Source organism: Haliotis cracherodii, unplaced genomic scaffold, assembly GCF_022045235.1.
Source record: "Haliotis cracherodii isolate W230 unplaced genomic scaffold, xgHalCrac1.p SCAF_5, whole genome shotgun sequence".
Lineage (NCBI taxonomy): Eukaryota > Metazoa > Mollusca > Gastropoda > Lepetellida > Haliotidae > Haliotis > Haliotis cracherodii.
Genome location: NW_027266308.1, coordinates 4772829 through 4917007, shown reverse-complemented (window position 1 = coordinate 4917007; position 144179 = coordinate 4772829). Strand labels below are relative to the sequence as shown.

At 40.5% G+C, this 144179-nt stretch overlaps 6 protein-coding genes and 2 pseudogenes across 6 annotated transcripts; 4 read left to right on the top strand and 4 right to left on the bottom strand.

The window, feature by feature from the left end:
* The first annotated feature begins 32214 nt into the window (after window positions 1–32214).
* On the top strand, window positions 32215–35534 carry LOC139442798 (BPTI/Kunitz domain-containing protein-like). Its single transcript, XM_071223690.1, has 2 exons — window positions 32215–32524; window positions 35365–35534. The coding sequence occupies exons 1-2, from the start codon at window positions 32215–32217 to the stop codon at window positions 35532–35534; spliced, it is 480 nt and encodes a 159-aa protein (XP_071079791.1).
* A 6364-nt stretch (window positions 35535–41898) lies between these two features.
* Window positions 41899–50085, top strand: LOC139442799 (BPTI/Kunitz domain-containing protein-like; annotated as a pseudogene).
* Window positions 50086–57292: 7207 nt separating this feature from the next.
* LOC139442311 (BPTI/Kunitz domain-containing protein-like) lies at window positions 57293–60103 on the top strand. Its single transcript, XM_071223101.1, has 2 exons — window positions 57293–57464; window positions 59919–60103. Exons 1-2 carry the CDS (start codon window positions 57293–57295, stop codon window positions 60101–60103), a joined length of 357 nt encoding a protein of 118 aa, XP_071079202.1.
* A 13000-nt stretch (window positions 60104–73103) lies between these two features.
* Window positions 73104–74912, bottom strand: LOC139443871 (aldo-keto reductase family 1 member B1 pseudogene; annotated as a pseudogene).
* Window positions 74913–82464: 7552 nt separating this feature from the next.
* LOC139444319 (uncharacterized) lies at window positions 82465–86653 on the bottom strand. Its single transcript, XM_071225257.1, has 4 exons — window positions 86587–86653; window positions 85288–85430; window positions 84325–84451; window positions 82465–82649 (listed from the first exon to the last, which is right to left on the bottom strand). Exons 1-4 carry the CDS (start codon window positions 86651–86653, stop codon window positions 82465–82467), a joined length of 522 nt encoding a protein of 173 aa, XP_071081358.1.
* A 25634-nt stretch (window positions 86654–112287) lies between these two features.
* LOC139442428 (obscurin-like) lies at window positions 112288–121087 on the top strand. Its single transcript, XM_071223241.1, has 3 exons — window positions 112288–112411; window positions 119024–119365; window positions 119657–121087. The coding sequence occupies exons 1-3, from the start codon at window positions 112366–112368 to the stop codon at window positions 120052–120054; spliced, it is 786 nt and encodes a 261-aa protein (XP_071079342.1). The 5' UTR covers window positions 112288–112365; the 3' UTR covers window positions 120055–121087.
* A 4629-nt stretch (window positions 121088–125716) lies between these two features.
* On the bottom strand, window positions 125717–127819 carry LOC139444083 (glutamate receptor ionotropic, kainate 5-like). The gene is made up of 3 exons (XM_071224992.1): window positions 127580–127819; window positions 127127–127392; window positions 125717–126147 (listed from the first exon to the last, which is right to left on the bottom strand). The coding sequence occupies exons 1-3, from the start codon at window positions 127817–127819 to the stop codon at window positions 125934–125936; spliced, it is 720 nt and encodes a 239-aa protein (XP_071081093.1). The 3' UTR covers window positions 125717–125933.
* A 1288-nt stretch (window positions 127820–129107) lies between these two features.
* LOC139442307 (uncharacterized) lies at window positions 129108–138712 on the bottom strand. Its single transcript, XM_071223098.1, has 8 exons — window positions 138610–138712; window positions 136972–137126; window positions 134643–134789; window positions 134005–134181; window positions 133592–133692; window positions 132637–132724; window positions 129750–130080; window positions 129108–129127 (listed from the first exon to the last, which is right to left on the bottom strand). The coding sequence occupies exons 2-8, from the start codon at window positions 137116–137118 to the stop codon at window positions 129108–129110; spliced, it is 1011 nt and encodes a 336-aa protein (XP_071079199.1). The 5' UTR covers window positions 137119–137126; window positions 138610–138712.
* Window positions 138713–144179: the final 5467 nt, after the last annotated feature.

The following is a 144179-nucleotide window of genomic DNA, read 5'->3' as shown; positions in this document are numbered from 1 at the left end:
ACACACACACACACACACACACACACACACACACACACACACACACACACACACACACACACACACAAACACACACACACACACACACACCTCACTTGAAACACGACATCAATAGCACATTGATTCCTTGTGAAAAGAAGTCCGTGGAAGCCCATTTCTGGTGTCCCCCACCGTGAGATTGCTAGAATATTGCAAAAGGCGGCGTAAAACCTCACTCACTCACTAGTACAAACAGACACACACACACACACACACACACACACACACACACACACACACACACACACACACACACACACACACACACACACACAAACACACACACACACACACACCTCACTTGAAACACGACATCAATAGCACATTGATTCCTTGTGAAAAGAAGTCCGTGGACATTGTGACTGATAATGGGTTTGTTGACATTTTTCTGTTTTTTTATTGAAGTATCAAGTGAATGATTATGGCATAAGGTCAACCCATTTGAAATCGTAAGTTGAATGTCAGCATTAACACAACATTTGAAGCAACCGCTGAGGACTCCGTGAATTGGCTTCGCTGAACGTGTGACGTATAAAGCAAACTAACTACTCACTTCAAGAGCAAAACACGAAATATTGGTTTGAATAAACAAAGTACCGAGACAGTGATGCAACATCTAACAAAGTCTTACTCGCGCAGGGTCACAAGCCTGCTACGCAAAGACATCTAATAACTCCCGTCTGTCAACATCTGCTCTTTTAACAGTGACTCATTTACATCACCAGGCTCAAGGCCACGCCGTCTATCGGCAAGGAATCGCCGGATTTCTTCAGCAGCATACAAACACAACAACTGTTCATCATTAACAGCATGATTGGCATCATAGAAACAGCGGCAAACGTCACATATGTTTAAGAGGCTGAAACCCATCTCTGCCCACGAGTATATTCAAAGTCTTCGGTATTGTCGTGTATGCTTGCATATGCCTATCTTAACGATAACTGTCAGAAATAGGTTCACTTCAGCGGTGTATTACAGGCCAAACAATAGCTTTCTTGTCAGCCTTAATAAGGTTTAGACGATGTAGAGAGCATAATGCGTTTGTGCATGAGGGCTGCGACATCAATATTAACATCCATGAACTGATATTTGCCCGCACACATGAGTCTGTGTGCCTTTGTTCTTCGGTTCCTGATTACACTCAGCGGGAGATATGGTAATTTACCTTTTTTCTTGCGGAGACAAAGCGGGAGTCTGCTAAATTACGCACCATTCTGTATCGCAGTGTTTTCCCAGGAACATAGGAACCTATTGCTCGTAAAATTTGAAAAATGGTAGTTTGTACTCTATTTGAATTGATTTTTTTCAGATAGAAGAAATACTTCTTATATAGCAGTGGTTACATCTTGATGAATTAATAGCATCACGAACCACATCATTAGCATACTACTGGAGACGAAATAACAATGTAGCGGTTGCAGAGGTGAGTGAGTATGGTTTTACCATTGTTTTTTCCAGCGGCATTACAACGGGGACACCAAGAATGCACTTGACACATGTGCCCACGTAAGGAATCCAAGCCAGGTTTACCATGTGGCTTTAAACAGAAGGCTGCCAAACCTTCATCTATATCAGAAGCTTCTTGACTGGTTGCAACAAAAGGAAAGTAACGCATCAGTGAGTGAGTGTGAGTGAGTTGGGTTTAACGCCGCTTTTAACAGTATTCCAGTTATATCACGGCGTGTCAGCTTAATGTGGGAGGAAAGCCCGAAGTGATGCAGGTATTAGACGTTTACCACTTCGGTGAAACCCACGAGCACGGGTATGGGGCTGACAAACCTAGAAACATAATCGGGGCGAACCGGGATTCGAACCCACAATCATAGGTTTCTGGCGTGCCCAAAGGGACGCAACTCTGCAAAGCGAATCTCGGCGCCTTAGACGACTGGGCCACCCGTGCCCCCAGTAAAGCATTAGTGGCAGATGAAGAAAATGTAGTAGTAGTAGTAGTAGTAGTAGTAGTAGTAGTAGTAGTAGTAGTAGTAGTAGTAGTTGATATAGACTAACATCTAGTCTCTTAAATGAACATATCGTACAGAAAAAACTGTTGCTCACTTATCTTCATAAAAATATATAATAAAAGGGAGCCCAGTGACTCTCTTCATTTACTGCAGTAATCTAGACTTGCATGGGCTGTATTTTATATATATTTGTATCAGGGTCTGTAAGATAGACAATAGTTGATACTAAAGAAGGATTTGTGCTGAACTTTTTTTCCAGATGTATAGTATAGGGCACAACACCCAACGGAAACGTCCGAAGACAACAAGCCCCCCAAGCCGAGGGAAAAAGCAGTGAAAACCACGCGGAAAGATCACCAGAAAACCAGCGAAAACACCAGGCGTATGCCCTACCCTAAGGGCAGAACCCGCCACCCATTCCGACGAATGGGGTCATTCAGAGAGGACATAAAAACAGCCTCCTAAGCCGCTGTCTTTGGTGGCATTTTCGAGATAATTCCATAAGAATCTCTCGTAAAAAGTCAAAGAAGCTGATCATACGTAAACCATTTATACAGAACTCGTCAGTGTAACGAAAATACATACTGCACCACGGGTCAGTAATAAGTTTAGCATTCCCCGCCACCGCTGAGGCTTACGCCGAAGCTGGCTGCAACCATGACACAACATCAAGCCGTAAAGCTCCAATTCTCTCATAGAGGAGACGTGTTGCTATAAGATCTGTACTCAACATTTCCTTGATCTTGTAAATTAGATTACTGTCGTAAGGACTGAAGTTCTTTAGAAGCATGAATCAGAGAAATTTAGCCGTTATACCTAGACAACCGAAGAGCAACATTCTGCCAAGTCTGGTCCTAAACATTCTGATATCATCAGCAGAAGGTCGGGCATTGTGTTATTATCATTGTTATCCCACATATGTGTCTGTCCATGCGAAGATGGGCAGTGTTGATGGGCAAAATTGCTCTTAGCTGAATGGAACCAGCATATAATTAAGTAAAATGGATTCTTTCGAGTATTGTAGGTTAACGAGAGGTTCAGTGTTGAACGCTACTCAGTGCAATCCTTTTTATTTGTTCAGTACCGATACAGTGAATGGGGAAGCCTTGTTGCAATAACAGTAAATCCTACTTGATGAAGTAAGGATTTGGAGTTGTTGATATCATATTGAAGCAGAGAGAGTGCTAAGACTACAATGGCAGTCTGCAGATGTTGAGGTGAGATGAGGTGAAATAGGGTTGAACGTCGCGTCCAAGATTATGCACTTATATAGCGACGTGCATGTGCGTGTGTGTGTTTGTGTGGCTGCTTGTACTAGTCCGGGCTGGTGCCGATTTATAGTGCTAGCTCACTGAGATACCATGCCACAGTTGAACATGAATACCCCACTCAGACACAGTATACTGACTCCGAGCCGACCTTAATGCCGAGCGCCAGACAGGATAACAACAAGTACCATCTTTTAACGTCTTTTGGTATGACGCGGTCGGGGATCGAACCCCGGACCTTCCGCTCTCCGGGCGGACGCTCTACCACTAGACCACGGAGGCGGTCTGCAGATGTTGAAGCCCAAATTGATGCGAACAAGTAATATAAACAGATGCTTTCTATATATATGAAACTTTACATATATTTGCCGAAAGAAGTGGGGTAGATTTGTGGTTATATCATTACACCAAAAGCCCGGGTTCGATTCCCCACACAGGTATACAGTATGTGAAGCCAGTGTTTGTTATGGCTGGAATAAGGGGCGGTCGGGTAGCCTAGTGGTTAAAGCGTTCGCTCCTCACGACGAAGACCCGGGTTCGATTCCCCACATGGGTACAAGGTGTGAAGCCCATTTCTGGTGTCCCCCGCCGTGATATTGCTGGAATATTGCTAAAAGCGGCGTAAAACCATACTCACTCACTCACTATGGCTGAAATATTGTTACATGCGGTGTTTAACGTTTCTTAAGCGTTCACTTTTCGCAAGAAATAAGCAAATCTCAGCGCCAGAGACCTTATTATGTGCTGGAACACCCGCAAATGTCACTTCAGATGAGAACTGGGCTCTGGCAATATAGTAGGTCTAGCAGGTTAGACTCAAGTTATCCGAAGTCAGCTTTTATTTCCAATTACACCCAGCCAATGTCTCAGTTCACGCATGCCTCTGATACAACATCTAGACCTCTAAATGAGAGCCAGACTTCGCGATATCGGACCTTGGACCACCTTCGATTTTCACACATATCAGGTGGAAGAATACTGTTCTCGTTTATTCCTTGTTTGAGAGAAAATGTGATGTTGTGGCTTTGAGAATGAAACGGGAACATTCCTTGTTCTGGTATTAACAGATTAGACTTTTTATGGTCGTGAGGTGGCCGTGTTGAGATGACAAAGTTTGAGACACTGGGTTCCAACAATGACTTACCGGTTGGGCAGGGCATGCTTTTCCTTTTCGCGAACACATGGTGTCATCGCTGATTTTCGGAGATTCTTTCATGTAATTAGGGGAGGACATGCTTACCCTTTTGGCGAACACCTGGTGTCATCACTGATTATCAGTGATTCATTCATATAATTTCCATACTATTTATCCTTCTACGTCCAATTTATTCTGTTTTGGCGTATAATCGACTGGGTTTTTTTTCTTATGCGTTGACGTTTTATAAAAGTGAGTGAGTGAGTGTGTTGGGTTTAACGCCGCTTTTAACATTATTCCAGTTATATAACGGCGTGTCAACTTAATGTGGGAGGAAAGCCCGAAGTAATGCAGGTCTCAGACGTTTACCACTTCGGTGAAACCCACGAGCACGGGTATGGTGCTGACACACCTAGAAACATAATCGTGGTGAATCGGGATTTGAACCCACAATCATAGGTTTCTGGCGTGTCCAGGGGACGCAACTCTGCACAGTGAATCGCGGCGCCTTAGACGACTGGGCCACCCGTCCCCCCGTTTTATATTAAATCTTACAACAGACAATGATACAAGTATAGTTGTCATGTTGTTACGTTTCGAGAAAACAGCGTCTCAGTGATGGTTTTCATCTACACCTCAGTCAATGTCAATCAGATCTATGTCAGTCACTGTGGCCTGTAATTAATCAAATCTGGGAAACCAGTGTTTAATTGGGTGAGCAACGATAGTCAAAGCCAGTGTAAGGGGATATACAAATTGCCAATATCACTCAGTGTAACCGCCCATTCATAGTATATCGGCTCTTACCATAAGCAGGTGGCATGGCATAGAACTACTTCAAGATATGAGACGATCTCCAACGATATTCCGAGGGCACGAGTGGCCCAGTTGTTTTGTTTGTGTGTTTGTTGTTTAACGCCGCACTCAGCAATATTCCAGCTATATGACGGCGGTCTGTAAATAATCGAGTCAGACCAGACAACCCAGTGATTGACATCATGAGCATAGATCCACGCAATTGGGATCGATGACATGTTTCAACCAAGTCAGCGAGCCTGACCACCCGATCCTGTTAGTCGCCTCTTACGACAAGCATAGTCGCCTTTTACGGCAAGCATGGGTTGCTGAAGACCTATTCTAAACCGGATCTTCACAGGTGGCCCAGCTGTGTAAGTCCTAAGTGGGAACATCTGCGTCACTTTGGCTTTGCCCCCCACATCAAGCTGATGTCCTGCTTAAAACGGAGTTAAACCCAACTCACTCATTCACTCACTAACCGTAGGCATCATCAAGGTTTTCTTAGTGTTTTCCACAGAACGTAAGATGGAATATATCGGCAAGTAGAAAGCGCACAAACTCTCAGATCAACTTTGAAACGGGACAGAAAGCAATACGTTATCTGAGTTTCTGTCGGAGCTTCAAAGGAGGAAAATAGCTTGCATTTTGATGACGTACTTGTACGAAATTATTAAAGATGGATTATCGAGATTAATAAAGGTTTTTGATATCGAGTTCTTAACACAGAAGATGCAATACAAATTAATATAACGTCATATTCATTTTCAACATAAGTATATAAAATTTGGTTGCAGCAGGACAAGAATGGTTGTTCTTCGTCTTCATTTTCACGTCTTCCCATTTCAGTCATTAACTGACGGCAGCTAAAGCAGAATCCGATGAATGCATTACGATCTATATCGGGTGTGTTTACAATGTTCAAATGTGTTCAGTATGTGCAAACGTGAACCAACACATCCCTGACTTCCAACGGGCGAATGAATTGGTCACAACATTGTCTCTCAAATGAATATTTGCTATCATAATGATGTTAAAACATCAACTCAATACATAAGTCTTTCAGATACATTTCAAAAAATACATATTCATATGTATACATATGTGCTTGATAAGATTCATTATAGGATTAAAATTGAGTAACAGTGTTCGACTGTAATGCTAGCTCCAACATCCCAACCACCGCTCACTACATGTAGAGGGGGAGCAACAATATGGACAAGACTGATTGAACTGCATCCCCGAGAAAAGGCCTGGCCTCGAAGGGTGCCACCATCGCCGTGACGTTATAATGGTGTTATCTCCCTGGCTCTATGATTTGGTGCTTCCTTTGCCGGGGTTTATCAAATATATGCTTGATTTGGTTAAAGCGCTACCATTTGAAGTCCTAACATGTGTGCGAAAGCGCCATTTGTTTGTCGTGGTGCCAACGGCAGCTTTTAAACACAAGTCGCCACTCTTGTCAACCTGTTAGCAGATTTCGATTGACCTTATACGGCAATAAAGCTGTAATCGACATTTGACTCAAGTTTCGTTTTCGCGGCTCCAATGCAGCATTTCGCTTCGCCGAGCTTGCGTGATGCTTGGTTTATAAACGCGGACGTGGCGACAGGATATTGTGCACTACAAATAGATCGAATTATCGATCAAGAAGAACTATGACTATGTTTAATTTTCCAAAATCTACTCTCGCATTTCCGAAATCCACCTCAAATTATTAGGAACACTTCCTATGAAGAAATGATTACAGGTGAAACCTAATGAAGACTGTATGTTTACCCGATAGGAGTTGACATACACGGTCGTTATGCAAGCAAATTGAGGAACCGTTTATTGAGCGCTGCACACAACGAGTTAATGGCGTGACAGATTTGTAAGTTTACTATTAATTACTTGAGGGTCTTGAATGATTCTGTTTAACTGTCTGTTACACATGGGTTGGCGACAGGAGCTAGAAATAACTACTGGTTGATAATCATCTGGCATGAAATCAATTAACATCTTGTTTTATAAAAAAAGAACAAGTGATTATTATCGCAGCTAATTGTTATTTCGGCGTATCGTTTAAGTACGTGTTTAATAGGGTTGATAGATATCAGTTGGGGTATTATGAAGCTAAACATTGCGTTGGCGTGTTTTGATTATTATCAATTACCTAAGACTGGTGTGGTGTTTTGTTATCTTGTCTTTGGTATTGCATACGTCGATGTCGGATTGAATAAATTGGATATAACGATGAGGATGAAAAAATCAGATATAAAGAAGTCGAATTTGGATACAACGGTAACGGATGCTAAAATATCAGATACAATGATTATATATAAAATAAATCGGATATACCGATGTCGGATACAACAATGTCGGATGTAAGCAATGTTGGAAGCTACAACGTTGGATATAACGTTGCTGGATACAACGCAGTCTCGGCCATATATATGTTGGATAGATCAAACGATGTCGAGTTCAGCGGAGTCGAATACAACAATATCGAATACAATAATACAACGTCGAATGTAAACAATGTGAATGCAGCAAAGTCTGATATAACTATCGGATATATGTAGGGTGCAGTCACTCAATAACGGTGTTGGTACACCACTGTCTGATATCACGATGTCAGATACAACAAACAAGATGCTGGATACAAAGGATTCTCACATGAGTGTCTTTTGATATGAAATATATCACCAAACGTTAAAACACCGAGGCCGAAACTGAAAAGGTTTTGAGAATGATTTCGGATGAGACGCTTGAGTGAGATTCTATTTACGTGCATCATCCAAAATCATTCTTCCGACGTTTTCAGGTTTTTTTTACAGTTATAACCAGTGTCTAAGTGTTAACGGTTCAGCAAGACAGCTTCAGTGGCAGATCAGGGATCAATGATGTCATTTTATTGTGACGTCACAGAAACTGATGACGTTACAATGTTCTGAAAAACATTGTGATGCAATTTCACTGAAGCTATACCTCCGAGGAAATATCGCTTGAGCTCAGTTAAGTGACATCGACTTCGGAAGCATGTGAGTGAGTGAGTTGGGTTTAACACCGCTTTTAACAGTATTCCAGTTATAACACGGCGTGGTAGCTTAATGTGGGAGGAAAGCCCGAAGTGATGCAGGTATTAGACGTTTACCACTTCGGTGAAACACACGAGCACGGGTATAGTGCTACAAACCTAGAAACATAATCGGGGCGAACCGGGATTCGAACCCACAAGCATAGGTTTCTGGCGTGCCCAAGGGACGCAACTCTGCACAGTGAATCTCGGCGCCTCAGACGACTGGGCCACCCGTGCCCCCTGTTAGGTTTGGATGATTAAATGATATGGAGTAAGACAAAGTCGGTCATAAAGAAGTTGACTGTGAAGCTATCAGGTACAACAAGGTCGAATGTTGCAATATCGGATAAAATAAAATAGCGTATAACTATATTGGATATAACAGTTTTTCAATTGGCGAAAAAGATTGTTCCCGTTAATTCATTTTGAAGGGTAATCATTTGTCATAAAAAACCATGTGGCAGTTTAACGGCCTTGTCGCCTCAAATTGAATGGGCGAAACCTTATCCGTCACAAAATAAATGTCCTTTGATACAAGCATTACAGAGAAAATGTTTCTCATTACTTTTCTCATTACAGTAACGAGATAGAAACATAGTCACGTGATGTTAATTTCGAATCTAACAAAGTATTATAGAGCTGATGAACTCCCAGCTACAAAAAAAACTTTGTTCATCTTAACATGCGCGATTACCGCATTTGTGCAAATGATTAATAAATTTAATGAAGAAAAATATATATTAACGCTTTTGCTTACAGAATATTTGAAATTACTGTTTAAGGAAAAGTCGAAATTTGTGAATTCAATTCATTATGAATATTAATCCGATATGCAATTTTCATGTTAATCCTTGTTTGTAAAATAAGGTCTATTTATTAAAATGGTCAAATTAAATGGTTTTTTTTTATTAAGTCGATCTCATCGTCCTTTTTTACACTTGTTTTACTTTTTACTTTGAAACGTTCAGGTACGCATTTCAAACCGAAATAATGTCTCGCATGTGTAAATATTCAAGTAAGTTTAAGTTTTTTTGTGTGTTTGTTGTTTGACTGCATTCAACTATATTCTCAATATACTCAGCCTGTAAATAACAAATCTTGGACCAGACAATCCAGTGATTTATAGTATTACAACAGTCCGCGCCATTGGGGCACTATGGCACGCTATAACGAGTGAGTGAGTGAGTATGGTTTTACGCCGCTTTTTGCAACATTCCAGCAATATCATGGCGGGGGACACCAGAAATGTGCGTCACACATTGTACCCATGTCGCGATTCGAACCCGGGTCTTCGGCGTGACGAGCGAACGCTTTAACCACTAGGCTACCCGACCGCCCCGCGCTATAACGAGCTTAACCTACCGAACCATTTAGTAGCCTCAAACATTGTAGGTGGCTGGGAATGATTCTAACCCGGAATTCCACAAAGTCGAAGTATTTAAACGACAAAGGGAGGAATACGTTTACACACCCACGAACAGTGCTGGGTGCCGACAGCCCAAGGAAGATAATCGCGGCACGACTAGCTAACCCTTCCAATTAAGGAAAGTGACTCTGTACACTGAAATGCGAAGCCATACATAACTGCCCCAGTTCACAGAGAAACAATTACAATACCTCATCAGGAATTATAGTCTTTATGGCAAGTGTCCTTCGACTACAAGTTCGGATTTCACGTTATGATTGACAAAGCCTGTTAACCGCTCGTTTTGTTTTTTATAATAATGTAATTAAGTATATTACAACAACAAACATAGCTTACAGACATTTTTAAATGGTATACCATCAGTTAATATTTTACGATCCCTCATACTGTATTTTAAAACTACTAAGGTTACCTTAAAAAACGAATACTGTCTTCACAAACACAAAATCATTAAGTTTATTAAAAAATATTACGAAACAACTGAAATCAGGTAAGCTGGTCCCACTGTTTGTACGCATAGCAAGCTTAGCGATTAATTTTTTGTAAAGTGAGGGGGTTGGGTTTAACGCCGCTTTGAACAGTATTCAAGTCATATCACGGCATGTCAGCTTAATGTGGGAGGAAAGCCCGGAGTGATGCAGGTCTCAGACGTTTACCACTTCGGTGAAACCCACGAGCACGGTATGGTGCTGACAAACCTAGAAACATAATCGGGGCGAACCGGGATTCGAACCCACAATCATAGGTTTCTGGCGTGCCCAAGGGACGCAACTCTGCACAGCGAATCGCGGCGCCTTAGATGACTGGGCCACCCGTGCCCCCCTTTTTTAGCGCTTAAAACGCTCGTCCTGGTAGACATTTGTGACGTCTTAGTTTAGCAACACTACAACGTCACATAACGTCAAAAGGACGTCTCCTCTCCCATACATTAGTGGCATTTATCGACAAGACACAATATTGACCAAGTTGGAAATAAGATATTTCGTCTGACTTAGGTTATCCAAGTAATGACTACGGGTAAAGTCAATATTATATTTGTTTGTTTGCCTGTTGTTTTGCGCCGCACTCAGCTATATGACGTCGGTCTGTAAAATAATCGAGACTTGACCAGACAATCCCGTGATTGATATCATGAGCATCGATCCGTGTAATTGGGATACGATGGCATGCATCGACCAAGTCACCGAGCCTGACCAACCGATCCTGTTAGTCGCCTCTAACGGCAAGCATGGGTTGCTGAAGACCTATTTTGTGTAGGATCTTCACGGGTAAATTCAATATATAGTTTGTGATTTTCAAAAAAAAATCGTACATGTAAATAGAATGACGAGAGTGCAAAATTTTCAATATTGTCTTGCGCCCTGCTGAACATATGGTTTTTTATTAAATTCTCTTCGTCATTTATACTTTAGACAGATATCAGATTATAAACATGAATACATAAAACGTCAGCGCCAGGGATTACGCCGAAACATATTTCATTGGCACAAGACCCGTGAAGATTCTGGGGTAGAATAGGTCTTCAGCAACCCATGCTTGCCGTAAAAGGTGACTATGTTTGTCGTAAAAGGCGACTAACGCGACCGGGTGGTCAGGCTCGCTGACTTGGTTGATGCATGTCATCGATCCCAAATGCGTGGATTGATGCTCATGATATCAACCACTCGATTGTCTGGTCAGGAACAATCTTTGCGAGGCTGGAATCCGACCCAGAAGACCAGTTATCGTCCCTGTTATGCAACATACGCTTGCGTTAATGCCACACCTTACAGCCTTGGAATTTGAGAAACTGGAGGCGTGTCACGGTAGACTACCCTCATAATGCCAACATCAACGCTTTGCCCTGGCGGTCGAGATCTCCAGATCTCAACCCAATCGAACACCTCTGGGAAGAACTCAATCGACGTTTACGCCAACGTCAGAACACGCCGCAGACACTTCCACAAGTGGCCAACGCGTTACAAGCAGAATGGCGCATAATTCCGCAGAACAGAATTCGTACACTTATCCAGTTCAGCGGAACCTTGTGGCCTTATGTGACATGAGTATGCATAGTTTTCAATGCCTTTGTACAACGACAACATGTGACTATCGAGCTCCAAAGTTTCATATTTGTATCTATGATATTAAAATAAATATATCGACTTTATTGAGTACAATAAGTAAACTAAAAATCTACCTGTGCGTTAATTTTTGGAAGAGTGTAGTTACATTATCAATGCAATCCTATCCAATTTCACCATTCTTACACAATATGTAGGTGAAACAAAGTAACGAACACAGGGTCAATTTCGATGCTGTTAAAAGTACACTGATGTCTTACCCGATATATCAATCTATCAAACATCGTGGAATATTCTATAGGAGTGACAGTTCCAGCCGCGAGCGCCTATTAGTCGGACATAACTCATGGAATATGCCCTCGTTGGCCACAAAAACGTATTTCGGAGTTTTGCTTTTTCGGCTCTTGACAGACAACCAAACATAGAGTGGTTTGTTACTCTGTCCTCTTCTTCTTCGTGGGCTAAGAAAAGTTTTGTGTAACTGATGGACAATACTATATTGAGGTCTCGTGCGTTTCTGTACCTCATAACTATACCTCCCGAACAGGAACAAAACTAAGATATTACTGCGGCGAAACATTCGTGGCAATGACATTAACTCATTGCTGCACACGAGGCCAACCCAATGTGTCAAAACAGGTCCCAACGTGTGCCAGCAAAATGGATCTGCTTTCTGTACCAGTGTTGCATTTATTGTACCATGTGTTGTATCATGTATTGTACCATGAGTTGTATCATTTATTGTATCATGTGTTCTAGCATGTACTGTAGCACGTGTTCTATCATGTGTTGTGTTATGTGATGTATCGTGTCTTGTACAGTGTGTTTTATCACGTGTTGCACCATGTCTTGTTGTAGCACGTGTTGTGTCAAGTGTTTGTAGCACGTGTTGCAACATGTGTTGTATCATGTGTTGTATCATGTGTTGCATCATGTGTTGTACCATGTATTGTACCATGTGTTGTAGCATGTACTGTAGCACGTGTTGTGTCATGTGTTGTATCATGTATTGTATCACGTATTGCACCATGTGTTGTATCATCTGTTGCACCATGTGTTGTCATGTGCTGTAGCACGTGTTGTGTCATGTGTTGTATCATGTATTTCACCATGTGTTGTATCATCTGTTGTACCACGTGTTGTCATGTGCTGTAGCACGTGTTGTGTCATGTGTTGCATCATGTATTTCACCATGTGTTGTATCATCTGTTGTACCACGTGTTGTCATGTGCTGTAGCACGTGTTGTGTCATGTGTTGTATCATGTATTTCACCATGTGTTGTATCATCTGTTGTACCATATGTTGTCATGTGCTGTAGCACGTGTTGTTTCATGTGTTGTATCATGTGTTGCACCATGTCTCGTCATGCGTTGTACAGTGTGCTGTATCATGTGTTGTATCACGTGTTGTATCACGTGTTGTTTCATGTGTTGTATCATGTATTGTATCATGTATTGTATCATCTATTGTACCATGTGTTGTATCATCGACCGCTTCATGTGTTGTACTGTGTGTCAAATGTGTTCTATTGTATGCTGCCCCGTGTGTTTTACCAAAGTGTGCATCATGTCTTGTATGAGATGTGGTAGCATATAGCGTATCATGTCCTGTTTCGTGTGGTTACCATTTGTTGTATCATGTGCTGTATCAATGCTGTGTGTTATATGTTGTATCATATGTTGAACCATGTCACATATGTTCCAACATCATTGGTCTCGTTTGTATAAAGTAACACTTTTATGATTACAATAACAACGACATACTTTCCAAGTAGCATAACAAATCTCAGTTAAAGCCACGTACTGCCGTCATACAGCTGGAATATTGCCAAGTGCGGCGTTAGACAACACACAGACAAATAAAAGCCATGTTATGTCATACGATTGCAAGCGTTTCGAAACATAACGACAAATACATTTACTGTTTGTAATAATTGTTTTAAGCGTGCGTAAAATGTCCAACTACGTCGGAAAAACAATCTTGTTCGTCGTTGATAGGTTGGTTTGGGGGATAAATATATTTAATCCAACAATCCCATCGGAGTCAGTATGTCACAAACAGAAGACAATAACAGCATATGTGATAGTAATACTCGCTCTTCAACAGATATATAAATGTCAGAATAGTGGTAGCTTCATCTTCAATGAGTAATCGGTACATGTGTTACAAGCATCCATGAAAAGTATATACGGCTTCAGTGTGGATTGCCAGGAGTATGTTGAATACCTAGCGCTGTGACTTTCTATAAACTACTGATAATACGGAAGCCAAAGTGTGTGCGCCCATAGGGGAGACTCAAAAACACTAGAGCAATTGAATCAAGGTTTTGCCTCCGAATCACAGATGACAGAAAACGTTGTTGGCGACGTAGCGGCTTAGCGCTATGTCAGGGCAAAACAATTCGTCACCATGATCGGTAGTGTCATGGTTTCTCGCGGTGTCACACATAACAGGTGGACTAATTTGGTTTCACTGGCTCGCGTTATGTTGACGTACTTTTCGTCCTATCGTTGTTCCATTCGGTAGAACTATTGGCAGACATTTACAACTGTAAGATGACAATGCCAGACCACATCGTTCACAGGTCGTCACCAACCAATTATCTCCAACGAGAAAGCATACGGACGTTGGACTGGCCCGCTAAGTTGCGTGGCATGTCTTCAGGAAGAAGAATCCACGTCAGAGCAGAGACCCAGCACCCGCCAACGAGGGGTAGCTCTTCAGATGGAATGGCAGGAAATACGAAGGGCAACCATAAGCAAGTTAATCAGCAGTGTACCATCATGCATTCAACACACCCGAAATTAATTTTTCAGATTTAATCGTCAATACACCTTCACTATCATTTCATCAGTTCCCTTGCTTTCTACGGTAGTATATATGGGAAAATATGCTTCATTTTAACGGGTTCTTTTCAATACCGCGTCACTGTAGCAAGGATTACTCAGTTAAAGCCCTTGCCTCAGGAAGATGGATACAGTGGGGACTAAACTGTATGATCCCGATCCACAGGACACCGTCCAGACAACACGGGAAATTGTTACGATTTTGATCAGACACATCAGAATCTGTCACGACATAGTCACGCTTGTAATCCGACCAGACAAAATCGGCTGAGTTTCCCGAATGTTACGGGACGCACCATATCCGACCTTCCCGATCCGTAGGACTCTGTTACGAACTTATACGACTGCATTCAGACAATGATAGGACATTCTAGATCATTGAGGATAGTAATCCGACTTTTTCACTTTTCGTGTCGTAGCGCTGTCTGATCTTAAACGGGAGTCATGATCGGCACTGTGTGAATCTGGCCTAACCCGGAATCTTCACGTGATCACTATTTCAGCAGTTACACGTGACTTTAACGCCTATTTTCGCCAACAAAGGATTCGCATATGATCATATCAGAATACCATTCAATGAGGTTGTGAAGTTAGGTATGGATCGTAACTTATTCCAGGCAAGTATTAAAAATGAGGTTTGGAATTTTGTTATTTTTACAACGTCAGACTGTCATTGTTCCTCAAGGTTATGTAAAAAATAACGTTTTTCATAAACTATCTAAGATCTTTAAAACAGTCGTTTATTTAAGGAAAATGTCAATTGCCTCGTGACTGTCATATCGGAGTGATTCGAAGTTTCTATTAAAGAAAGGTCAATTGTCCATTAAATTCATATTACTGTCATCTAAACGCCCGTCAGTTAAACGGATTTAAAAAGACTTGAACAGAAAATTCCAGCTGATGATCCAGGCTCGAGATAAAAAGTATTTTTATAGAAATTCCATAAACGTCAACAACCAATCCTTATGGGATACTGTCAAGGACATGTTTATGAGTGAATGTGACACATGCACCAGACATCTGCCAAAGTTCTACTTGTTTTCTTGCGTGTTTACGACCATTCGGCATAAAACACAACAAATGCTTACCTGTTGACACAGACATTTGAAAATATATCGCATTTGATAAATAAAGTTGACAGGAAAGACACGTATCACCTTCTTATAACTCCTTATATATGTAATGTCATGCAATCATATATTGTACCCGAACTCTTGGTGTACCGCATCCGTGGTCTAATGGTAAAGCGTCCGCCCGGAGAGCGGCAGGTCCGGGGTTCGATCCCCAGACGCGTAATGCCAAAAGATGTTAAAAGATGGTACTTGTTGTTATCCTGTCTGGCGCTCGGTATTAAGGGGCTAAAACAAGGACTGGTCGGCTCGGAGTCTGTATACTGTATCTGAGTGGGGTATTCATGCGGCATGGTATCTCAGTGACCTAGCACTATAAATCGGCATCAGTCCGGACTCGTACAAGCACCCACACACACGCATGCACGTAGCTATATAAGTGCAATAATCTTGGACGCGACGTTTAACCCCATTTCACCTCACCTCACCACCTTAACATGATGCATCCATCGGAACTGGATTCTTGTTGAGTTGGGAACCCGTTAGCGCGGACCTTGGGTAACCCGGACACCGTTCTTACCGGGCAGGGCCGCTACTGGTTAAAGCGTTCGCTCGTCACGCCGAAGACCCGGGTTAGATTCCTCACATGGGTAAAATGTGTGAAGCCCATTTCTGGTGCCCCCGCCGTGATACTGCTGGAATATTGCTAAAAGCGACGTAAAACCATACTCACTCACTCTTACCAGGGATAACTGCTTTTAGGAAGGGCGATGGGAACAAAGGGACATTACTCCGCACCAAAGATTCATTAACTGTGCAATATCAATGGAAGGGTTAACCGGGCTTCGCTGTATATTGGTTTTAAAATGTTTTGACATCGTGTACATGTATACCTTGGTGGGCAGGGTGATCGTAGGTGCCTCAATTCCATGTGAAGAGTTGCGTCCCTTGGTTGTGCCAGGATCAGATGCTGATGCGAGCGAACACCCAATCCACTAATTATGATGTGTCTTTTGTCATCACCTTGATATGATAAACCTACGTCTTTATGGAATTTTCCTCTCGTTAAGCGGACATGGGGTGGTATAACTGAAATAATGTTACAAGGCGGTAACCCCAATCAAACACAGTGGGTTCATGGTTTTCAGTACTGAATTATATCTGTGCAATGTACAAGCCAGCACAGGGTACGACCTAACCAAGTGACTACCTTGTTTTGTCGACCGCCACGTGGTATAATGGAAGAGGTTCCGCCCGGAGAGCGGAAGGTCCGGAGTTCTATCCCCCGCCGCGTCATACCAAAAGACATTAAAATATGGTACTTGTTGTTACCCTGTCTGACGCTGGGCATTAAGGGGCTAAAACAAGGACTGGTCGGCTCGGAGTCAGTATACTGTATCTGAGTGGGGTATTCATGTTAAACTGCGGCATGGTATCTCAGTGTGCTAGCACTATAAATCGGCATCAGTCCGGAGTAGTACAAGCAGCCACACACACATGCACGTCGCTATATAAGTACAATAATCTTGGACGCGACGTTAAACCCAATTTCACCTCACCTTGTTGCCTAATTAATATTCCTGCCAAACATGGCGGTCTGTAAACAAACGAATCTTGACCAGACCATCCAATGACACGGCTGGACGTTTATTGATTTTTCGAAAGATATGTCAACTTTAACTTAGCAGATTCTGCTGCTTAGAAGTAAATAAAACAACATTTGAATAAAAAGGAAAAAAACACATTTCCATAAACATAAGAAATATCTACTAAAGGCAGTGTCTATTGTATGATTCCGACCTAATTATAAGCATGACATTGTGTTTATTAGGAAATATGTTTTTTTACAACACAGAGGTCGGGACGGGGTGTCGGGCTAGGCAATATGTTTTTTTTTACTTCATTAGGCAGAATTGATAAACAAACACAACAAACAATACCACTTCAACACAACAAACACCGCTTCAATACAACAGAAAACACGAGTTCTACACAACAAACAACACCGCATCGACACAGCATACAACACCGCATCGACACAGCAAAAAACGCCATTTCTTCACAACAAACAACACTGCTTCACCACAACAAGCAACACCGCTTCAACACAACAAACAACGCTCATCAGAAATCCATATACACTGGTTCTTAAGGAACGGTACATACTTGAAACGTTCAGCGATTGTCTTTTTTATACTGTGAAGCTACGAATATAACTATCTAGTTTAAAAACAAGTGGGAGACTAAAAAACTTTCTCGAGAACAGAAAGAAGGTAAAATGGCTGGTCCCTAAACCAATGGAAGCTGAAGTATACATGCTGAGCTAATGGTTTTAATGTCTGAAGAACGCTCAAGTTTTAGAGTCAAAATAAAAACTTAACGTTTTGCAGATCGATATGCGACCAAGTCAGTTGTATAATTACCTAACGAAGACATTCAAAGGTCACGAGAGACATTGATGCGGATGATCATGTTGTTCTTAAAGACAGTCATCGAGTCATACCAAACGAATGTAAGACCTCTCATAACACGTGGTCAAAATGGAATTATTTATGTTGATTGAACGCATCTCGCAAAACATACACAATAAAAGCGACAAAACCCCTTTTATATTCATAAAATCGCCATTGCTCGAATCCGACTGTAAGTATGTGTTTATGAATCACTGTCAAAAATTGATGGCATCACGTGCTTCCGAAAAGGAGCACTCGATGACTACATGAATACATGACTAGTCCTAATGATGCTGCTGTGTACACAACTAGATACATGCTGTGTATCCTCAACTGTAAACACTCTATATCAACAGTACTAGAGCAGTTGAATACTGTTTCGGTACTAAACATATACCGTATTCGTCGTATTATGGGTCCTATTCCACTAAGTGATATATATTTATTCTCGAATGTCCATGGTTTACCTCATCTGAATATATAGAGGATATTTAATGTGTTTTCTCTAATACCACTTTTATCTCATCGAGTGAAGTGGGGAGAGTCTAATATTAGACTCTCCCCACTTCACGAGATGAGATAAAAGTGGTATTTGAGAAAACACATTGAATTTTCCATTTTCTTATATACATGTTTTATTTTTATTAATTGCAATTTATATACTAGTATTTTTTCGAAAACAGTGTCTGATAAATTACTAAGTTATCCCTGTCACCCCTTTACCACCGCCGTATAAAGGGGATTTGCGAAAAGAATATAGTTCGTGATTAAAACTAGCCCTGTTAATATATGCTGTGCGAAATATATTATTTCATTTTGAGTATTAAGTTCCGTGGACAATTTTGTTTGTCATAATTAAATATTCCTGTTTAAAATGAAAACAGAAATCATTTTCAAACAGCGATTATTTTATTGGCGTAGGAATACATAAACAGTTAGTACTGTGACCATGTCGAACGATCAGCTGAGCGCTCTCCAAGGTTACCAAATCCGCCAAATTTGATCAAATTTTCTCACAGATAAGTATGAAAGTTGACATAAACAAATTTATAGAACCCCGAACATTGTAACTGAACATTGTTGCTTGCTGTCATGAATTAAATTAGGAAAGTTCAATTCCCGGAAAATTCAAGCGGGCTCTTCTCGCCTCGGCGGTACGTCTCGCTGTCGCCAGTTGTGCCTAATGTCTGGCGAAGCATGTCCGGCGCAAGAGTGATATTAACATTGCCATAGATGTTATTTCCAGACATCAGACTCGTCAAAAAGTTCCTGTTGTCAGTTGAAGAGAAGTTATGCACCTGCGGTTGAGACAGTCGACATCTGACGTCAACGTAATGTTTTGATTTAGGAGAAAGTAGTTCCGGCACCTTGTTTATATCAGTCACTAGTGACTGATATAACTTTTTTTTATATCAGTCACTAGAGACTGATAACTTGATCTCTCGTCACTGATAAATTCCAGTATATCATTCATATGTATATAATAAATATACATATGCCTTATTTTCATCTGTTCACGTTAAAGGGCAACTTATACATATATCTCAGGTTCTAACAGGCTAACTTTTCTCATCACATATTCTATCATTCCAACGTATATTAAAAACATAGATACTAAAACACCAACGTATATTAATACGTATATATTAATGTATCACCATTGTAACAGACCAACCCACATTGATTACACAGACTCTAACAGACCAACGTATGATAATTGATCCTAAGAGGCCAACATATATTGATAAGAGGTTCTGACAAGCCGATTCATATTAATATCACAGATTCTAGCAGACAAACTTATATTGATAAGAGGTTCTGAGGGGCAAACATATTCATATCACAGATTCTAACAGGACATAATTTTCATACCACAGATTCTGACAGGCCAGTTTGTATTGACATGGTATAACAGGCCAACTTATAATCATATCATAGATAATCATTGTAACGGGCTAACATATATTGACAACAGGTTCTAACAGGACATAATTTTCATATCATAGATTCTAACAGGCCATCATATTCATATTACAGATTCTAACAGGCCATCATATTCATAACAAAGATTCTAACAGGACATCATATTCATATCAAACTTTCTAACAGGACATCAAATTCATATCACAGATTCTAAATGGTCAGTTTGTATTGTCATGTTATTACAGGCCAGCTTATATTCATATCACAGATTCTAACAGGACATAAAATTCATATCACAGATTCTAACAGGCCAGTTTGTATTGACATGGTATAACAGGCCAACTCATATTCACATCACAGATTATAACAGGCCAACTTATATTCATATCACAGATAATCATTGTGACGGGCTAACACATATTGACAACCGGTTCTAACAGGCACACGTATATTTGTAACATGGTAACAGGCCAACTGATGTCGATATTACAGATTTTAACAGGGTAACATATATATACTAATTTCCAAAAGAAACGCATATCTCATGCTGCAACTTCCGATTTCAATAATATCCAATAACAGTTATTTTTTGTACAACAAAAGATACACATTGACTGAATAATATGTCTGGAAACATTCCACTTATCGTTTTTAATTTAACCACTGAACATATAGAATCTCCATATCCCTGAGTCAGACAGGTGATAACGTGTCATTCTGAGCACGTGCTGAGAACAACATGCACGATTTTAATGTGGAACATGGAATTTCGAAGGTACCGATAATAGCAAAACGTGGCAGCAACTGTCCGTAGGTTCTTTGATTGACACGGAGTGCACTGTCATAGCGACTGATTTACGACATCCAGCTAGGGTTAGGCTGGGTGCTCCGGGGCACCTAGACAACAACCACTACCACTATGCGCTGACCAGGCACATAGTGTCTTTTGTATGTATATATCAACATGTATAAAGTAGAACTGTATATACTGCAAGCCATCGTCTCCAAGTTGTCACTTCCTACGGGAACCATACGTCAGCCCCTTGCATATACGAGTATGCAAATTATTCATTAATCAACGCCGGACCCACACGCGTTGATAGCACCATGCCCGGATTAGACATAAACGCTCGTCGTCGAGTATTAGGCGTGATTGAAGCTGGTATGGCGGCAACACGAGTAGCGAGAGATCTACACGTTCATCCTACTAAGATCTACCGTTCTACTCACAGACAGTGAGCAGGATTGCCCAAGGACGTGTAACGTCGTTACGTCAAGATAGGGTTATCGCCCGTTATCACTTGTGTCAACGCCACCTACTACCGTTAACTACAGACAGGTGGAACCCACAAGACCTGTGACAGCAGCACACACGATGCATCATCAGCACCGGTACCAACCACCATACTTTCAGTGCACGTTTTTTTTTATTCAGTGTATAATATGGACAGGGTAAAGAAAGGTACTAAAATATCAGTAATGAATTCTACCAATTAAATTACCAATTCTATCAGTGAAATTTTGTTTCCATTAAGACTTTGACACGTGATTCGTAAACACATGCTTATGATCTCGATATAGTCGGAATTGTACAATCCCTTTCGGCGGGGAGTTGTTATGAATATGAAAAGGGTTTTCTTGCTTTTATTTACTTTGTTTCTACTTCTGTGAAACGATACATTCTGACTATTATTAACTCCGATCCAATGTATATGGAATACTGAATGGGTCACCTTCGCGATCTCGAATTCTCGCGACCTCCACCGATCAAACGAGCTAAATATGCCAAAAGTTCGTTTATGCGAGATCTCGCATTCACGCGAGCATAGCACCTTTTGTCAAAGGTTAACACAAGAATGGGACATTATGACATGTAAAATTTCGCAATCTCGACCTCTCCAATCAGGCCACAAAAACACGAAATCGCGAGAACGCGAGAATGCGACATTTCATAAGGTCAAGGCGCGCGTTCACGTTATTAGTCTTGTAGACGATCATGCTCTACATTTTCTATGTAATTTACTCCCCAAAACTCTTATGTATACGTAGTCTTCTCCCGTTGTTACAGTATTGCCGATATTCACGCTGCACCGTCAGTTATAGAAATCATCACAGGCCAGTGAGCTTCACAAGAGGTAATATAATTCACTGCTAGATATTCATTAAAACAAAATTCAAACTGACTTACCTGTAGTTTTCGGCTAAAATGAGCTTGTTGGATGTTTTACACGATACCATATTCGCTTCTTTAGGCCCCCAAAAATATACTTAATAGATTTTCATCGGGAATCTGTCCACAAAACATCCCGCCCCACATTATTCTATTTCTCCAAGTTCCTAGAGACAAGAAATATCGTCAATATCTGTGTTGCTATTTTCTGTGCTTGATGAAATACATCCCATCCGTAACCCCACTGAACACGCATGATGCAGTTATTGTACGCAGATGCTTTAAATAGTTCGATTAGAAAAAAATTAAAATTAAAATTAAATGCCTCCCGGCTCCCATATATTTAAAAAACCAATCAAAGTCAGTTATTTCAGTTTTATCAAGGCTTGTCAGTTTGATATGAGGTGAATCCCACCATCAAAGGTTTCTAGAGCGCCTCTGGGACGCAACTTTACAAAGCGAATTGCGACGTGCTCCCGGCTCCAGAGTGATTGAGTGAGTGAGTTGTGTTTAACACCGCTTTTAACAGTATTCCAGTTATATCACGGCGTGTTAGCTTAATGTGGGAGGAAAGCCCGAAGTGATGCAGGTCTCAGACGTTTACCACTTCGGTGAAACCCACGAGCACGGGTATGGTGCTACAAACCTAGAAACATGATTGGGGCGAACCGGGATTCGAACCAACAATCATAGGTTTCTGGCATGCACAAAGGGACGCAACTCTGCACAGCGAATCGCAGCGCCTTAGACGAGTGGGCCACCCGTGCCCCCGAAGGCTATCTGAACGACCACTGCATCGAGTGTATGTGCAGTGTGTTGAGAAGAACCGTCAATGTGTGATTTTGCATCAAAATGGAAATAAATATAGTATGATAGGCAATGAAGTTAATTAGACTGTCCAACACATTGTCACGGGATTCCCAGCTTTGACACAAACACTGTATCCTGAGCGACACGATGGAATGTCTCGATCATTTTATTTCCGTCTTTGCCATGCTGTGGTTTTGACACAGAGGTCTATCCATCGTACGACCCAGATATGTAGTAGGCGTCATGGAAAATGATGAATACAAAATTCTTTGAGGCCCGTACACAGCCTTAGACCTATCCAGGCCAACAAACCTGATTTGGTCCATTTTGATAAATCCAATGATATTATTTATATGATTAAATATTCTGTCCCTTTTGACACTCATGTGTTTGACAAGATTGGCAATGCGGACCTCGATTTCGAAATGTCACGCTTGCATCGTAAGAACCAATTTTTTCTCGGTGCCTTAGATTTGGTCCCTCCAAATCTGTTGACAATCTGGGTAATGCAGAAGGCTGCAGTGTTGGGGAGTCTTCACATTCTCCGAAAGGTTCAGGGTGGGTTTGACTTCCTTGGAGAAGTCCCATCCGCTGTCTGGGCTGCGTGTAGAGAGCTGCTGATGAGTCTAACCAGCCTGACTGTGCCAGAATCACCAAAACCCTCTTTGCTGCATTATTTATTTTAATCTGTAAATAATAATGATAACAGTTTTCTTAAACGAGCCAAGGATGTGGGGCATAATCGCAATGCCAATGTTAAGTTTGCTATGGCTCTATACAGCTGGAGGTACAGAAATGAGTGTTAACCAAGCGAAGTGTCATATGAAATCGGCCCACAGTGTTGAGAGGTACAGCAACCCTGCAGATTGCGAATATAGTGTCGTTTGAGACATAAGAACAGCTCGTTTTAGCTGAACGATCACAATTGGTTTGTGGTTTTAATGAATATCTTTACCGTGTATACTATTACCTCATGAAAAAAGTCACTGGCCTGTGAATGTTTCTATAATTGACGGTGATATTGTTATTCCAGCTCTCGGACACTTCATTATTTCACTTTTGTTATAGTGCAAACCATTTCAATACTTTTATTTAAAATAGTGCAAACCATTCCAATACTTTTATTTTACATTTCATTTATCTAAATACCTAACTGGTTCAATATGTTCCCAAGTGCCCCGATATTCTATTGCCCTTTGTCTGTTTAATATATTCAGCAAACATTCGGCGTAGCCCCTCTTATCATAAGCCCCTCCGGGCAGGACCCTTAATCTCCAGCGCTATCTATAAATTTCAATTAACACCTCCTAACGTCGCCGGATCTTACGTATATTAATACACGTGGGACAATGACCTTGCCACACGTTACGTAATACCTCGCTCTACAAAACCCGACTGACATGGTCAGTCAGGGAGACAGCCGGGAGACAGCCTGGAGACAGCCAGAAGATCGACTCGTGTAAGTGACAGAACGGTTCTCCCACCCGGGAAGATTGGCCACTTGATCCCGGTGTGCGTTCTGTCACGTTATTATCAACATGTACCTTTTCGATTTATTCCAAACCGTCAACAATAAACATGGCTGCTGTCGTCTAAACTTCACCCCTAAGTTTTGTCTTCCGTCATCACCCTGAGCTACCATCCGAGGGCCGAAACAAACGCCCTTGGACACTATCAAAAGACATCCATGTACCCAATGCTTTTTGTAAAATTATTTTGAGCATGATGATGGTTTTGATTTGAAGTTCATACGAAACTGTAACAACGGGAGATGTTTAAACTACGTAGCATTTTCAAGTTAAGTCGTAATATTGCTAAATGCTTTTTGGGAAATGAAGAGGTGAAATAAGCATTACCACAGGACTAATGAAGTGCGCATGCTCCTTGACCTTATGATATTACGCATGTGCACAGACAGCGTCAAAAACGCGAGAACGTGAGAACGCAAGAAGATGAAATGTCGCCAATGTTTTCGTGGCTTGATTTGACAAGTCGAGATTGCGAGATTTTTTATCATGTCCAAATGTTGCATTTTCGCGTTGTCGACTTTTGACAAGAATTCATATGTACAAAAAAACACGAGAATGCGAGATTTTTGCCAAATCTCGCTTTCTCACATTCTCGCACTTTTGGCACATTTAGTTCGTTTACAAATTCGACATCGCGAAAATGCGAGATCGCGGGAATGTCCCATACAGTTGTCCATAAATATATGAACTATTATAAAAACCATTAGTTATAATATGAATTTTGAAATGTCAACTGATTTCAGTAATTGGCAGGGAAAATGAGGTGTATAGCCCCAAGGTGTTTACAACGACATGACATCTGAGCCTTCGATGATTTGTCGCGATCCACTGTCCTTCAAGAATAAGTGGACGTTATCGCATTTAACGAATATTACTTTTGCCAACAATTCCACAAAGTTAGGATTAGGGGTGTTTGGTGGAGCGGAATCACTGACAAATGAAAATGTGGTTTTGAAGTTTAAACAGAAACGTGTATGGTATACACACAGGTGAGCACGCACATACATATTCTGGGAATGGTAAGTACAGCCACAAAAAGAGAGAATTTTTAAAAAATCGGGAGGTGAGGTTTAGTTAAATCATTGTTGTGCCTTTTTCTAATGGCCATCACAAAGAAATGGAACAGTCCAAAATACTGCTTCCCGGATCGTGGGGTCAACATCCAGTTCTACCTACATGTACATCCATATCTACGAACATCCAGTTCTACCTACATCCAAATCTGCGAACATCCAATTCTACCTACATCCAAATCTGCGAACATCCAATTCTACATACATCCAAATCTGCGAACATCCAATTCTACATACATCTAAATCTGCGAACATCCAATTCTACATACATCTAAATCTGCGAACATCCAATTCTACATACATCTAAATCTGCGAACATCCAATTCTACCTACATCCAAATCTGCGAACATCCAATTCTACATACATCCAATTCTGCGAACATCCAATTCTACGAACATCCAATTCTACCTACATCTAAATCTGCGAACATCCAATTCTACCTACATCCAATTCTGCGAACATCCAATTCTACCTACATCCAAATCTGCGAACATCCAATTCTACATACATCCAATTCTGCGAACATCCAATTCTACGAACATCCAATTCTACCTACATCTAAATCTGCGAACATCCAATTCTATATACATCCGAATCTGCGAACATCCAATTCTACGAACATCCATTTCTACCTACATCTAAATCTGCGAACATCCAATTCTATATACATCTAAATCTGCGAACATCCAATTCTACGAACATCCAATTCTACCTACATCTAAATCTGCGAACATCCAATTCTATATACATCCGAATCTGCGAACATCCAATTCTACGAACATCCATTTCTACCTACATCTAAATCTGCGAACATCCAATTCTATATACATCCGAATCTGCGAACATCCAATTCTACGAACATCCATTTCTACCTACATCTAAATCTGCGAACATCCAATTCGACCTACATCTAAATCTGCGAACATCCAATTCTACGAACATCCAATTCTACGCACTATATCTCTCGTCTAAACACACGTGCATGCACATCGCTACAATTGCGCAATTTTAAATGCGACGTTAAACTTCATTTCGCTTCACCAAAAGAATGATCGACATGAACCTAAGTCTTTGAATGGCATTTAGGAAGGATACACATAAGGAAGAGAGTTATGGATGTCAACCTCCTTATAATGAGGAAGACAACGTTTCGGAGTATATGCCTATTCCTTCATCAGCCGAATAATCCGGAGTAAGCGTAAACGCGAGAAACGTTGTGTTCCTTATAATATAGAAGCTGACATCCATAAACTCACTTCCTTATAAAACCCTAAGGTTGCACGTTTCTGTTGTTAAGAGTATTAGTAACATAAGACTTAATATAACTTAATCATTTTAAAATCATAATGTCTACGGTGTTTGTGGTTTACAGCCGTACTCAGCAATATTCCAGTTATATGACAGCGGTCTGTAAATAATCGAGTCTGGACCAGACAATCCAGTGATTAATATCATGAGCATCGATCCACACAATTGGGATACGATGACATGCATCAACCAAGTCAGCGAGCCTGACCACCCTCTTACGACAAACATAGTCGCCTTTTACGGCAAGAATGGGTTGCTGAAGACCTACTCTACTGAATCTTCACGGGTCCAATGTCTAAGTAGTCAGAGTCAAATGCGCTGGACACCACATTTTACCATTGGTTGAAAAACTCAAGTACATCTAGTATGCACAGCTTCACACATAGTAAGACACCTGCTTGCAATCATATAACTCGAATTAATTCAATTTTTATATCTTAACCACCCCCGGGAAAGCCCGATTGATTAATATTTCCATTTTATACTGTCCTGCTGCTGTCTTCTGAGTCACTTGGAGTACTACACGCCCCCGTGGGCTTCTGTGTGTTACAAACTGTCATCTGATCGCGGCCTTTGGTGGTATTAGTGGCGAGTATAGTTGGGGTTAATATCGTTGCGAATTATGTTCAATAAAGGGAGACTCAAAGAGATTAGGAGATTAAGTCGCCCACATACCCATGGGGCGCACCATGCATATTCAAATATCAGTGATTATGATTGAATTACTAACATGCAAATTCAAAATGGACCTTAAGCCTTGTCTTTCATTCGCTCCTAACAAATTGTGAGTCGTTTGTCCCTGCATTATTGATGTTGTATCAAGGAAGCCTATTGGCTTTTTTCTCGCCCATGGGAGAAATATTTCAATATCGCTATAAAATCGTTAAACTTGGTTAAAATGAGTTAAATTTTGTCATAATACTTGAAAGAAATACATTTATGTATTTGCGAAACAAAAACAAGCATATACAGACACTGTCTTCCGTTTCGCGTGAACTGCCACCCTACTTCCCCACCCTGTCAGTAAAGTAAAGTTATCGGCACACAAATAACTTTGATAGGTATCAGTGTGGAAGGAGTTTGAATTACGTCCGTCACTGGTCGCAGAAATCCTCGAAGTAAACTAACATTCTACAAGGCCACTGCCGTTCAAATAACCACTCCTCGACAACGGCGGTTGATCTATCTGCTACAGCTACAATACAATCCTCTCTGTCACAAATGTCGTTTAACTGTCTTTTTTCAAATATTAATTGTAAAAACTTCTTTTTTTAAAAAAATACGACGAATGTCGTATGCAGTCCCCTTATTTGAGTAAGAGTAAGTAAGATAACTGGAAGATCAACTGGATGCTACATTCCTTATATCTGCCAGCGGTACTGTTTGTGAAAATAGGCACAGGCCACAGACAATAAAACCATATAAAATATGTCTTGACATCATCTTTTACGTATTGGATGATGTTTATGATCTGAAATGTCATAACGTTAGATTCGGAAGGAGAAACACTAAAGTGTTTTATGATACAGGAGATTTTGGAACGCCCAAACATGTTGAAATCAGTCACTGACATACGATTAAGCAACATACACATGCATAAAAGCGTCTAGAAAAAATGGTGGAAACAAATGAAAATTGATTTTGATTAAAAAAATTACTTATAGTATGGAAGTATTGTAGTAACCTCAATACTTCATTATGGAATATTTGTATACCAAATATTGGCTGTTTCAGTCACAGGTGATTAATTAGGTGATTTGAAACCCGACCAAGCAGAATCTAGTATGGTTGAATTGTGTTTGGTTCCTTTAATGTTTGAAAATTGAGGGGCGGTCGGGTAGCCTAGTGGTTAAAGCATTCGCTCGTCACACCGAAGACCCGGGTTTGATTACCGACATGGGTGCAATGCGTGAAGACCATTTCTGGTGTCCCCCGCCGTGATATTGCTGGAATATTGCAAAAAGCGGCGTAAAACCATACTCCCTCACTCACTCGAAAGTTGATGACGTGTTGGATTGAGCGTATTGTATTATTCAGTTGCCTTCTTCCAGGCTATGACCTCTGTAGACAACCATCAGATTCAGGACATTGCTATGCCAACTTTCCCCGTTGGTTCTATGACCAGTTCTCTGGGACGTGCAGACGTTTCACCTACGGAGGTTGTGCAGGCAACTGTAATAACTTCCTCACCAGACAGGAGTGTCAGTTCCAGTGCTGCTAGTGCTGTTAGTGCTGCTAGTGCTGCTAGTGCACCTACTGAACACGCGCGTTTCACCATCCAAATTCAGTGGAAATATTATACTCAATGATCGGCAGTAAATTAAAAAATATCAATAACGTCATCTTTTGTGATAAGCAGTTATGACCTTGATGCTGTTATGTTTAATGAAAAGACCTCATATAAAGCGAAAACTGATTTTAACATTTCACGTCAGTTGTGTATGAGTTGATATTTGATAATGATTCATAAACACATGGAATATGGAAAGGGCTTTGTTGCTTTTATTAACAAATACTTGTTCATATTTATTTGGAACCTATGATTGTGGGTTCGAATCCCGGTTCACCCCAATTTTGTTTCTAGGTTTGTCAGCACCATACCCGTGCTCGTGGGTTTCACCGAAGTGGTTAACGTCTAAGACCTGCATCACTTCGGGCTTTCCTCCCACATTAAGCTGACACGCCGCGATATAACTGGAATACTTTTAAAAGTGGCGTTAAACCCAACTCACTCACTCACTCATATTTATTTGGAGAAACTTGCCTCTGATAGTCACACATTGATTGATGTGTCCGCTCACAGATGTACCTGAAACAGACATAAAATATTCACAAACTCTTTCCTTTAAAATAATAATTATACTGTTCAAATATATTTAGGGGTATTGAAAACTATATACGATTTGCTTTAGAAACAATGGACGTTCAAATCTAGAAAAAAATGACACTGCGTTGTCACTTGGTGATGAATTCAGTTTGGCACGTTTTGTGAAACTGAATAATTCAGTTGGTCGTGAAGAACACTGTCGACCTCAGTGAATCACATAAATGTTTAAAACACACACTGTAAATCTTATCATGTGTTGATGTCCAGGTAACAATGGACGGACGTAACATGACGCAAACTGTCCAGACTGGTACAAGTCAGCGTATCGCAGCCGGGACAAACCGCAAATAAATCAGACATTCACCAACAGAGGTATACAGTTACTACCTGTCAGACCATTAGAATTCGCTCCAAGCAATCCATGTGCGTGCTCCATAATATCCGACGTTTGACTGATCGCCACATTGCATCACAACCAACTGTATAGCCTAGGTAGCACTGGGGGAACAGGCGATGGTCACATTCTATACCCATTCGTCACCACTCGGCCCTTTCCGTAACCTGCAGGAAGACTCGTCCCCCATTCGTCACCACTCGGCCCTTTCCGTAACCTGCAGGAAGACTCGTCCCCCATTCGTCACCACTCGCCCCTTTCCGTAACCTGCAGGAAGACTCGTCCCCCTATCGATGAATGTTATGTGCGAAAATACCAAACCAAACCAATCAGAATGCGCGTATGATTTCAAGTTCTTCGTCAAAGAATCCCTCAGAAATAACTTTTGATTTGACATGTGTCTTGCATCTAAAAATATACCCAAGACACAGTTAAATGTGTTCAATCATATTGTATAATTCAGCATGTCCCGATGTGCTTTAAATTGCATCTGAAATATATATAATATATGGGGAGATATATGTGAACCTTTACACAACGAGTTGCCAATTGTTTTAGGTATGCCCGTTTGCGCTAAGACGGAACCCGGTGGCAGAAATGGTACCCTTTGCACGCAACGCTAGTGGATAGTTTTCACATTGTCTCGAATTGGTTCAAACAGTATGACAACATAAATAATTGCTGGGGTATTATTGAGACGCCAACATTTTTTTCGAGAAAACGACTGGTGCATGGGTCCATATACTTACGATCTAAACACAACAAACCATGGCAACGAGGCCAAAAGTAAACAGTTTTAGTTTTTAACCAGTTTGCAACATGTTGTTCTATCCCTCATAATTGAAAGTTGCAACAACCGAAAATGGTCTACACATCGATCGCTGTGTCGAAACATTCGCAACTGGATATACCTGCTCAAAACTTTATTTATTTTTACTTACTTTTTTTTAACTTATATAATGTTCATGTACCCTTCAAACATTAGGGAGCAACCGTTTGATCTTCGGTAGGGCTGCATCATCATCATCATCATCATCATCAGTATTATTATCATTATTATTATCATTATTGAAATGTTTTTTTCTCGCTATTCTTAAACATATATATTGCTGGGTCCGCCAAATCCCTGTCTCGATTAACCACAGTCCTTAATAGAATCAAAGAAGAACTTTCTTTATATTCACAGAAAGTATTTGAGACAAATTAAATTAATACCATGTAAAATAAAAATCAAAAATCAAAGGATTTGCTTGACTGTTTACACTCTCAGAAAAGAACCAGTTTCGAATTCTGTCAAAACTTCAGCCTTGTAAACTACTCTCTCACATGACAAACAAGTGCAAAAACGTTGACCCTATTAATTACATGGCAGACAATACCTGTTCGAGATATGCTAAATAATTCTTCCTCTGACAGGAGAAACCTTCGCGGCTTCTTTCATCCCTATCCATCATCAGGTGGGGTTGTTCCCGCAGCAGACAGAAGAAGATTAATGGAGGATCTGTGCTCTACGTAACCATCCAATCATGCGTTGTCCGTCCAAGGTCGCCTATATATGTTCCCTACATAAAGAACAGTTTCACATTACACCTGAGAGAAACACCGGTAAGTAGTTTTCTGTATAATATTACTTCATTATTTTTTCATTAACGCCATGTAAATTATCCCTTCAGGTTGTTGTTAATGTAAAGTCATTATCCATCCGGACGTCAGCTTATAATGTCAATTTTATGTCATTTCTTTCGCAGCAATCAAACTGCTGTGTCAATGCCTTGGTTAAATGAAAAACATTGTATTAAACAGTTTGGTTTTTAAAAAAAAATTTTTTATTGTTCCCAGAGTTGGAGATTAATACAGTATTCCGACAAAAAGATGTTTCGGATAGCATAGAATGGCACAATGAAAAGTTAATACATTACTCATAACAGATGATAAATTGTTGATTATTATATCTCAGATATTCAGAGACTGTATTACACTGTCATGCTTAAATATTGTGTACTCAGTTAAGATGACTATACACTACTGATATGTCATCTGAATCTTTCTCTCCTCAGCATCATGCCAATCTACAGTACAAGTCTGGTGTCTGTCTTTGCTGGGCTTGTTATCCTTGCCTCTGCCCAGTTTCCCGGTGATCACTACCCCGGTGGTCACTACCCCGGTGGTCACTACCCCGGGGGCCTGTACCCCGCTGGTCGGAACCCGTACCGCTGTCAGGCTCCTAAAGTCACGGGCCATTGTTTAACCTCTCATCCGCGGTACTACTTCAACTATCAACTTGGCATCTGCGAGAAGTTCATCTATAGTGGCTGCGGTGGAAACTCAAACAACTTCCACACCCTGACTGAATGTCGCGCCGTCTGTGGAGGTAGGCGAAATTCAACGTGTTTCTCTATAGTTCCTATAATAATTTATAAGGCAAAATAATATGTGATGATGTCATGTTATAGCATCTTTCTTATTGAACGGTTGTACGGGTTTTTACATAGGCTCGAGATGCACCCCATAGGTTTTCTGAGGGGTGGTCGGGTAGCCTAGTGGTAAAAGCGTTCGCTCGTCACGCCGTAGACCCGGGTTTGATTCCCGACATGGGTACAATTTGTGATGCCCATTTCTGGTGTCCCCCGCCATGATATTGCTGAAATATTGCTAAAAGCGGCGTAAAACAATACTCACTCACTCATAGGTTTTCTGAAATAGTTTTAGGCAACTGAAGTTCAAGATATCTTCAATATGGCGACACAAACTGGTTTGTTTGTTATTTCTGCGTGTGTCCTTATGAATCCTGACAAGGATTTTAGGTAGATAATCTAACAAGCAAATTACAGATAAGTAAACAAATTGCTGGAATTTTTGTCACTGCTTCAGAATCTCTGCACAACAAACGTAATTCCATGCTAACATTCTAGTTTAGTTTAGTTAAGTTTCAACAAAATCAATAAACGCGCTATCATGTAACTGGATTGTCTGGTCAAGGTTTATGCAAATTGTGAGTGGCGGGTGCTGACGGTAGAGCAGGACATGCTTACCCTTGTCTCCAATCCTGGTGTCATCAGTGATTTTCAGTGATCCATTGATATATCTATTACCACTTGTTTCCCCCTTGCGCCCAGTGGAATCTGTGACGGCGGATAATCGAGACTGGTTATTCGCTGTCGTGAAAGTTTAAAACACAGATGGTTACATCATTACGAAATAAGTGTCAAGATTTTCAAAATATTGGTTGCAAAATATTTGCGAGATGTGTTTATGATTTGAAGATGACCTCAAAAGTCGAAAATTCATTAAATTAATCCATTGTTTTAATTTAACATGACTGATTTAAAAAAGTCATTTACGTGTTTAATAACACTTATCGTGCATTCTGGCTTGAGTTTTCTTAAATTTGTACGATAGACCGTGTATTGGTCTATAAATGAAGCTGCGTCTTTTAAAGTAAGAAAACTGTCGGAATGTCAAAATATTGATCATGACGTCATCATATACTGTGACGCAAACAATGATGGCTTCATACATTGTGCCCATTCAGAGAATCGACCCCGGCATTTCGGCGTGGCGGGCAAGCGTTTTATAGGCCACCCGTCCGCCATCAGTGTCGGGGATACATCATCTTCCTGGGGCAAGGGAGTTAACTGATTATAAAAGTCCAGTTTCCACCCTTGCCGAACTAGGCTGGTATTATGGAGTTACATTTTGGCTGGACTAACAAGTCTATGAATAGTCCAATCAAAATTGCGCACCGAAATCGAAATCCGGTTCGTAAAGTGTCATGCAGATTTCGGTCGACTGCCGAATTTACAAAGCATGTGCACCGCTAACTCGTTGTCAACACATATTTTCTATATCTTTTCATGTTTTTAATCAAGGTGCTCACGTGATTTGATGCACTTCGCGATGTAAGACTCGTTTGATCACAATATAGATATTGATTATAGATCAGATCGTCTTGACTGGGCGCCACCGTTTTGTTTGAAGCAAATGCAAGTGATACGAGAGGTTGAATCTGATTGGTCAATAGGAGAGGCATAGAAAGGACATTACTCGTAATAGCCACTGGTGGCGCTACGATCGAGCCCAGGAATTCCAGCCTAGTTCGGCAAGGGTGGAAACTGGACTTTTAAAGTCAGTTAACTCCCTTGCCTCAGGAAGATTGGGATACATAGACTATAGTTGGTATATGAACGGTGGGGTAACCATGTGGTGAAAGCGTTCGTTAGTCACACTGTAGGCGCTGGTTCGAATCCCCATATCTGATGTCGTCTAATTGCTGTATTATTACTTCAAATATTTAAAAGCGACGTAAACTATATTCACTCACTCATGAACATGTGTTCGACTAATTTTACAAAGGATAAAAATATCCCAAAGTAGTCGCGATCGTCATCGTGAAAATCACACATCAACCTACATAAAGGTTAACTACACAATAAATCCATTTTGTCATGGCTCTTTCCAGAATTCCCTGCTATTCCCTATTCTGACTTGTACCATACGTGGTTTTCATTTTTCAGTTGAACAATTGACTTGCCTTTGCATGTGTTTGTAACGGGTGCCACCAGTGGGACAGGATACGCTCAAAGTTTGGCGAACACCTCGTACCATCACTTTTTTAAATGTTTGAAAGAGTTGTGTTGCTTTTATTCACATTTGGGTCACAAATCATATTTTATATGCAATCTCATTCCAATCAGACCTCAGTTCTCACTACCGCCAAACAAAGATCTGAGGACATCCCATTACGGGTCACGTCAGGACGACCTTTCATCCGACCAATCAGAGCATCGCTTACCAGATTATGAAAGTGACAGTAGGAATATTATTTCTGATCATGCAACCTCGAAAACTTTAACTCCGAACGATAATTACAGGTTTAACAACTGTATCCATACAATCTAGACCATCTATTAGCCATTCCAGAATGTTCTTTTGTTCAGGTTTCAAATTTGTAATCGAGAATTTGTCAAAATACGTTTCGAAGCGTAGTTGCCAATTTGAAATTAGTGCCGTAAAGCACGAGAAAGCTGCCTTCTGATTGGTCATTCCATTGGTCGGTCAAAGTTCGCGCAAGGTCGGTCTGACGTGACCCGTAATGGGATGTCCTCAGGTCTTTGTTTGGCGGTAGCGAGAACTAAGAACTGATTTTAATGAGATTGATTTTATATGTTGCTGTATTCAGTTTATTGCATTACTCTGCCTGTTTTCTTCCAGGCGAGGATCTTTGTTTGCAACCCGTTCTCCAGGGCCAGTGCCAAGGCTTCTACAATCGGTACTTCTATGACCATTATTCTGGCACCTGCAGACGTTTTGTCTACGGAGGTTGCGGGGGCAACTGCAACAACTTCCACACTCTGCAAGACTGTCAGTTCCAGTGCTGCTAATCTCGGGGTAGCACTATCAGACATCGTTTCAGAAGTTTCAGGTGCTTCCGGCGAGCCTATTCTGACCTGGAGATGTTTTAATAAAGCCTTCTTCTACAAGGCACTCGTAACACTTATCGTCAATAATAAATATTATTAGTAATATCCGCACTTGTCATCTATATGGGACCGCCTCCTTGGTCTAGTGGATAGTGTCATGGTTGGTGGTTCGATCCTTTGGCCGCATCATAACAAAATAGGTCAAAATGTTGTTATCCTGCCTGGTGCTCGGCATTAAGGGGATAAAACAATAATGGTCGGCTCGGTGTTAGTATACTGTGTCTTAATAGGGTATTCATGTTAAACTGGTATCTCAGCGGGTTAGTACTATAAAACCGACAGTATTCCGGATTAGTACATGCACGCACGCAAGCACGCACGCACACACACACACACACACACACACACACACACGTGCATGCACGTCGCTCTTGAACGCGATATTTAACCCTGTTCCACCACACTTCATATATAGAGAGAGAATATCACCGGGTGTCTTTTGATATCAAATATATCAACATTAGTGTGTGAGTGAGTATGGTTTTACGCCGCTTTTAGCAATATTCCAGCAATGGCGGGGGACACCAGAAATGGGCTTCACACATTGTACCCATGTCGGGAATCGAACCCGGGTCTTCGGCATGACGAGCGAACGCTTTAACCACTAGGCTACCTGCCAGCCCCTCAACATTAGTGGATTAAAGTGGCAAAAACGAGACTTGCCCAGAAGGTTTTCTACTTTAGTCGACAAGTGTTGATACATTCTTAGTCATTGAGAACAAAAAATGCATAACTTAAATCACCATTTTGACATTACATCACCTGGCACAAGTCATCAACCTTTTTATGTGACGTTGCGATGCGTACGCGAAATCACCCCTTAACTAATGTAGTTACGTGTGTTCATCAACACAAAAAGCAAATTTACACAAAAATGTCTTTCTTTTGTGCGAAATGGCAAATCGGTCAACATGTTGAGAAATAGAGACAGTCGGTTGACGTTGCGGCGTCCTTTATGACGTCATAGTCGCAACGTGAGGTTACATTTCCATGTTTTAGGGTTACAACAGTCCAAAGACGACTCTCATTCTAACCTACATGAAAAACCCAATATAGAGCAAGCAATACACACATTCGAAGAGGTATAAATGTGGGGTCAGTCTGCGGCAAGACATTACATTTTAGACAGACGTCTTGTGGTCCGCTTGTCGGATACACACCAGGTCGAGGCTAATAATGGTGATTGATGGTTATTCCATTGTTTTTCCCTTCCTCTAAGAAAACGTGTCTTTTATCATTCTTGATACTCTGTTTGACATCTGATGACGTCTATTGTACGCTTAAGGCTGTACACGGGCGCAACAAGTTGCTAATCTGACACTCAGTTGTAATAAAGGGTTCCCTATGTCAGTTGAGTGAGTGAGTGGGTGTGGTTTGATCCGCTAAACAGTGTGTCAGTTATATCACGGCATGTCAGTCTCGTGAAAGTCAGTCAGCTTGACAAAGGTAACCGTCTTCGACCACTTTGGTAAAACTGTGGTGTGGACTGACCGAGGTTCATAATCAGTACAATTGAGATTCGTGTAAGGGACGTAACTCTGCATGATGAGTCGCAGTGGCTAAGAACACTGCTCAAACCTCGTCACCTTTATATATTGAAACGTGGAGTGACTGAGTAAGTTTGGTTTAACGCTGTGTATTATTCAGATGTATCACGGAGTTTAAGCCTTGCGTGGGGGAAATTCCGAAGTGATGCAGATCATAGACGTTTACCACTTTGGTGAAACCCACGGATTTGATGTTGAAAAAGCTAGAACATAATCATTGTTAATCTTCGATTCGAACCCGTCATCAGCACAAAGAAACGCTGCATATAAATTGGAAACTTATACAGTTTTTAAGGTGTTTCTCATGACCTACACAATCAATCTTTGTTTCGCTTGATGTCTTGACAGTCACTCAGAAAACGAAAAGAGCCTCTCACACTTCAGGATACTCGTAGCTCGTAGATATTTAAACGTTGAGTGAGCGTGTCATTACGTTTATGCTTGAGGCAAAGGGCGCACTATTACAGTTGCATATTCAGAGTTTTTTTCACTCAGCGCCAAGAGAAACGCGAATACCATACATGGTAGGTAAGGTATGAAGAATTACTCATTTTCAAGAGATATTAGATTGTCCGATGCACAGACGAACATACTGGTATGTTGGATGAACCGACGCTCATAAACGCATCAGATTGTGACGTCAAAGATCCACGACTCAAGATGCACCATTTGTTTTGTGCAGGATTAGCATGTAAAGTTTGGAAACCACGCGTATCATATCGTGATAAGAATAAAGAAACTCTGTGGTAACACTTGACTGATTGTTAGTTTTGTCATTAATTTGTACACATTTGAAACATTTCTTTTGTCGGTGAGTATATATAGATAAAGGGCACTCTATACGCATTTATTCATTAATACGACAATTGGTTAATCAAAACAATTTCCCGGATAACGGTTCTGTCTGGGGCTGGTTGTAGTGGGTGAGTTGGGTTTAGCGCCGCTTTTAACAGTATTCCTGTTATATCATGTCAGCTTAGTGTGGGAGGAAAGCCCGAAGTGATGCAGGTCTTAGACGTTTACCACTTCGGTGAAACGCACGAGCACGGGTATGGTGCTGACAAACCCCAGAAACATAATCGGGGCGAACCGGGATTCGAACCCACAATCATAGGTTACTGGCGTGCACAAGGGACGCAACTCTGCATAGCGAATCGCGGCGCCTTAGACAACTAGGCCACCCATGCCCCCTGGGGTTGTAAATGCTGGAGACAAGAGCAACTGTTAAAAAGGGTGCGCCACAAAATCTGTCCAGATCAACTTAGTGGTTAAAGCGTTCGCTCGTCACGCCAAAGACCCGGGTTCGAATCCCGACATTGGTACAATGTGTGAAGCCCATTTCTGGTGTCCCCCGCCGTGATATTGCTGGAATATTTCTAACAGCGGCGTAAATGCATACTCACTCACTCACTCACTCAAAATACAAAGCGGACGATAAAAAAGATGAATTTTTCACTCTTTTACAAGAAATGTTAAGTCTCGTTTGTTTATTTGTTTGTTTGACTGTTTATTTGTTTGTTTGTTTGAGTTGAGTTTCTCCCTTGATTGATAACTGGGATCTGCTACAATATCGGCTAGAATTGGTCCCTAGGACTTGTCTTTAGAGGTGATGTGGTCAGGCTTGGAGACTTGGATCTTTCCCCGAAGGGACCCTGAAGATCCGGATAAGGATAGGTCTTCAGCAACTCATGTTTGCCGTTACTAACGGGATTGGGTGGTCAGGCTCCCTGACTTGGTTGATGAATGTTACCGCATCGCAATTGCATGGAACGATGCTCGTGATGTCAACCACTGGATTGTCTAGTCCGAACTCGACTATTTACAGAACGCCGTCATGTAGCTGGAATATTGCTGAGTACGGCGTTAATCAACAAACAAACAAACAAACAAACAGACATATCAACACACTCAGACGGCGTGGGGCGTTGCTCACAAAATCAACCACAGGATTGCTTGGTCCAGGCTCTCCAGGGTGAGACCATATGTAGCTGAAATATAGTACGGCGGGAAACAGCAATGGAAATATTTCAGATGGTCAAATGTTTTAGTAACAACACTGGCTGATTTTGCCGTTTGCGCCCATTTCAAGAAAAAAATATTTAAAAATGACCCTAAAAGTTTTACGCAGATAATAGCGACTGGTTATTTTCAGGCGTTGAAATGAACATATCGTACAGAAAAAACAGTTGTTCGGTTATCTTAATAAAAATATAATAAATGGGAGCCCAGTGATTCTCTACATTTTCCTGATACTGCAGTAATCTAGACTTGCCAAACATTATAGACTTGCAAGGGCTGTATATGATATATATTTGTATCAGGGTCTGTAAAACAGACTAGGCCTCGTCATGCTGGCAGTGTTATGAGGCAGGAAGACGAACAGGAAGCTTCTGGGACCAGTGACGTACGTGCGATGGGCGTGCCAATTTTCAGTGACTGCTTGAGACAACATTTTTCACTGAGACCTTTACGACACACTTTTATGTCTATTGTTTATGTATAATATTTATATCACAGTGTGAGAGAAAGTGTATGATGTATGATGTGAGAGAAAACCAAGTGTAGACGACCGATTCTTTGTCAGTGAGCGTTATCTACACATGTCCGTTAATAAATTACCAGAATTAGAATAGAATAGGTCTTCAGCAACCCATGTTTGTCGTAAGAGGCGACTAACGGGATCGGGTGGTCAGGCTCGCTGACTTGGTTGATGCATATCAACCGGTATCTAAAGGACGCATCTGTGCAAAGTTGCCTCAGAATAATCGCCAACTCGCGCCTTCGCCAATTACAGGATGCCATTTCTTGCGCTGCCTAAAGTCTGGATGACCACGTGACCTAAATACGTCGCAATGAAATTCCCTTTCTGCACACGACACGCCAGAAACCAATTATTGTGGGTTCGAATCCCGGTTCGCCCCGATTATGTTTCTAGGTTTGTCAGCACCATACCCGTACTTGTGGGTTTCACCGAAGTGGTAAACGTCTGAGACCTGCATCACTTCAAGCTTTCCTCCCACATTAAGCTGACACGCCGCGATATGACTGGACTACTGTTAAAAGCGGCGTTAAACCCAACTCACTCACTCACTCATAGGCCATGGGAAATGTGTGTCAGTATCGCAGTGAAAGCAGGTAGCAGGGGACTGTATCGATTGGATCGAAATCATACGAATCAGGTTGACAATTTATTGTATTCACATCATCCACAATAAATTATAGATATACACGAAATTGTGACTATCCACATGGAATATTGTTGCTTCTAATGAACCACAGTTTTACACATTCGTTAGGATAACCTTAAAGGCCATTTAAAGCATATGCACACAAGCTATACACGAAATGGTGACTAACCACATCCAATTTGTGGATTCTAACGGAATACAGTTGTACAGATTCTTAAGTATATTACACTCATGTAGCATTTTATCACCCCCTGCGAATGAACTGTTCATCATATAACTTGGTTTCTAAAGAGACATTATCAAAATTATGCTTTTAAGAGATACCTTCGTTCCTCCCAGCGAGTCTGGTAACATAAGGGAAGGGAGGTAACTCAGTGACTGCGAAGAAACACTGTCTTATAAATCGACCACACACAACTTAAGATTTTGCGATGTATTTATTTTATTTAGACCATTTTTTAGAAATTATAACTCCTGAAAATAGGTATAAGTGAGTGGGTCGTGTTTAACGCCGCTTTTAACAGTATTCCAGCTATTTCACGGCGTGTCAGTTTAATTTTTGGGAGGAAATTTAAAGCCCGAAGTGATGCAAGTCTCTGACGTTTACCACTTGGGTAGGTGCTGACAAACCTAGAAACATAATCGGGGCGACCCGGGATTCCAACCTACAATCATAGGTTTCTGGCGTGCCCAAGGGCCGCAACTCTGCACAGCGAATTGCGGCGCCTTAGACGATTGGGCCACCCGTTAATAGGGTAATCAGTATTCAAGATAACAAACACTAGTGATATAAACATGTCATTGCAGATTACTCTTTAATATTTAACGACCATTTGCATCTTATTGTGCTCGCTTTGCACTTTTGACGATAATGTTGTCATCTTAAAATCTTATGCCTCACAACACGGTGTGTGGGTGGGTACCAGTTCTGATGAGATTATATCTCTTCAACACATTCAAGGCAGATTTAATTGTATACTCCCCAGGGAGTTAAGAATTTCAGTGCACACTGATCCATAAACCGGGGAAATTGCGCCATGAGTTAGTGAGTTGGATTTTACACTGCTTTTTGGGGAATCGAATCTGGTCGGTCGTCGGGGCGAGCAAACGTTTTACCTAGGCTACGCCCGCCGTGGCTGTTGTGCTATGGGCACCCGTTAGTGCATGGGTACTCCGCAATATAAATATGCATTTATTAGAAGAATTTTTTATCCCCGTTCAACACAGTGAGTGAGTATGGTTTTACGCCACTTTTAGCAATATTCCAGCAATATCACGGCGTACACCAGAAATAGGCTGAGTATCCTTTCTCGAGATAAACATTTAGTTACGCATAACGTGTAATTCGTATTTTGGTGTTACAGCCTCAAAACTATTTGTGAGATTATTAATTTTTATAAAGTACACTCATATCTTCGACGCTTCCTGTGCGCTGACATATCACGAAGTAGCAGAGAGAGGCTCTCACTGTCACAATCAAAACTAAAATAATAGCTATATTTTATATATGGCATGTGACATGCAATAAAATTGCTGGCTATGTAAATCTCCTCAACATTGAAACGTGCATCCTGCTCGACGTTTGCCGGTAGGTTTGGTTATTTTATTTCAATTTCTGTTATCAAAATATATCATACGACTCGCGATGAATTCAATTCTGTATCGTTTACATTAGGTGAGGTGAAGTGAAATAGGGGCCTGATGTAGCAGCGGGTTCGTTATTCGTTATTCGTTTTTCCAAAAACGAAAAACCAGCCAGCACCGGGTTCGTTATTCCAAAGCTATATATTAAACAACTACAGTAACGTGGTCAAATACACTGAAACTCATTTAATATATGACAGCAGGTTCGTCTTACATCATCATCCAAAAGCTGTTCAGTTAATCATTACTTTTGAATAACGAAAAACAAAGAAGAACCGGGCTCGTTATTCAGACTTGGTATAACAAATATAAGATACCGTATTTCCAGTGGGTTCGTTATTCGTTATTCGTTTTTCGAATAACGAAAAACCAGCCAGCCCCGGGTTCGTTATTCAAAGGCTGTATATTAAACAACTACAGTAACGTGGTCAAATACTCTGAAACTCATTTAATATATGACAGCAGGTTCGTCTTACATCATCATCCAAAAGCTGTTTAGTTTTTCAGTACTTTTGAATAACGAAAAACTAAACTGCAGCATTTTAGTTTTCAGTTCATGTCCAACAAATTGACAAATGTGAGGTAGTCTAATCTATGTTCAAGCAGTTTTTAGTTACTAAGTGCTGTACAGCAATTGTAATCTAAACAGCACCATTCATCTTTTATCATTAACACTATTCAGTCGGATTCTTTCCGGCAGTTTATGGATGAATAATAACGAACTAAAAGGGGATAGATCAAACTGTATTCAATTTATTTGTAGGAAAGGTTTACAATAGTACTTACACTCTTGTATGATAATTTTTATTACTGTTAAATGTAGTGAGTTACCCAGACAGTATTTTCTATAAAAAGTCTTTCGCCAGATAGCAGTACCGTATTCCCGTGTGTGTTCGAATAAAGACGTAACTCACCTTCTGTTTGGGTAGATCACACTCACCTGTTCGCGAACACCTCAGTCTTTGATGGTGGCTCATAAACACGGGCTTGTAATACAGTCGGAGAAGTGGTGGACTTTATTTTGAACATGGAAAGGGTTTTGTCGCTTCTCACTGAATGTGTTGCCATCGTCTGGGATGGATACGTGCACCACTTCATCATTATCATCACTATTTGATTCATAAACACATGATAAACATGTAGTGGGACTCGTTCAATGGAATTCAGCAGATGTTTCTTGTGATTATGGTAAGTGTTGTGTTCCTCAGAAATCAGAGATCGTTGTTTCAAATCCCTGATTATGTTTCTTCATATGTCACCAACCTGCCCGTGATTTGTCACTATCCTATCCGTGATTTGTCACCACCCTACCCATGATTTGTCACCACCCTATCCGTGATTTGACACCACCCTACCGTGATTTGTCACTACCCTGTCTGTGATTTGTCACTACCCTACCGTGATTTAACACCACCCTGCCCGTAATTTGTCACCACCCTATCCGTGATTTGTTACCATCCTTTCCGTGATTTGTCACAACCCTATCCATGATTTGTCACCACCCTACCCGTGATTTGTCACCACCCTAACCGTGAGTTGTCACTACCATGCCCGTGATTTGTCCCTACCCTCTCCGTGATTTGTCACCCCCCTACCGTGATTTGTCACTACCCTATCAGTGATTTGTCGCCATCCTACCAGGATTTGTCACCACCCTACCCATGATTTGTCACCACCCTATCCGTGATTTGACACCACCCTACCGTGATTTGTCACTACTCTGTCTGTGATTTGTCACTACCCTACCGTGATTTAACACCACCCTGCCCGTAATTTGTCACCACCCTATCCGTGACTTGTTACCATCTTTTCCGTGATTTGTCACCACCCTATCCATGATTTGTCACCACCCTACCCGTGATTTGTCACCAACCTAACCGTGAGTTGTCACTACCATGCCCGTGATTTGTCCCAACCCTATCCGTGATTTGTCACCACCCTAACCGTGAGTTGTCACTACCATGCCCGTGATTTGTCCCTACCCTATCCGAGATTTGTCACCACCCTCCAGTGATTTGTCACCACCCTATCCGTGATTTGTCACCACCCTACCAGTGATTTGTCACTACCCTGTCTTTGATTTGTCACTACCCTACCGTGATTTAACACCACCCTGCCCGTAATTTGTCACCACCCTATCCGTGATTTGTTACCATCCTTTCCGTGATTTGTCACCACCCTATCCATGATTTGTCACCACCCTACCCGTGATTTGTCCCCACCCTAACCGTGAGTTGTCACTACCATGCCCGTGATTTGTCCCTACCCTCTCCGTGATTTGTCACCACCCTACCGTGATTTGTCACTACCCTATCAGTGATTTGTCATCACCCTATCCGTGATTTGTCGCCACCCTACCCGTGATTTGTCACCACCCTACCGGGATTTGTCACCACCCTACCATGATTTGTCACCACCCTACCCGTAATTTGTCACCACCCTGCCCGTGATTTATCACCACCACACCAAACTGACAAGCCACGATATAACTGAAATACTGTTCCAGCCGGCGTTGACCCTAACTCACTCACTCACTCAGTGATGTGTCTGTTTAGATCACGACAGAATCATGGCGTTGTTCCTTTGCCAGCTGTGCTTGGTGCTAATACTTGTGGCTCTGACCTCAGCCTGGAAACCATCCTGTAAGTATTCCACTCCTACGTAACCAAGATTCTTTTAACACGCATTTAGGACAACTGAACCACCCCCTATAGATAGTGATAGCTAGCAACACTGACCACGACGTTTAAGCAGAGCTATATTCGAGAAATGTTGATCGCTGCTATTTTAAATGACTTGAAAAAACGAAAGAAACAAAAAGTAGCAACGTGTTATGCTGTAAACGTATTTTACAAGTCCGTATTGTCAACTAAGATAACAACTAGAATCACAAAATGGCTGCCTCAAAATAATATCCATCTATCATTTTATTCAATCAAAAAGCCTTAGTCCCACGTACATACAATGTCCATTTTCAAAATACAAAACACAAGAGTTGCAGCAAAATAACAATGTTTCTATAGGAAGGAACTGCGTAAAATTAAAGTACCCCTACTGTAATCTGAGTAAGATAATAAAGGAGACAGATTGCTGCATTGTTATTAAAACACATCTGTGACGTCATTCTATTGTTTGAACGCTCCATTATTTTTCAGGGATGGAGAGTTGCTTGTCAACTGTACATTAACTTGAAGCAGCATTTGCATTTTTAAATATTTTCAACTACAGAATATTTTGTCAAAGTGTAAAAGTAGGGATGAGTTTTAAGTTAGGGAATATCCTCGTAACTCTCCATTCCTTAAAAATAATGGGCCTCGGCCCCTGCGGGGCCTCTGCTCGATTATTTTTAAGGAATGGAGAGTTACTCGGACATTCCCCTCTACGAAATGAATATGGAAGGTATTGTTGATGTGTGAGGGTAGATTTCTTGAATATTTTTTACGAAGATCATAATATACTGGACATAAGTAGAGTAAGTAAAATTCACACACATAACAAAACATGTATCAAAAGTAACTGTGAATGTCACGTGATTGTTGTGATGACATGGACTAAACTGCTCAGCAGATGTATTCCTCGTCAAGACGATTTTTTGTGATTTTAAAAAATATTTTAGTCAAAGGTAAGTCGCATGTTCTTCACTTCCCTACTATACATGACCAATGAAGAATGAACATACCCACCCATGTTTTCATTATTGTGAGTGTAAATTTCACTATTATAAGTGTAAATTTCATTATTATGAGTGTAAATTTCATTATTTTGAGTGTACATTTCATTATTATGAGTGTAAATTTCATTATTATGAGTGTAAAGAGCACACATGTTTCTTGGCAGAATAAGAATTTGAAACATTGAATTTGGTAGAAATATGAAATACTTAGAAGGCATATATGGGCTACCATCAAACTAATGGAACATCGGTACACTCTAATTAAGTCAAGAAAAGAGGTGCGTTTTACTTGTAAACATCACATAAATAAGAACACAACCATACCCGCGTTCGAGTATGCTCCGAGGGCCAAACTCCGAAGGATGACTAATATAACTGGTGCAGCAGGATCAGTTATACGAATTAAATGTAAACTGTTGTGTACTCATAGAATATAGCAGGTGCGATAAGATCACCTGTGTTACTCAGACATCACCTATAGTGTATTCAACCAATATACGATCACTTATACGATTTAGAGTTCAACATAGATTAAGCTTGATAATCATCCAAGCAAAATCATATGAATCATGTCAGAGGCCATTCTCATAATTCGACTCACCAAGTGGCCGGATCATGTATCGTACTGGACAAGTCAGGTGTTAACGGAATCAAGGTCACAAATTAGTTCCCTTTTTTGACTCAATCTCATTAAATCAGATCTTAGTTTTCGCTACCGCTAAACAAAGATCTGAGGACATCCCATTGCGGGTCACGTCAGAACGACCTTTCGCGAATTTTGACCGACCAATGAAATGACTTACAAGAAATCGACATTAGCCAATCAGAATGCAGCTTTCTCGAGCTTTACCACACTAGTTTCAAACTGGCGACTACGCTTCAAAACATATTTTGACGTATTCTCGATAAGAAGAACATTCTGAAATGGCTTATAGATGGCCTAGATTGTATGGATATAATCACAAAACCCGTAACTGTCGTTCGGAATACCCCGTGATAAATATTTCGTGGTTGCATGATTAGAAAACACATTCCGACTGTCACTTTCATGATCTGGTAAGCAACGCTCTCGTTTGGTTGGATGAAAGGTCGTTCTGACGTGACCCTTAATGGTATATCCTCAGATCTTTGTTTAGCGATAGGGAGAACTAAGATCAGATTTTAATGAGATTGATTTTGTCTTGGACCATAATAATGCTGAACACTTGACTTTCATTTCCACGTGTTTGTGGTTAGTGCCATTACCTGGAATCATCACCATTTGATAAAGACTTCCTTATGATATGGTCTGAATCGTACACTGGTTCTAGCAGAGATGTCTTTTGTTTTTGGAGATGATTTTGCCGATTTCGTTTATAATTACAGAACTGTTTGAAATTATAGAAACTGATACTGAGAAACGCTTAAAGTTTGTGTATTGCCTCAGTTTGCGACCACAGCAGGAGAATGATCTGAATACTCCAAATGTACTGGAAGTCATATGAAACTTGGCAAAACTAATGGCGATGCTCCTGAAGTGATAGCATGAAAGCATACTAATCACAACGTATGAAACTTTCAGTGTGTCAGCTCCCCAAGGAAACTGGCCCCTGCAGGGCGTACAGCCCCCAGTACTACTACAACAGTCAGACGTGTCTGTGTGAGAAGTTCGTTTATGGAGGATGTCTGGGAAATGCAAACAGATTCGACACTCTGGATGACTGCCGGCACAGATGTGGAGGTATACCAATGTTTAGTGCTTCTTTGTATTAATAATGGTAGATTGTTTTATGTTAATTTCGTCAAGATTTGCATACTGAACAACAAAAGTTCCTGTGACATTGAGTGAGTGAGTGAGTGAGTATGGTTTTACGCCGCTTTTAGCAATATTCCAGCAATATCACGGCGGGGGACATCGGAAATGGGCTTCACACATCGTACCCATGTCGGGAATCGAACCAGGGTCTTCGGCGTGACGAGCGAACGCTTTAACCACTAGGCTACCCGACCGCCCTCCTGTGACATTGAATAAGATTGAATGCAAAGTTATATTTTTAACAAATCTGAAACAATTTCGGTTTGCAACAGATAAAAGACTCCTGTAAGTGTTCAAAAGGTTTAATTTGCCATACTGTCTTCAAAAAAAGCGTGATTTCATATTTTAAAAAAATGAACATGCCAAAATGTCAATTTACAAATCAATATCCTGTGGGATATCTGTCAATATCTGCTGGAGCATGTTTCGAAGTTCTTGGAGTGTCTGTGGAACACGTGGTTGACGTCGAAGGCGCCGATCCATCTCATCCCACATGTGCTCGATTGGTGAGAGATCAGAGGAGCGAGCCGGCCAGGGGATGACATTCACGTTGTTTTGTTGAAGAGAATCCTGAACAAATCGAGCAATATGAGGCCGGGCGTTGTCATTTTGAAAGATAATGTCTGGGCCATGACGACGCAAAAACGGTAGAACAACAGGGCCGATGATCTCGTCGTGGTAGCGCAGTCCATTGATATTTCCCTCTACCACTATCAAACGGGTCCTCTGTCTTGCTGTAATCCCACCCCATACCATAACGCTGCCGCCCCCGAACCGATCTTCTTCCATGACACAATGATTGACGTAACGTTCACCTCGACGTCGGTACACTCGAATCAGTCCATCGCTGTGGCTGAGGTGAAAACGAGACTCGTCAGTGAATAGAACATGTCCCCACTGCATGGCCGTCCAGCGTAGACGTTGTCCGCAACACTGTAGACCACTGCTTGTCGGTGGTTTCCTGTCAAAATGGGACGTCTGGCGGGTCTCCTAGTGACAATCCCTGCACATCTGAGGCGACGACGTACGGTTTGTGAAGATATTCGTCGAAGGCAAGGGATGCTTCTTGCAGTCACTGTTGCTGGCTGGAATCGATTTCGTAAGTGTGTTGTTCGAATCCAGTTGTCTTGTCGATTATTGGTTACGCGTTGCTTGCCACTCCGAGGATGGTCTCTGACTGCATTCGTCTGTTGACAACGTTGCCATAAACACCAAATGGTGTTTCTGTGGACGTTAAATTGTCTTGCAACATCATGTTGACTCGATCCTGCTTCAAGCATGCCACACAAAAAATGGCTCGCAGACGCTCATTTTCGGACAGGCGTGGCATTTCGTAATGTTGAATAATTGGGTAATTTTGTTGTTTTCCTGAGTGGTTGTTGTCAGCACTATGCTAAACAATGCATATGGAATCCCGTTAACGCACATGTTTTTATACCCATTCTTTGGTAGTGAAATGCATGCTTTTCTGTAGCAGTTGTGTTCCATACATGAACTACAATAGTGAAAACCAAACTTAACTTGTTTGACAAATACACTTAAATATTGGTGTCACAGGAACTTTTGTTGTTGAGTATACTTCAATAATGATAAATTTTAAATTGTATCATATTGAGATATTTCATTATTTTTTTACTTATATTCAAATACATGGATAATGATTTATTGAGAGGGTGTAAGACAGTGTTACTTCTTTCAAACACTGAATCTCCAACTCTATTTATCAAAATTCATAAAATGGTTGTACCATCATTATACTCATCGAAATAATAGGATTATCAAATGTCTAAAATAATTATTCAAGCATTGCAATAACAGTCGAGCCTCGTTGTGTCTGGTGGTGGTGGTAGTTATGATGGTTATGAATAATCCATGTAAAAATGCATCTTCACGAGGCAAGGGAGTTAATTGACTACCGAAGTCCAGTTTCCACACTTGCCGAACTAAGCTGGAATTTCGTGGCTTGATCGAAGCTCCGCCAGTGGCTATTATGAGTTACGTCCCTTCTATGTCCCTCAAACTGACCAATCAGATTCCACCTCTCATTTCACTTGCATTTGCTTCAAACAAAAAGGCTGCGCCCAGTCAAGATATATGATTGATAATCAAGATCTATGTTGTAATAAAACGGGTCTTACCTCGCGAAGTGCTTCAAATAATATGGGCACCTTATGAAGAAAAGTTCGTCAAGGGTGGAAACTGGACTAACAGTCAGTTAACTCCTTTGTCTCAGGAAGATGGTCAAAGTGATATAGGAACCTGATTGCGATGTGACCACTTGCGGTCCTGGTGCTCTCGACAGTTGATATAAAGAAAACGCTATACATGATGTAGACGTTAGTATTGCCAATGAAGTGCATTAAGATGTTTTTTGACTCCAACAAGTTTCACACAACCCATTTCTCCCCCTCTGTGTTCAGGTGGTGACCTCTGCAGCCTCCCTAGAGATTCGGGGCCTTGTGACGACGATGTTCCCAGGTGGTGGTACAACAAACGTACAAACAGATGCCAGTTATTCCGCTATGGAGGCTGTGAGGGGAACGCCAACAACTTTAAGACACTGGATGAGTGTCGCTTCCAGTGTCGGAGAGGAAGGCCGTGGTGAAACCTACATGACACACACAACCTACAATAAAACAGGATTAATGTAATTCAGGATGTGTGTTTTGTGAAATATTGAGTACCAAAACCATAAGTGATTCATAAATAAAAGCGACAAACACGATTTCCATAAAGTCTTTGAAAGGCATTTAGAAGTGATGCACATAAGGAAGAGAATTTATGGATGTCAACTTCTTTATTATGAGGAACACAGCGTTTTAGAGTATATGATTACTCCTTCATCATGTGAATGTCACCTGATGAAGGAGTAAGCATATAATTGGAAACGCTGTGTTCCTCATAATAAAGAAGTTGACATCCATAAATTCTCTTCCTTACGATTTCCATAATTATACGAAAAGATATGGGGAATTGCATCGGACATCCTTTTTGTCACTGCGTCAAACATGGAAATGTCATCCACGTGTCTACCATCAAACATTTTGAAAGCTTTGCTAAGGCTTTGATTGTTGTAACCATGATCAACTTTTGATTAAGCGCCATTTATCGCGCTCTTTGAAATCTTCGTAGAAAGAGCATGCTCGATTGCACCTCAAATGTTGTGTGACTGCCTCCGTGGTCTAATGGTAGAGCGTCCACCCGGAGAGCGGAAGGTCCGGGGTTCGATCCCCGGCCGCGTCATACCAAAAGACGTTAAACGATGGTACTTGTTGTTACCCTGTCTGGCGCTCGGCATTAAGGGGCCAAAACAAGGACTGGTCGGCTCGGGGTCAGTATACTGTGTCTGGGTGGGGTATTTTTATGTTAAACTGCGGCATGGTATCTCAGTGTGATAGCACAATAAATCGGCATCAGTCCAGACTAGTACAAGCAGCCATACACGTGCATGCACGTCGCTATATAAGTGCAATAATCTTGGACGCGACGTTAAACCCCATTTCACCTCACCTCAAATGTTGTGGCGCCAAAGGCAGAGGCTGCTAGACTATTGCTCGACATAAAGCGAAAGTTGACTATTGGTATCGTGCAGTGGACACTACTAAAGTCTTATAGTAGATAATTCTGATGATTATGGATGTTGTTTTTGTTGCTTTTTATTTATGTGACCCTTCAGCAGCTAGGCGTATATACTGTTGTTACTCAGGGCGGTATCGTTTCCGGTTCAATCGTCAGTGACAACCTTCGGATTACTGAATCATTGGTACAAAGAAATATCCCCGTGATTATATCCAGACATTCTCAACAATATTCATAATCTGGGGTTCCACACTGACAGGAACAGGGCTCGGGTGTAATGATTGATCGAACTATAGATTGTCCATGGTCCAGTGGCATTTGATCGCCATAGTTTACATATATTCACAGACAAAAAAAAACACGCGAATACCATACATGTTGCTTAATATATGAAGAATTACTCATATTCAAGATATATTAGATTGGTTCGATGCACACGCGAACATACTGGTATGTTGTGTGAACCGACGCATGAACGCATCACATGTGACGCGTCATTGAGCCATGGCTCATGTCATGAACGTATCATTCGTTTCTGTCAAAAATACAACGTGAAATGTTCGAGAGAATGAACCAGTTGTATATCTTACCGTGAGGTGAGTGAGTGAGTTGGGTTTAGCGCCGCTTTTAACAGGATTCTAGTTATATCAGGGCGTGTCAGCTTAATGCGAGAGGAAAGCCCGCAGAAATGTAGGTCTCCACTAGGTTTACCACTTCGGTGAAACCCACGAGCACGGGTATGGTGCTGACAAACCTAGAAACATAATCAGGGCGAACCGGGATTCGAACCCACAATCATAGGTTTCTGACGTGCCCACGTAACGCAACTCTGCACAGCGAATCGCGGCGCCTTAGACGACTGGGCCACCCGTGTCCCCTTTACCAAGAGGATGGAATCCATTGGCAACATAGTTATTAGAAAAATTCACAAACTCCATCCAAACAAAAAGGTTCTTCCTGAATAAGTCAGTGTACCAACTGTCCAAGAGCATCGGTTTTGTCTTCGGATGATAGTTCAGCGGAACGGTGGAAGACAAACCTTATGAGGTGAAGCTTAAGAAGAGCAGACATGTCTATTGTTGCATATTGAAATACGTCGAAAGTGATCATGTGACAGAACGCACGTCGGGACCGACTGACCAACGTTTCCGGGTGCGGAGATTCGCTCTGTCACTCGTGAAAAGGTCAAAGGATACTCATGTTGTTATACAATTTCGACCAGAATCAAATCATCTTTCATTTTGATATCCCCGGTCTGTACACAACTACTCCCCATGATAAATTGAAAGAAGAATCACATTACATTAACCTCACTCACTCACTGTCAAGAAAGGGGTTCGGAATATTATATTATTTCAATCTTGTATGGATGTGATCAATTTAAGAATAAAAGTAACTCTACTCAGAAATATTCGGATACTCGAATACAAGTACATTGTTTAAAACCAAACTCATTCACTAATATATGAGTTACTGGACTTCCCGATTGACATATCATTTTCAAATTACTTGATAGAACATTTAGACAAGTGCTAGTATCCCATAGGCACTAACTGTGCCCCTCCACTCGCTGTTATGTTTCTCTTTGCATCTTTACTGCTTTAGTTCAAATTAAGGACATGTTGCGAAGAAGTTCACCTCATCTATCCATCAGAGTTGAAAATCAAAGAAACAACTGAGGAACTGAGTGTCCTGTCTGGAACCGTGTATAGAAATTTAAATTTTCCAATCGTGAATTCCCCCCCCCCCCTCGTGTCTTCCACTACACTATCAGCTCCACCCTATGGCGTCTACACTTTTCAGTTGCTTCATGCATCTTGTTCACATTTCCACATTTACATCTCGTTCATATTTCACGGAGAGACGCACTTTGCTTACAACTAAGCTTTTCAATCGTGGTTACTCCAACAAAGGCCAGGTTAAGTCATTCAAGAAAGGGGGCACGGGTGGCCCAGTCGTCTAAGGCGCCGCGATTCGCTGTGCAGAGTTGCGTCCCTTGGGCACGCCAGAAACCTATGATTGTGGGTTCGAATCCCGGTTCGCTCCGATTATGTTTCTAGGTTTGTCAACACCATACCCGTGCTCGTGGGTTTCACCGAAGTGGTAAACGTCTGAGACCTGCATCACTTCGGGCTTTTCTCCCATATTAAGCTGACACGCCGTGATATAACTGGAATACTGTTAAAAGCGGCGTTAAACCCAACTCACTCACTCACTCATTCAAGAAATCTGAATTTCCGGTGTACCATATGTTTCCGTGCTTTTTAGTGAATACTTGACTTGCCTTTACATTTGTTTGTGACGGGTGCCACCGATGGAGAAGGATTGGCTCATCTTTTCGCGAATATATCATGTTTGATGGTGATAAACACATGCTTATGATATAGTCGTAATCGTACAAGTGACTCTTCTTTTAGACGATGTATCATCTGCATATTGATTTATTTAGTATTGCACGTTACCGATAGTTATGCCGTTCATGTCTTTATTCCCTTGAACCATAATCGCTGAGATTTCTGCCCATATAATAAACAAATATTGGGAAAGGGGGTCGCCTTGTCTACACTTTCTCTTTAGATAATATTAAGAAATATCCGTATTGTAAAACTGTGGATCTAATAGTTTCATTGAATATTTTTATCCAATGACAAATGTCAATGTCCAAAATAAAATACATGTAGACCATTTTCAAGGAATGTGCATGAAATAGTATCAGGGCCTTCTCGAAATCAATTAGAAAAAGACACCCTGGTATATTTTCGTTCTCTGTAGTATTCATTATATCATAAATCAGTCTTATATTTTCATTTATATTCCATCCTCATGTAAAACCTTCTTTATCCTCATTTATCATTGTACTCAAAATATTTTGAATACGATGTGCAATTGTTGCTCCAGTTAAGTTGTAGATAACATTGAGTAATGTTTTAGGCCTCCAATTCTTTAGATATCCAGGGCGGTGGGGTATCCTAGTGGTTGAAGCATTCGCTCGTCACGACGAAGACACGCAGTGATATTGCTGGAATATTGCTAAAAGTGGCGTAAAACCATACTTACTCACTTTAGACATCCCCAAAAATGATTTCCCTTTGGCACACATGATTTGATTTGAAAATGATTTACTTCCTTCAAAATACTATCCTGATCTGTATTTTCTCTGTAGTAATGATCTTAATCATTGTTTTGTCTACGTTATTTCTCTTTTCCAAACTACAAAAGTATTTTGATGGTTTCTCTCCCTCAAGTGAATTTGTAGCTCGTGACCAAATAAAAAATCCATGCATTTCTACTTTCTCATTTCTTCACGTTTAGCTTTTGCCTCCACTAAGTTGTCTAAAATTTTCCAAATGGCTTACTATATTATGTTCAAGATCTTTTTCTTCTTTTTCTCTTCTCTGTTTTTTCTCTATTTTAAGTTGTTACAGGGATATATGAGACCTATTCGTGCTAAAATAAATATTCATAAAGTGAAGGGCGAGCTGTATCCGCCGACGGCTGTGTGTTGAAATGTCAAGAAGAAAACAAGGGAACACTGCAAATGCCATGATGGATAATTATTCACTAATAAAGTTCTTTTAGATATGTGGCATGTGACATGCAATTAAATAACTATATTATATGCTATATAAATGTTCTGAAAATCTTTCTCTAATGCAAATGACATAATGTTATTTTTTAGAAACATGGACACATTGTAATACTTTCTTGATCTTTATACACGTTGCTTTTTCATGATAACATAATTCTTTAATCGTTGGATGAGACAAAAAGTATCTTTGAAATTTTGTCTCAGCCAATTTCCTAATGCCTATAACAAACCCATAATAACAATGTGTTCATATTTAAAAAAATAGTCATTATATGTTAGATCAATGATTGCGAATGTCAGCATTTTAATATGAATAGGGGAAGCTTCTCTTAGAATGATCTTAATGACTACCGGAGATCTTCCTGATATGACACATGTGGGTAGTCTACCTGAGATGCTTGTGCTTGTTGTAAGCGCCGACTGGTTATGGTGATAACATAGACAGACAGCTATTCATGATATCAACCATTGTTTTGCATGTTGTATGTCATCCTGCTCCGACCGCCTGGGTCATTGCTCGTGTTGTGAACCACTGGATGGGTGACCAAGACCAGACGTGATTAAGATGAAAAATTGCTGACAAGCGTGAAATATCATTTACTCTGACAACCTACACATACCTTACGTGTACTATCTCAATAGTTGAGCAGTTTCATCTGAGCTTCATGTTCTCTGAAATGTCTTTTTAGATCACGACAGAATCATGGCGTTGTCCTTTTGCCAGCTGTGTTTGGTGGTAATACTGGTTGGTCTGACCTCAGCCTGGAAACCAAACCGTAAGTACACCTCTCCTATTTAACCATACGTAAACGCCAGAGAATAATTAAATATGGTTTCATTAGGCGTAAAAGTTAGTGATGAGTGAGTGAGTTGGGTTTAACACCGCTTTTAACATTATTCCAGTTATATCGCGGTGTGTCAGCTTAATGTGGGAGGAACGCCCGAAGTGATGCAGGTCTCAGACGTTTACCACTTCGGTGAAACCCACGAGCACGGGTATGGTGCTGACAAACCTAGAAACATAATTGGGGCGAACCGGGATTCGAACCCACAATCATAGGTTTCTGTCCCCTACTTAGTGATGACAGAGATGATAGTGGGGCAGTGAATGGATCACTGAAAATCAGTGATGACACCAGGTGTTCGGGAAACCAACTGAACCAATGTACTGAATACCCAGGGATAGACATGGATACATACAATGTCGTAACAATGGCCATGACTTCCATATCGAACTATGTTTGAGACTTGCCGGGTGTTTATACTTGACATGGATTCAAGATAATGAATCAATGCAACGTGATATGTTCTCAAATGTTTATTTCCAATGTACCACACCTTGCAGTCAACTGATGCTACAAATAATGCGTGTCCACTATTCATATGGGATCATTTGTGCAAATATGTATTACGTAGCAACGAAATGTAATCAAAGGCCAAAGTAACTGGGAATTCTTCTTGTTATAAATTACTATAAATTACATATCAACGGAATCAAAGGATCAAATCAAGACACATATTCCAGTGGAGTACAAATACATAAAGCCAAAACATTTTGGGTAATTGAAATGTTCGGGATTTGTCACATGTTTCAGACCATATAGCTTATCCTTTTCGCGAACACCTGGCGTCATCACTGATTTCCAGTGATCCATTCATATATTGTCCACCCTATTTTCCCTTTACGTCCAATGGAATCTGCTTCGGCGGAAAGTCGCATTTTCTGGTGTTGACGTTTTATGTTTATAGAGATTGAATATAACCTACAGCACTATTAGAAATGAAAAAAATACCCTTAGTGTCCTGAGAAAGGTTGTCACTGTTCGACCATTGAAGAATTGTATGAAGCTACATCTGAGGTCTGTGCAAATACATGAATGCATTACAAAACAAATAATTAGATTTTAACATATTTTATTCTCATCAAAAGGATTGGACACAAGTTATCACAACTTAGAACGCCCTCTCCCATAGATTTATATGTATGCTTATTTACAGTTAATAAATCAAATGACAGAAAGGAAAGAAAAGAGATAGAGAAACGTATATACCTTCACATTGTTCACTCAAACTTTTTTGTTTTCTTTATATATGTATGTACATTCCTAAAAATGTTTTCGTTCACATGATTAGGTAAAACTGCATTTCCAACTAGCATCAGGTCAATATTTACATCACAAGTGTCTTTCACAATTAACAATAGTGAGTGCATCAATTTGTTTCTAGCTGATTTGAATAAAGGACATACAATGAAAAAGGATATGCATTTTCACATGGGCTGCCACATCGGCATTTTTGGATCCTCGTTTAAACCTTTAATAAATAAGTCATTTTAATTCACTGTTATCATATCTTAATTTTGTATGTATTATGTTAATTTTAATTTTAATTTTAAACCATATGAGAAATATGATGGAACTGTAGATCTCTCTGTTCTTAGACTGGATTTAAATCGAGGGAATTCTTCAACATTCCTTGGCTGGGTAGGTAATGTATTCCACAATTTGATAGCGGATGGTATAAACGAGGATTGAGATAACTTAGTTCGTAAAAGAGGCATAGTTAAATTGTGAGCGGTTCTAAGGTTGTATGTTACGTTTGTCCCGACAGAGTGAGGTACTAGATCTTTAAGGCATTACAACACATGGACCTTTCAGTGTGCCAGCTACCCAAAGACCCTAGCCTATGCTACGCCTACATCCCCCAGTACTACTACAACAGTCAGACGTGTCTGTGTGAGAAGTTCGTGTATGGAGGATGTGTGGGAAATGCAAACAGATTCGAGACTCTGGAGGACTGCCGGCACAGATGTGGAGGTATACCTATGTTTAGTGCTTCTTTGTATTAATAATGATACATTTTTTTATGTTAATTTCGTCAAGATTTGTACTTCAATATGTTGATAATGATAAATTGTATTTTATTGAGGTATTTCATTATTATTTACTTATATTCAAATATATGAATAATAATACCATAAACTACGGTTATAACGAACTCAAAGGGACCACTTATTTTAGTTCGTTATAACCGTAGTTCGTTATGGACATATATACAGCAAATGGACGGGATCAAAGCACATTTCGTTATATCCGCCAGTTCGTTTTAAGCGTGTTCGTTATAAACGCAGTTTACTGTAGATTTATTGTGAGGGTGTAAGTCAGTGTTGATTACTTCAATATATTGATTATTAAGGCTTGTATTATGTGGCGATATATCAAGTTTGATTACTACAGCTTGCCAAAAATGATAGATTGATTTATGTGGAGGTATAGGCACATCGATGTTGATTGAATGAGTGTAATAATAATTATAATTACAGTGTACATTACTTCTGCATATTAATAAGGATATCCCACCAAGACAAAACATAATAGATTGTATTATGTTAATTTCGTCAAGATTTGTACTCAATATTGTATTATATGGAGTAATTTCATTATTTTCTACTCATATAAATACACATTAATAATGATAGATTTTTTTAGCTGGGTGAAGTCAATGTTAATTACTTCAGTATAGAGGGGTTTTTTTAATTTCTATTTACACCATCACTGTTTTAGCCAGGTTTTGGTTAGACGTGAGGCACAGCAAAAAAAAGTGTAGGTTTCCGTCTTCCGGAAACCTTCTGGAAACCTTCCGGATACCTTCCCATTTTGGATCCGGCCCGGAAACCTTCCAGATGACTTCAGCAACCTTCAAATTTCTTGGTATTTTCAAGATAAGGTATCCGGACCGGATCCAAAATGGGAATGTATCCGGAAGGTTTCCGGAAGACGGAAACCTACACTTTTTTTGCTGTGAGGGGAGTAAGCCTTGGTTCAGGGTCCTGCATTATTGTGTAAAGTACATCGTGTTGGTAGCCCACCACCCACCCACCTCTGTGGCTGATATTAATTCATGGGTCTCGGCTCAGGCCATGAGAGATGAAACCCAAATCACCCTTGGGGAGGGTGCTGACGTATACACCTTGATAATGATAAATTGTATTATATGGACGTATTTCGATGTTAGTTACGCCAGTACTTTAATCATGCTAGATTGTCTTATGCGTAGGTAAATCTATTTTGAATACTTAAATTTATTAGTAATTATACTGTACTGTAAGGGGGTACGTCAATGTTAATTACGTCAGCATAGTGATAATATAGCCCTGATTAAGTGAATGAACGTCTATGTTGATTACCTCAAAAATAAAACATTAAAGATTGAAGTGGAAGTGTTACTTTTAGGGGTGGTGTAGGGAATGAAATAATCCATGTTCATGGTAATATTTAAACAAAAGGTAAATAGCATATGCTATGTTAATAAACGTGTGTCTCTGTGTGTGTGGGGGGGGGGGGGGGGTGGGGGGTGGGGGTGGGGGGGGGTGGGGGGGGGGTGTGGGGGCAGGTGATGGTGGTACTCTCGACAACTGACAATCTAAATGTTGTTTATATTGCCAATGAAGTGCATGATGTAGACGTTAATTATTGCCAATCAATGGGCATGAACTAGACGTTGAATAATGTCAATGAAGTGTATGATCAAGACGTATATTACTGTCAGTGAAGTACATGATGTAGACGTCTATTAATGGCAATGAAGTGCATGATCTAGACGTCTATTAATGGCAATGAAGTGAATGAACTAGACGTTTATTAATATCAATGAAGCGCATGATCTAGACGTCTATTAATGTAAATTTAGTGCATGATCTAGACGTTGAATAATGACAATGAAGTGCATGATCTAGGCGTCTATTAATGGCAATGAAGTACATGATGTAGACGTCTATCAATGGCAATGAAGTACATGATGTAGACGTCTATCAATGACAATGAAGTACATGATGTAGACGTCTATTAATGTCAATGAAGTACATGATGTAGACGTCTATTAATGTCAATGAAGTACATGATGTAGACGTCTATTAATGTCAATGAAGTACATGATGTAGACGTCTATCAATGGCAATGAAGTACATGATGTAGACGTCTATTAATGTCAATGAAGTACATGATGTAGACGTCTATCAGTGACAATGAAGTGCATGATCTAGACGTTGCATAATGACTCCCTTGCCTCGGTAAGATGGTCAAAGTGATATAGGTACCCGATTGCGATGTACCCGATTGCGATGTGACCACTTGCGGCCCTGGTGCTCTCGACAGTTGATATAATGAAAACGCTAAACATGATGTAGACGTTATTATTGCCATGAAGTGCATAAAGATCTTTTTTTACTCCAGCAAGTTTCACACAACCCATTTCTCCCCCTCTGTATTCAGGTGGTGACCTCTGCAGCCTCCCTAGAGATTCGGGGCCTTGTGACGCCGATGTTCCCAGGTGGTGGTACAACAAACGTACAAACAGATGCCAGTTATTCCGCTATGGAGGCTGTGAGGGGAACGCCAACAACTTTAAGACACTGGATGAGTGTCGCTTCCAGTGTCGGAGAGGAAGGCCTTGGTGAAACCTACATGACACGCACAACCTACAATAAAACATGATTAATATAATTCAGGATGTGTGTTATGTGAAATATTGAGTACCAAAACCATAAGTGATTCATAAATAAAAGAAACAAACACGATTTCCATAAAGTCTTTGAAAGGCATTTAGAAGTGATGCACATAAGGAAGAGAATTTATGGATGTCAACTTCTTTATTATGAGGAACACAGCGTTTTAGAGTATATGAATGAGTGTCGCTTCCAGTGTCGGAGGGGAAGGCCGTGGGGAAGACTGCAGAACGTACACGACCTACAATAAAACATGATTAATGTAATTCATCATGTGTGTTTTGTGAAATGTTGAGTACCCAAGGTCAACTGAATTCTGAACGTTTCAATTGTGTTCGTGCTCAACGTTGGACTACTGCGACTAATACACTGATGCAAATGCGCATCAATCTTCTCGAGATGAAACAGTCGTCGACACAGACACAGAAAATAATCACGCTCCATGCCCTATATAACACTTACAAGGAAACTCCGTTAATTAACACCGTTTGTAGTCCAATCCTCAGTATTAACCTTGTTTTCGACTAGGTCCAATCCATTGTGTTTGAGCAGACATGCAACTATCACTTCTGGTCAGAGAATGTTCCTACATGTTCACACAATAATCAGAGGTACCTCTCCTCATTATGGGAAAGAATGGGTACTTGTCATGAAATCACAATAATTACTGTAAAGTTTATCGAAATAGTGTTTCAATTATTGTTAAGCAATGCTCAAAACAGATCATTTCAATAGTTATCAAGAAGGGGTATTAATACAAAAAAGTTTGAATGTCAGCACTTCTTTATTCCTGACAGGGGGGCACGGGTGGCCCAGTCGTCTAAGGCGCCGCGATTCGCTGTGCAGAGTTGCGTCCCTTGGGCACGCCAGAAACCTACGATTGTGGGTTCGAATCCTGGTTCGCCCCAATTATGTTTCTAGGTTTGTCAGCACCGTACCGGTGCTCGTGGGTTTCACCGCAGTGGTACACGTCTGAGACCTCCATCACTTCGGGCTTTCCTCCCACATTAAGCTGACACGCCGTGATATAACTGTATTAATGTTAAAAGCGGCGTTAAACCCAACTCACTCACTCATTATTCCTGAAAAGTGAATAGCTCAAATTCCATGATAACATCTCCAGAGAGTAGTGTTCGAACAACGAGTTCGCAATTGAATATGTGTATTCCATGGCAAAAATCTCCAAGTTTCTGAATCTTACTCCCTTGAATTAGAGTACTCTCTTTACCCGAAAAAGTTATGAAGACAATCCAAGGTAATACGTTAATACTAAAACGGTTGGTTTAATAGGGTTGAATACTAGTATATACTTGGTCGCTGTTGAGGAAATGTGGTTTTCCATTACCCCCAGGGCCTGCTTGCACAAAACGATCTTCGTGATAAGATGATCTTAACTCCCATACTTTAACATAGGCTTACAATAGTCTTAGCACTAAGATCGTTTTAGTGCTAAGACTATTGTAGGCCTATGTTAAGGTATGGGAGTTAAGATCATCTTAGCACGAAGATCGTTTTGTGAAAGTGGGCCCAGGACTTGAACACGTCACTGAAAGATCACGTCTTGCCATCATGGAATAGTACTCTACTGTCAATCTTTAAGGGTAACGAGTATTCTTCCTTTAAAAATTTGCCTTCTTTCGATTAACTACTCCCAAAATTTAATGCATATCCCCTACTTAAAATGAGAACCTCAAATCCAAATCTACCTGTAGAATCTAGCAGATGGCACGGTATATCCCGGAAGGACAGATCGTGCCATCTCTGCATTTCCCCAGCCATTGGAGGAGTGAGTTCATATGGTGTTACGCTGCTTTTAGCAATATTCCAGCAATATCACGGCGGGGGACACCAGAAATGGGCTTCACACATTGTACCCATGTCGGGAATCGAACCCGGGTCTTCGGCGTGACGAGCGAATGCTTTAACCACTAGGCTACCCGACCGCCCGCCATTGGAGGAGAAAGATTAATATATTAAGATAGATAATATTATTAATCTTGTCTTGTGTTTTATGTAATACATCAATAATATATAATTATGTAAAATATGTTCTTGAACCACCAGGGGTGGTTTTTATGAGAATGAAGTTTGATTAATTGACAACCAAAGGAAACTGATTCTCAAACTAAATGAACACAATGATCGGCTTATACTCCTTTAAAAACGTACTTAAACTATAGCTCATATGATAAGACTGAGGCAAAGTCGCCAACCACAACCCATTCGTATTTCATTTATTTAATGGGTACAATGTGTGAAGCCCATTTCTGGTGTTCCCCGCCGTGATATTGCTGGAATATTGCTAAAAGGGGCGTAAAACCATACTCACTCACTCATTCATTCATTTAAAGTCGGGTGCACAACTGAGGTATTTATGGACTAGTCCATTGCCACAACAGGTAAATCTCAAATGTTTTGACAAGAAAACTCTGCACCACTGTCTAACAACTGGGAGTATCTGACAAATGAGATATGACCTCCGCGCACCTAAGAGTGAGTGAGTGAGTGAGTGAGTGAGTGAGTGAGTGAGTGAGTGAGTGAGCTTTCAACAGTATTTCAGTTATATCAAGGCGGGTCAGCATCGTATGTTAGGTGAGTTGAGGTGTTTAACGTCGCGTCCAAGATTATTGCACTTATTTAGCGATGTGCATTCAGGCGTGTGTGTGGCTGCTTGTAGTTGTCAAACTAATGCCGACTGTATTGTGCTAGCCCACTGAGATACCATGCCGCTGTTTAACATGAATACCCCACTCAGACACAGTATACTGACTCCGAGCCGACCAGTCCTTGTTTTAGCCCCTTAATGCCGAGCGCCAGACAGGGTAACAACAAGTACCGTCGTTTAACGTCTTTAGGTATGATGCGGCCGGGGATCAAATCCTACCAGACCCCGGAGGCGGTTTGATGTGTGATTTGGTTTTGGTTTGGTTTGTTGTTTTACGCCGCACTAAGCAATATTCCAGCTATATGACGGCGGTCTGTAAATAATCGAGTCTGGAACAGACAATCCAGTGATTGATATCATGAGCATCGATCTACGCACTTGGGATCGATGACATGCTTCAACCAAGTCAGCCAGCCTGACCACCCGATCCCGTAAGTCGCCTTTAACGACAAGCATAGTCGCATTTTACGGCAAGAATGGGTTGCTGAAGACCTATTCTACCCCGGGATCTTCACGGGTTTTTTTTTTAGGCAATTCTGACATGATGCAGGTATTACCACTTTATCATTAAGGAGTCACTCCACTGGTGAGGAGCGTATTTCTCCAGCAACTTGTAAATATATGTGGGGAATATAAGCCCTGAAAAAGATACCAGCGATTCCAATGAACAAATTAATCTGATATGACCTTACCGTGAAATAAACAAGACTTAACGTCACTTGACGCCGCGTTGGTTTATTATCTGAGGAAAAATCCGCTTTCGTTTCAATGTTGAAGCGAGTTATATGTTGTTTCATGCCACAGTTAGCAGCGTTGCAGGTACGTCACAACATCATGTAGATAACTGATTACCGGCAATAGACTACAAGTTATACCGGTGGTTGATGTCATGAATAAGTTGGGGTACGAGCACACACAAGCAAACACATATAACCACACGATCCCCATTTTAGCCGCCTCTAAGATAAAGATTAGGCAGGGGGTGCCAAGTATGCTATGAAATTCAAAAGAGTTTTGACAACTGGGACCATATTGTAAACTTTGACATACTTCTACTGCAGCATGTTGAAAATTTGGACGAGTTCGAGTCAGAACGTTTTTAATGTTTTGTTATTATTTTACTCTTTTTTTAATAATTATTATTCAATAAGTACCAGAACAATTTAGTTTGGTTTTTCACATGCCATGTTAAAACAGGGCGGATTCGTTTATCCATAGGAAACCCTAGATTAATATACATAACACACGTAAAGTTTAGTGTTTAAGTAAAAAACGTAATCCAATTAAGATCTCGGGTGAGATTCTCTAGATATTTCCATATATACTATATCGTCACAGTCCGGTTGTGGAACATTCCCTCTAATCTTAATACACTATGGGCGGTCGCGTAGCCTAGTGGTTAAAGCGTTTGTTCGTCACACGGGTTCGATTCCCGATATGGGTACACTATGTGAAGTCCATTTCTGGTGTTCCCGCCGTGATATTGCTGGAATATTGCTAAATGTGGCGTAAAATCATACTCACTCACTCACTCATTGAATAAACTATTTGTAAACCAGCGGGGACTCTGGGTAAGGATGTAGGTCACCAGCAACCTGTGCTTGTCGTAAGATTTATTTGTTTGTTTGTTTGTTTGTTTGTTTGTTTGTTTGTTGTTTAACGCCGCACTCAGCAATATTCCAGCTATATGAGGGCGGTCTGTAAGTAATCGAGTCTGGACCAGACAATCAAGTGATTGACAATATGCACATCGATCCACGCAATTGGGACCGATGACATGCATCAACCAAGTCAGACAGCTTGACCACTCGATCCCGTTAATCGCCTCTTACGACAAGCATAGTCGCCATGTACGGCAAGCATGGGTTGCTGAAGACCTGTTCTACCCCGGGGTTTGTATGAAGCGGTGGCCAAGCTAAGTGTCATCTCATCCCAATTACGTGGATTGATGTTCATAACGTCAATCACTGTAATGTCTGATCTAGACTTGATCACTATAGACCGCTGGCGTTTTAATTAAATGTAATATATGTATTAAAATGTACATGTATGTCAACAGAATGAAAGGCCATTCGTTTTTTAAAGAAACATTTCCTTGTACGATAAGAAGCGACATATGTGCAGCATCTTGAATAGCTGCAATTGCAATTGGCTGTCAGAGCAATTCATTTTATTTCATTCCAAATCTTTTTATTGCAGCTATCCCAAATAGTAATATTAGAAAATTATATCAATAGAAAAGCTGGATCCTGGCTCTAAATAAATTTGTTTTATTTCATTTAGAGTCTAAAACAAATGCAAGCGTAAAACTATTGTTGTGTCTTTTGCAGCCTATGCTTGCCGAAAGAGGCGACTATGCTTGCCGTAAGAGGCGACTAACGGGATCGGGTGGTCAGGCCCGCTGACTTGGTTGATGTATGTCATCGTATCCCAACTGTGTAGATCAATGCTCATGATGTCAGTCACTAGATTGTCTGGTCCGTTCTCGATTATTTACAGACTACCATCATATAGCTGAGCGTGGCGTTAAACAACGAACAAACTAACAGAAATAGCGTTAAACCAAACTCACTCACTCTAAACCGGTTTGCGCTGTTACAACCCATAATGTAAAAAATACTCTTAATGTAAAAAAAATTTACATTAAGGGTTACGTGTTAACTCTTATTGTAAAGAAATTACATTAAGAGTAACAACCTGCAACCCTTAATGTAAAAAAGTTATCGTTTTTACATTAAGGGTTAATATCGTACATATAGCCCCTTAATGTAAAATGTTCTTTCTATTCACAACCCATGTCCTACTACAGGATATGCTAAACTGCTTTAGGAAAGGTATAGCCTTCATGTCAGAAAAATATAAACTTTAAGTGGCTATATTTGACTCGGCGCGGTACTGCGTGGTTTTTTTAACCAAACATCATTGCATTGGATTTCCTGTAATGATTCTGGTGTATGCTTAACTGTTATATCCGTAATACTGCAACAAAATGTCCATTGTTTTATGCCTACTTTGTCAGTGTCCCCCTTTCCGTCGTTACAGGGGGGCACGGGTGGCCCAGTCGTCTAAGGCGCCGCGCATTCTGATTGGTTTGTCGTATTTTCGCACATAACATTCATCGATAGGGGGACGAGTCTTCTTGCAGGTTACGGAAAGGGGCGAGTGGTGACGAATGGTCCCCCTATCGATGAATGTTATGTGCGAAAATACGACAAACCAATCAGAATGCGCGCATGATTTCAAGTTCTTCGTCAAAGAATCCCTCAGAAATAATTTTTGATTTTACATATGTCTTGCATCTAAAAATATACCAAAGACACAGTTAAATGTGTTAAATCATACTGTTTAATTTCGCACGTTCCGATGTGCTTTAGATTGCATTTGAAATATATATAATACATGGGGAAATGTGTGTGAACCATTACGCAACGAGTTGAAAATTGTTTTAGGTGTGCCCGTTTGCGCTAAGACGGAACTCGGTCGCAAAAATGGCCATGAGCGGGGCACGAGTCGCTATTCCGCTTGTCCCGGAATAACACGAGTTGGTAACGAATGGGGCACGAGTCGCTATTCGGCTTGTCCCGGAATAACACGAGTTGGTCACGAATGCCCGTAACCAGTGTCTTGGACGTTTGATTTTACATCTGTTACATCAGCTCTGTCAGAAAGTGAAACCTGTCTGACTGTTGAGAGATACACTATATATGATACTGGATACATGTGGATGTCACAAATGTTTTGAAATGATCTGTTATTGAATTTAAACAGAGATTACTAGATGTAGCCTACATAGCCAAATGTGGCAGAATCATAATTATATACCCATGCGTGTTTTTAAGAATCATACTCAGTCAATGTTTGTATGTTAATTAAGCCTTAAGGGACCCATAAAGATATGGGGTAGAATAGGTCATCAGCAATCCATGTTTGCCGTAAAAGGCGACTATGCTTGTGGTAAAAGGCGACTATGCTTGTGGTAAAAGGCGACTAACGGGATCGGATGGTCAGGCTCGCTGATCCCAATTGCGTGGATCGATGGTCATGATGTCGATCACTGGATTGTCTGGTCCAGATTCGATAATTTTCAGACCGCCGTCATATATCTGGAATATTGCTGATTGCGGCGTTAAACAACAAACAAACAAAAAATATTTATTAAGGGACTGACCCTGTGATATTCTAGGGGAGGGGTGTCTGGGACTTTGTCTGGAGATTAGATATTTGTTTTCGGCTACAGCTTCAAAACCAGATATTTGTTTTAATTAAAACCATGAGCCCGAATATTGTTTTAAGGAAAAACACCTTGCAACATTTTAATTATTGTAGCAAACAATTTCTTTCTTTTCAACATTCTGAAGCAAGTCTTTGAAAGGTATTAGAAGTGACACACGTACTTTCAAGATTTTTTTGTTGTTTTATAAAATAGTGTAACAAATGGAAGTGAGAAATTCCAAATGTGTATTTTATGTCATGAAGGTGCGAAAGCGAACTGACTTCGACATTTAGATAACTCTTGGGCATCTTAGACTGAAAACATTTTGTGTGATGCCCAATCTCATAAAAATCGAATCTCGTAACCGCAAAGATCTGAGGACATCCCATATGGGGTCACGCCAGAACGACCTTTCATCCGACCAATCAGATCATGAAAGTGACAGTCGGAATGTGACATGCAACCTCGAAAACTTTAACACAGGGTATTCCGAACGATAGTTACGGGCTCAACGACTGAATCCATACAACCTAGACCATCTATTAGCAATTCCAGAATGTTCTTTTGTTCAGGATTCATTTTTTTTTATCGAGAATTTGTCAAAATATATTTTGAAGCGTAGTCGCCAATTTGAAATTAGTGCCGTAAAGTACGAGAAAGCTGCAATCTGATTGGCTGATGTCGACTTCTTGTCAGTCATTCCATTGGTCGGTCAAAGTTCGCGCATGGTCGGTTTGACGTGACCCGTATTGGGGTGTCCTCAGATCTTTGTTTGGCAGAAGCGATAACAAACATCTGATTTTAATGAGATCGTGTGATGCCAAAACCCCCGCTGAATCTGGTTATCTCCCTTAGACCAGGCGGCAGAGGCAGCGGTTGGTGACTTTACGTCCGCTTCATTTACTAAAGTTTTGGCAATGTTTTGGTTTGGTTTGGTTTGTTGTTTAACGCCGCACCCAGCAATATTCCAGCTATATGACAAGGTCTGTAAATAATCGAGTCTGGACCAGACAATCCAGTGATTAATGTCATGAGCATCAATCCACGCAATTGGGATCAATAACATGCATCAACCAAGTCAAGCGAGCCTGACCACCCGATCCCGTTAGTCGCCTTTTACGACAAGCATAGTCACCTTTTACGGCAAGCATGGGTTGCTGAAGACCTATTCTACCCCGGAATCTTCACGGATCTTTAGGCAATGTGTACAAATCTGATGGCTTGTGTGAAGTTGGTGTTTGATTCAGATATCATCTTTTATAGAATTTATAAAACAACTTCAGATTTATATACCTACACGTAACAGAGGCGGATGCAGGGTTTGTTAAAGAAATGTGTACACATTCCGACTTTTCACCATCATTGGTGTGTATGTGTTTTCACTTGACAATACACATGAGAATTTCAATGTTTGTGTTGTCAATGTGGTCCAAAATCAAAATGGGTAGGTCAGGGGGTTGGGCTTTGACAACCTCTATCACATCCCAGTCCCAAATACGTCAGTGGGTCAAGTGACCTATTACTTGTGAGACCCGTGACGTTCCGGGGTAGAATAGGTCTTCAGTAACCCATGCTTGCAGTAAAAGGTGACTATGCTTGTCGTAGCTGACTTGGTTGATGCATGTCATCGTATCCCAATATTATGTGGATCGATGGTCATGATGTCAATCACTGGACTGTCTGGTCCAGATTCGATTCTTTATAGACCTCCATCATATGGCTGGAATATTGCTGAGTGATGCGTTAATCTGGTCCGGATTCGATAATTTTCAGATTTCTGTCATATAGCTGGAATATTGCTGCGTGTGGCGTTAAACAACAAACAAATAATACTTGTGAAAAAGATAATGGGCAGGATCCAAATTGCTTAGAAATGGATGGAGGTCATTTGACTCATTCAGGGAATACTGACCTGAGAGCTGACTAAAATAAGGATATTAAGATTGTCACAATGTTGGTAACATAGTTGATCGTAACCCAATCATAATAATTGCTCTTGATATCATCCACTGGCGGGCAAAAGTGTGATTTGGCTGATTATGTGTCATAGAGTAGTCATCATGCTATCAGCCATTGGTTTGCTTGTTCCAGATTCGGTTATTTTCCTGGCTGCCATGATATACGAGAAGTATGGCCCAAATGAAATGGAAAATTGCGTGTGCTATCAACCACTGTTTTGAAGCGCCCGCTTGGTCTAAAATCATATCTGGAGTAGTACTGACTGTGACATAAAACAACATTCACTCACAGACTCATTGTTTCCATGGTAGTTTAGCCTTGATATGTTCTCATCCCTGCCAAATTCCCAGGTTTAATTCCCATATAGGTAGAGCCTGTGACGAAGCCTTCATCTGTGTTCCCAGACATATGACTGAAAAATTTCAACAGCAGAATAACCATGATAACACGCATTAGGCGACATTTTTTTTATTTGTTGGTTTATGGATGCGCCGCTCTTTCAAAGTCCAAATGTTAAAAAAAAATAAAAATGAAAATTACCCTTTTTTTTATTACCGCCGATCTTTTCGACAAAAAGTTCAAACAAAAAAGATTTCTTTTCCTCGTCGAGCTTAAAGCAAAGGGAAGTCACTCTGATATTTCTTGCTGGGATCCTTCTTTATACCATCAAAGCTTGTCAACGCAAAGCGCAGTGGTGACCAGTTTAACTATTTCAACACTGTTGGCCGTTCAAAGCCACAAGTCACACCGCACGGTAAACCGTCCAAGCCACGTCAAAATAGTTTATAATTATATTAACCTACTTGTCATATCATTCATTTATTAAATCTATCACATTTCACAATGTCTGAAATACCTATTCCATTTGATTTTATCATTTTTTATCTATAGATTAAAAATATATTCACTTGACACTATTTCCCGCAATGTTATATTGAAAATAAAAAAATAAAATAAAAAAATCTCGGACACACCTCGACAACGGGTTCTCACGGGCTGAAACGTCTTTATTTACAAAGTAATAAAATCATCAAAAATGTATCTATAAAAGTTGCCAAACTGACATCTTAGTTATTATTTCCAACTTTTCGTGCGATCGCATATCGTAAGTCAAATGACATCTCGGCTTTCGTCGCCTGGATTTCTCGGCTCGGACACGATGTCTTAATGCCAAAATATATGCATTAGAAATCTTTGTCACAGCTCGTAACCTAGCTCTATGCTTCCATAAAGTTCCATATTTTTAATATAGATCGCGATTTCATGCTAAAACGTTCAGAATAACATGATTTAACACAAACCTTTCGCCAAAGTCTGAAAATTATCTTTGCTGTAATTTGATTAGCTGCCTTAGGTCACGTGCTTAAATTTGACTAATCACGAACCTTGTAGCAGATTTTTTCGGTGAAACAATATAAGTTTTTTTAATGTATACTGACATGGCAGGACGTATGTGTTATTCATACGAAGCTTTGAAAACCCGAGGTATTTCCTCATGTTAGTGAGCGGACAGCCACTATCATCGGGAAATGGGGGATGACAGATATTATTTGTAATTCTTTTTAAAATAATGTTCAACGTAAACAAATGAAAATTAAAAAGAAATAGGTAAGTGGATTTTATGAATTCTTATATTTGCCGAAAAAATCGTTAGATTTGCGCTAAATTTGGACGTTATGAATGTTTTAGCTTACATTATTATTTATCTAAAACGAACTTTATTTAGTTGTTCATGAATTATTTAAATAATGAAATACACATAACTTTCATATTTATAAACAATAGGATTAATTAGACCTTTCAAATAGTGTATGGCCAAACATGCAGTAGCAAAGATGTTAATTTCAGCAGATAATTCACTGATAAATGTTGGTTTCATTTATCACACAACAGTCTCTGGGAACTTGGTGTCACGGCAGTAATCTTCTGGTTGGCTGGTGTTGAAAGAGTTAAACGTTGCCCATGCATTTGCAGCCAAAATAGCAGCGTTTTTCATGCATTTCCACTCATGACATGAATATTGTTATGTTGTCATCCCTGCACAAGCTGAGTGAAAGGGATATAATAAAATGTTCTTGAAAAATTGAGTTATTTTACTTTTATTACGACAGGATATTTTTTTCATACCTACCTAACTTTTTAGGACATAATTCAGGTAAAAAAAATGTGAGAGGCTTTTTTTTCTTTTTTCTTTTTAATTGGCCTGCCTCACTTTTGAAATGAGTTTGAAATCCGTAAACCAAGAAATAAAAAAAGTGTCGCCTTAAGTGAGTGAGCATGTTTTTACGCCTCTTTTAGCAATATTCCAGCAATATCAAGGCGGGGGACACCAGAAATGGGCTTCACACATTGTACCCATGAATGGGAATCGAACCAGGGTCTTTGGCGTGACGAGCGAACGCTTTAACCACTAGGCTACCCAACCGCCCCCATGCATTTAGCAACACTCACTCACTCACTCTCTCTTTAAGCTCATGACCTTCATCACGTAGACACATGCAGCGTTAATGACTTTCAATTAGAATAAAAAAACAAGTATATCTTTTTAATGATAAATCGATTATTTTAGTGTTTCGACAAAAATATGACCAGTTATCACAATTTTCACAGCATTTATGATCAGAATCATAGCATTAGAAAATTGTACCGAAACACAAGCAAAATACTGTTTTCTTATCATGCTTATGACATTCACACTCACAAATATATACAATAAATATAACTACCTATATATAAATTGTCATATGAAATGTCACTCTGAAGCAGAGCAAAATAAATCATAATTCATTCATCATGTTCATTTAATATCCTCTGTATACAATAGTACACGTCTCATATATTTTCGTCACAAACATTTTACAATCATGTTAACAGTTTTAACAACAAAATGATAGTTATCACAATTTTCACTGCATTTAACACATAATGTTCAGAATCACAGCATTAAAATAAATTAACAGACATGACATTCACACTCACAAATATATACAATAAATATTACTACCTAAATACATAAAATGTCACTCTATAACAGAGCAAAATAAATCACAAGAAATGACAATATTCTTCATGTTTTAATATCCTCTGTATACAATAGTAGGCTTTTCATATACTTTCATCACAAAGGACCCGTGAAGATTCCAGGGTAGAATAGATCTTCAGCAAACCCTTCTTGACGTAAAAGGCCACTATGCTTGTCGTACAAGGCGACTAAAAGAATCGGGAGGTCAGGCTCGCTGACTTAGTTGATGCATGACATCGATCCCAATTACGTGGATCGATGCTCATGATGTCAATCACCGGATTGTCTGGTCCAGACTCCATTATTTACAGACTGCCATTATATAGCTGGAATATTGCTGACTGCAGCGTTAAACAACAAACAAACTAACATCACAAAAAGTTTTCAATCATGTAAACATGTCGACTAATTTAAAGACCAATCACTTTACTTGATTCATGCATGTCATTGCATCATTTGAAATATTTTAATGATCTGCAATAAACAAGTGTACATAGTGTAAGCATACATACCCAAAGTATTGTGATTTGCAAAAACATGAACAATATTAAAACTGCAAGCACTCAGTATGTGTATGAAGAGTCATTATCATTACTTGTTAAAGAATCTACCTATAGTAGCCAGTTGCATACAAGTCTGTTAGCAGGCCAATATGGTTGCCATGATTGATGTGATATCACTTGCTTGTCACCTAACAGCTGACCCTGTTTGAATTGACACGATAAATTTCCAGATGCAATTATCCTAACATGCTTAATTCACATATCGATACAAAGCATGATACTCGAGCCCTGATACAATACATATCACAAGACCTACTGTATTCAACATAATAAGCGCCCCGTCCTAATAAGTGCCAGGGCGATATTTGCGAATATATTGCCTAGCCATTAGCACCCCTTCCAATTGATCAATGTACACAATGCGCACTCGTGTGTTATATGCACCCTTAATTATGGGCAATTAAATTCTGCAAAATACATCTGTTGTGTATAATACGACTTTTCTTCTGTATCATTTCAGGCTGTCAGCATAAACCACGAAATTAACGATCTTTCAACTCTTTTTTTTCTCACCAAAATTATATTCTAATAAGAGCCCCCTATTTCTAATTTTGAGAGCGCCCTGGGCGCTTATTACGTTGAATATGGTAATTCATGTAATTTGCACTGCAAAGACTTCCACAAAGTTCCATGCAGCACAGAGATTTTTGCCAACCCAGGTAATGTATAAATCAAACCATGGGTTTAATTGTATTGTTCGAACCATGCTAATACTATTTACCAATAAATAGTATTAATGATATTGTGAATTATCTCCCTTAAACCAGGCGGCAGAGGTAGCTTGATAATGTCCTGTTCTAACCATGCCTATACTATTTACCAATAAATAGTATTCATTATCAGCATGATTATGAATCAGACTTACTATTCAACATGATCAAGCTGGGTTATTGTGAAGGTAAATAACCAAGGTAACTATAAATCGTTGACACACTGTACCATGCACATGATGCACATTATACAAAATTAACCTGATTAAGACATGAATCAAAACATGGAATTGTGTATCGCATCAGCATGTTTAACATGTTTAAATTCATATGATACATCAACAGATAGTGACACCCTCAAAGCCCAATCAACAAGATCAAACATTATGTGAATTAACTTTCCAAATAATAAAATCCAGAATAACAAATAATAATTACTATTAACCGCATAACACAATTTACTATTATTACGAGCATTCACTAGTCACACCAGTACTACAAATCTAGTAAGGATGTAATTGCCATCTTGTCAGAAAGGTTCACTTTTGTCAAATTCAGGATGCTCGTGAGCCCATTCATTCGTAAAATATTTGACGGTGTTGTCCAGCATCAGCAGTTTCTCAAAATCACTTGATGAAAGCTTCCAGTCCAGAACGTCAAAGTTTTCTTTAATTCTCTCAAAACTTTGACTTTTAGGCAAAACACCCATCCCCTTAAGCAACAGGAAGTTTAACAGTATCTGCCCTGGGGTCTTCTTGTACTCCACTGATAATTGTTTTACTTGTGGATCTTCCAACAGCACCAAATCATCAGTCTTTTTATCTGGCTTAGATGGTGCCCCGAGAGGTGAATATGCAGTAAGTACGATGTTCTTCTTTCTACAAAACTCAACGAGCTTGTTCTGCTGCCAGTACGCATGCGCCTCAAGTTGAAGGTTTGCAGGCTTGATTTTAGCTTTGTCCCATATTTTCTGAATTTGTTTTGGGTTGAAATTAGATATTCCAAGGCTTTCGGCCCAGTTCTGACCATGCATTTCTTCAAATGCAGCCCATGTTTCTAGAAGATCATGATGTTGAAGTTCGCGTTCCCCTTTGTGATTAAGAGGTTTGAGTGTTCCATCCCTTCTGTTAATATTACCCCAAGGCTGGTGGATAAGCAGCAAGTCGACATGTCTCAGTTTGAGACTTTCAAGCGACATTTCGCAACTTCTGATTGCTGCGTCTTTTTCCAAATAAGCACAGGGTACCTTTGTTGTGATAAACAAATCTTTTCTTTTATTTTTCCCTGATCTTATCCTGTCATTGACGACCTCGCCTACTTCAACCTCGTTACCATAGCTGAGCGCGGTGTCGATGTGTCTGTAGCCAAGGAATAGCGCGTAGTCGACGGCTTGTTTCAAAATATCCCCTTTCATGAGATAGGTCCCAAGCCCGACAGTCGGCATTCGTTGGCCATTATTCATCGTCAAATAACGCATTATGGATGCCATGGTATTTCCTTATCAGTTTCACTGCGAGTGTATCAGATAATCTGCGGATAGAGGAACACATAGTGTCGAGAACTCTGAGACTTTGCCGTCCAGTCAAGCAAAGACGTACATATACGTCCGTGAGTCATTTGTTTACAAACATGCACACGTGAAAACAAACCGGAAGTAGCAACTCGAAATACGGTTGTCGTACACGAGTTAGGGAAGAATCCTGCTACTTACCACAGACGAGTTTCCATGACTGTTGTGCCTATATTGTGTTAATCAATGCCTGGCAACAATGCAGTTTACCATCCGCTCAATTACCGCGCTATATAGTGCCACCGCTGTCTCGTTTTACCGTTACCGTGCCTCACTTCACGATCCAACACCCGTTTTCGGTCTTAGGGAAACTTAAAGGGGCACTGATCTAACGCAATTCCCCGGGACTGGTTGTTGCCTTTGTTATTGTTTTTTCCCAGTGAGTACCCGGATGTAGAGCAGAAATCTAGACTAGCTCGCGACCTCTGTTGCGCCATTCGTAAGCGCATTAGTCACTTTTATGGATACCGGTAGTAATAAGAGCGTATGGTCACATTGATCAACAAAATGAAATACAGTTTTCGAGATAATAAGGAAATGTAGGCATCTTTGTGGGTAGCATCGGTAATGGTGACGAAGTTTTGATAAGTCACTTGCTTGGTAATTTTGCGATTTTCGTTTACACTATCTTGACTTGCAACACAAAGTAAATATTTCACCTGAGCATTGCTTTTTTATAGTGTGTATATTTTTTTACTGTCAAAATGTGTAACATATTTATTAAACGTCTAAATATTCAGTTATTTTACAAAGTGACTGAAAAACATTTCCATCTGTATTATTATAATAACAAATTCCAAACATTTTGATGTTTAATGTCATCACCAAGAGACTGAAAATGTTACGTTGAAAAGTACATTTCTATGTTGTTTGGCTTCTAATCCTACATAATAATCTGTTGTGATGTTTGTAGGCCCTTTTGATCGTCTTAATCAATCTGGACAGATTTTTTAGTCAAAATGACTGAAATATTTACACATTTTAAAAATTGCCTGAGAGAATCACATTTTACAAATTGACGGTAATCTATACATGCTTACAAAGGATTGAAGAATTTCCCAACCAATAACTTATTCGATGTCACGTGTCTCTGTAACTATCAAATATTCTAAAAGATATATATCGTTTCGGGTGTCAAGTCTCAAGGGTCGGCTGAGAAAGGCCACGTGACAACTATTTTCATTACGTCGACGGTTCCTAAAAAATCCATTGAGTTTGATAACAATGAGCAACAAATCAACGTATTATCAGTTAACCCTTTGAACAAATTGTGTGTTGTTTTTACATCGGCACTTCACGCCATGATATGAGTGTATTCCCTTTGTTTTAGTAAACCTAGACATGTAAACACTCACTTTTGACATATCCACTGTGCAAGATTACAGTGATTAATCAATCAACGTATTTTCTGTTAATCCTTTGATGACTAGGAACGATCCGTTGATTTACAAAAAAAAGTAAATCAACTGATCATTCATCTCTTGCTGGGCTGCCACGTGCATATTACATAACCTCACTTCAAACCTGGATTTAGATTGAATAATTACCCCAGACACAATAAATGCCAAATGGGAACCTTTGTCAGGTAATCTAAGTGGTGCTACCACTAATTGTACCTGTAATAAATTCATTAACTGAGCATCAAGTGAATGACGACAAATACACAAGTGTAGGGTTATACGAGAAAACGTGTATGACAACAAGGGAGTAGTAATCGTATTACACAATCCGAAATCCGAAAATGCTTTCACTGCATGGATACTTTTTTTAGTATTAAACTATAACCATCTGGGGTATTTCCAAATGACGACTTCCGATGAGCTCCGCCGTTCTTTTTGTCTGTTTGTTTAGGCTGAAGAAATTATTTAACATGCGCCCTTTGTCGAATCTTTATAGATCACAGTTAACCAATCAGTGTTTATGCAAAAATGCGTAAAACAAATATTGCCTCCAGCCTCCAAGTTTATTTAGCTGTCCTTGCAGACGGTAGCCCAGTCTCTGGTCACGCTCAGTTGCGTTGCGTATCATCCGGGTACTCACGGGGGAAAAAACAATAACAAAGGCAACAACCAGTCCGGAGAATGGCGTTAGATCAGTGCCCCTTTAATTACACGTCTTTACGATCCAACACCCGTTTTTCGGTCTTAGGGAAACTTACACGTGTTTACGATTCAAAACCCCTTTGGGCAAGGGTTAGCTATAAATTCTTACCTTTTCAAGCGTTAATCCAGTTAATCCCATTGGTCGGTCACGTTGACATAAACAATTGCGGGTGTGGTTTCAAGAAAAGATGAATGGGAGTGCGGACCGTGACGTCACACGCATGCGCAATTCATTATTTACTGAATTACGCATGCATGTCAATGAAGATTCTAATGACCTGTTAAACGAGCACATATTTAATGTGTTGGCGCCTGTGGTCCAGTGGTAGAGCGTCGACTACTTCACGTTTTGATAGCAGAGCCGGCGAAGCGCGTTCGAGCCCCCACAGCGATAATTAATGCTAAAGAAACTATAATTAACCGAAATACAAATGATTTCTTATGATTGTATTTTTATTGTGTTTGCGACAAACATTCAAGAATAGCACTCAACCCACAAAGTGACTGCGAGCGGCTATCTTTCGGCCGATGCAGACATGCAGATGTTTTCGTTCATTTGTCCTCGCTTAATTTTGTGACTCTATTTCAAGTGGCGAGGATTATTATGCTTGTAAGAGAGATCTAACAGTGTTTGAGAATATTTACTTATAGGTTATTTACAACGAATTTGTCGTGGCCATAGCAATCACTTAATGACTAAACATATTTACGTCAACAACCTGAATGGGTTCTTTCTTTCTATAGTTAACCCGGTCAGTACAGTCAATAGTTAACCCGGTCAGTACAGTCTATAGTTAACCCGGTCGGTACAGTCTGTAGTTAACCTGGTCAGTACAGCCTATATTTACCCCGGTCAGTACAGTCTATAGTTAACCCGGTCAGTATAGTCTACAGTTAACCCAGTCAGTACTTTCTATAGTTAACCCGGTCAGTACAGTCTATAGTTAATCCGGTCGGTACAATCTGTAGTTAATCCGGTCAGTACAATCTATAGTTTACCCCGGTCAGTGCAGTCTATAGTTAATCCGGTCAGTACAGTCTATAGCTAACCCGTAAAGTACAGTCTACAGTTAACCCGGTCAGTACTGTCTATAGTTAATCCGGTTGGTACAGTCTATATTTAACCCCGCCGGTATACGGTCTATAGTTAACCAGGTCGGAACAGTCTGTAGTTAACCCCGTCGGTACAATCTATAGTTAACCCGGTCAGTACAGTCTACAGTTAATCCGGTCGGTACAATCTGTAGTTAATCCGGTCAGTACAGTCCGTAGTTTACCCCGGTCAGTGCAGTCTATAGTTAATCCGGTCAGTACAGTCTATAGTTAACCCGGAAAGTACAGTCTACAGTTAACCCAGTCAGTATAGTCTATAGTTAATCCAGTTGGTACAGTCTATAGTTAACCCGGAAAGTACAGTCTACAGTTAACCCAGTCAGTGCAGTCTTTAGTTAACCCGGAGAGTAAGTCTATAGTTAATCCTATCGGGACAGTCTACAGTTAATCCGGTCAGTGCATTCAACAGTTAACCAAGTCAGTACTTTCTATAGTTAACCCGGTCAGTACATTCTAGAGTTAACCCAGTCAGTACTTCCTATAGTTAACCCGGTCAGTACAGTCTATAGTTAATCCGGTCGGTACAGTCTATAGTTACCCCGGTCTGTAGTTAACCCAGGGGTATACGGTCTATAGTTAACCCGGTCGGTACAGACTGTAGTTAACCCGGTTGGTACAGTCTATAGTTAATCCGGTCGGTACAGTCTATAGTTAATCCGGTCGGTACAGTCTATAGCTAACCTGGTCGGTACAGTCTATAGTTTACCCGGTCGGTACAATCTATAAATAACCCGGTCGGTACAGTCTACAGTTAATACGGTCGGTACAGTCTATAAATAACCCGGTCGGTACAGTCTACAGTTAATACGGGCGGTACAGTCTATAGTTAACCCGGTCCCTTCACCCTACAGTTAATACGGGCGGTACAGTCTAAAGTTAACCCGGTCCGTCCACCCTACAGTTAATACGGGCGGTACAGTCTATAGTTAACCCGGTCCGTTCACCCTACAGTTAATACCGGCAGTACAGTCTATAGTTAACCCGGTCCGCCCACCCTACAGTTAATACGGGCAGTACCGTCTATAGTTAACCCGGTCGGTACAGTCTATAGTTAACCTGGTCGGTACAGTCTATAGTTAACCCGGTAGGTACAGTCTATATTTAGCATGGTCGGTACAGTCTGTAGTTGATCCGGTCAGTACAGCCTATATATAGTTAACCCGGTCAGTACAGTCTGTAGTTAATCCGGTCAGTACAGCATATAGTTATCCTGGTCTGTAGTTAACCCGGTTGGTATACGGTCTATAGTTAACCCGGTCAGTACAGTCTATAGTTAACCCGGTCGGTACAGACTGTAGTTAACCCGGTCGGTACAGTCTATAGTTAACCAGGTCAGTACAGTCTATAGTTAATCTGGTCGGTACAGTCTATAGTTAACCCAGTCGGTACAGTCTATATTTACCATGGTCGGTACAGTGTGTAGTTGACACGGTCAGTACAGCCTATATATAGTTAACCCGGTCAGTACAGTCTGTAGTTTATCCGGTCAGTACAGCATATAGTTATCCTGGTCTGTAGTTAACCCGGTCGGTATACGGTCTATAGTTAACCCGGTCAGTACAGTCTATAGTTAACCTGGTCGGTACAGACTGTAGTTAACCCGATCGGTACAGTCTATAGTTAACTCGGTCGGTACAGTCTATAGTTAACCTGGTCGGTTCAGTCTATAGTTAACCCGGTCGGTACAGTCTATAGTTAAGCTGGTCGGTACAGTCTATAGTTAACCCGGTCGGTACAGTCTATAGTTAACCCGGTCGGTACAGTCTATAGTTAACCCGGTCCGTCAACCCTACAGTTAAGCCGGACGGTACAGTCTATAGTTAACCCGGTCCGTTCACCCTACAGTTAATACGGACGGTACAGTCTATAGTTAACCCGGTCCGTTCACCCTACAGTTAATACGGACGGTACAGTCTATAGTTAACCCAGTCCGTCCACCCTACAGTTAATACGGACGGTACAGTCTATAGTTAACCCGGTCCGTTCACCCTACAGTTAATACGGACGGCACAGTCTATAGTTAACCCGGTCCGTCAACCCTACAGTTAATACGGACGGTACAGTCTATAGTTAACCCGGTGCGTCCACCCTACAGTTAAGCCGCACGGTACAGTCTATAGTTAACCCGGTCCGTCCACCCTACAGTTAAGCCGGACGGTACTGTCCACATTTGTTGATAAAGGACAATGCCATTTTTCTCCCAGAGGATTTTGAATAATTGAAGAAATTTGGGAAACTCTTAGAAATCTTTGTAAAAACAATTCAGGATGATAAATAGATGAAAATAGATTTTATCATTTCAACACTTTCACGTTTTGGACACTATCTCAATGGCTGACGTATCAAGAAGACTGATTGTAGCGGATTTTCAAATATTTTAACAAGAAGAAGTCTTTGACCCAAGCTTTTCTTGAACCAAGACCCTTCTCGGCATTTTTCACTCACATTAGCTCTACTAATGTATTTGGCCATGCCAGAAGTCCAGAAATGTCACACAAGAACAACACTTGCTACAATATAAAATCATTTATTACAGATTTTGTAAATGGTTAAAAAAGCAACACTATGTCCATATCTTCCAAAAATATACACATTCATACGTATCACAAAATACACATACCGTATTTCCTCAATTAAAAGCCCGGCACATATTAGAAGCCTGTTTTCCTTTCCTTTTTGAAAAATGTTTATATTGAATTTGGTTGGTTGGTTGGTTTGTTGTTTAACGCCGCATTCAGCAATATTCCAGCTATATGACGGCGGTCTGTAAGTAATCGAGTCTGGACAAGACAGTCCAGTGATTAATATCATGAGCATCGATCCACGAAATTGGGACCGTGACATGTATAAACCAAGTCAGCGAGCATGACCACCCGATCCCGTTAGTCGCCTTTTACGTGTTTGTATTGAAATGTCGCAGAGAGAGGTAATAACAGAGGAAAAAGGCATGGCAGTAAATGACAGGATTGGATTTCTCACATGGGCATTTGGAAATGTCCAATATGTCTACAGTTTGCTCATCATCGCAATGAAACAATCTTAGTTTAACACTCATTGCTAGTTGGAAGACAAGCTTCGGACTCCTTATGTTGCTCTAATTAACTTAATTACATCTAGGCCTAACATCAATATGTTCTTCACTGTGACCATTATATAACTTAAAATGGTGTTTTATTTCACGAGAACCAAATAAATGTATATTAAGGATACCCATCGAGTCATACTAAACGAGTGGAAGACTTAAGGTAACGCGTGGCCTAAAATATGACAATAATGGAATCAATCCCCTTAATGCACACGTCAGAGGTACGTCTTAATTAAATGTATCTCTGGAAATATACAATGAATTGAATGAACAATTGTTACGCAACACTACCCCTAAGATGGCATCTTCCCGAGGCAAGAGAGTTAACTGACTATAAAGTCCAGTTTCCACCCTTGCCGAAATTGGCTTGGATTATGGAGTTACGTTTTGGCTGGACTAACGAGTCTATGCATAGTCCAATCAAAATGGCGCACCGAAATCGAAATCCGGTTCGTAAACTGTCATGCAGAGTTCGGTCGATTGCAGGATTTGCAAAGCATGTGCATCGCCAACTCGTTGTCAACAGATATTTTCCAAATCTTTTAATGTTTTTATTCTAGGTGCTCACGTGATTTGATGTACTTCGCGAAGTAAGAACCGTTTTATCACAAAATAGATCTTGATGGTTGATCAGATCGTCTTGACTGGGTGCCACCATTTTGTTTGAAACAAATGCATGTGATACGAGAGGTGAAATCTGATTGGTACATATAGGAGAACCATAGAATGGACATAACTTGTAATAGCCACTGGTGGCGCTACGATCGAGCCCAGGAATTCCAGACTAGTTCGGCAAGGGTGGAAACTGGACTTGTAAATTCAGTTAACGCTCTTGCCTCGGAAAGAGGCTAAGATGGCTAGCTACCTGAAAGGGTTTTTTATATTCTTCTAGCCTGAAATATTGAATTTTTGTGACTACGAACATTGTTACTGTCTGAAGCAATTGGAATCAGGTGCAGAGCTACAGATAAGCAGCGTATTTGCGTAAAATAACCCAAAAAATATTCAAAACCCAATTACTTTCAATTAACTTGCGTCCAGAAACGCATGCATAAAATGAAAAACTCAAATGTATAAAAAAACAGTACGCGCAAATACCCAATGAAGCTTTATGAGCATGCGTACAAAGGAGCTAATTTCCGAAACACAATTACGAGCTAATGTACTTTCCGAGTCAAGCCTATATATTTTGAACAGTTAGGTTACCCAAAGAAAAATGTAATAACCCAGTTAAAATAGAAACCCTAGAGTAAAAACTCAATTGCTCAAAAGGTTATCTGGAGCTCTGCAGGTGACAACGAGGTATTGGTCTTAATATATGGGTTGTTGACTGCGCTGACAGACGCGGCGACACTCTCCCAGAGTTTTGAAGTTGTTCGCGTTGCCCCCACACCCGCCGTACAGAAACTGCTCACACTGTCCGCTCGCCGGGTTGTGAAAGTAGCGACGGAAGGCAGCACGGCAACGTCCAATAACCATCGGAAGACTGCAGGTGTCTGGAATGAAAAGGTATCAAAGATATCATTTAAGAAGCTCTACAATTTGGCGATTCAGTTTCGTCAAGCTCCTCACAGCGATAGTACGTTCCCGGAGCTCTCTATACTATCGCTGCCACCAGTCAAAACTCCCCACTGTGAATAGGTGGCCACAACCATGCTTGGAGTTGAACTCGCAACCGAATGACCGTTATGTTTACAAACAAGTGACAACTGTCGTGACGCCGAATACACTTATCGCTGCTAAATTACTTTCTTCGTTTGTCAATTTGAATTTCTGTTTCATTAAAACTATCGTGTTATTGATATAGAAAGAATATAAGGGAGAAGTTGGTTGATTTTCCGTTAGTCTGCAATCTCGAACCAATCTGATTATCAAAACAACAAAGTAAATTCATCTGGAAAACATGGTCAGTCGTAAACCTTTTCAAATTGAAATATGATGGCATTCCCAAAGACATAAACAAAAGTATAAACGTTACTACATATGGGGTTGGGGGGCAAATTTCAAGATTCTTGAAATGGCCGCGCCCACACTGGTGGCAGCGATGTTACCGAGAGTGTAACGAAGGTGTCACGCGCTGGGAAGGAGCTTGCAGTTTCGTATGAAAAGGGCGATAACTCTCTTTTGTCTACGTACGGTTTCTGTTTGACTCAAAGGGCGATAACTCACACGTTGCTGTTTCAATGTGCTCAGCTGTGTAAATATTGGTTGGTTGGTTTGTTGTTTAACGCCGCACTCAGCAATATTCCAGCTATATGACAAGGTCTGTAAATAATCGAGTCTGGACCAGACAATCCAGTGATTAATATCATGAGCATCGGTCCACCCAATTGGGATACAATGACATGCATCAACCAAGTCAGGGAGCCTGACCACCCGATCCCGTTAGTCGCTTTTTACGACAAGCATAGTGACCTTTTACGGCAAGCATGGGTTGCTGAAGACCTATTCTATCCCGGAATCTTCACGGGTCGTGTAAATATTGACACTTCCTGGTTACCGACGAATAATCCACAAACGAGGCTATTATTATGAAGCTATTTAGAATATAATCAGTCCTAATTTGTAGTTATAACATTGTCGTCCTGTGAAGGAAATGAATTTCAATTTCACATATTTTGGTCACGTTTTATTTTAGGTCTTCCAACCTTTGGGTATCACTCGATGACTATCTTTAAAGGCATATTATTGTATGAAGCCCTATTGAACCTCTATCCCTCATAAATAGATATTATCGCTTCATTCATACATCACCACACAGTTGTAGCGTTGATATTGCGCTGTAAAACGAGGGGGCACGGGTGGCCCAGTCGTCTAAAGCGCCGCAATTCGCTATGCAGAGTTGCGTCCCTTGGGCACACCAGAAACCTATGATTGTCGGTTCGAATCCCGGTTCGCCCCGATTATGTTTCTAGGTTTGTCAGCACCATACCCGTGCTCGTTGGTTTCACCGAAGTGGTAAACGTCTGAGACCTGCATCACTTGGGGCTTTCCACCCACATTAAGCTGACACGCCGCGATATAACTGGAATACTGTTAATAGCGGCGTTAAACCCAACTCACCCACTCACTGTAAAACGAGGTCCTTAATGCTTAATTGCATTTACAGTAACATCACTGCTGATTTCGCACACGTGAGACACAAGGCTGTAAATGGCGTTCAGTACTTACCATCAACAAGGACGGGTCTACGTGTAGGTCGGGTGAGTCCATATGTAGGGAAGGTAGGGTAGGCAGGAACACACACGGTTCTACCATAGCGCTCCACGCACCTGGAATTCGCTCCACAACGTGTGAACTACAATGTATAATGTTAAAATTGATGCATATATTATAATTATGAATTAGCATACCACGAAAGACACACTCACATGCTCATATTGTTTTGAGTGAGTGAGTGAGTTGGGTTTAACGCCGCTTTTAACAGTATTCCAGTTATATCGCGGCGTGTCAGCTTAACGTGGGAGGAAAGCCCGAGGTGATGCAGGTCTCAGACGTTTACCACTTCGGTGAAACCCACGAGCACGGGTATGGTGCTGACAAACCTAAAAACATAATCGGGGCGAACCGGGATTCGAATCCACAATCATAGGTTTCTGGCGTGTCCAAGGAACGCAACTCTGCACAGGGAATCGCGGCGTCTTATACGATTGGGCCACCCGTGCCCCCTCATATTGTTTTTAGAGTTTCCAGCGCTGTACTCAAGCAAGTATTACTCGTTCCATTTGGATGTAGAACTATACATTATGTTTCAATATGTTGTCGATGTCACCTTATTTTTGCATAGTATGATACAAACATATTTGAGGATAATAGTGAGTGAGTTTGGTTTTTAATGCCAATTTGAACTGCATAAAAGTTTTATTACAACTAATCAGCAAAGGTTTTGTAGAGAAGTCCGCAGACGTTTAATGCTTTTTTTTTAAATAAAAAAAACAATTAAAACGGGAATAGTGCTTACAAACCAAGAATCTTATCAGGGCGAACCTGGGATTCGAACCCACGACTATAATAAACCGGGTATGGCAAAGGGAATTGCGGCACCTAAGAGAACTTCACCGCCCGTGAATAATCATACATAGGCATTTGCAGATATGAAATGTGATATTGACTGATCATTTGCCAATTCCTCACCGAGCAGCGCGAGGAGACTTTCGGGAGTGTCCTGTCCCCGGGGGTGCCCGGCAGGTCGCCATTGATGCTGGGCCACCGGTTGCACCTGCATTCCCCGGGGATCATGCCATTGATGCAGAATAACAAGCACCTTGGAACCGGTTCTGGAAAACAAGTGATTTCTGTTAAGTTACAGCTGATAGCAACTAACAGCAATATGTCATTTTAAACAATTATTAAACAGTGAACTACGTTTATAACGAACTTCCGGATATAACGATGTGTTTCTTGGTTCCGTACATTTTGTGTATATATATTATACATATGCTAATAACGAGTGAGTGAGTTAGTATGGTTTTACGCCGCTTTAGCAATATTCCAGCAATATCACGGCGGGGGACACCAGAAATGGGTTTCACACATTGTACCCATGTCGGGAATCGAACCCGGGTCTTCGGCGTGACGAGCGAACGCTTTAACCAGAAGGCTACCCGACCGCCCCTGCTTATAACGAACTACGGTTATAACGAATTAGAATTAGTGGTCCCTTTGAGTTCGTTATAACCGTATTTGACTGTACTTAATACCCCCACGCATAATCATTATCGGCTCTGGGATTATTTTCGTCACTCCGCTTGTCTCGATCTTCGGATAAATCGAAACACTGATGTCTTTGCCACTGAGTTGGACATGTTCACAGATTTAAACCATATGTACATGAATCCGTGAAGATCCGGGTTAGAATAGATCTTCAGCAACCCATTCTTGCCGTAAAAGGCGACTATGCTTGTCGTATGAGGCGACTAACAGGATCGGGTACATAGTTAGGCTCGCTGACTTGGTTGATGCATGTAATCATATCCCAATTGTGCGAATCGAAGCGCATGATATCAATCACTGGAATATCTCGATTATGTACAGACCGCCGTCATATAGCTTGATTTTTGCTGAGTGTGGCGTTAAACAATCAAATATATATACATGAGCCATAATTGCACCATGAAAAAAATATATCCCATACATTCAACCAAAGGGTTTGCAATAGTTAGGCTAATTCAGTCTCTTATATATTACTACTTTATCAATAGTTTTTTCCCCGTCTCATTACACCTGTATTAAATCGGGGCCATCTGGGTTTTTTATCTTAGATATACTCTTTTACTCGGCATCTTAACATCCATCTGGCATTAGCGCTAGATTGTGACTCTTATTTAAGCCAAAGATTTCATTTTAAACTCAGTTTAAAACCTCTTTAGGTCCACCGAAATGTTACCGCTTTGAAATTCAAATAAAGGTAATTAAGATAATCAATGTACGCACCTATAAAGGAACTAGCTTCAACTGCGGCGATGACAGCGATGGCACACAGAAGAATGTTAATGTCCATGTTGTTTTCTGCAACAAAAAAATACTGGGATAGTTCATGACCTGGCCTGTTTTTATATATGACAGAACGCCTCAGACGATGTGTCACATGTCAATCATAACGGTAAACGTGTCTCAGGCAGAGTGGCAATTGTGGCTTAGCGTGTTAGAGAAACACTTGTCAACAAAGCTTACACCCTCGGGTCAAAAAGGTATTTGCACTCACTTTTGCACCCTTAGAAGCTAAAATGTTCTCTCGTATGAAAATCGGTCAAATATATTTATTTTTAAAAATATCGATTAGATCGAATAATTTTCCATTCTATTGATTTTGACGTCAGAAAAAACATTGCGAGAGTTGACGTATTTCCTAAAATATTGTTCATGGGCTTGTGTAGCAAACGAAACTAAAATAAGATTTATCATTACGTACAAAACATAATTCATAATGAATGTATACTAATATTAGTGAAAAATATTTTGTAAAAAATCATACCTGGTTGTAGTGATGTCGATATTGTCCTTGAATCAGCAGATGGGAGTTGGTATGAGAAACAAGTCGCTATACAGCTTCTATATATACACCAGCAAGCTGTAAACTTGGGGAACTGATGCGAGTGTCAAGCCCCAGTAAACACGTTCATTTCCTGATTTCTGATTGGTTGAAGAGGAATGACGTTAGCCATCCATGTCTGACATGTCAATTCTTCAAATGAGTTGTCTCCTTGTATGCGTCAGTTACTCGACGTAAACACCATACGGTCCCACTGTTGTTATTCACTGGAATTAAACTGGACATCAATCATTTTTACCTTCATCAGTACACCTTGACACTGACACTCTTCCGCCTCCATTGTCGCATGTTTCCCTCAAATTCCGTCAGCATTGTTACCGCTGTAGGTGTAGTCGTAGGTAATAAAATTCCTACATGAAAGACTACATATGACGATATCAATCTGTTAGTCTTAGATAATAAATTACTGTATCTCTCCGTGAAGATCATGGGTAGTATAGGTCTTCAGCAACCCATGCTTGCCGTAAAAGGCGACTATGCTTGTCGTAAGAGGGTGGTCAGGCTCGCTGACTTGGTTGATGCATTTCGTCGTATCCCAATTGGGTGGATCGATGCTCATGATGTCAATTACTGGATTGTCTGGACCAGACTCCATTATTCACAGAGCTGGTATATTGCTGAGTGTGGCGTTAAATGACAACGAAATAAACAAACATGATTAAATGGGTTTAACGCCGCTTCAAACCGTAGTCGGTTATATGGAGAGATCTCACCTGGGTGCCATTTGATAGAGTTGATAAGAGTTAAAATAGCTTTAATAGCACTATACTAACATCCTGAATCATTTCTAACTGTTTCAGTATCTAAACAATAATAACTGGTGTCTTAAAGTGTAGGGGCCCGTTTCACAAAGCAATATTAGCGCAACGACTATCGTAAACCTATGATCGTCTATGGGCTAAGCTCGCTTTGAGGAACGGGCCCAGCTATTTAAAACTTTAAAGCCAGAGATAAGAGATATCATTTAATCCTGTCCTCATAGTGACGTCACAGTGGTCTGCAAAGCATTGTTATGCATATTGTTGTAGCGATATCTCCCGTTAACAGTTATGGGTGATGTAACGGTGTTTTTTGCACGTGCTTTATTTTTTCAGCCTGAAAAAGTTACACGGGGATGAGTAATAGTTAAAGTGAGTGAGTGAGTTAAATATTTCATCGTATCAACAATATGTCATCCATATAACGATGGAAAACAAGGTAGTAGGTTTCAAATATCTGTCGACAAAGGTCTTAAAACAATAAGGTATATTACAGTTTTTTAATAAAACAATCCAGGTCAAAATTTTAAAATCATACAGTTATACATAGATTAAGTAATACTTAAAGGAAACTCTATTTTTGTCTCGCACATGTATAAGTATATGTGTACATACGAAATACATAAATAATTATGAAAATATTTTTTAGAATATTCTTAACTGTAAAATATTACTCTTAAGACGTTTTTGTTCGTTGGGCTTAATGGTGAAAGGGAGGCAAGTGATGTCACGGGGACCGTCGAGAAACGACGACCCGGTGTAGCGAATATGAGCACTTGTTTACAGCGTGAATAATTGACGTGTCAGGCTACAGGAGTAAACATACTGTACGCAAAGCATAAGGGAGGTAACTCTCATAGAGAAGTATGGTTTATGAGTGACTGAGTGAGTGAGTTGGGTTTAACGCCGCTTTGAACAGTATTCAAGTCATATCACGGCATGTCAGTTTAATGTGGGAGGAAAGCCCGAAGTAATGCAGGTCTCAGACGTTTACCACTTCGGTGAAACCCACGAGCACTTGTATGGTGCTGACAAGACTAGAAACATAATCGGGGTGAACCGGGATTCGAACCCACAATCATAGGTTTCTGGCGTGTCCAAGGAACGCAACTCTGCACAGCGAATCGCGGCGCCTTAGACGACTGGGCCACCCGTGCCCCCTCAAGGAACAATCTATCTCTAGCTTTCGGGCTTTGATCCCACATTCAGCTGACACGCCGTGATTTAACAGGAATACTGTTAAAATCGGCGTTAAACCCAACACACTCACTCACTCTTGTTCCTTGAAAACAATGGGAAGGCATTGTTGTGAAAACATATATTATTAATCAGTTTTGTTTTCATGACATTTTTGTTTTCTATTTTTATATTACCTAAATATTTCAACTCAGATATGTCATGTTCTCAATCCTGATTGTGAGGGTACCCCTAGTCCCGCACCATGACCGTGGAATATATTTATTTTATTTTAAAAAATAATCTAGAAATGCATACAAAAGCAAGTCTAGCCAGCTCAAGCTAGCTCTATTCCACTCTGAAATCAGCAAAGGGAATTATTTTATGTTTTTAGAGTCAAGAAGATATTGTGTAATATAAGATTTCAGAGACTAAATGTTAGTCTAGGATACCCCATGCGAACTACAATTTGTTTGGGGTTAGATATTTGCGCTCTATGACAGTACATGTTCTTGCATCAATAGGTAGGTATGCAACAAAACGTCTTCGCGTCGTGACGATCCTCTGGATCAAAGTTATCTTGTTACCCATAGGTTCAGAAATAACCGAGTTCATAAAAGGCGTATGTGCACTTGTGCAAATATCACTTCACACACACCAGCGTTTTCTTTTTTTCTTGCCCGTGAAGATACCACCCGTTTAATAAACACACAGCTGTATTACACATTGTGTAATACCAAAACGCGTGCTTATGTACTCTCGGAACAAGTTTCACGAACAAATATTGAAAGCTCTTAACATCCCTTGACTTATTCAACAACATTGCGTAGGGAGATGATAGATCACTGAGAGGAGCTCATGCACACTCCGTGACCCCAGAAACCTTGTTACTAGACTGACGTCACATGGCATTGTTTCGCCGAAGGATCTTGCAACAAAATTCGACAAATTACGTCATCAGGTATTGTGACATGATTGTAAACTTTGAGGTGCAAGGCCCCGTTCCACAAGGCGATCGTACCGTAGAGCAACGACAGTCGTTAGTCTATGTTAAAGTATGTGAACTGCGATAAGCTTAGCGCTACGAGAATTTTGTGGAAAGAACGCCTGAATCACCGTTGTATGGTATTAGATTCATACGTTTCAACTTTTGGCGTGTTTGAAGTATTATTCTGTTAAACTCAATTGGATTATGCCGTTGACCGTGTAGGTGTCAGCCTATTCACACTCAACAGTATAATTCTAAAATCGTTATAAATGGCAAGTAATAAATAAAATACTAAACTCGCTCCCGTGTAAACCAATTTTATGAAACTCGTTTAATAAAATTGGTATTACACGGGAGCTCGTTATTCTATATTTATTACTTGCCCGTGAAGAGATCACCCGTTTAATAAACATACAGCTTTATTGCACATTGTGTAATACCAAAACGCGTGTTTATGTACCCTCGGAACACGTTTCACGAACAAATATTGAAAGCTCTCAACACCCCTTGGCTTATTCAACGACATTGTGTGTGGAGATGATAGATCACTGGGAGGAGCTTATGCACACTCGATGACCCAAGCAACCTTGTTGCTAGGCAGGCGTCACATGGCATTGTTTCGCCGATGGATCTTGCAACGAAATTCAACAAATTACATCATCGGGTATTGTGACGTGATTGTAAACTTTGAGGTGCAAGGCCCCGTTCCACAAGGCGATCGTGCTGTAGCGCAACGACAGTCGTTAGTCTAAGTTAAATTATGTGAGTTGTGATAGCCTTAGCACTACGATAATTTTGTGGGACGAACGCCCGAATTCTAAAGGTGGACCATTGTATGATATTAAAATTCATACGTTTCAACTTTTGACGTGTTTGAAGTATTATTCTGTTAAACTCAATTGGATTATGCCGTGGATCGTGTAGGTGTCAGCCTATTTACACTCAACAGTATAATTCTAAAAACATTATAAATGACAAGTAATAAATAAAATACTAAACTCGCTCTCGTGTAAAACCAATTTTATGAAACTCGTGAATAGTTGTGGTATCTGACCCGCTTTCGCTCGTCAGATAACAGAACTATTCACTCGTTTCATAAAATTGGTATTACACGGGAGCTCGTTTAGTATTCTATATTTACGGCATCCGGACGCCATTGTTGAGATCATTCGAATCTTATTATGACGTAAGTTCGGTATGACGTCAGACTAGAAACGACGTCATATCTGAAGATTTGTCAGTCGACAATTGTGGTTTTCTTTTTTCATTTGTTTGCTTGTTTGTTTGTTTGTTTGTTGTTAACGCCACACTCAGCAATATTCCAAAGGTCTGCAAATAATCGCTCCAAGGTCAGACAATACAGTGATTGACATCATGAGCATCGATCCACACAATTGCGATACCATGACATGCATCAACCAAGTCAGTGAGCCTGACCACCCGATCCCGTTATTCGCATTGAATATTATTGAATACCACAAAACACACGGCGTACAGATCGGACACTTTGTCTCTGTCTGAATTCGCAATTTCATATCCTGAGAAAAACAAGATAATATATTTGTCTTTAAAAGTTTTGTCACATTTTTAACACTCAATAATAATATCGTTGGAACTAGCAGATTGGTTTAACTGTCACGGTGTTTAATTGCGAGAACATATCTATCTGTCTTAATCTAATTTGGACTCCTGAAACAGCGACGTTCGTTGAGATTGAATGTTCCCTCTTTATTCAGGAATTGCTGGCTAGTTACAGTGCTGGAACTGTTTGTAACTGTAACCGTTATAGCAGAAGTCGAATCTTGTCACATGTTTTCCATGCATGTACATTTTCGTTTCATAAAAAAACACACAATTTAAAAACAATCTATCATCCAATTGATCAATGAGGACGATTGAAAATTATGTTTAACAGCACGTAAAATGTGATATTTTCGGATATTTCTCGACAACCGTTTTGTTTTTGTTGCGTTTAAGTATGTCTTTTATTATCATATACAAGTCATATCATGTCAGGCGAACAAAGTCGTCGGTTCGTTCGACAATTACTTTTACCTAACATCAAAGAACTTTACAAAGTAGTTATTCATAAAAGTTCGTCATCTACTACAGTGAAATTTCATCCGGAGACGCAATTGATGACGAAGCCGGCGCTTGTCCATGTAGAAGATGAAACTATACAAGATGTTGACTGTCTGGAATTAAAGAAAAACAGAAGACGCAACACCAACGAAGCCTTGGGCCAGATGTCTCCACAACAGTTAACGTGTTCGGTGAAAAAGAACCCAAATACTGAGTTAAACTGAATCGCCCGTGCACAAACCAACGTGAACTGAGGACCTCGCGTTTCAATGCAAGGAGTGAAACATAGATACTCTACAAGCGATGTATATAACGTGTTATACCTTGGCTCTTCTTCTGACACCAGTGTGCATGATACACACCGACAATTACCGAGTTCTGTCCTCATGTCCTTGACAGATCATGAAGAGCGTGGATATATCCTTGATAATTCGTGATGTGACGAAGCTGGACTGCGGACGAAAATGTTCTGAGAGTGATTCCTGCAAGTCCTTTCATTACGGCTCCCTCTCAAGGAGGTGCCATCTCAACACGGACTTTGATCAAGGGGATTGCTCGAAGATGGAGATTTATCCTGACATGATTTACTACGTAAAGATATGAATGTAATTTTGACTTAGCCCTTTGCATGTACATATTTACGCGCAATGCCAATTTATACGTTGTTTTTCATGGTTGTTATCGGAAATGAAATCTTCAAGGACTTTTCCTTTAGTATTAAGGGGCGGTCGGGAAGCCTGGTGGTTAAAGCGTTCGCTCGTCACGCCGAACACCCGGGTTCAATTCCCGACATGGGTGCGATGTGTGAAGCCCATTTCTGGTGTCCCCCGCCGTGATATTGATGGAATATTACTAAAACAATACTCACTCACTTTAGTATTAACATCAACACTTCCCCATACGGCCGTTCAAATCGCCCATTATCATGCAGGGCTCAGGAAGCTGATCATAGAGAGATTGAAGATCTGATCGCTGAAGCACAGAAGAAGGAGAAAGATACAGAGAACACAGAGTAAATGTTACGTGCAAAGTCAGTCGTACTGCGACAGCTTGAAGATTGGTATGAAGTGAAACAGGGCTGTGGATCACTCCCTGTTTCACCAAAACAGAAGATCCTCCAGTAGCTTTAACACCTGGAGGAGAAAATGAATGATAGGAACTATACCGACGCAAATCGAAGTTATCAATCTCTGTGAGATGTCTCATGGAGACAGATTGCTGACGGCGTAAAATCTTGGAGACCTCCTCAATTCCACTGAATCAGTGGATTCATAATATTTAAGTTCCTGGTGGATGTACAGGAGATCTACGTCTCCCATTTCGCGGCGACTTATGTCTGTTGCGCCCGGGATGGTGAGGAGAGACACCCATGTCCTCCAAGGTTTCAAAACGATTATAAATCTGTATGGGAACGCCGTGACCCTTTGGCACACGATCTGAATTTTTTTAGTCATCAATTTTTTTGCTGGCATTTTTGACAATAGGGGAAGGTGTTGGGGTTGTTGCAGTTGCCATTGATGGTGTTGACACAGGCGCTGATTGTGGTACATCATTTGTTTGGGAAGAAGTAATTGACCGTAATAGGGAATACTTTTCCGTTGAAATCAAAGTAATATCTGTCTGGCAATGGACAGACGTGACAGATCTAGAAGGTGTGCGAGTCACAGCTGCCGAGGGGCGGTCGGGTAGCCTAGTGGTTAAAGCGTTCGCTCGTCAGACCGAAGACCCGGGTTCGAATCCCGACATGGGTACAATGTGTGAAGCCCATTTCTGGTGTCCCCCGCCGTGATATTGCTGGAATATTGCTAAAAGCGGCGTAAAACCTCACTCACTCACTCACTCACAGCTGCCGAGAAGGACACAGCTGTGGTCGCCGAGACAGATTGCAGAACCAAACGTTTTGCTTCAGGGAAGATAATGTTTCTCTCATGTTTCAGCTTAACGATCTGAAGCTGAAGTTGGAACTTGGGACATGACTTTGAAGAGGCTACATGATCGCCAGAACAATTTGCACAGTGAGGGGTTTTCGTACATTTATCATCTGTGTCGTGGTCATTTTCTCCACATTGATGGCATAATTTGGGATTCTTGCATGATTGTGCACCATGAGCAAACTGCTGACATTTGTAACACCGAAGTGGGTTGGGAATGTATTGATCCAATTCAATGTTAAAATATCCTGCTTTGATATTTTTAGGAGGAGCTGGTTTTGCAAACGTCATGAGATAGGTGTTTGATTTGAAGATCTGATTATCTCTTTTGTACGTGAAACGTTTGACGTTTGTAACTCACCGATCATGCAACTAATCTGCAATTTCAGTCTCTGTCATATCACAGAGACAACGTTCCTGTCTCTGACAATGCCTTTACCGTTATTGAGAGTCTTGTGTGGGGAAATTACCACAGGAACAGAAACCAAATGCTTGACAGCTTACAATAAAGTAGATTGTTTTGCACTTTTGCAGTCAATCAGTAGAAATCCTGAACCAATTATTTTCACATCCTGAACATCGCCTGCAATGCCATAAATCGCCTTAGAAATGGCATTTGGGTTAAGCTTCAATGGCGTACCATCAGCAGCAGTAACCACTAAAAATCAAGACCAGCTGTTCGAAGAATTCTTCGAAAAAGCATTTTCCTCATCTGAGGAATCATCTAGTGCACGTTTTTTTTTTTTGTTTTTTGTGTGTGCCATGTTGATTGTTTATATGGTTCGCCACCCCAGCTCCCCACCCACCACGGGGTGCCATAAAGACAATGCTTAACACCAGTGTATCATCCAACTGGCAGCATCACGGATGCTGAGGTGGTATATTCAAGCAGAAGAATTAATTGAAAATTAATTAATTCACCCGATTGGCCTATGAGCCACCTCTTCTGGGCATATGACTCTAGGCAATGAATTTTAACCATTTTATTTCAACAGGTATTTTAATTCAGTGAACTGATTGACCAAGACCCAAAAATATACAATTGAATATGACATCTTAGTGCAAAACAAATAGTCTTTACATTGTAAATGAAACATTTCAAATTCAATGAATTGGTCAAAGATAAAAACAGATTCATAGCAAAAGTTTACATATTTTAAACGTTTTTCCAAATTTGTGCAATACAATGTTAATGCACAGGGCTTGGCGTGACCAGCCGATTGATAGAACCGGGCCCATTCTACCAACCGTCTAGGTGAAGTTAGGGTCGAAGTGGTGTATTGGGCAAAGGAACGCTATTCCTGGAACCAGTGCCCTCAACCACCAGACTACCTTCCTCCAATTTTGTCGCCTCTTTGGACAAGCAAAGGTGTGCTGCCCTGGGTCCACACAGGGGAAGAGCTATTAGCGTTACCCAGCACTCGCCACGGGGAGGTTACTCTTCACGGGTGCCTTTCATGGTCAGAATAGGACACTATAATATATTAAAGGTCCACTCTACTGGGGTTTCAGGTAGTCAGACTCTGGGACTTGGCTGATGGCGTACCATGACGTCGTTGTTTATGCATTAAAACATTTCGCGTTTAAAGATGGTATTTGTTGTTACTCTGGCTGGCGCTAAACATTAAGGGGTTAAAACAAGAGCTGGTCGGCTCGGAGTCGGTATATTGTGTCTGTGTGTCATGGTAAACTGCGGCATGGTATCTCAGTGAGCATCAGTCCGGATTAGTACACACACACACACACACACACACACACACACACACACACACACACACACACACACACGTCGTTAGTGCAATAATCTCTGACGCGACGTTAAACCCCATTTCACCTCACCTCACCTCACCTCACCTCACCTCACCTCACCTCACCTCACCTCACCTCACCTCACCTCAAACATTGCGAAGTTTACTGAGAAAACAGTATGAAAAATGCTGGACTTTGTCATAGATAACATCTATGTGAAATTTGGGGGTAAGACAATTAGGCAAGCAGTAGGCACCCCATGGGCACCAATTGTGCCCACCTCCATGCTGATCTGTCTCTTTATCCATACGAGTCTGGATGTCCTTTCGGATTGGTAAGTTTCAACAATATGTCCAAAATGTTTAACTTCAGGTATGTCGATCTGATATCGTTCAATAATGGTCAAACAGCCAACTCCCTTCCACTGAATTACTCACCTGAGCTAAATGAAAGAAACCAGTGAAACCGCCTCATCAGAAAGATTCAGAATGACAAAAAATTATCAACAAGACTGTATAAGAGAAATCATGACTTTTCAATAGTCAACTTTTCCCATTTATTATTTACGTGGAGCAGTATTCCCGCAGCTCCAGGCTCTGGTGTCTACACTTCACAACTTAAAATAAATGTCAATTGAGGATACGACTCTTTATGATCAGGGTACAATAGTCGAGGCCTTAGAAGGCTCTCAGAAAGTGTTATGGTAGACATGTGGAGGACATTTCCAAATTTGACGCATCATTGACGAAAATTATGTCTGATGCAATTCCCTATTTGACTTGCACCATGCTTCCATGGGTTTTTTTCAGGTGAGCAATGACACACGGGTGTCACTAGTGGGCCATGTACAGCTCATCCTATCGAGAACACCTTGTGTCATGGTATCTTCCCAAAACGTAGACCTGCCAAAACGCAGACCCGTTAAAACAACACTCGTTATGGCTGGTTGCATCAGTTATTAGTACCCTGTTTCCTTGATTAAGTAAAAGGGTATCACCCATGTAACAAGAAAGAAAGCTTGGTAGATTTCACATTTTTTTATTAAAATGTTATTTCATTGTCATTTATGATTATCAGTCATTTTCACTTGTTTATCATCAGTGGACCAACTGCATCCAGGTACTGAAGGGGTGTCTTTTCACGGCGATGAAGCTGTTCCTTGAGTCGGACAAGGCGATGTTCTTTCTCTCTGTAGACAACCTTCCTGGGTGGCGGTGCTGCTCCAATTTGCATCTGCGCTAGTTTAGCTCTCTCCGAAATTGCTACCTTCTGGATCAGTTCGATAAATCTGAAGATGTTTGGATGCTTGTGCTGGAGGTACTTGCCGATTCTGGAGTGGAAACCTTCTAGGTTGTTGTTCGTAAGGGGCCCTTGTGTCGCATGGGGATTCCACAGTCGAGGTGGGAACTGGGCAACGTCATCTACCCATGTCGTAACGATGTAGTCGTTCATGGCATCAGATTGGCGCACGTCAGGGCACTGGTTCATGGCTTCAAGCCAGTTATCTTGGACCTCGAGAAGGGGCAGCAATGGCAGACCTGCAGCTCGTCGTATCCACGTCAGGGCACTGGTTCATGGCTTCAAGCCAGGTATCTTGGACCTCGAGAAAGGGCAGCAATGGCAGACCTGCAGCTCGTCGTATCCACTTCTTTGTATGGAACTGCAAGTCCTAGTTCTTGTGTTTTGCGCCATATTACCTGACAGAAATGGAATAGACAGTTTTTTACATCAGTCTGAGGAAATACAGTCTTGGCGGCTTGAATGGCACCATGGTAGTGATTGAGAACTTTTGGTATATTCTTACACAAATCCCATAACTTGTTTAAAGGTAATGTTTGAAAAAGATTTGTGATGTACCGGGAGCAGATTAAGGAAAGGAGGAATTTTTTAAGACAATGTTGCTGTTGTCCACTACTGCTCATTGTCTCAACATATTGATAATCCCTCATAACAGGGGAGTGGACCAGTCTATTCATTAATTAGGTGTGACCAGCATGGCCCAATTAATTAGTGAGGTAATGTTAACTGCTTTTTGGGAGGTCTGCATTTTGGAGGTCTACGTTATGGGAGGGAACCTGTGTCATCACTATGCTAATGAAAGAGTCAATATACAATGGACTCTGCTTTATGGTTATAGGGGGTGAGGGGCCTGGGATTTTATCGAAATGAATAAATTGTTAGAAACAAAATATTTTGTCTCATAGTTTTAATGAAAGAAATATTTGGTTTTGCAGTATATAACAAATCATAATTAATATTGTGCAATTGCATGTAGCCCGTGGCTACTTTGAATGCCTCGTATTTAAAATATATAACGTCAACACCAGAGAATAACCAGTCTCGATTATCCGAGGAAACCTAGCGCCAGACAGGGTAACAAGTACCATCTTTTAAAGTAAGTATGACAAGCTGAGGATAGAACCACCGACTTTCTGCTCTAAGGACAGACATTCTACCCACTAGACCTGGGAGGCGGTTGCTGCAATGTACGAGTGAATGTCATTGTTGACAGTCGATGCCTATGATAGCAGGATAGCTGAACCTATTAGCATACACTATGTCTTAGTGACACTCGTTCAAATCGCTGAGGTATTTTACATCTCATTTTCAGAGGTAGAACACAAGCAAGAAATAAACAGTTGTATTGACATCAGATAACGCTGAAATATTCTGGCATGATATATCAGAATACGTTGATAACATCCCATTAATAGCTCCTAAACTATTTGCCTTATCTCGTCTTGAATACTCGTGACGTTATATATACTGAACAAAAAAAGAAACGTCACCATGGATAGATATATGAGAAACCATATTTGTCCAAATACTGTAAACATACTTTGAGACATATTAAAAAGATGAAACTTGGCAAAACTGATCATCAAGGTTGAAATTAAAGTGTCAAATGTTCTTAAAGTGAAACACAACACTAGTCTCTGAGAAAATGGCATTACAAGTCAGTATCTCGTTTGTCCGCCATAAGTATTGATGACTGCCGTGCAACGTCGATACATGGAATGGATGAGGCAGTTGATGAAGGCCATAGGCACTTGATCCCACACTCTGAGGAACGCCTGACGCAATTCAGCTGCAGTTGTCGGCCTTGGTCGGACGTCATTCAGCCGTCTTTGAATCTCGTCCCTCGGGTGCTCAATGGGATTTAAATCGGGACTGAGGGCAGGCCACTGCATTGTTCTGATGCCATTCTGCTGGAGGACGTCTCTTGTTGCTATCGCAGTGTGGGCACGGGCGTTATCGTGCTGAAACTCGTAGTGGTGCCAAATGAGGTATGGAGTGTGGTCTCAAGACTTGATCAAAGTACCGAGCTGCTGTGAAACCATTGTCCTGGACCGATGTTCTGGAAGGCCACAGGGACGACCCTCTGTGCAAGACCAATTCCATCCCACACCATGATGCTCGGACCACTCCACGAGTCTCTCTCAACAACACAAGCATCCGAATAGCGTTCCCCACGGCGTCGTGTACATAAGGACATATGGAGGTTTTTCATATCCATGCAGTTTTTCATGGTAATGTTCAATTTCTCGTTGTCAAGAGCGACTACACCACTGCGAACGCCGCTGGTAGCCGTCTCAGTCGAACCCTGAATGACACTGCTCACAGCCTTCTTCTGAGATTCTGCTGTACGCTTGTAGTTACGCACAGCCGTGGATCTATGACCAGTCACTTCACATATTAATTGTTCGTCTACTCCCGCCTCATAAAGTCGGCTTGCTGCTGAGGCGCGCAGTGAGTGATTCGTACGGTATCCAGTAAGACCTGCTGTTTTGCATAGTCTTGAAACAACACACGCAAGCTTATGTCTCCCCAAAGGTTGATCATAATACCACAGATCCTCTCTAAATGGCTTATCCAATGGTCGTCAGTAAAAGCTATCAGTTTTCGATGAAGATGGACACAGTGAGCAATACTTTGCAAACAAATTGACAATGCATCTACCAGGCCTGTCCACATTTGCGTACGCACCAACACGTTTGTTGTCCAGTCTGCGATGTTTCAGTCCACCACTGTTTGTTTTCAAAGTTTGTTCAGTGTACATAAGATAACGTCCATGTTGACCATCACAGATCTCAAATTGTGAAAATGGTCCTCTGCGTAAGTTTCTATGTTCCTGTCCACCACGTAGTGCAAAGTTGATACCAATCAGGTATGCCATTGTGTCAAGCAACTGGGAAGGTTTGTCACTTCCTGAACTTCCTGCGAGGCCTCTGCTCCATTATTTTTAAGGAATGGAGAGTTACTCGGACATTCCCCTCTATATAAGGTTCGGGGTAACCTACCCTAACACAGGCGACATTTGGATGTGTTCAGCGTCAATACAATAAACCTAATAAACTGAATTCCTGTGCCGAATCATTAAAATTAATTAATCTAAAGATAATATATGTGTATTAATTCCAGTTTATCATTGTAGTCACTTGAATAACGAAGAAATAAAAAATATGCTGAAAATAAAAGTGCTTTCATAAACTAGCGCTTGCTACCTAATAAACTGCATTCCTGTGCATGATAATGAAAAATACTGAATCGAAAAAATAATACATGTGTATTAGTTCCCGTTTATCATCATTTTAGACACTTGAATTATAAAAAACACGAAATAAAAAATACATTAAAAATAAAAGTGCTTTCATAAACTAGTGCTTGCTATAAAATGCACCGCCGCATATATATTCAAACTCTCAACATCGCTGGGCTTAATCAACCAATGTAAACATAGGATAACTACGCAAGTCTGGTCACGTGATATGCAAATTAGCCCGTGGCAGTGGTGTTATGCTGAGTCATAAGCTGGGCCCCGTCTCTTATATCACAATATACGAGCCGGTACAGGCCAATGAGACGATGGCTGTGAACGCCTTCGAAATATTAGACATACACCATGTTAGGTAATTTTTCATTGGTCGCTATTTTTAGATGAAGCGCTACCCTTCTACAAAAGCCTCCACTGAGAAGCGTCACAAACAACTTTAAGTTATTTTGTTAGATGTGTCACCATCTGGTGCAGGAAAGAGCTTAAAACTTAAAATTGTACTTAATTGTAGGAAATTAAATTTCCAAAATTATTTTCTTCATGCATTTTACGTACATGATATCAATATGCAAGAGAAATTATAGTAAACAAAATCTTGCGTATTCTTTGCATGAACTTTTCGCAGGTTTTCGAATACACTCCCAAATTGTGCTATGCCAGAAAAATATTTATTATACACTTGTCAGAAAACTTTGAGCGAATAAAATATTCTCAGGTATTTGAACGAAATGCGCATGTGAAAGTTTATATATGTCGACATATGTAGAGCCACGCATACAATATAAATGTCGCACTGAAATTATTCCTAACTTTGCCATTCCATTCCATGGCGTCAAAAATATTTATGTTTACGTGGGGTGGTGTTCAATTTACCCTCTGGATGCCGAGGTTTTTTTTCTGACTCACATTTTCCTAAGATCGGAAAAGTGAAGGTTGTGCGAGAATTGCGCTCAAGCGGCACTGGATCTCCCTCTAGCTATAAAATTACGCACAGGTGGAGAATATTAAATTTCCTATTTGATGGTGTAAATGTAACTGCAAATATTAAACCGGTTTTAAAAAAAGACACCTCTAAGTGTTGTCCGAGAATATATTTTGCGTTGAAAAACAGTAAACTTCTCCGCTTTTTATCGTTCACCGATAAAAGTACTCCGCGACGATTTTTTTTTATTTAGAAGCTTTACAGAAACTGTGAGCGAAAAAAATACTGCCTAATATCTGAACGACATAACTACATATCAAATGGAGTTATTGTATGTATAACGACATACATTCAATGCCAAAAATAGCAAGCCGTAAATGACGAAAACTGATTTTTCTCTAAGACGTCAAAAGGCGACAGAGAGGTTACACACGTACAAAGAAAAGGGGGCATAACTCCGCTATGCTTAGCACTAGCGTATTGTAACTCAGGTCACTTGGTGAGAATTAGCTGTGGGTAAGGACAGTATATTTTCGTGGTGTTTTGTTCATGAGAAACCAAACTGTTCCAACACAAATATCGATATTGAAACTGTATACGTTTATTTTTAAAACAACCATAAGAAATGATGAAATCGTACTTCATAAAAAAAGAGGTAATAGAGAAATGGATGGCCCTATCTAACCTATAATTTAGTCCTTTGTCCTGTGTAAGTGTAATTTGACTAACGTGCACCATTATTAATGAAGCACCAGCCTTATCATCAAGTGTAAGAAATACCAAAAAATAAGACCATTCCTGTTTACCTCATGGCTGGTTTTATGTCTTTGACGACACTGGTATTTTAATTAATATATATCTCCCCTAATTTTCGTTCATGGTATGGAAAATCTCGATGTGTCAAACGGAATTTGACGCTTTTTCGACACAACATAAATTATCGATTTCACTAAGTAAATAATGTCTTGAATATGTAAACAATTAGATTGTTTATTGTGTATCTTAATTGGACAATACACGCACCTGTTTTGGCATCAATTTACGTAATGAAATACCCAAAATAATATTTCAAAACAACCAAAATTATATTCAATATTGGGCATATATTTATTCATTATTATGTTATTATTTCTTTTCATCTCGTCTCAGAATTACACCATAGAAGATGCGAAGGATAATCGTATAAGGTTGAACCAACGGTGTACCTGGCATGGGTTTTGTTTTTTATACTTTTTACAATTCCTGGAGAAATAAAGTAAACAATTTAATATCCTGTGATCACAATATTGAAAAAAGAATGAACCCATTGATTATTGAATGCAAAACGAGAGAAATAATTCGTAAATTGTTTGTGACTAACGCGCACCTGGCGAATTGTTGGATATCACTGTTCTGTGGATCAAACGACATAAAAAACAATTCCAAGACCAAAACAATTCTTTCAGCAATGTGTGCATATATTTTAACGAAAAATATTATCCATGTTGTTAAAGTAATACATTCAGTTTTAGTTATGAAATAAAATGTAACGGCTATTCATGGACATTAATTGGTTATATGAACTTATAATATTGACTATTACACATCACAAGGAATACGTACATGCTGCAGTTACATTTACACTTCATCTTGTAACACTTGTCCAAAGGAAAGAACTATCGTATTCGACACTATAAACCTATCAATTGTTATGTAAAAAATGTTCGAACAAACAGGAGATTATCAAAGGTTTGTTCATACATGTTGTGGCCTATATGTACGTATGATACCATTTTGAACATTGACAAATATTCAAAGTGAAATTAATTGTGTGAAAAAATGTATAAAAGATATGCAAAATCTACTGTAAACAGCATGAAACAATGATCGTTTGCACTCTCATTCAAGGACCTTCACCTCAAAGAAATTACCCAATATGTACAACAATATTGACGTATGACATCACTACCGGTGACCGACTTTTACAAATTGGCGTGTTCACTGCCAACAGTACGCGGGATTTTACGAGGGGACTTTCGTTGATTCAGGGATCGTATATACATAAATGTGACATGTAAGTAATCAGAAACATGGCGCAAGCTGATGACGCGCATAGGGAGCCGGGAACCAGATTATGCTGAGTCACTACTGCGCCGGTGTGTGGTACTATGCTTGTCACAAGGAACTCTGGGTAGGAGAGTTAAAAATACTACAAATGACGTCATAGGGTATTGTGACGTGTTTGAAACGTTTGTGGCACTGCATTCAGAAGTGTGGCCGGACACACAGAGGACTGAACATTTAGAAATTGACCTTCATTTTGTGCGAGTTCATTGGAGTATGAGTGAGGACCAAACTGTATGAACGTCGGAGCGGATCAGTGTTTTGAGAAGATCAATATATCAACATAATCAACACTGAAAATGACAATCATACCGCGACCGAAAATGACGTCAGAGCCACCCAAAGTTGGGTGTGGTACAAAACTCGAGCTTTCAGAATCATGGACAATAGGCAGAGTACATAAACAATCGCTCACGTTCAATAACAAGTCATTAGCAGCGTGTGTGACCACCAAATGCCTCAATACACGCAAACACTCTTCGACGCACAGAAAAAGTCAGTCGTCTGATGAGGTCACGTGGGATTTGACGCCATTCTTCTTGGAGGGCCAAGATCAGTTCTTGCCGTTTGGCTGGAGAGTGTGGTCGTTATGGAACACGACGATCCATCATGTCCCAGAGGTGTTCTATGGCGGACATGTCGGGTGAGCGTGCAGGCCACGGCAGGCCGTTGACGTTGTTGGCTGCGAGGAAGTTAGTGACAATTCTGGCTGTATTGGCTCTAGCGTTGTCATGCTGATAAATGACACCATGTGGCTGCTGTTGGAGAAATGGTAGGACAACTGGACGAAGAATATTATCCATGTAACGCTGAGCTGTCAAGTTTCCGTCAACGATGACCAGCAGTGTCCTCTCCGGCCCACAGATCCCTCCCGACACCATGACACTCCCTCCACCATATGGTACGACCTCCTGCACGCAACACGCCGCCGTTCGTTCACCCCTTCGGCGGTAAACACGTTGTCTTCAATCAGCCCTAAACATACAGAATCGACTTTCGGCAGTGAAGACAACCCTCTGCCAGTCACGTCGTTGCCAACGTCGTACAGTCCGGGCCCATCACAATCGCAGACGACGATGTTGCGCTGTCAATAGCTGTCCTCTGTATGGCCTAAATGCCCTGATTCCATGAGCCCTGAGTCTCCTGGCCACTGTCTGTCGACTAACCCTCGGCATTTGTCGCCGATGACGTCAGGTACAGGAGGTGCAAGGTACGCAAGTACCGGTCATCATGGGGCGTGGTCACCCTGGGTCTGCCTGTTCTTGGCCTGTCAGCGGTCCGCCCTGTCTGTCTGTAACGTTGCATCAAGTTGGTAACGGCAAAACGGGAGCGACCGAAGGTTCGTGCAATATGGGCGTGGTTGGCTCCCATCTGTACCATACCCAAGGCTTGTTCACGTTGTTCGACTGTGAGTCGTGGCATTTCTTTTGTGTTTTTTTTATCACTGTGGATGTCTGACTTGCCGTTGCAATCGTTTTACACCCTTACCCGCACGTGCATTTGCAGTTGTCCGTGGTGCACGTGTTTTTCACTTTTTCGCGTGTTATCTCGCAAACATGTAACAGACGATTAACATTTTCTGCATACACTATCGTTGTATTTAGGTTATGTGTTTTAGATAGACTTCATCGGAAAAAAATTGTACTTTGTCTGAAATTTATATTTTCAGTTGGTAAAGTTTCTTTAGACGTCAGTTTATATACACGTGAGAAGGTAAAAGTTTAGAAGAGTTATTATTATTACCTTTACCTTAGATTATGCAATATGTTGACACAGTGAGCGGTTACATCAATGAGATTAAAACTACAACGATCTTAAAAGATTCTAAGTTCAATACATATTCTGATAAACCTGATGGTCGGGTTAAAATGTAGGCGTACAGAGGATCAACACTATGGCTTCACTGGAGTAGGCACGTACAGCCCGGATATCAATCTTTACTTTTACGCCAATATTGTATCCAGTTTGACACTCGGGATGTCAATTGATCTAGAAATATCCAAGCAACGACAATAGGGCCTGCGGCCACTGCCTGATGTTGAAGCAGTGTTCAGAACAGGTGGCCTCAGGGCTATGGCACGCGTTGCATGAGAAATATTTCTGTTTGTGTTTCCATGTTTAAGATAAATACCCTGGGACCCTTCGCCACAATCACTTTGTTTTGAGTCTGGCACGATGACATAACGCTGCCAAATAGACGTCATACGTCCAGATTTGGGTGCAGGGGAGCGCATCCCCCTGCTTGAAGCATATTTATCATATTACCGTATAAATAACATATAATTCAATGATTTTGTGAAAAATACAATAACAATTTTGTTGACTAAATTTTGCCTCACAAACTCCCCAGTTGTTTTCTGGTTGAATTATTTGCATTCTTCTGCATTTATTATTCACTCACTCATTCATTCATTCATTTATTCATTTAGTCATTTATTCATTCATTTATTCATTTATTTATTCATTTTCAGATTGCAGTGATGGTTTTGCTGCTGGGTTCCACTATCCCAGCGGCGGGGCGGTCGGGTAGCCTAGTGGTTAAAGCGTTCGCTCGTCACGCCGAAGACCCGGGTTCGAGTCCCGACATGGGTACAATGTGTGAAGCCCATTTCTGGTGACCCCCGCCGTGATATTGCTGGAATATTGCTAAAAACGGCGTAAAACCATACTCACTCACTCACTCACTCACTATCCCAGCGGCTACTACAGCATCCAGCCAACGTCTACATCTACGCTGTTTACGGTGAGATGTGTCATGAGATATGGAGGAAGAACAATTATGCACTACCGCATGGAAACACCAACTGCTACGTTAGATTTCAACCGGAGTTAGGCAGAATATCGCGACGGCTTCGGGCTGACCAACAAAGATCACTGGCTGGGGCTTGAGAAGATATACCACATTTGTAAACCGGAGACATTTTCACTGAAAATTGAAATGACATTTCGTGACAATTCTTATAAGCAACAGTACTATCACAACCTTTTTCTTTCAAACGAGGGAGATGACTACTAGTTCGCCAAGGGTAGAAACTGGACTTTTAAAATCAGTTAACTCTCTTGCCTCGGGTAGATGGGTCATACAGATACTTAGATACGTAGTTGCATTCCCGAATGCGTGTTCATTGTTCGTGACTCGCCCAGTAATTAGTAAACATGAAACTGCCATAACGTTGTTGACTAATTTCTCAATGTCTCCCGTGCACATGCGCATCTGCGCCCATGACCACGACCACGACCACGACCTCATACCCATTAATGACTTGCTCTTTGTGCTCATCATGGATGATAGTCCTGCACCATGACTGTGGAATATATTTATTTTATGAAAAAGAAACAATCTAGAAACATATACAAAAGCAAATCTAGCCAGCTCTAGCTAGCTCTATTCTACATGAAATCAGCATAGAGAAAATTATTTATTTCATTTGTAGAGTCAAGAAGGCTATTTTGTAAATAAGATTTCATCGACTAAATGTTAGTTTATAGGGATGACTGAATCACTAACTTTACACAGTAGGTCCCTCGTGCATGGGCTTTGAGTGAGTGAGTGGGTGAGTGAGTGAGTATGGTTGTACGCCGCTTTTAGCAATATTCCAGCAATATCACGGCGGGGGTCACCAGAAATGGGCTTCACACATTGTACCTATATCGGGAATCAAACCCGGGTCTCTTCGGCGTGACGAGCGAACGCTTCAACCACTAGGCTACCCGCTCCCCCCCCCCCCCCCCCCCCCCGCATGAGCTTTGAAGTTTGAAACCAACACCTGGGTTCGCTGACAGTGGAGACAAGGACACTCAACCTACAAGGAGAGAGCATATACGGCGCTTCAACGTGAAAGATATCCCAGGTGTTTTTCTACAGGATGGGAATTCCGAGGCTGTTGTGCCTGCCATACAGCGTATAGAAGATACTCTGTCTACACAGAGAGATACCAACTCAGCATATGATGAATTTGTGTTTTTTATTACCAAGAGTTTTGATGTTTTCTGCTCCACGAATTCGAAATCACCTAATGCTACTACACGACACAAACGCACCGGTAAACCGTATTGGAATCGGGAGTTACAACTCCAGTGGAATAAAGTGTGTCAATTGGAACGTCAGTGGCGACGAGCTAACAACCAGGGACAGAAACGGAACCTACGTAGACTATACTGTAGTCAGAGAGCCCACTTTGGCAAGTTGCATAGAAAGGTTAAAAAATCATACCAGTTAAAAGAACAGAGTGTTTTACAGAAGCAACTACAGCATTGTAATCCCTCAGTATTTTGGAAATCCTTTGTTAAAATTGGAATTGGAAACGATCGCAAAGTCCGTATTCCCATGGAAGTTGCCAACGATGATGGTACCGTAATAACCGACCCTGAACTCGTCATGAAAAGATGGAGAGATGACTACGAAGTGCTCTACAACGACAACACCAACACAATGTCCTTTGATGATACACACCTGTCGTTTGTGCGTAACTCTTTGACGACGGATGACGTCACAACGGTCCGTGATGACATAACAGCCATCAACCGTGAGATCACTCGGGATGAAGTCAAGGCCTCTGTTTTCCGTTGTAAACTCAAAAAAAACTGCAGGCATTGACTCTATACCAGCTGAAGCAATTAACAACAATGTTTGTATTGACATTCTCCATAGGTTTATCGAATACTGTTTCGAGAGCGGATGTGTTCCTGAGTCTTGAAAATCTGGAATTATCAACCCTATCGTTAAACCCGGCACTACTGATGTGCGGCAACCACTAACATACAGAGGTATTTGCTTGATTTCAGTCCCGTGCAAGGTATATTGTGACATTTTAAACCACAGATTATCAGCCTTCGTCGAAGATCATCACTTATTAGCTGAGGAGCAATATGGCTTCAGGAAACAATGTAGCTGCATGGACCATATATACAGCCTGTATGAGATTCTCAACAACAGGAGATGCTCTGACCAATCTACTTTCGCCTGTTTCATCGACATAAAAAAGGCGTTTGACAACGTAAACAGAGACTGCTTATGGTATAAATTGAACATGTCAGGTATCGGAGGACCAATGTTGAAAGCAATTCAATCTCTATACGAAGGGGTCAATTGTGCTGTTCGGGTAAATGACTCTTTAACTCCATGGTTTAAAGTACCAAATGGTGTTAAGCAAGGATGCCTTCTCTCACCAACCCTTTTTGCCATTTATATTTATGACCTTGCTCGCAGTATTAAGTATTCTTCTCTATGCAGACGACATAGTGTTACTTGCACCGACAGAAGAATATTTACAAATGATGCTCGTCAAAGTTCATGAATGGTGTTTTAAGTGGTGATTGGAGCTTAATGGTGAGAAGTCTCAAATCGTTCACTTCAGACGAGGCAAGCGAGAATGCTCCAAAGTAACGTTTAAATGTGGTGATATTACATTGAAGTACACGCAGTCCTACAAATACCCCGGTCTCTGGTTCCATGAACATTTGGACTTCAAGACAGCGGTCAACCAGTTGGCAAAATCGGCATGCAGAGCTCTGAGTGCACTTTTCACCAAGTTTTGTGATGCAGGTGGAATGGCCTATGAGGTATTTACTGCCCTCTATAATTCTTTGATCCAGCCTATTCTGACGTATGAGGCAGGTATTTGGGAACTCTATGAACACAAATGCCTTAACACAATCCAAAACAGAGCGTGTGTTTTTTTGCTTTGGAGCCAGTTGTAAAACTTCGAACATCGCTACGAGAGGAGATATGGGATGGACCTCTTGTGTAACCAAACAGCATCTTGAGGTCTTCAGATTGTGTATGAGAGTAGGACTTATGAACGAATCCAGACTACCAAACAAGATACATAAGTGGTCACTCAACCGGAAGAGATCCGATCCTGGGAACACCGAGTGCAGAAGCTGAGCAAAGCCTTGGGACTTGAGCAATACTTAACCGCAGTTAATTTTAAATCCACTGTACAACTTATTCGCAAGCAGCTGAACATTCAGGATGATCAGAAGTGGTTTACTGACCTATGGGACGATAAAGGAAATTTAACAAACGGAAATAAACTTAGGACTTATCGCATGTTTAAGAAAGACCTGTGCCCAGAAGCTTATGTAACCAATACAATGTCTAGACACCACCGTAAGTCCTTCATACGACTGAGAGTCTGCAGTCTACCTCTGTGTGTAGAGACAGGCAGATATGCTAAGCCGCTTATTCCACTTCATGACAGAATCTGCCCCCTAGAGATCGAGGATGAAGCCCATTTCACCATCACCTGCCCACTGTACTCAGATATAATGTACGATGTCTTCAAGTATGCCCTGAATGTAGGCGATGAATTTACGCATAAAACCCCAACAGAAAAGTATGTGTTTTTAATGCAAAATCCTAATTGCCAACTCTTACTTGCTTCTAAGATCCATCTCATGGTCAGAAGAAGGAATACTCTTTTATTATTTATGTAGTTAACGTTATTTTTCTGTTTTGATAACTTGGCCTGGGGGCCAAAGGCTAAATAGGGCCATAAATCAATCAATTTTTTTTTTTACGCAGAAATATGTGGATTGTTATAAAAGCACATATGTCTGTACTGTTAAATTATATTTAATTAGATAGTGAGTAAATTTCAACTTTCAGTCCATATGTATAATTTGGAAAAATCTCAGCTCTCTTTTATGATTAAAACCCACATCAAAACACATTAAAAACACATAACGCATGCGACCCATTTCGTGGGCAAGAGGGAATATTGCTATACCGCGAGAAAGCGATAGAGCGATAAAGCGAGAAAGGGGTGTCCCCTCTCGGCCACCATAGTTTTCAGGAGGAGAAGGGAGCGAAGACTTGGTGCGACGAGCTTTCCTTCTATGATAGAGAGGTACAAAAGCTGATTGAGTACCGGCGATAGCGCAGATTGATTCATTCAAGCCGGTAGTGCATGTCTATTGTGATTGTACGGCTAATGTTAGTGTCGTGTCACTCGAACTCGACTTCCAACAGAGCTTTTGTAGCAGTTGGGTTCAGGATATTCATCATTATAGAATGGAGATATAATACTTTGCCATAACAATGTGATGTCAGGAAAAATAAATACATCTTTGAAACAAAAAAATAAAGAAGATTATTCTGTTATGCAGATTTACTTGAACGATACTCTAAAGACTTCCCGCAGACAAAATAGCCTCCTATTTGTAAAGCATCTCACGGCTACCTTGAGTTCATAGGGGCGGTCGGGTAGCCTAGTGGTTAAAGCGTTCGCTCGTCACGCCGAAGACCCGGGGTCGATTCCCGACATGGGTACATTGTGTGAAGCCCATTTCTGGTGTCCCCCGCCGTGATATTGCTGGAATATTGCTAAAAGCGGCGTAAAACCATACTCACTCACTTGAGTTCATACGGGTAAGCCTAAAACTCATGATCTAGAACGAGGAAACATTAACAGGAATGGACTGCGTCTGAGTCTGTGAAATGGACGTCATCCTGGAAGATCTGGATCTGGAACAAATCGTGACAGTACGTAAATCTGGAAATGAATGCGTCTCCAAATTAATACGACTGTTGGCCTCTAGCCAAAAATGTGACTCAATATCAATGCGACTACGCCCACCCAATCCCTATTGTATAATTCCGATCCTTTGAATGACATTGTTATATACTTGTTAAAGCTAGCGCTGCTGCTAAATGCACCGTGTTGCGTTTATATTCAAGTTGGTATTTCTGCTATTCAAAGTGTGCAGTGAGGCGTGTTATTGTTGTTGTTAATCATTTGGGAGACATGAAGACGAAGTTAATGTGAACATAGACCTCTTGCATTTTTCGCATTTATTTCACGCTCACTTTAATTTCAAGATTAACAGTATATAGGGCATACATATATATATAACATATGCATTTCCATATACTTTTATGTTTCGTTATGAATGTGGGATTTTTAGACAGCCATGACCTATTTTCTGGCATGTGGTCGGTGAGGTGCTGTGAAATGGGGTTTAAGAGAACACCTCTCTCTCTATCTCTCTGTCTCCCTCCCCCTCTCTGTGTCTCTCTCATTCACTATCTCTCACTCTCTCTCTGTCTCTCACATTCTCTATCTGTCTCTCTCTCTCACACTTTCTCACTCTCTGTCTGTCTCTCCCTCTCTCTCTCTCTTTTCGCATTTAATTCACACTCACGTTAATTTCAAGATTTATAGTATATAGGGCATACATATATACAAGTTTCAAATAAAGTCGATTTTCATAAGATGATATAGCTGACAACGAAGGTATCTCCCCTTATATTGCTTTCAAGTTTTCGGGTGATCAAATACAGACGTATTGCTAAACTTAACACCGAAGGCATTTTTCTGTACTAACCTCGGGACTACGAGCAAGTCTTTCAGTGAATTTTCACAAAATTGTTGTTTTGTCTTAACCTACATCACAGGAAAATCAGCTTACGCTCATGCTAAATTTTATAAAAACCCATTCCATTTCATGATCACATTGTATCAGATGCTGTTGAAAAGTAGAAAAAAACATGCCCATGTGGAAAGGAAAAGCTGTATGCTTTCGATGAAATGAACACTTCCCGTTACATTCATATCATCTGCCTGTGGTAGTCGGCCTTTGTTAAATTTATCACGTTTGTGGGCTACTAGGCCCATATATTACACATCGCCCTATCACACATGAGGCCTTTTTTTCAACTTGGCTTATTATGCACATTGACTATATCAATACCGCCCCAACGAGAGGAACAAATTTTAATAATAACAGGCATTCCAAAATTGCATTTCAAATCAACACCAGGTTCACGCTGCGCACGCGCAGAACAGGGTGTATATATGGGGGTTTCCCTCCTAATACCTGGTATAGTGTTGTTGCGTAATGTTCCTGAAGTCGTTTCCAGACACCTGTCTCTACCTGGCTAAACTGGGGCGGAATGGTCATAAAACCGGTGATATTATTTATAATAATGAACGTTCTAGGTAAGTGTGTTATCAAATGTGATATATTTTACCATATACTTTTATGTTTAGTTATGAATGTTGGATTTTTAGAAAGCCTTGACCTATTTTCTTTCATGTCGTCGGTGAGGTGCTGTGAAATGGAGTTTAAGAGATCACCTCTCTCTCTCTCTCTCTCTCTCTCTCTCTCTCTCTCTCTCTCTCTCTCTCTCTCTTTCTCACTCTATCTGTCTGTCTCTCTCTCACATTCTCTCTCTCTCTCTCACTGTCTCTCTCTCACTCTCTCTCACTCTGACAGATAGCTACTATACTATTTTCATTGTGCAACACGAGAGGATTTTGTATTGAAGCAACCCTGCTCAGTGGTCACCAAAAGATCCAGGTTATATTCTGTCAAATCTATATTTTGACCACGGGAGCATGTAGGGCTGGGACGAGTCCAAATTTACTACCCAGGTACCCACCCACCTATACCCGACCCTACCCAGGTACCCATTGTTGGTCTCAAGAGACAGGTACAAACTGTCCGATTGGGAACAGTTTGACTGTAGCCCTGGACAAAATGTATTTAGATACACGTATAAATCGATCTGGTCATGCATACACTGACGTTGAATGAAGTTTTATCTTTATTCAAACATATAAAAGTCTGTGTGCATTGTCAGAAGGAAATGCGAACTTTCGTGACTTGTAGTGTAACCATATAGTTCAAGATCATTTTAGTCATTGAACAATATATCACATGACCAACCACGGATTCGGATAGTTCTGTGGGTACCCGGCTCCTTCTCAGTACCCACCCGACCAGAATCATGTTCCCCGTCCCAGCCCTAGGAGCATGGTAGCCTTCCTACTTTCTAAATAATAATGTTTCTACAGCGTGATTTCTCGCGACAATAAGCCGTACTATGCGTTCATGTACAGTACAATACAAAATAGTTTATTATAGTCTTGCCCGAGGTGATACAGGTCTCAGATGTTTACCAGTTCGGTGAAACCCACGAGCACGGACATGGTGCTGACAAACCTAGAAACATAATCGGGATTCGAACCCACAATCATAGGTTTCTGGCGTGCTCAAGGGACGCGACTCTGCACAGGGAATCGCGGCGCCTTAGGCGACTGGGCTACCCGTGCCCCAAAAGGTTATGAGAGGCATTTGTCTTTAACAGTATACAATATACAAAGTACTGCTATTGTAAATATGAGAACACAAAGACATATCACAGCGCTCGAGTACGGACCTATATTCCTACACGCACGCACGCACACAATCACACTAAAGGACTTTGAATTGAAGCGACCCTAACGTGCGTCATCACTGACCCGGGTGGATTTAAAATGTATTATTCATTAAACTGTTGAAGCGTCACCTTAAGTATCAGGATATATTCTGTCCTGTGTTTATTTAGGCTACGAGAGTATAACAACACTCCAACTCTGTCTAGATAATATAAGCAACTGATTTCTCGAGCGAGGAGTAGTTTCAATGGTATTTGTCTGCAGGAATGTTTCTATGCATAAAGATTTAGGACCCGTGAAGATCATGGGTAGAATAGATCTTCAGCAATCCATGCTTGCCGTAAAAGGCGACTATGCTTGTCGTAAAAGGCGACTAACGGGATCGGTAGGTCAGGCTCGCTGACTTGGTTGATGCATGTCATCGGTCCCAATTGCGTGGATCGATGTTCATGATGTCAATCACTGCTTTGTCTGGTCCAGATTCGATTATTTTCAGATAGCCGTCATATAGCTGGAATGTTGCTGAGTGCGGCGTAAAAAAAAACAACAAACAAACATAAAGATTTAGAGTCATACAAAAATCTCCACTGGACTGTATGAAAATAGGGACGACTTCAACTTTCTGAAAGTTAACTGTCCCTTAATGTCGAGCAGTATATTTATGTCGAGCAGTATATTTTTGTCGAGCAGTATATCAGTAGTTCTTGCCCTAGGTGTGTATATTTCACAACTTTTTGACGTACAATCGGGCATGTTCTTTCTACCAAGATTTCTAAGAGGGTCATACGACTCTTGTTCCAAAGTTGTTTGATGCGGGTTACAACATTCAAGACCTAAGTAAAACTTCAATTTCTGGTGTCCCCCGCCATGATATTGCTGGAATATTGCTAAAAGCGGCGTAAAACCATACTCACTCACTCACTCACTTTCCATAATCAAAATAGAAACAACAAAACATCAGTTCCATAATCATAAAAAAACATATCCACTGAAAACATAGTCCACAGTACGATTCCGATTGTATCATAAGCATGTGTTTATGAATCACTATTAAATAGTAATGAGAGCTTGTCGGCGTTTCCTGTCGAACAGGTTAGCAGTACTTTTTTACACTTAAGACACTGCTTATTACTGACTACAAACTGAAAAAGTCGGAAGAATGATATGATGTTTGATGATAAATAAAATCTCACCCTCGTGTCTTTTGATGTCAAATATATCAACACTCATTGATAAAAGTGGAAGAAATCCTCGACGAGCCTCGGAGTTTTCCCACTTTAATCAACTCGTGTTCATATATATTTGCTATCAAAAGACACTCGGGTGAGATTCTCTATGTAATGTTTACTGAGGCCTTGAATGTCGTAACTGAGGCCTTGAATGTCATATGGTGCCCTTTGAAATCTTCCTAGAAAGATCACACTCGATTTTAACTCAAAAAGTTATGAAATGCAGATGCCAAAGGCTGGATCTGCTGAAATATTATTGCTCGACAGAAAGCTGACTGTTGGAAATTGTCATCCTTGTTTCTTGTCACTCTGAATCTTTATGCATGGACCTAAATATAACATCGCTGAATTGTATTTATCTTCCAATCCGTTTGAGTTAAGTACATGTTTTAGCTGATCTTCTAATTGTATTACTTCCTTCATTCGGTATCAAATCTGTTCATCCTAGTCTAAATTTTAGGGGGCACGGGTGGCCCAGTCGTCTAAGGCGCCGCGATTCGCTGTGCAGAGTTGCGTCCCTTGGACACGCCAGAAACCTATGATTGTGGGTTCGAATCCCGGTTCGCCCTGATTATGTTTCTAGGTTTGTCAGCACCATACCCGTGCTCGTGGGTTCCACCGAAGTGGCAAACGTCTGAGACCTGCATCACTTCGGGCTTTTCTCCCACATTAAGCTGACACGCCGTGATAGAACTGGAATACTGTTAAAAGCGGCGATAAACCCAACTCACTCACTCACTATACACAGATTCCATATGGTTAATGTGAAATAATTGAAAGATTTCAAGCAGGAGCAATCTCCCAGATGGTTGGCGAATTATCCATACAGTTATTAAATTATATTTCACACACAGACACACACACAAACATCCCAGTTCATACAAACATACTCGCAAACGTTCATATATTTTACAATACATGCATACATAGCTACTTGAAAAACATTATTCTTATAGAGATACAATTGGCGAACTTCCGACCCTACTTCAATGGGAAGTAATGTAATCATGTTGCGGCGTATCTACGTCAGAGGATATGAGTTGTCAGTATATATTCAGGTCATTTAAGTGTTGTTCCTATAGAGGATTTTGTAAAATCAGCTATACTGCTTTAAAGTTGGTTAAAATTACATACATTAAGTGATCTTTAAAGCAGATGAAAGTTGTAACGAGGAAATATATTTACAATTTAATACATGTGATAGAAACGACATGTCTGATTAGTTTAAATAATGTAATATTAAGTTGGAAATAATATTCGTTGAAATATACTGATGTATTTTCGACAAGTGCTGTGCGCATTTCAGCAAGTAGATGCTATGATACTCCGAATGTTGTCGAAGGTAAATATTTAAAACATCAACGTTTATTTTATGTTTTAGCCATTTTGAGTTTATATGCTGCTTACATTTTTCAATATTTACTATATGTAATTCATATTTGGACTTCAAATAAACAACCTCATGAACCCGTTTGTATATTTTCACTTAATTTGTATGCATGCAATATCAGATTTGCCAGTAGGAATGTGTACAGGTTCTCTAAGCGTTTGAGCAGGTGCCCACATAACATGATTTTTTGTATGACGGCGTTCTGTAAATAATCGAGTCTGGACCAGACAATCCAGTGGTTGACATCATGAACATCGATCCACGCAATTGGGATACGATGACATGCATAAACCAAGTCAGCGAGCCTGACCACCCGATCCTGTTAGTCGCCTTTTACGACAAGCATATTCGTCTTTTGAAGCAAGCATGGATTGGGCAAGCAGGGGGCCCAGTCGTCTAAGGCGCCGCGATTCGCAATGCAGAGTTGCGTCCCTTGGGCACGCCAGAAACCTATGATTGTAAGCTTGACTCCCAGTTCGCCCCGATTATGAATTTAGGTTTGTCAGCACCATACCCGTGCTCGTCGGTTTCACCGAAGTGGTAAACGTCTGAGACCTGCATCATTTCGGGCTTTCCACACACATTAAGCTGACACGCCTCGATATAACTGGAATATTGTTAAAAGCGGCGTTAAACCCAACTCACTCACTCACTCATTATAACATGCAAGGCCACAGTAAAGGTTTCAAAAGGTATTATGGTATACATGTGAAGTGCATTTCCATATTTGACGCATCGGTGACAAAAATAATGTTCGATGCAATTCCCTGGTTTGACTTGTTTTAAATGTTCCCGTGGTGTTTTTTATCAGGCAAATATTTCACTTTCCTTTGCATGTGTTTGTGACGTTGACACTGGTGGGGCAGGATATGCTCGCCATTTCGTTAACGCCTCGTATTATCACTATTTGATAGTGATTCATTAACACATGTTCATGATATAGTCGGAATCGCACAATGGAATCTGCTTTTAGAAGAGTTTGTTATGATTATTGAAAGGTTTTTGTAGCTTTTGTTGATTTGCATGGATGTGCTATATCTTAAATACGTGTGTGCGCGCGTGTGTGCGCGCGTGCTTTTAGAATGAGAGCTTGTGCGTGTGAGTGAGAGAAATGGACAGACAGTAGAAACTGGTCCAGCAACCTATGTTTTGTCGTAATAGAAAAGGTTTAAACGAGGATCCAAAATGCCGATGTGGCAGCCCATGTGAAAATTCATATCATTTTTTCATTGAATGTCCTTTATTTAAATCAGCTAGAAACGAATTGATACACTCACTATTGTTAATTGTGAAAGACACTTGTGATGTAAATATTGACCTGATGCTAGTTGGAAATGCAAGTTTACCTAATCCAAGGCAGCATTACACAATTGGGCCAACAGTGGGCCAATGCCGCACGAAACATTGCGCCAATGCCGGCAATGGGCCAATGCCGTTTATCAACGATGGGGAAGCATTGGCCCAACACTGGTTGCCATTTGTTAGCCATCTATGGCTGAATGCTGGTCCAATGTTGGCAAGTTTAAAATTACCTTTCCTTTCTTCTCAAACTATGGTCAGTAGTTCACAGTCATGTATGCGGCCGTAAAGAATTTACGATGATTTCAAAGAAATTCATTAGCAGTGTCACCTCAGTGTTTCAAATTGAATTACAAATTTGATCAAGCTGAAATAGAAATATGAAACTATGACATGGGAAACTATAACATTTAAACTGCATTCACAGATATTTACATGAACAACAGTAGACCAATATACAGACCACACTGTTTTATATGGCGCCAGTATATCAGATTTCATGAAATTAATTATCTCATTAATAACTCTTTCTCCGTTCAGATCATTAACGAGATTATACCTATTTTACACCAAAGTGGTTATTTGTTTGGAGGAATCTGTAGATTGATGAAAATCATACTTACTGTTGTTGAAATGGGCAAATTCGGAGACAAAGATATCAACAGGAAGAATGACCCTCTTGTAGAATGGAATGTGACCGTTAAGCGTGATCCGCGGTTAAGTGATACACAAACAGTTCCTTATTATAATTATGTTATTTCTCTAAATAATTACCAGAGGCATAAATTCCTTTTTTCAGTACTCATGACCAAACAATTTATATGTATATATTTTTTTCATTCTATTAAAGATGGTATTTCATATCAACTTGAGTGTTCAGGGTAGATGTACTGATAAGGGCGTGGCACTGTATGGGGCCACTTCGCCTGGCGAGCGTGTGAGTGGAACCAGAGACCATATAATAGATCTATTATATGGTCTCTGGTGGAACCCAGCCGAGTTGTTATCCATATGTTTTGTCGTAATAGATCGGTGACTAGCATGTAGAAGAAGAAGAAGAAGAAGATTTTATTAACGTCTCACTTGTATACCACATTTTTGTTAAAGCAAATTAAAAATATAGTTACATTAAAGTTGTATAGAACCAATCGCACAGCGATTTATGAGAGACGGCACATTGTAAACAGGCCCATAGTAGAAATAAGCAAGAGCTACATGTATATATTAAAATATACATACATTAATATACAAAATAATTTAATTTCTTTACACGTTTAATGTCCTTCTATATCAAACATGCAACATGTAGATGAAAAGAATTGCCAATTTGTTGAGAAAATTGAATAGAAAAATACAACTTGTAAAACAGGTATTCCACTTATAAACGGTCAAATTTGGAGTTCACTTGAGATACGTATTCGAATGTTGTTAAAAAATAATAATGATCAGTTCTTATTTGTTTATCCACTTCAGATGCAACCGCTTATCCTGCACTCTACGTTGATGATACAGCTGTCCTTGGACAACGAACGACTTTACGCTGCATCTGTGATGGGGCAATAACTCTGATAGAGCCAAAAGGCACGACCGTCCTGCAGTGTAAATCATCGACCAGCGGTTGCCTTGGGAATGAATTAGGATATAGTTTAGACATGGTTAAAAGTGAAGGAGAAACGTATGTAGCAGTCATAGAAAAAACTAGGACGCAAGATGAAGGAGAATGGAGATGTCAGTGTGGAGACAAAGAGGCTACGGCCACGCTACGTATACGGCGTAAGGGATCCACGGGTCCCCAGGCTCCTTCGGAATCGAAAAGTATGTGGGTTTATCCGATTTAAGATTATGCGAATCTGACTTGAAGTCACTCTGTCATGAGCGTAGATGTGTTATTTAATTAATTTACACATTTAGTTTGCTTCTATATCAAACATGCACAATGTAGATGAAAAGAATTGCCAATTTGTTGAGAAAATTGAATAGAAAAATACAACTTGTAAAACAGGTATTCCACTTATAAACGGTCAAATTTGGAGTTCACTTGAGATACGTATTCGAATGTTGTTAAAAAATAATAATGATCAGTTCTTATTTGTTTATCCACTTCAGATGCAACCGCTTATCCTGCACTCTACGTTGATGATACAGCTGTCCTTGGACAACAAACGACTTTACGCTGCATCTGTGATGGGGCAATAACTCTGATAGAGCCAAAAGGCACGACCGTCCTGCAGTGTAAATCATCGACCAGCGGTTGCCTTGGGAATGAATTAGGATATAGTTTAGACATGGTTAAAAGTGAAGGAGAAACGTATGTAGCAGTCATAGAAAAAACTAGGGCGCAAGATGAAGGAGAATGGAGATGTCAGTGTGGAGACAAAGAGGCTACGGCCACGCTACGTGTACATGGATCCCCGCATCCTTTTACTGATTCAAATTCGAGCTTTTGCATTTATCCATGTTTCAGATTACTCATGTTCTTACTTTTATTAGTATATCTGACCTGAATTCAACTAGACGTGAAACATACCGAAGTGACATAGATCGTCGAGAAACCTAAGGAGGTCAGTGTACAGAATTCACAGGATAATATCACCCAGCAGGACAAACCTCCCAGGCGACAGCTTTGATCCTACTCTCACGCTGCCTCTATGGGACAGTCGAGCTAGGGGTGTGGTCAGGGCCGAGTAAGAGACAATGTACATACTTTTAGTGATTGTAGGACGCTTCATCAAGAATCTGTGGACCTATTTGACAATCAACCTGTAAGTAAGGAAAATCTAGTGAAATTTATATTTTGAAATATTTCTGGAATATGGAGCAAATTTAGGGACTCTGACTTCTGTAGATATGTACAAAACTTTGACATCATTGGAATTACAGAAACATGGTGTAAGGATCTCAATTTAGGTAATGTTTTTTTCAAAATTATGAAATCATTAACAAAGACGCAGATAACTTATCTTATGGCAGCCTTTCTGGTGGCATTTTAGTTATGGCTAGGAAAGAATTGTCTAAGTATGTAAAATGGACAAAAATTTCTGAAAATGCAATTTTCCTACTATTTGACAAACAACTTTTTGGAACAGAAATAGATTTGCTTTATGCTTGTGTGTACATACACCCAGAGAGTTCCTCGTGGTATGATAAATTTAGTTCTAATTGCAAATATGGTGTCACTCTTTTTCAAGAGAAACTACTTACAATATTATCAGAATTTGATGATGTACATGTATTATGTGGTGGTGATTTCAATGCCAGAACAGGAACTAAATCTGACTTTGTTGAAGATGGCATAATAGAGTATGCTGAAAACCATAATTACTTCATGTCTGATCTTATATCGGATTACTTCAATCTTGAACGCTTTTCCCTAGATGGAATTTTAAACAGCTTTGGAAAATGTTTAACCGATTTATGTTCAGTTCTGAATATTCATATCATGAATGGAAGATGTGGTAGAGATAAAAATGTCGGTGTCTTTACTTTTATTGGTGTAAATGGTACCAGTGTAATTGACTATATTATAGCCTCTTCTCCATTATTTGGCAATGCTGCAGACTTTGGTGTAGAATCTCGATCAGATTCAGTTCACCTTCCAGTTACTATGACATTAAGAGTTCCTGAAACACACCAACCCTCAAAACAAAGGAATGATCAGGCTACTAAATCTTTCAAGTTTGTCTGGGATAATGACAAATCACAAAATTTTAGAGATCAACTCTTTTCTGACCAAGTTCAAGATTTGATAAATCAGTAAATACAGCATTGTCCAATATTGATGTAAGTATTAATTACTTAGTGGATGCCTTGAAATTAGCGCGCTCAGACATGCAAAAAAGGTTAGAAATCCAAAGCTAAATCAATTGTGTAAATGGTATGATGCAGAATGTGAGGGTCTTAAAAAGAAAAGATGTAGGGCACTCAATAAATTCAGGAGATGTAAAGATAAGGACTCACTTAGAGAATATCATAACATAAGAAACAAATATATAGCTGTGTGCAAAGAAAAGAAACAAGAATATTTACATGATAAGCAACAATCCTTAGAAAATAACATTCATGACCCTAAACTATTTTGGTCAGAACTGAAAAGTCTAAGCAAACATCAAAAGGCAAATAATATCAACATTAAGGATTGGTACATCTACTTTAAAGAATTATTTACTTTCACATATACTGATCAGAGCCCTGAAAATCAGTTCCAGGAGTCACAAGATAATACTCAGAATAAACAGATACTCAGTTTGCAAATGATATACTGGATTCCCCTATTACCAGAGATGAGATTTTAGAGAGCATACACCATCTTAAATGCAACAAATCACCAGGAATGGATCAGATTATTCCTGAGTTTTTTAAACATTCCTCAGATATCATTGTACCGTACCTTGAACTTATATTTAATATTATATTAGAAAATGGAACATTTCCAGATGCATGGACAATAGGGATAATTGTGCCAATACATAAACAAGGTGATCTAAATAATATAAACAATTACAGAGGTATTTCACTGCTAAGTATATTTAGTAAACTATTCACAAACATAATAAATAAAAGGTTAGTGTTTTGGGCAGATACCCTCAACAAAATCAATGAAGAACAAGCTGGATTTAGAGAGGGCTGTTCAACTATTGACAACATTTTTATCCTTCAAGTTTTGGTTAACAAATACCCCAGTGTCAAGGGTGGGAAACTTTATGTGCTCTTCGTTGACTTTGCCAAGGCATTTGACTCAGTGCAGAGACATAAACTATGGAACCTTTTAAGATCACATGGCCTCAGCTTTAAGATGAACAAACTATTAGGTAGCATTTACGAGAATATTAAGGTGTGTGTGCGAAACAATAATGAGATTTCAGAAACATTTAATAGTCAGTTAGGTGTAAGACAAGGATGCATCTTAAGCCCATTTCTCTTTACTTTTTTCATAAATGAACTGGCTGTACAAATAAATACCAACTGTTATTATGGTGTTCAGCTCCATCCAGATATTACACATATATTTTTTACTTTTATTTGCAGATGATATTGCTCTCTTTTTATCAACAATCAAAGGACTTCAGTGTCAAATTAATGAACTTGAAAGTTACTGCAATAAATGGAAGCTAACAGTAAACATGAGTAAAACAAACGTTTTGGTATTTAAGAATTGAGGTCATTCAGCAAGTAAAGAATATTGGTCCTTTAAAGGAAAAAAAAGAAACTACAGGATTTTATAAATATCTTGGTGTTTACTTCAGTAGAAACTTGTCATGGCATAAACATTTGTATCAAGCTGCTTTACAAGCAAGAAAGGTCTTTGTAAGTATCCATAAGAGTTTGACAGTTTTACAAACCATTTCTCATCAATCATTTTTTTTAAATATTTGATATAAAGATACTCCCCATTTAGTTGTATGGGGCAGAAGTCTGGGGTTTACAGCACTTTGATGCCATAGAAAAGATTCATTTACATGTTTGCCGAAAGTATCTAGGTGTAAAAATAAACACTTCCAGCTTGGTGGTGTATGAAGAATGTGGAAGATTCCCTCTCTATGTATATTCAAATATAAAAGTTATTAAATACTGGCTTTGACATGCCCTCATATAGATATGATGATAGTTTATGATAATAATGGGAAAAGAAACTGGGTTACAGGTGTTAGAGAATTACTTTTCAGTTGTGGCTTTGGTGATATTTGGCAAAACCAAAATGTGTATTCCCAATCAATGTTTATACTTTCATTAACCCACAGATTAAAGGATATTTATTAACAATCTTGGACTGCTTCATTGACAAAGCCTGAAGATTGCTCACATATAATTACCCTTCTACTGTACGCTTATGAAATGTACAATCTACACCGAGGTCTACAAACAAATATGATCTTACCTACCGAAGTTAATAACAAATGCAACATATTCGAGTTCAAAGTACATTCTCATGTTTAACTATCTTTGACTATTCCACATTTTACCGAAACAATTATGTGAAATAACTTTCACGTGATTTTGACAAAAAAGACGTGTTTTCTATAATGTCAGTATACCTCGCCAATATAGGTTTAGACGTTTTATCTCACTGGGCACAGATCAGATGGATTAGCAATGACGTCTTTAGTAATATGTTATATATAAAAAGAATATTCAATTTCATAGTCATTCATACCTGTTTGATATCATGATCGAAGAAGTCCTAAGGTTAACACCGTGTTTTCTATATGATCTCTGGAGACCTTGACATTGGCTGGATGTCACTCACAGTCTATTCTACTTATGTTACAAGCGCATGGTTGAGGAAAACAGTTTGGGCAACAAACTCTCTCAGATACAACCAAAGAAGCTCCGTTTCCCCTTTTACAAGAGGCCTCTGAAAGCCAACATAAGAATCCATGTTACAGTCAGATGGACGTGTGTTTACCGTCATGCAATTATTCCGATAGCTTGTACAATTTGTCAAAATTGGTTAGGCACTGATTTATACTTAAATTTAAATAAATACATTTCCATTATCATATTAATCTGAGCGGCAAAACACATTTCCACATTCATAGGATATATCGGCTAAAAAAATATCAATTGTAGTATTCCGACTATATCGTAAGTTTGTTTTTATGTATCATTCTCAAAAGGTGATGATACCAGGTATTCGAATGTGGTGATCATTTCCTGTCACACCGGTAGCACCCGTCACTAAAATATGCAAATGTAAGTCAGCAGTTCACCTGAAAAAACACGGGAACATGTCGTAAAGTCAAAATAGGGAATTTCATCAGACAACATATTTCTCACTGATGCGTCAAATTTGGAAATAAAGCTTTCGAAATCTTCTTGGAAAGAGTATACTCGATTGGATCCCTAGACACCAAAGACTTGAGCTGTATGGGATATCGCTCGACATATGCGGAGAGGTAGACTGTTGAAATCAAATTTTCTCGTTTTGATTTTGCCAATCAAAACGGAAATGTCGATGCATATAGAAACAGATCAGCAAGAAGGTGAACACAATTGATGCCCATGGGGATGACTACTTCTTACCTAAATGTCTTATGCCCAAATTTTCTCAAATAGATCTTATGACGAGGAAGACCAGCACCCGAACCTTTGAGGATAAATATGTAACTATCGCTATGGTCACCACTTTAGGTGACAAATTTCCCACGGATCAAGGAATCAAGTGGAATAATGCTGTTCAAAGTTGAAAATCAAATGCTTTGATGTAACTGACGTTATTTTTTTTTAGATTGCAAACATCCAGGCAAATCCTTTGAGTTTTGGGTTATCCACAGAGTTTTAACTCCACTTAGGCCAAATGCTTACTGTGAATATTAGGGAAAGCCCCTTACATGCTTACTGTGAATATTAGGGAAAGCCGCTTACATGATTGTATTAATGATTATGATTAATCTTTGTGACAGGGAGTTGGTGGTACAGTTGCTGGACCCAGTAATATCTCTCACTTTTCTGCGGATTGTTTATGAAGCTTGGGAATACAGTACAAAAGAGGATTAGACATGTTGTCAGGTTTTAGAGTCAAAAGTTGATAGTACTGATGCGTTTGGTTTGGTCAGATTTCGTTCTCAGTTAACATACTGGCCTTATGTAAGGCATTATTTGATGCCACATATACCATGTTATATTTTTAAACACATAATGTAGTCATGTTTCCATTATAATGGTAATGCTAACTGAGGCCTTGTAACCTACAAACGTTTGATGTAAGGCCACCATACTTGTGGAGTTTGTTTCTGGTTTGGCCAAACATATCAAAGCAATGTCAAGAACTATACCCTTTGAACAATTCAAGAACTGTAGGGTAACTCTAAAGTACCTTCGATCCCAATGGGCTATGCATGGGTGCTGGTTCAGATCAAAGGTCAAAGCGTTTTGCTGAGGAAAGAATACACAAACAATATTATTTTCCGTTTCCGCTCCCGTTTCCGAACACCCGGAAGTATAGGTCCATTTACAAAAAAGGAATTCGCTAGACATTCTGTATGTGCTGATAAATAATGTGTCGTGGTTCCTAATCGGTTGAGTGCAAAAGTATACTCTCAAATATATAAGTACAAGCCAAGCTGGAATAGTAAATGGACCATCCCTTACCTCTCTATTGAGTACATGGTGACGAATTGAAGGCACGCACACTAAAATATTCATGGATTTTTCTGAGTGGTTCTCAGATCATTCCATTTTCTGTATTCATTGATGATAAGGTTGTGAAAATAGATCTTGTGTCAATGAAACATGAGGACTTACATGACTGTATTTACAAAGGTTTATTCAAAGTTGATGAAGGACACCATTCTCCCTGATGTGAATAGAATGTATCCGAAGAACTGACAAAAGTGTCATGTTTTGGAAAAGATACCCCTTTTTTAGAATGTCGAGCAATTGATAATCAATTACATGATGATAGTTTGTGCTTTGTCCATTCCACTAGGAGTGCAATAGCAGCAAGTGCAATCCCTCCACAAACGATAAGGAGTCCTCCTTCGACTTCCCTCAGTGTGATGGGCTTCTGTTGTCTCTCTGTAACACAAGTCAGGTTCTCCTCTGGGTTCCACATCTTCCACAGCACATCGAGAACTCCACTCTCCCATAGGCTGGACATCCTAAAGACATTATGGCCAAATTTACATTTAGTTTGTGCAACACAAATATCAGAGAAATGGCGCATCCCACAGAAGGTACACGCAACAAATACCTTTTGTAATATTTCCAGTTGGGGATATATTATTTCAGAATTCTGATTGGCGGTCTTGTATTCTGTTAGCTTATGATTTGGTTTATTTGCATGAGAGTACGTTCACCTAAATAACGCTTGTGATGCGTGTACATTTTCAAGTTTCTGAATCTTCACAAAACTGTCAAAAAACGTGTTGTGGTTTGACATATAAGCATATTCGTCTCAGAATCCTTCAGTATGTGTCTATTCTTGAAATTTGAACTATGTATTATCCGTATTGAAGTTATAGTATATAATATGGTCAAACAAAATTATTTCTTCAATTAACGATTGCTTTGTATAGAACTAAAATGATACTGGATGATAAATGGAATATATCAAAATAAAACACATCAGTGATTTAAAACATCAACGCCAGGGAATAAGTGCTTCATTCTCGAATTATCCACCAAAACAGATATAGTACACTTTACATGTATACGACAGCCTCTGCGTTTCTGTGTTAGAGCGTCCACCCGGACAGCTGAAGGTCCTGGCTTCGATCCCCTGCAGCATCATACCAAAATACGTTAAAAGATGGTACTTGTTGTTACTATGCCTGGCGCTCGGCATTTAGAGGCTTAAACAAGGACTGGTCAGCTCGGAGTCAGTATACTGCGTCTGAATGGGTTTAAACATGTTAAACTGCGGTAGTGGGCTTGCATTAATTATAAAATTGGCATTGACACACAAACACATTCGTGCATGCACGTCGCTATATACGTGCAGTAATCGTTGACGCGACGTTAATCCCAAATTAACCTCAACTCCCCGCTACATGTATACATTAATATGTCGTATGTCAGCAGAATTGTTTCAGAAACCTCACGAGTCAAAGGTTCATAGTGTAATATATACATACATACACTCTATCGATGTCTTGTTTCAGAGGAAAATCCTTCGGGACAGCAAATGCTAAATGTTCCCAAGATAAACGCTCATTCAGATATGCAAGGCTGCAGTCCTCTCTGATATATCGTCTTGCAGAAAGTTCATAACAAATATACGCATATTTTCCCCTTTTAACTCTCTCTATATGCATGTCTTCGTCATTTGTGACCAACAGTGGGTCTTCCTCCTGAAATTTCTTCATCTTTCCCAATAGTCGCTGCACATCGGGTCTTTCTGAAGTCTAGGACAAAAAGATTGATAGAGCAATGCTTATTACCAATCAATATTTACTGTGTCATAAAATATGTATGAACATTTCTGCCTCATATTGTAACAAATAAGCAAGGCGTAATTTCAAATGTTAGACAGAGTTCTCAACTATTATGAATGATAGTGGAATATGTTCAAGATGATGAAAAAAGACCAACCTGCAGAATGCTGAATGATATGCCGCTTGCTATCATCCCGACATCATAATCACTATCCACTAGTTCATTCAAGTTAAGGAATGGTGGTTGACGGGTCTGTGCTGAGAGGGCAGCTATGAGGTTGGCGCAGTATGTGGACGTCATTATCACCACCAACAGCCACCACGACGCCAACAGTGCCTTTCCAGCGTTACCTCTTGGACGGACGCCCCTACCTGTAGCAGCTATAAATTCATGCATCAGTGTCTTCGTTTCCTGATAATTGACATTGTTTTTTCTAGGCCTGAAGATGTTGGAATTATATATGCGGAAACTCAACAACAAAAGTTTCTGTGACACCAATATTTTAGTGTATTTCTCAAACAAGTACAGTTTGGTTTTCAATATTGTAGTACATGTATGGAATCAAGTTACATTCCATGCAAAAGTTACCTTTAATGTAAGCCCCATGCATTTCACTACCCAAGAATGGGTATTAAAACATGTGCGTTAACGGGGTTCCAAACGCATTGTTTAGCATCGTGCTGACAACAACCACTCAGAAAAACATTCAACATTACGACATGCCACGCCTGGCCAGTGGTATGCTTGAAGCAGGATCGAGTCAACGTGATGTTGCAAGACAATTTAACGTCAACAGAAACACCATTTGGTGTTTATGACAACAGACGAATGCAGTCAGCGACCATCCTGGGACTGGCAGGCCACGCGTAACCAATAATCGACAAGACAACTGGATTCGAACAACACACCTACGGAATCGATTCCAGCCAGCAACAGTGACTTCGACGAATATCTTCATAAACCGTACGTCGTCGCCTCAGATGTGCAGGGTTTGTCGCCAGAAGACCCGCCAGACGTCCCATTTTGACAGGAAAGCAGGGGCGGCAGCGTTATGGTATGGGGTGGGATAACAGCAAGACCTTTCAACATGACAAAGCCCGACCTCATATTGCTCGACTTGTTCAGGATTCTCTTCAACAAAACAACGTGAATGTCATCCCCTGGCCGGCTCGCTCCCCTGATCTCTCACCAATCGAGCACATGTGGGATGAAATGGATCGGCGCCTTCGACGTCAACCACGTGTTCCACAGACACTCCAGGAACTTCGAAACATGTTCCAGCAGATATGGACAGATATCCCACAGGACTTTGTGCGACGCCTGGTCCATTAATGAGACGAAGATGTTTTGCTTGCATCGCAACCAGAGGTGTACACACACGCTATTGATTTATAAATTGACATTTTGGCATGTTCATGTTTTTTTTTTATGAAATCACGCATTTTCGGAAGTCAGTATGGCAAATTAAACCATTTGAACACTTAAATGAGTCTTTTATCGGTTGCAAACCGAAATTGTTTCAGATTTGGTAAAAAACATAACTTAGCAATAAACTTATTCAATGTCACAGGAACTTTTGTTGTTCAGTATATATATAGTTACCTTACGACATGACCTTATGTTTCTCATCCTTTTTTTTTTTTTTATTATTCCACTTTTTTTGTCGTACAGCATTTCATACATATTAATGTTCATACAGCGATTCTTAAAACAGCAACAGAATCATACATCATGGGGGCGTATGAACTCAGATAATTCAGTATTTTTGTTGATATGGTTACAAAAATAGTTTGTGGCAACTGGACCAAAACTTCACAAACTTGTTGTAGTTACAGTTAGAGTAAGCTATCGCTTTAGTTATAAAGTAGTAATTTGCCAACTCTCTCTGGATCAACTCGAAAGACAACTTCTTTTTTTAAGATAAAATTTGAATATAGTATCTTTAACGACAAGGCATATAGCATTTAATGGATCATTTCCTTTAAATGGAAAGCCCAGTAAAACGTTTCTCATCTTAAAGAAAATCCTAATTGTATTATTTGCAATATCATTTTTCTATTGTATTAATGATCCTGCTTCTAAGCTTATGTAAAACTTTGAAACCTATGATTGTGGGTTCGAATTCCGGTTCGCCCCGATTATGTTTCTAGGTTTGTCAGCACCATACCCGTGCTCGTGGGTTTCGCCTAAGTGGTAAACGTCTGAGACCTGCATCACTTCGGGCTTTCCTCCCACATTAAGCTGACACGCCGTGATATAACTGGACTACTGTTAAAAGCGGCGTTAAGCCCAACTAATTGATACACTGGGTGAAAAAACGACAAACCTTGTTTGAATAAAGAACCAACGATGTCCCATCCTATCCCCAGACATCGACGCACACGGCTGGCCTTCCTTGTCTTCTGTCTGTTCCCACTGTTTGGCTTGACACTCTCGAGAAGGAGCATTATGACAGGGAGAATCAGGACGACACTGAGATACACAACGTTAACAATGGGACTTAATGGACGTGTCAGGAGAAAGAATGACTTCTCCGTGCCGGTGGGCTCCTTGTACAGTATCACTAGGGCATCAGTTTTAATCATAGGGAATATGTAGTCCAGTACCTTTGCACGCCCTTCATGAACTGTCAAATCACTTGCCACCATGTCGACCTCCTTTAACAAATGTAGAATCAACATATTTTATATGGTAACCTTCATACAGACAGACCGCCTCCGTGGCCTAGTGGTAGAGCGTCCGCCCGGAGAGCGGAAGGTCTTGGGTTCGATCCCCGGCCGCGTCATACCAAAAGACGTTAAAAGATGGTACTTGTTGCTACCCTGTCTGGCGCTCGGCATTAAGGGGATAAAACAAGGACTGGTCGGCTTGGAGTCAGTATACTGTGTCTGAGCGGGGTATTCATGTTAAACTGCGGCATGGTATCTCAGTGAGCAAGCACTATAAATCGGCATCAGGCCGGACTAGAACAAGCAGACACACAAACACAGACACGTGCATGCACGTCGCTATATAAGTGCGATAATCTTGGACGCGACGTTAAACCCAATTTCACCTCACCCCACCTCAAACAGACACTCTCTCACATGACACCACCTTTGCTGTGTAGAGTCTCTTCGTTCAAGTCGTGTCAAGAGTCGTTTCACGCTCCTGGAGGATTCGAACCTCAGATTACGGCAAGCATGGGTTGCTGAAGACCTATTCTATCCCGGAATCTTCACGGGTTCGTCATGAGTATGATGATCTGCCAATCCGGTTACGTGAGTGAGAAAACAATAGTAAGCCAAAGTGATAGGTCTTTATAGAACACTAGCAAGGCGTATTCAGTTTTTATTCATGCTGCCCACCAAGGGGTCATTGGAAGCCAGAGTTGTGTCCCTTAACTGCCAGGATCCGCTGGGCGTGTACTCGAATGCAGGTACCGTGTCAGAACCATACCCGTGCTTGTATGCTAAAGGATTATGACATGCGTAACTTCAGTATTTTCGCCCACTGTAAGCTCATACGTTACATGTGGAGTACTGTTCAAGGCAGAGTTAAATATTAACATACTCGCTCATTTTCATATTTCAATACTCAGTGTATGTCAGTGTAGTTTCCAGTTTGTGAATTTAAAAAAATGAACAGGTGGCCATGCGTTCTTTAATACCACAAAACTCGAGCACTGCGCACGCTTGAGTACATGATTGGTCAGGGGGGCACGGGTGGCCCAGTCGTCTAAGGCGCCGCGATTCGCTGTGCAGAGTTGCGTCCCTTGGGCACGACAGAAACCTATGGTTGTGGGTTCGAATCCCGGTTCGCCCTGATTATGTTTCTAGGTTTGTCAGCACCATACTCGTGCTCGTGGGTTTCACCGAAGTGGTAAACGTCTGAGACCTGCATCACTTCGGGCTTTCCTCCAACATTAAGCTGACACGCCATGATATAACTGGAATAATGTTAAAAGCGGCGTTTAAGCCAACTCACTCACTCACAATTGATTGGTCAGAGTGCGCTGGCTTTCAGCTCGAAGGTTTGCGCGTGTCAGCATATTTCAAATCATAGATGCATAAAAGGGTGTTTCATGTGTCTTTGTATTCACAAAGAGTGAGGGAGTGAGTTAAAATTTAACGTCGCATCGGCATTATTTCAACCATATAGCGACGAGACCAAGTTAATATATATACAATTGAGTAATTTATGCAAAGTAATATCTAAAAGCAATTTATGAAACATATTCCTGAAACAGTTGAGTATAACAATATCATGTATACAGTTTTAAAACATATATAGGCCACCAGTAACCAAAGCTAGGCCACGTCGCTGGGGATCGTGGGGACTTACAGTACTTCTGCTTCCTGCATGATAACCCAGCAGGATTTACGTCATCACTTTAGCCACTGGTGGTTGCGCGCAATACTAGCCAATATTATCGATTATGATAGGATTACGTGTCGCATAGGGGGACAATAATTTTACGATACTTTAACCCCCTGGACAGAGCCTTCAATAAAGTCAGTTGATTATGATATCACACCAGATTTAAAACCAAGTATTTAATTATTCACATACATATTTAAAATATCTTATACAGACCAATTTCTTTTAAATTGCTGATGATAAGATGTCCGCTGACACGGGATAAGAGATCTTTCAGATTTACGCTTTGATGATGTGAATCCCTTTGAATTAGTTTTTTTGGTTTGGTTTGTTGTTTAACGCCGCACTCAGCAATATTCCAGCTATATGACAAGGTCTGTAAATAATCGAGCCTGGACCAGACAATCCAGTGATTAATATCATGAGCATCGATCCACGCAATTGGGATCGATGACATGCATCAACCAAGTCAGCGAGCCTGACCACCCGATCCCGTCAGTCGCCTTTTACGACAAGCACAGTCACCTTTTACGGCAAGCATGGATTTCTGAAGACCTACCCCGGAATCTTCACGGGTCCTTTGAAGTGCAAAGTCCACACAGTCAGTATTCACAAAGAAGCTTATGAAACGTATCTTGGGGAATAGGCGAAGAATAAATTAGTCAATGTCATATCCTTATTAATTGGAAATTTCCCTTGAGGAATATCTGCAAATTACGTGTACAATATCAATATCATTAACAAGAATCATATACTATCGCTATTAATTAGTAGCTGGCATCACCTTAGAGTTTTGATAATTGAATAGATATTAAAGATTTTGTTTAGGTGTTAATTTGATGGATACTCCTCACCCTTCTGTGGAGCTGTCCAACGAGCCCATTCCACTTCCTGTTTTCTATGAAACCCCAGGTCATGTCTGCTGGCTCTGTCACGTGGAAGCTAGACACAGAAAGTAAGAAACGGCAGGATCAAATAGTTTGTTTGTTTGTTTAACGCCGCACTCAGCAATATTCCAGCTATATGACGGCGGTCTGTAAATAATCGAGTCTGGACAAGGCAATCCAGTGATTGACATCATGAACATCGATCCACGCAATTGGGATTGATGACATGCTTCAACCAATGCATAATTATGTTGACTTGAGTAGAAATGTAAATATACGAAAACAACACGTCAGCATGAAAGGAATGCTAGTAATGATTTGTTTGTTACGTTTGTTTGGTTGTTGTTTAACGCCGCAATATTCCAGCTATATGACGGCGGTCTGTAAATAATCGAGTCTAAGACCAGACAATCCATTGACTGGTGTAATTAGCATCGATCCACGCAATTGGGATCCATGACATGCATCAACCATGTCACCGAGCTTGACAACCCAATCCCGTTAGTCGCCTCTTACGACACGCATAGTCACCTGTTACGGCAAGCATGGGTTGCTGAAGACCTATTCTACCCCGGATCTTCACGGGGCAGGATAGAATGTTTGAGGCACAAATATGCCACCGGTGGCAATATATGCTGATGATAAAGTCGTAATTGTACACTCAGCTTTTAGCAGATATTTCGTTTAATTATGGATGTGTTGTGTGTCTTTTACTTATATCAGAATGAGCTACACTAAAGAGAGCATTATGAACTTCCCAGCGCTGTATCTTGACTTTTGATAAGTTTACCCCGCAGTGACATTAGCACATTTACAAACCAAACGTCTTTTCCACAGTTACAACAGTAATTGATATCGTAGGCTTGTTCCTTTCCTCATAACATATATCAATAACAGTCCATTTTAAAGGCGAGCTCCTTACCTGAAATTAAGCTTCCTTCCAATCGCCTCCAGAATATCCATGCAGTAACCAGTAAAAGTGGCAGTCCCGTTAACAATGTCTTTATAGACATAAAACGGAGTCTGTAAGATATTTAAACATTTAAAGGATAAATACCATTTTCAGAGAAAAAAATGTAATGCGATTAAGAAATATTATTTTACCCATTTTACAAAAATACGGACACATTAAACGTTTAAAGAACACGCATTTGAGAAAACGATTATTGATACGGCTTTATATCTCTCTATATATATTACAGAGAGTATACTATGCCTTCGATTCAACCAGAATGTCGCCTTTAAACAGATCAATGTCATTATGCATTACTTGGTAATGTTATCTAACTTGCAAAGATACCAGCATGTGCAACTGGATAGGGTACAGTCAATTACCCCAAGTATAGACACGACGACCTGTCTTCCGTTGTAGCCATACGCTGTGTTGGGGAAGATACACGCCTCCTTGTAGGACGCCCCGCAGTCCGATACCGCCGTGAACAACGACGTTTGGTGATGGTGTCGTAGGGTCAACAGCCATGATGCGGTCAACTTTGCTTCACAGTTGTGGTACTAACATGGAGAACAGAAGGTGATAAAAACATCATTTTGTGAAAGCCTTGGATACCATCAATAAAATAAAAAACATCCACTCGAAAGCGAAGATTTCAAGACGATGTTTGTTCTTGACAGCATTGGAATACAGATATCTAAATAAGTAAATGAATTACTGCAAATGGTATTCGCATACCTAGTGATTTGGGTTTTTCGACAATTTCAGCAATATTCCAGCAAAATTACGACAGAGAAACACCAAAAATTGGCTTCACAAGTTGTACTTATTTGGAAATCGAACCTGGATCTTTGTCGCAACGAGACAACACTTTAACGACTAGATACCCAATCTCCCGTTAATGAAAACAAAAACGGCACAACATATCTGAAACTTATGTGATCGCCAAGGTCACCTTTATGACAAGCGATTTCTAGACAACATTGAACATTTGTGAGAAACAACTCTCCTATGTAGGTACCGTTAATTTGTCCGTTAAAATTGCTGCAACGTTTTCCAACTGTGTGATATTGAGCTGCTTCAGATCGTCCCCCGTTGTCAGAAGAAGCCACTGGGAGTGATGACGGAAGTCTGTGGTCCGGTTTGACCCCTCATCGAACATATCCACCTACATGTAATGTAAAAATTTAACTGTGTCCGCAAGTGCCCACCCGTGAAGATTCCGGGGTAGAATAGGTCTTCATCAACCCATGCTTGCCGTAAAAGGTGACTACGCTGGTCGTTAAAGGCGACTAACGGGATTGGGTGGTCAGGCTCGCTGACTTGGTTGATGCACGTCATCGATCCAAAGTGCGTGCATCGATTCTCATGATATTAATCATTAATCACTGGATTGTCTGGTCCAGACTCCATTATTTACAGACCGCCGTCATATAGCTGGAATATTGCTGAGTGTAGCGTTAAACAACAAACCAAACAACCAATCGCAAGTGCCCACACAATACACTCACCCGCACGCACGCATGCACGCACACACACACGCACGCACGCACGCACGCACGCACACACACGCACTAAGACGTGGCAGATTATATGTCATTGTCCCCGGCGTCGTGAGACATTGATCGTGAAATAATGCATTAAATTGCTTGGATCAGTTTCGATTATTTACAGGACGCCGGAATATTTACAGGACAAGGGAATATTTACAGGACGCCGGAATATTTACAGGACGCCGGAATATTTACAGGACGCCGGAATATTTACAGGACAAGGGAATATTTACAGGACGCCGGAATATTTACAGGACAAGGGAATATTTACAGGACAAGGGAATATTTACAGGACAAGGGAATATTGCTAACTGGAACATAAAACATCCAGCCATCAAACAAATATGCATTCATCAAATGTCGTTAAGATCAACCAGTAATGCATAATGACGTTGACTTGAGTAGAAATGTAAATATACGAAAACAACACGTCAGCATGAAAGGAATGCTAGTAATGATTTGTTTGTTACGTTTGTTTGGTTGTTGTTTAACGCCGCAATATTCCAGCTATATGACGGCGGTCTGTAAAAAATCGAGTCTAAGACCAGACAATCCACTGACTTGTGTAATGAGCATCGATCCACGCAATTGGGATCCATGACATGCATCAACCAAGTCAGCGAGCCTGACCACCCAACCCCGTTAGTCGCCTTTAACGACAAGCATAGTCGCCTTTTACTGAAAGTATGGGTTGCTGAAGACCCGTTCTACCTTATGTTACTCACAACAAATGAAGACAACATTTTATTTCAGCTCTTTATCATTAAAAAAACAACAACTTAGAAATTCCAAACCCAATATAAACTGAAGCGCTCTGTCAAAATATGTCAAATATTATCCAATCATTTGTACAATTGGCCTCTTGGGCATATTATACGAAATAAATTCTGTTCTGTTCTACCCCGGATCTTCACGGGTCACCAGCAATGAACATTTTGACAGAGTTGCGTCCCTTAGGCACGCCAGAATCATATGATCGGTCGGAATCACAGATTGGCCTGCCTGTGTTTGTTTTAGCTCCATACAGTGCTCGTTGGAAAAGTTAAGTTGAAAGTGGTAAACGTAAGACCTGCATCACCTCTGGTGTCATCACTGATTCATTAATTTTTCTTTTCTGACGTTAACGTTATATTTGTTTAGCACGGTGTATAGAACCATCAGTATAACAAGCCATGAGACAATAGGCGATACAGAGAGGGTATTATACGACCGATAGTTAGGGTAATACATGAATTCTTACACGGGTTTCGTGAGATCAGTATGAGTGAGTGAGTGAGTGAGTGAGTTAGTGAGTTGGGCGTAACGCCGCTTTTAATAGTATTCCTGTAACATCGCGGCATGTCAGCTTAATGTGGGAGGAAAGCCCGAAGTGATGCAGGTCTCAGACGTTTACCACTTCGGTGAAACCCACGAGCACGGGTATGGTGCTGACAAACCTAGAAACATAATCGGGGCGAACCGGGATTCGAACCCACAATCATAGGTTTCTGTCGTGCCCAAGGGACGCAACTCTGCACAGCGAATCGCAGCGCCTTAGACGACTGGGCCACCCGTGCCCCCTAATGTGGGCTTTCCTCCCACATTAAGCTGACACGCCGTGATATCACTTGAAAACTGTTAAAAGCGGCGTTAAACCCAACTCACTCACAAAATGTTAAACTATCATATAAGAAATACACGACTGTTTAACGTTCAATAAAACACTATGTGGACACATGGTTTATTATCACTGTTGTGTTTTACTTTACGATAAACAACTCCCACTCGTGGTTTATTTCTAAAGTACAAGGCACACACCTGTGACATGAGCCGGGCAAGACGTCTCCTGCTGACTGTGACGACGACTTTCATGTCTGGAAATAAAGCCCTGTTCACCTCTTGAAGCGTTGCGTGTATGTTGAGCTTACTGATGTCATACATTAAACCCTTAATGCCGTGGACCATGTCAATACCTGAAATAGAAAACAGATAACTATTGTGTTTTTAGTCTCCTTTGTCAGCTTTTCACCTGTCGGTATAACTGTTTTATGACGACGGTTTGGGAATAAGCCTTGACAAGATACAACAGTGCTTGATCATCAAAAAAACTCGCAGTCGGATACGACTGGCTGCGCACATTCCTGCCTTTTAACTCATAGACAAAGATTCTTTAGCTTATGCCTATGGGGGGCGTTCAATAGGTTTTGCAGCTTCAATATAAGACCAATTCGCAGAATATCTGTTGCACTTTTATTTTTCAATATAATCTCCATTCACCCCAATACACTTATTCCACTTGTCCTTCAAGCTTTTAATATCACTTTTATAGAAATCCGCAGATTGACCCTCTAACCAAGCATCTGTGGCAGCCTTTATGTCCTCGTCATCCCGGAAGCGTAGGGCAGATTTCATTTGCCGGAACAGGAAATAGTCACTAGGGGCTAAGTCTGGGCTGTACAGTTAAATCATCCACACTACAAAGGCGGGTCAGAAGGTCAATCTGCGGATTTCTATAAAAGTGGTATTAAAAGCTTGAAGGACAAATGAAATAAGTGTATTGAGGTGAATGGAGATTATATTGAAAAATAAAAGTGCAAAAGATATTCTGCGACTTGGTCTTATATTGAAGCTGCAAAACGTATTGAACGCCCCTCGTAGTTTGAACCTAATCTCATTATACTAGATCTTGTACTCTTATACGATTTTTCTATCCGTCACCATCTGACAAACCACCACAGGTTACACCAGGTGAACCCTTAGCGAATATTGAACGCCCAATCAAAACGAAGGATATGTGGGTTCTTGAGCCAATCCGATGTCACCTTCCCAAAACGCCTTGGCTTCATATCTTGACCACATCTTTTCTATATAGAACACAAATATTCTCTCGACAGTACATTCTTACGGGTGTTGGTGTTGTGGCACACAGAAACGACAGGGGGTGAAATAGCACACAATAGTGTGGCTGTTATTATTCTACATTAGGAACTGTCCGTTCACGTGAGATTTTGGGCGGTCGGGTAGCCTAGTGGTTAAAGCGTTCGCTCATCACGCCGAAAACCCGGGTTCGATTCCCAACATGGGTACAATGTGTGAAGCCCATTTCTGGTGTCCCCCGCCTTGATATTGCTGGATTATTGCTAAAAGCAGCGTAAAACCATACTCACTCACTCACGTGAGATTTGCTGTTCCGAATCTTTCGCATGTTCGTTCTGAGAATTCTGTAATTTTTACGCTGATTGGCTGATTACAAGTTCACCTAACGTGTCTGGTCTAATTTTAAGGAAATTTACAATATTTTGAAAAATCACACACTCGTTCGCCCAATTGATTTTACAACAAAGTAGAATCGAATTGGCTTCAACAAAACGTTAAAAGTTCTGTCTGAATTTCAAGGATATTTAATGCTATTTCATGACTACAGCTGCCCATAATATAAACATGGTGATTATTTACCGGCTTCTCCGTCATGAAGGTAAACAACTGTTGACCATTGTAAGTCAAGCAGTATTCCTGCAATGGTGGACGTCAAATATAGCCGATCGTGTACGGTCTGGTTCGTAATATTCCAGCATGATGACTGACCTGGTTAGAAATAATTTCAAACAGTCGCATTTATATCACAATTATAATGGTGTCAAACCTGAAATAAACGTTAATGGCTTTCTGGTTCGTTTATCGCTTGACAATTCAAATGTCCATCTTAGTATTTGAAGGACGGAATGTTCGAAAGTTAATGCCTCAGTCACATACACACGGTCGCCGGACGATGTCATAAATTTTTTGCACACATCTTTGACACATCGGTGCAGTAGTCACGAAACCAAAGATGATCGGTAGATACCCCTCCAGCCATCGGAGGGTGTCCGAAGGATTTTGGAAAAAATGGTACTAGGCTTATACCGTCCAGTGACTGACCGGTCATCTGACGTGAATCGGCTGGTAATCTCCCGATACCCGGACGGTGCCTGTCCGATGTAAACCAAATTGTGCGGTGCTCATCTGCCCGTTTCCTGTTCGCTATAAAAGGAGCCCGCTCAGTGCCCGGCCGTTCATAGTTCGTGGTCGCCGTCGAAATTGCTGCAAGAACTGTATCACATTTCAGTTGATTTTGTAAATTTGCGGAGTCTGAAACTTCAGAGATGAAGAGTAGAAAGGCAAAGGGAGCTTCGGGCTCCAGCGTACTGCATACGGAGCCAGGCCAGTCTCAGTGTGTGTGGAGGGAGAGTCATAATGAAGACATTCTGCTCGATGCTTGCCCGGACTCCTGTTGGTCACCTTACGACTTTGCTTAATCGCCCGGTCACCGGAGAGGAACAGGAGTATTGACCGATTCCCGGCAGATGATCTTTCGGCTATCCTCCGGTGACCATACCACACCCGCGGACTGCAACATTTGTCCGATTCCCTCGAGGTCTGGCAGGTGCCTGGAGGGTCACTGGTAGGCTGCCGGAAGATGTGTCACAGATCCATCACCGATGGGGGTGTGGACCACCGGTTGCCGCAAGAAAGTAACGCCGAGTTAATTTCTTCTGATGTGTCCACCGGGGTGTTCCCGATGGTCAATGCTCACAGATGATCGTCCGGCACCCCGTGGGGTATCTCTCAATTTTGCCGATTTTCAGACTTTTCAAGCATCGTAAACTAATCTTTCCCGGCATCGGTGGTTATGTGACTCAGGCATTAACAGCAGCTCTTACGTCTTACCCTCTGTATTAATTAAGAAAAAGATGGAAACCTCGAAAGATCAACTTCCCAACCCTTGTTTCGAAACACGAAAGCCCCAAACCTTGAACGTGCATACATGTTTAGCGTACTTACGGCTTAACAACAAAGCCTTTTACTAAATTACCAAAGCCGTTTTCTCTCTCATATCGCTGTGATCATTTTGGTTCTCATTTGCGGCACAACCACTACATGTTGACCCAGCTATCCATGACGTTTAGTCACTGTCTACCAAAGTTCCAACTTACCTATTAGCAGTTGTACTGACTTCTGTGGAAACACAATGATAGCCAGCAGATGAAAGACAACTGCAAATGTTTCCATTGGGATGATTTGAGACAAGTTGAATTCGAGACTGTATTTCTACGTAGTGATTCCTGATGGTAAGGCGGTTATTATAGAAACCTGTCTATTAAATCCGTGTCTTGTCTTTGTACTGTTTGGACAATCGTCGTCAAAATATAAATAGTTTGTATTGATTAGTTGAGAATACCATGTGAGTGCTGTACATATTTCCCAAGGGCACGATAAGATTGTCTGAAGACACTTTTTCAAGCACCGAATACAAATGTTCTAGTGATGTTATTATTGATGTTGCCAAGCATACAGAGCTGACAAGATGCCTTATGGTATTAATGTCAACACCATCCATGAAAGATGCGGACTGGCGATGAACTTGTGATAATACACATGGCAATTAAGCTGCATCGACCTTATCTACAAGTCATCATGGTACGTTCAAGTACAAATCAGCAACAGTATCGGTTAGTATTGAAATATGTGTTTAGAGTGTAAACGCTTCATAGACGATCAACGTATCAGAACACAACGTAACACGTTACTCCATCAATACAAAGGCAGAGCTTATCTCTGTTCCTCTGGTAGATCTGCTCATTATCCAGCGAGTAAAAGCTGTTATACTGGGCAAACCCTGGTCTTGAATCACCACATTTCTTAAAACCTTATCGATTTTTGAATGTATAGTATACTGGTAAACGTTATCAGTCGTTATTACCATAGTATTAGTTTGTTTGGTTGTTTACCGTTGGGCGCCACAGTCAGCACTAATCCAGCTATGCAACCGTGACGTGAAGATAATCCAGGCAAGCCCGTGGTAAAGTGAGTGAGTATGGTTTTACGCCGCTTTTAGCGATAATTCAGCAATCACGGCGGGGGACACAACAAATGGGCTTCACACATTGTACCCATGTTGAGAACGCTTTAACCGGCCACCCCAAACACCCCAGCCCCTCACCCCCCTGGTAGATGAGATGAGCCGTAGGATCCCATTGCATGCCATGAACCGAGCCACAGGAATGTCAACTTCTTTATTATGAGGAACACAATGTTTCGATGTATTTGCTTACTTCTTCATCAGGTGAATGAATACTATGAGCCAGACAGCATATATATGTACATGTAAGAACAACAAAAGCAATAAGATAACAAAATGTAGAAACTTAACAAGGGAAGCCAACTCATGGGTGCTTAGCAATAGACAATGGAAGCCAACACTTTACAGTAATTGTCTTCCATTGTCAGGTTAGAATGGGTATGCTTCTACCGAATGTACAAATCGTCAAATCGCCGTGGAAAATTCTTTTTCACACTAAGTATCATACAAAAATCTGTACGAGGAAAAAAATGCATATAGGTCTTGAAAGTATCACTTGTTACATTAAAAATACATATATAGCCTTAAAACGTTGGGGATTGTGAACTATAAATGTTAATACCTAGCTTTAGAACAAAGATAAGTGTTGACGACAAACATCCTTTGCAACAACGTTTTATGTCAGTAAAACTTAATACCAAAACACATCCTACAGTTTGGACGTGCCTCACGCAGTAGCGTTACAAACGTGCGTGAAGTGTTCTTCTAATTTTGACGCTTTCAAGGAACATCGATTAAACTCCGCGGACAATTATTTATGTCAATCTTATTGATTTTGCTCATCATAAGTTTAGATTTACATGATTTCATTCACTGTTTGGCCAATACGTTCAAACAAGTAGCAACAAACCCAAAATGTCGATCGACCCAGGTCAAAGACAAGTGTACAAGATCGATTGATTTGAAACCACGCTCGAGGAAATCGCGTTCAAACGGCGGATCAAATTGTTGCAAACTTTCATTAGGTTACTGGAGTACGAGTGATGGGTCGGACGATTAGAAATCGTTTACAAATCGACAACATACTGACACCCCTACGTTTGCAAGGCGTGTGGGTCAACGTTTATCAGGACAACACCCTGCTAACCGTACAAGGCTCATCTTCAGCAGGACAACATCCACAGAATGCCATGGGCCATGATAGGGGAGACGTGTCCGTCATCGCCCTAGGCCGTGGACCACGTTGGAAGAGCTTGGCCCGGCGCTGCAAGAGGTGTGTGAAAGACTCAAATCGTCAATGGGAGACTCATAAGCAGGATGCCTCGCCGAGTGAATGAATGTTTGACAAATCATGGCGGTATTATGCATTGCAGATCCAATAACGTCATCTTTCAAATTGAAATTTCCCATCTTGCTCCAATCATCCTTCAAATTCATCGCAGTCATTAAATCTACTTCACTACCGGCTGTAATGTGTTCCCAATTTGTTTATTATTATGGTACAACTTTTAATAAAAACAATATATTTTACAGTTTAAGAAATTTAAGTTATTTCAAAGTATCCCCTACATATTTTTAAAGAGTACATGTCAGAATTCAAGGCTTAGAAAACCTCATTATGATTTCAAACAATTGAACAGTGCAAATTTCATCCAAAGAGAGATTATGCCTTATTTCGAAACAAACAAATATTTAGACATCACATGGGACAACTAATAATAATACAATGTAGCACACAAAATGCACCCTATTCTACGGTAGAGTAGCTCCCCCATTGTGTATGGGAGGTTTATTTCTAGGTTATCATTATTTGGTTCTTTGGTGGTTTTGTTCTCTGTTTTAAGTTTATCTTGAAATTTGTGGCTAAAGTTGCTGTTACTGCTTACGGACGAAAAGTGGTTGGCGTGGTTATTTGCCTTTTCGGCGGGATTTGTTGAGTTGTTTCTGTTAGGTTTTTTTATGACGTTTTAAGCCTCTAATGGCGTGGATTTTGCGCCAAACTGTTGTGGCGTCTGTACGGTTATTTATTTCTTCACAGATTTTTTTCCAGTCTCTAGTTTTAGCAGTTTTGATTAGACTTTAAACTTGGTGGTTTAGTTCGTGAGCTATTTTTAGATATTTATAGGCGTGTTTGGCTTTATTGAAGGCTGATTTACGTTTTCGTCTAGTTTGTTCTATTTCTTCGTTCCACCAGGGTACCGTAGGTTTGCCTGTTTTGATTGTTTTAAATGGGATGGAGGTTTTGGCTGCTTTTATTATGTAGTCTGTTAGGTTTGGGCAGTAGATTTCTTGATCATTATTTTCTAGTTCTTTTAAGTTAGCCTGATTGCAGATTTCTTGAAATTGGTCCCAGTTAGCTTGGTTATAACGGAATTTTGGTTCTTGATTTTCTGTTTGGACTGGTACGTTTGTATTTCCTATAGTTATGTTTATGCGGAAGGGGTCACTACCTAGTAGGACATCGTGTACTTCCCATTGAGTACTTTGTGCTAGATCTGCGGTGCATATAGTTAGGTCGATAGCCGACATTTTTTGGTTAATCTTATCGTACCTTGTGAGTTGGTTGTTATTTAGGAGTACTAGGTCGTTTTGTTCTATCCATTCGGAAATTAGTTTGCCATGATTATCTATTTTGTCATCTATGCTCCAGGTAGAATGATGAGCGTTGAAGTCTTCTAGGAATATATTGGATTTGTTGCTTATTTGGAGTAGCATATTTAGATCCTCATGGATCAGGATGGACTAATGCAATATTCTGAGTTTGCTTTGATTTTGGTGACGTTTAATTTTTTTAAAGAAATTTTTATTTACTTTTAATTAGTGTTGATACCAACATTTTGTGTTGTCCGGAAGATGAAATCCACATGTCCATGCTGAAATAGTCTGAAATGGATCTGTTCCTTTATTTACACATCATCTTTCATAGGAATATTTCATTACAAAATCTGATTTACATCGTACCAGCTGTATCAGTTTTGAAACCTTATTACAAAACAAACCTACTTTTCAATCATAGTGCCACTTATTTGGTTGAATACTGTAATGTTGATAGCAAACAGGTACATTGCAAATGAAGACTAAATTCTTAATGTGATGTAACTGCTCAATGTGTGATACCAAACATTTAGAAATCAAAATAATGAATGTGATCCAGTTACCATGGTTACGTATTATATATGTAATCAAG

Coding starts and splice junctions, on each gene's coding strand:
- LOC139442311 (XM_071223101.1), top strand. CDS start 57,293: ATGGACCTTTCAGTGTGCCAGCTACCCAAAGACCCTAGCCTATGCTAC. Junction 57,465..59,918: donor CTGCCGGCACAGATGTGGAG/GTATACCTATGT, acceptor CTCTGTATTCAG/GTGGTGACCTCTGCAGCCTC.
- LOC139442307 (XM_071223098.1), bottom strand. CDS start 137,118: ATGGTCCACGGCATTAAGGGTTTAATGTATGACATCAGTAAGCTCAAC. Junction 134,790..136,971: donor TTGCCCGGCTCATGTCACAG/GTGTGTGCCTTG, acceptor CATTACATGTAG/GTGGATATGTTCGATGAGGG. Junction 133,693..134,004: donor TCGTCGTGTCTATACTTGGG/GTAATTGACTGT, acceptor AATATCTTACAG/ACTCCGTTTTATGTCTATAA.
- LOC139442428 (XM_071223241.1), top strand. CDS start 112,366: ATGGTCATAAAACCGGTGATATTATTTATAATAATGAACGTTCTAG. Junction 112,412..119,023: donor TATAATAATGAACGTTCTAG/GTAAGTGTGTTA, acceptor TATCCACTTCAG/ATGCAACCGCTTATCCTGCA. Junction 119,366..119,656: donor GGCTCCTTCGGAATCGAAAA/GTATGTGGGTTT, acceptor TATCCACTTCAG/ATGCAACCGCTTATCCTGCA.
- LOC139444319 (XM_071225257.1), bottom strand. CDS start 86,653: ATGGACATTAACATTCTTCTGTGTGCCATCGCTGTCATCGCCGCAGTT. Junction 84,452..85,287: donor AAGTCTCCTCGCGCTGCTCG/GTGAGGAATTGG, acceptor TATACATTGTAG/TTCACACGTTGTGGAGCGAA. Junction 82,650..84,324: donor TAGACCCGTCCTTGTTGATG/GTAAGTACTGAA, acceptor TTTTCATTCCAG/ACACCTGCAGTCTTCCGATG.
- LOC139444083 (XM_071224992.1), bottom strand. CDS start 127,819: ATGCATGAATTTATAGCTGCTACAGGTAGGGGCGTCCGTCCAAGAGGT. Junction 127,393..127,579: donor TATCATTCAGCATTCTGCAG/GTTGGTCTTTTT, acceptor TTTTTGTCCTAG/ACTTCAGAAAGACCCGATGT. Junction 126,148..127,126: donor AAACAAGACATCGATAGAGT/GTATGTATGTAT, acceptor TAATGTCTTTAG/GATGTCCAGCCTATGGGAGA.
- LOC139442798 (XM_071223690.1), top strand. CDS start 32,215: ATGCCAATCTACAGTACAAGTCTGGTGTCTGTCTTTGCTGGGCTTGTT. Junction 32,525..35,364: donor ATGTCGCGCCGTCTGTGGAG/GTAGGCGAAATT, acceptor GTTTTCTTCCAG/GCGAGGATCTTTGTTTGCAA.